The sequence below is a fragment of the Notamacropus eugenii genome, chromosome X (assembly GCF_028372415.1).
Source record: "Notamacropus eugenii isolate mMacEug1 chromosome X, mMacEug1.pri_v2, whole genome shotgun sequence".
NCBI classification, from domain to species: domain Eukaryota; kingdom Metazoa; phylum Chordata; class Mammalia; order Diprotodontia; family Macropodidae; genus Notamacropus; species Notamacropus eugenii.
Genome location: NC_092879.1, coordinates 53547856 through 53669751, shown reverse-complemented (window position 1 = coordinate 53669751; position 121896 = coordinate 53547856). Strand labels below are relative to the sequence as shown.

Sequence of the window (121896 nt, the reverse complement as noted above, 5' to 3'; positions counted from 1 at the left end):
GATTTGTGCTCACAATCTCATAGGGTTTCTGTGAGGCAAGCAATTTTTCAACTTCAAAGTTATAGAGCAGGAGGTCTTAACTTGGGTCATGAATTTATTCTAAATACACACACACATATATCAGTTGTTGTTGAGTCATTTTTCAGTGGTTGTCTGACTCTTCATGACCCTATTTGGGGTTTCCTTAGCAAAGATACTGGAGTGATTTGCCATTTCCTTTTTGAGCTTATTTTACAGATGAGGAAACTAAGGCAAACAGGATGAAGTGACTTTCTCAGGCTCACACAGCTGGTAAATAACTGAAGGCCAGGTTTTAACTCAGGCTCTCCTGACTCCAGGCCCGGTGCTCTATCACTGAGCCACCTAACTGCTCTTAAATATATCATTATACATATAATTATATATAATATATAATTGTTAATTGTTTCCCTATATAATTGATTTTCTGTGTAATCTTATGTATTTTATTTTATACATTCCAAAAACATGATTCCAGGAAGGGGACCATAGATTTCACCAGTCTGCCAAAGTGGTCGATGACAAAAAAGATTGAGATTCCCCTCCTCCAGAGCAATGTGAGCCGTTATTTTATTATGGAATCGTATGTACATTTGTTTTCAATTGAAGGCTCATATGGGCTGTCCAGGTCATCTGATGAATTTTTGGAATAACAGAGTATATTTGTAGCTCCATGGCAGTAAATCAGTCTAAGCGAGCATGTTGGAAAAATGAATTGGATAAAAAAGGCATACTATCCAGATTATGACATGCAGGTAGAAGGACAACTCATCAGGCTTCTCCATCAGTGCATATATCTTGGGCAGCTACTGTAGACAGACAATGAGTTGGGCCCTGACTGTAGTAGCAGGAGGACAGGCTGGATTGCATTTGGAAAATCAGGCAGTGTTTCCAATGATCTCATTCTGCTCCCTGCTGCAAAAGCTCATCTTTTTTAACATCAGTATTTTCCCAGGGATGCCATTGTGACTACAAGTTGGGGAACTACAAAAGGCAGCACCATGGAGCTGAAAGAAAGAAAAAATGAATGGATGGATGGGTAGATGGTAGAATGACTGAATGCAAAAGAATTTGTGAAGTGCCAAAAACTGTGCTGAATGCTGAGGATACAAGCAGAAAAGTGAGGCAGTCCTTGCGATCAAGGACCTCATACTCTAATTGGGAGAAGGAGGCATGGAGATAAACCTAGATAGGACAATTCAGCCACGAGGGAGATGAAAAGACCTGGAAATCCTGAGTTTGGAGGTGGGGGAGATAGCAAGGCCCAACAGAGCTTAGGGTCCCTGGCAGGCTAGTTGACAGTGTTCTGGGCTGTGGTGGAATATAGGTCCTCCATATTATTGGAGGATAGTAGTTGGTGACTCCCTGCTCATCCAGACAGAGTGAGCAGCCATACCTGCTCCACACAACAAAGGGCTTAAGAACAAGCAGAAAGACTTAGATTTGAATCCAGCCTCTGACACTGTTTGTTTGACAATGGGCAGCCCACTTGACCCTTCTCAGAGTCAAGGTGATACCGTGAGAAGAGTATGGACTCCAGAGTCAGATGATGGGGGTTCAAATCTCACCCTAGATAGTTACTCTCTGTATGACTTTGGGTAAATCACTTTGCTTTTCTAGGCCTCAGTTTCTCCCTTTAGAAAACAAGGAAGTTGAACTAGAGGGCCTCTGAGGTCCCTCTACCTCTAGTTTTGTGATCCTATGATCTGTAAAATGAGGATAACACTAACACCTGTTTCAAATGGTTGTTGGGAGGAGAACATGAAACAATGTAGGCAAAGTCCTTGCAAATCATCAAGTGCTGTATAAATGCCAGCTCTAATTCAGTAGACTATAAGCTTCTTGAAGGCAGGAACCATTTAAAATTTTTTTTCTGTAGGCACCTAATAAATTCTTACTGAATTGAATTGAGATCTAGAATCCTAGAGCTAGAGCTAGAAGTAATCTCAGGGGCCAACAAGTTCAATCCCCTTCATTTTCTTCAGGAAAGGAACTGAGGCCCAAGGAGGCCAAGAGACCTGCCCAAGGTCATGCATAGGATCCTAGATATAGAGCTGGATGAGACCTCCGAGGTCATCTAGTCTAACTCCCTCATTTTACAAAGGAGGAAATAAAGAATCAAAGGAGTTAAATGACTCAGCCAGGGGGAGGAGCCAAGATAGTGGAGTAGAAGGATGATCTGTAAGAGCTCTCCCCCCACAGCTCATAAAATACCTGTGAGAAATGACTCTAGACAAATTCTAGAGCAGCAGAAGCCACAGAACAATGTAGTTGAGGAGATTTCCAGCCCGGGGGCAACCTGAATGACCAACAGTAAAGGTCTATCCCACTGGGCTCAGACTGGAGCCTTGGCCACATGGCATGACAGGGGCAGGACCAGAGCAGGCTTCAGGGCACCACTGGCAGCATCTGCAGTTCCCAGATCCCTCAACCTACAAATGCCAGAGAGAACTTCGAGGGTCAGTGAGAGAGCTCTTTCACCTGGGTGGGAGGGGAGCAGGGTCCTCCTGCCCTGGCCCTGGCCCCCAGTGGCTCTGGGCAGTGGCAGCATCCATTTTTGGAGCACTCTGCCAAAATCCCCTGGGGGAACTGAGCAGCTGATCTGAATCTCAGCCCAGAGCCGGGCCCTGGGGTGAGAAAGAAGAGTGCTGGTGTGGTGGAGCCAGAAGCAGCTGTGGAGAGGGAATTCTACTCACAGATCCTGGGCAGAAGAGCTTGCAGTAGCTCCCAGACCAGAGCAAAGGCCAGGAGAGGAGTAAACTCCTCTCCCTTGATTGTGCCACATTGGAAGAACTGAAAACTTACAGGTCCCCAGAATATACCCTCCCTCTTGACAAAGGACTCCAAAATCAAGTAACTGACTGGGAAAATGCCCAAAAAGGGGGAAAAAATAAGACTGCAGAAGGTTACTTTCTTGGTGAATGTGTTTTCTTCCATCCTTTTGAATGAGGAAGAACAATGCATACCATAAGAGGAAGACATAACAGACAAGGCTTCTGCATCCCAAACCTCCAAAATGAATATACAAAGATCTCAGGCCATGGAAGAACTCAAAAAGGATTTTGAAAACCAAGTAAGAGAGGTGGAGGAAAAATTAGGAAGAGAAATGAGAGCAATGCAAGAAAATCATGAAAAGCAAGTCAACAGCTTGCTAAAGGAGACCCAAAAAAATGCTGAAGAAATTAACACCTTTAAAAATAGACTGATTCAAATGGCAAAAGAAGCCCAAAAAGCCAATGAGGAGAAGAATTCTTTAAAAAGCAGAATTACTCAAATGGAAAAGGAGGTTCAAAAGCTCACTGAAGAAAATAGTTCTTTCAAAATTAAAATGGAGCACATGGAAGCTAATGACTTTATGAGAAACCAATAAATTACAAAACAAAACTGAAAGAATGAAAAAATAGAAGACAATGTGAAATATCTCATTGGAAAAATAACTCACCTGGAAAATAGATCCAGGAGAGACAATTTAAAAATTATGGGACTACCTGAAAGCCATGATAAAAGAAAAAGAGTCTAGACATCATCTTTCATGAAATTATCAAGGAAAACTGACCTGATATTCTAGAATCAGAGGGTAAAATAAATATTGAAAGAATCTACCAATCACCTCCTGAAAGAGATCCAAAAAGGACAACTCCTAGGAATATTGTAGCCAAATTCCAGAGTTCCCAAGTCAAGGAGAAAATATTTCAAGCAGCTAGAAAGAAACAATTCGAGTATTGTAGAAATACAATCAGGATAACACAAGATCTAGTAGCTTCTACATTAAGGTATCGAAGGGCTTGAAATATGATATTCCAGAAGTCAAAGGAACTAGGATTAAAACCAAGAATCACCTACCCAGCAAAACTGAATATAATACTTCAGGGGGAAAAAATGATCATTCAATGAATTAGAGCATTCTTGATGAAAAGACCAGAGCTGAATAGAAAATTTGACTTTCAATCACAAGACTCAAGAGAAGCATGAAAAGACAAACAGGAAAGAGAAATCATAAGGGACTTACTAAAGTTGAGCTGTTTACATTCCTACATGGAAAGATAATATTTGTAACTCTTGAGATTTTTCTCAGTATTTGGGTAGTTGAAGGGATTATACACACATATATAGGGACAGAGGGCACAGGGTGAGTTGAATAGGAAGGGATAATATCTAAAAAATAAAATTAAGGGGTGAGAAATGAACATATTGGGAGGAGAAAGAGAGAAATGGAATGGGGCAAATTATCTCTCATAAAAGAGGCAAGAAAAAGCTTTGTTAATGGAGGGGAAAAGGGGGGAGGTGAGGGGAAAAAGTGAAGCTTACTCTCATCACATTTGGCTTAAGGAGGGAATAACATGCACACTCAATTTGGTATGAAAATCTATCTTACACTATAGGAAAGTAGGGGAGAAGAGGATAAGTGAGGTGGGGGGATGATAGAAGGGAGGGCAAATGGGAGGAGGGAATGGTTAGAAGTAAACACTTTAGGGGAGGGACAAGGTCTAAAGAGAGAATAGAATAAATAGAGGGCAGGATAGGATGGAGGTAAATATAGTTAGTCTTTCACAATATAACTATTTTGGAAGTCTTTAACAAAACTACACATATATAAGATTTGCTTGCCTTCCCAGTGGGGGCGGGTGGGGAGGGAGGAAGGGAAAGAAGTTGGAACTCAAAATTTAAGGAATGAACATTGAGAATTGCTTTTGCATGCAACTGGGAAACAAAAAATACAGGTAATGGGGTATAGAAATCTCTCTTGCCCTACAAGAAAAGAGAGAAGATGAGGATAAGGAAAGGGAGGGGTGTGATAAAAGGGAGGGCAGATTGGGGAAGGGGCAATCAGAATGCATGGTGTTTTGGGGTGTGGGAAGGGAGAGATAGGGAGAAAATCTGGAACTCAAAATCTTGTGGAAATGAATATTGAAAACTAAAAATAAATAAATTTTTTAAAAAATGACTCGGGCAAGGTCACACAGACAGTAAGTTGCAGAATCTGGATTCAAACGCAGATACTGTGACTTCAAGTTCAGTACTTTTTGCACGGCAGCACTCAATAAAACCCATGATCTCAGAAGAATCACCCTTGCAGGTGATTCAAAGACTAGGAGACTCAAGAAGGCTGCAACATATTATAGATGATGACTTGAAGCAAAAAAGTGGTATAAAAAACATAGATCATAGACTTAAGCTAGATGAGGAAACTGAGGCTCAGAAAGTGCACAAAGACTTCCTAATATTACAGAGGTAGCAAGTGTCAGAAATGGAACTTCAACCCAGGTCCTCTGTCCCCACTTCTCCATGGGGCTTCCAATGTATGAATGAGAATGAGATAACATACAGACACTGGTAACCCTACAAGGTGAAAAGAAACCTGTGAAGGCTTCTGGCATCCTCCCTACCTACTCTATAGAGGATTGACTGAGAGATAGGGCCAAGAACTACGTGAAATGGGATAGAGTGGAGGAGTCAGTGTGTCCTAGTGGCGTGAATACCCTTGTGGTGAGATCACAGATCTATTGAAATATCTAAGCAAGTGTGGCAATAAATCAAATGAGGGGGAGGTCCCTCCCCTTGAGAAAATCTACAGATTATTTGGCAACAGCCTTATTCTCCCCTTCAAATAAAAAACTTCACTTATTTAGAAGAAGAAGCAAAAAGCAATATAGGTCACTGTATTTCAGCAAATAGTTCCTGGACTTGTGTTTCTCTGCACTGTGGGGCAAAGGCTGGATCCAAAGTAACTTTATTTGTCCCTATGTACTGTAGAGATCCAGAAGATCTAGGGACTCTGTTTCCAGAGGATAGAGTTCTATGCTTTGAATTGGGAAGACCTGAGTTCAAATCTAGTCTCAGACAAATACTAGCTGAGTGACCCCAATTGGACAAGTCACTTCACCTTGGTTTGCCTCAGTTTCCTCATCTGTAAAATAGGAATAATAATAGCACCTCCCTTGAAAGGTTTCTGTGAGGATCAAATGAGATAATAATTGTACAGTGCTTAGCGTAGCACCTGACACATAGTAGGTGCTTAATATATGCTATCATCATCATCATAATCATTTCCAGGTAATAGAACCTTAGGACATTTGAGCTGGAAAGAGTTTTACACATCTAAGCCCTCAGTGCTACCGGTGGGGCAGTGTGGTACAATGGAAAGAGTACTGGGTTTGGAGTCAGAGAACCTGCCTGTATTCAGATTCTGTTTATGTCACTTTCTACCTATATGGGCAAGTCTTGAACCTCCTTGTGTTTCAGTTTCCTCATCTGTAAAGTGGGCTGGACTAGCTGACCTTTGATGTCCCATCCAACTCTAGAACTAGGATCCTATTTGACAGATGAGAGGTCATGTGGTATAGTGAAATTATTAATACAATTAGAGTTAGTTGAGAAATAGGTGCAAATCTCATCTCTAATACCTATTAGCTGGGTGCCTTCAGTGCAATAGTAGGCACATAGAAGATGGCAAAAATGATACTCGAAAATATGATTCTTTTAAGGTATGAAAGAGATCAAAGGTTTCTAGATGACTCCAAAGCCCTTTGACTCTATATCACAATTGCTTTCTTTCAGAAAATAGTTAGATGGTGCTGGCTCAAAAATATCATCATAAAGAATAAAACTGACTTTATCTTAACAGACAAGAAACAATTGGTTATTGATGTGAGTGTCACCTCAGCTGTCTAGGTGTAGTCAGGCGATCAACTAGTTAAAGCAAAGGTCAAAATCAAAATCAAGTTAGATGAAGGAATAAAGATGAGAAGAAGATACTGTGAACAACTGCAGTAGCTTTACCCTGACCTATTCAAATGAGCTGTCAATACTGAAAAATGGGAAATGGAAAAAGCCAAAGATATTGACCTTGATTATCATCATTTCCAGAAAAGTTTAGGGCCTTAGGAAGTAAACACTTGCTCTTCTTGCCAAGCTGTGAGGCACAGCAACACCAGTTTAGCATACAAACACATCTGCTAAGAAACAATAACGAAAAACCCTGAAACAAAAAAAATTGCCGAGGATGCTATCAGATTATGGCCAGTATTGTTTTATAAAAGAATAAAAAGTAATGGAGGCAAATGTCTACAGAAAGTTTGATCTGAGACTCAACTGAATCACATCCCTCTAAGAGCATTCATAGGTGAAATTGGCAGGGGAGGGGCAGCAAATATAAGTCAAAGAGAAAAGATTTAACAGCCTTTCTATCACAATCTCTTTTCATCATCAATTGTGAAACCAGCACATTTGGACCCTAATGTCTCAGTCCCTGGCGCATTGCTACATGGGGAAGTAGGAATGGCACTTATGAAGACAAAGTCAGGATGAGTGGCTGGACAAGACCAAAAACATGCTGAGAAAAACTATGCTGGAAATAACACAATCTTAAAAGCATTAGAGGATCATTTTACAAGATATCTCAGGAAGAGCTGAAAGCAAAATAATTGAAAAAAAAACACGGACAACATTGCTATTCTCCAAGTCATAGGATCTTAGCTCCAGAGCTGGAAATCATCTAGTCCAACCCTCTTATTTTACAGAGGAGGAAACCGAGGCCTAGGGAGATAAAGTGACACTTGCTCAAGGTCCCACATATTAGTAAGAGTAAGAGACTGGAAAAGATTTTGGGAAGATGGTGGAGTAGGTCAGAAAACTGTCAGCTTTCCAAATTTCCTCCACAAAGAAAGAACATCATCTCAGAGCAGCAGAAATAAACACAGGGTAAAGCAATTGCCTTCCTAAGACAATTTGAGAAGACTCCAGGAAAGACCTGGCCTCCAGAGGTGAAAGTTCAGCCTGAGTGAAGTGCAAACACCTCCAGGCCAACTCTGCAGAATCAACAAATGACCAGCCTTTGGGGCTGCTGGGTTAAAAGACTGTCTCAGTTTAGAAACTTTCATCTGGCAGACTGTGTGGGGGAGTCTGATGGCTGCAGAGGAGAAGACTGAAGGACCTTCCATTGTGGAGAGATGCCAAGCACAGCTGTGCTGCCCAGACGCCACCCTGGCTGTGGTTGTAGGGAGAAGGAGCTAAGCACACACCTGGTGAGTGCATTAGCAAGAGATAGACTCTTTGGGCTGTGGGCACTTATAGGGGAGCAGAGTCCCTGGTTTCAGTTCCAGGGCAGAGAGGACAGTTGTAGTTTACAGTCACCGGAGGGACTGCAGAGTGCGAGATCATTTGGGAGAGAGTGGGACTGGGGGCCCTAACCTTGGCTTAGGAGTAGAAAGGAGAACCCAAAGTTGAGTGCCAAGACAGACCTCTGAAAATAACAGAAAATAACAGGCTTGGGGCATCATTCCCTATACCTCTCAACAACAACATGATTACACTACTAGCTGCTAAAAGCAAAATAAAATAATAAATAGATAAGTAAAAATGAGTAAACAAAGAAGAAAGAACTCAACCATAGATAGTTATTATGGTGATAGAGAAGATCTGGATTCATATTCAGAGGAAGCTAATGGAGCTAAAAAGTCACTCCTTTTTCAATGAGAAACATCCCAGCACAAAAGAAGTTCTTGAGCTTTAAAAATCAATTGAGAGGTTGAGGAAAAATTGGAAAAAAAAATAAGAGCAATCCAAAAAAATTAAAAAAAAAATTATGGAAAGAAAGCCAACCAACTAGAACTAGACAATCAAAAACTTAAGGAAGAAAATAATTCCTTGAAAACTAGAATTGGGCAAGGGGAAGCTAATGACATTCTAAGACAACAAGAAATCATAAAACAAAATCGAAAGAATGAAAAAAATAGAAGAGAAAGTGAAACATCTCATTAGAAAAAACGACTGATCTGGAGAACAGATCGAAGAGAAATAAGAGTAGTTGGATTACCTGAAAATTACGATTAAAAAAGAATCTTGATACAATATTACAGGAAATTGTCAAGGAAAATTGCCCTGAAGTTCTAGAATAAGAAAGAAAAGTAGAAATAGAAAAAAATCTACTGATCACCACCTGAAAGAGATCCCAGGAGGAAAACTTACAGGAATATCATAGCCAAGTTTCAAAACTCTCAAGTTAAGGAGAAAATATTGGAAACAACAAGAAAAAAAAACAATTTAAATACCTTGGAGCTACAATAAGGATTACACAAGACCTAGCAGCTACTACCTTGAAGGGCTTTTGGTCTTGAAATACTACATTTGGTAGAGCAAAAGAGCTGGGGTTACAGCCAAGGGTAACTTACCCAGCAAAGTTAAGTATAATCCCAAATGAAGAACGAATTAAAATGGACATTTAACAAACTCGAAGACTTTCAGGTTTTTGTGACAAAACTCTCAGAACTTAAGGAAAAATTCAACATATAGCATCCAGGAGAAATATAAGGTAAACATTAAAAACATTAGGGGCTCAAAAAGGTCAAAATATTTACTTTGTATATGTGAAAATATTAGCAATACTTTTATGATTGTCATCATTGTTTGGGTAGTTTGAAAGGAAGGCATGGACTGAACTGAGTATGATGGGGTGATTCTAAAAAATAAAATTGCATGGGGAGAGATAAAAGGGAGTAATTATTTCATACAAATGAGGCATAAAAGGAAACATTGATACAGAAGAAGCTAGTAAGGGGGAGGGCTGGAACCTTACTTTCATCAGGAAGGGCCAAAGAGGGAACAACATACATATCTAGAAGAGTATAAAAGTCTTCTAAATTCAGAAAGAAATAAAATGACAAAAGGATAGGATGAGGGAGAGGATAAGGGAGGGATTCTTACAGGGGTGTGTAGGTTAAAGAATAGGAGGGCAAGTAAAACAGAGGAGTGAGGAGGGAGAGGGTAAATAGGGTGAGAAGAACAGTGAGGAAAAATCCACAAGTATACACAAGTATAGCTTAGAATGTGAATGGGACAAATTTATCCATGAAACGGAAATGGATAGCAGATTGAAAATTTGAATTCAACAATATGTTGCTTTCAGGAAACATTATAGAAATGAGAGATACACACAAAGATAAAATAAATGGTGGGAGCAGAATTTAGTATGTAAAAAAAAGCAGGGATAGTAATCATGATCTCATACAAAGTTAAAGTTAAAATAGATTTACTCAAAAGTGAAAAATAGGGAAACTACACTGTGTCGGCAATATTATTCAATACTGTTTTAGATCATTTAAAATACCTAGACAGTATAATACACCTGCCGAAACAGACACAGAAACTATATGAACATAAACATAAAACTTTTCCCCCCAAATTTATTAATCTATTTGTTTTCAGTTCTCAACAATCACTTCCATAAGTTCCAAATTTTCTCCCTCTCTCCCCTTCCTGTCAACATCAGCATGCAATCTTATATGGGTCTATTAAACACATTTTCACATTAGTCACGTTGCATAGAAGAATTAAAATGAATGGGAGAAACCATAGGAAAAACCAAACATAACAAAGCAGAAAGTAGTCTGCTTCATTCTGCATTCTGACTCCATAGATCTTTCTCTGGATGTGGATGTCATTTTGCATCATGAGTCCTTTGGATATGTTTTAGGTCCTTGTATTGCTATGAAAAGCTAAGTCTATTAAAAACAGTCCTCACACACTGTGGCTGTTACTGTGTATAATGTTCTCCTGGCTCTGCTCACTTCATCAGTTCCTGTAAGTCTAACATAAAACATTTTTATACAAATAAAGTCAGATCTAATAATTGAAGTAATATTTATTGTTCATGGGTAGGTAAAGTCAATATAAGTTTTAAAATGACAAGTTTACCTAACTAATCTATTTATACAATGTCATCTGAATTAAATTACTAAAAAATTATTTTACTGAGTTAGAAAAAAATAATAACGAAGTTCATGTGGAAGAACAAAAGATCAGGAACTTCGAAGAAACCAGGAGGAAAAGATGTAAAGGAAGTAGATTCCACAGCATCAGACCTTAAACTATAATATAAGGCAAGAGCATTGTTGAAGTTTAAAAAGGATAATTTTGATTATTTTAAATTAAAATTTTCTTGTGTAAATAAAATCTATGTATCCAAGAACAGAAGGAATGCAGAAAATTGGGAAAAAACTTTCATAGACCATCTCTCAGATAGGATGTGATTAGGTTGGAATATTGCTGTGGGGTAAGAAATGATGAGCTGGTAGATTTAGAAAAACATGGAAAATCTTGGACTTATGAAGGAAGATGCTAGCCACCTTCAGAGAAATAGATAATAGAAGGGAATAAACATAGTATGGCCTTACATATATGTGTATGTCTATATGCGTATGTTTATAGATAACTGTATATGTATGTGTATCCATGCTTAATTGTAGCCTTTTTTAGGGTGGAGGAAGGAAAAAATAAAGTAAAAAGGGCACAGCAGAGAACAAAAGAAAACCACCTAAGAAGCAAAGAAAGCTGGGCAGCTTTGAAAACAATGTGCAATATTTATTATATAGGTTTTCTTGAAATGGAAATTTATTGTCAAGCTATAGACAGGATAAATAGGAAATAATTAACAGAAGGAAGGCACTAGAATTAAGAGAGGCTGGAGAAAGCTTCCAGTAGGAGGTAGGATTTTAGTTGGGTCTTAAAGGAAACCAGGGAAGTCAGTAGTCAGAGGGGAGAAGGGAGAGCATGCCAGGAATGGAGGACAGTCAGAGAAAATGCCCAGAGTTGAGAGATGGAGTCTCTTGTTTGTGGAAGAACCAGGAGGCCTGCATCATTGGATTGAAGAGTACATTTTGGGGAATAAGGTGTAAGAGGATTGAAAAGGTAGGAGGGAGCTAGGTTATGAAAGGCTTTGAATGCTAAACAGAGAATTTAGTACTTGTTCTTGGAGGCAACAGGGAGCCACTGGAGTTTATTGAATAGGGGGTTGACATGGTCAGAGCTGCTCTTTAAGAAAATCACTTAAGTGACTGAATAGAGGATGGATTGCAGTAGGGAGATACTTGAGGCGGACAGACCACCATCAGGCTATTGCAATAGTTCAGGCATGAGATGATGAGGGCCTGCACTAAAGTTGTGGCAGTGTCAGAGGAGAGAAGGGGGTATTTGAAAGATGTTGAAAAGGTGAAATCAGCAGGCTTTTGCAACAACTTGGATATGGGAGGTAAGAGACAGTGAGGAAACCAGGATGACTCTTAGGTTGTGAGCCTGAGAGACTGGGAGAATGATGCTGCTCTTTACAATAATAAGGAAAGCAGGAGGGGGTAGGTTTAAGGGGAAATATCAGTTGTGTTTTGGACATAATGAGTTTAAGATGTTTACTGGACATCCAGTTCAAAATGTCTGAAAGGCAGTTGGAGATGTGAGATTGGAGGTTCAGCAGAGTGATTGGGACAGGATAGTTAGATTGAGAATCATCAGTACAAAGATTAAATCCATCGGAGCTGGTGAGATCACCGAGGGAAGTAGTATGGAGGGAGAAGAGAAGGCTCAGGCGAGAATCCTGAGGGATACCTTTGGTTAGAGGGTATAATCTGGAGGAAGATCCAAGAAAGGAGACAGAGAAGCAGTTAGATGGTTAGGAGGAAAACCAGGAGAGAGTGGTTCCCAAAACCTAGAGAGAAGACAGTGTCAGGGAGGGGAGAGTGATCACCAGTGTCAAAGGCTGCAGAGAGGTCAAGGACAATGAGGATTAGGAAAAGGCCATTGGATGTGGCAACTAAGAGATGAGTAGTAACTTTGGAGAGAGCAATTTCCATGGAATGACAAGGTTGGAAGCCAGACTGGAAGGGGTTAAGAAGAGAGTGAGAGGAGAGAAAGTGGAGGCATTGATTGTGTTTACAAAGAGCAGAAGAGAAATAGGTCCATAGTTAGTAGCAATGGAAGAATCAAGGGAAGATTTTTTTTAGAATAGTGGAGATGTAGGCATATTTGTAGGCAGTAGGGATGCCTGTTTAAAATGCCACAATCATTTCCCAAAATACCACCTACCCCTGTGCCTCAGTAGATCATGTCCCTTATAACAAAGAAAAACAGTTTAGCTAAACCAACAAAAGTAGAGGAGCAAAGCTGTCATCATACCAGTGGATGTTGGAGCCAGCTTGAATGGGCTCCCAAGAGTCAATAGCAGAACTTTCAGTGTGAGCATTTATACCTTGGAAATTGCAAAAGCTACGTACCGGGTCTTGATTTATTATTTTATTGATTGTTTGGACTTAAGAAAGTGGTGGAGAAAATTGTGATGATGCAGATTCAACTTAAAAGTATGTCATGTGCACATTTTCCCTCCTCAGAGAGCTGATTGTTAAACATTTACCAGCATACCCCTGCATATGCAACATGCCACACCTGCAATCCCCACCTCTCTACTAACATTGACTTCTCCTGTGGCTTCTTCTGAGGCACAGCACCCTCTTGCTATCAGGAACAGAGCTGAGGTAGGAGAGTCTGTATGCTGGGACAAGGGCAGACAGCTGGGCCAGGGTACAGAGTGGGAGGACTAGGGTAAGGACTTCATTGGCACCTGGTCCAGGGAAAGAATATCAGAAAAAGCATAGGAACAAAGAGCCACAGCTGAAGACTTAAAAGGTCTTTAGTGATTAGATGTTCTATGGAAAAAATATTCAGTGGTTTGGAAGGAGAAGGTGGAATGAATGCCAGGTAAGGATGCCATGATCTGAGTCCATCAGCATTGTACTGACATCATGGCGATGATAGCTCCTAGTGCTCTTAAAATTTCAGATTTACAAGAGATTTCTCTCCACAACAATCCTGGGAGGTTGAAGTTAGTATTATCCCCATTTTACAGGTGAGAAAACTGAGGCTCTGAATGATGATGACTTGCACAAGATGATTCAGATTAGTATGTGAACTAAGATTCCATTTAGGTTCCTTGATTCTGAAACCAGAGTTCTTTCCATTACCCTCCCCCTCCCCTTTGCCTCTTTGAGCCCAGGGTGTGGTTCAGGGCCAGGAAGTGGTCATGTTGGTTTGTGGTTGATGTAAAGATGGAAGTCAGATCCCCTGCACCTTGCTATCATCCTTCAAATTCTTGTTGATTGCAACATTCATTTAGATGATCCATCTGATACCTTTCTCTCCTCTCCAATCCAGCTTCTGTACAGCTGCCAGATTGATATTCTGGAAGTCCAAATTCCAGCTCTGCACAAGCTGCCCCATAGCTGGGGCATAGACCCTTCTTTCTCCCTTCATCTCTCAGATCCAGTGCTGCAACCTCCTTTCTCCATCTCTTATTGTTAGTATTCTGTTCCCCCCAACTCCCACTTGCCAAATTACTTTGAATTAAATGTGGTCAAGTCACTTCACCCTATTTGCCTCAGTTTCCTCATCTGTAAAATGATCTGGAGAAGTAAATAGCAAACCACTCCACTATCTTTGCCAAGGAAGCCCCAAATGGGGTCATGAAGAGTCTAATACCACTGAACAACAAATACTGAAAAGCAATGTGTTATGTGGCTAAAAAGCTAACCTCAGACTAAGGAAGACCTGGGTTCCAATTCTACTTTTTATGAATAGGCCACTCTGGGCCACTCACTTCACCTCTTTGTGCTCCAGGCTCCTGTGACAAAAAGTTACAGAGAAGCTTCTGATTTCCATGGTAGAGGGAGTTTGCTCTCTGGGAGTTCCTGTTAGTGGTAAAATCACAGGCTTTCTTCCTATCTGCCTACATTTTTTCTTCCCTCCAGTAACAAGAAAGCTTCCTGAGGACAGGGACTTTTGTCTTTGTACACCCAGCAGTAGGCACTTGAGGGGGGGGGGAGTGGTGCTTAATAAATGCTTGTTGTTTCATTTTGTGTGTGTGTGTGTGTGTGTGTGTGTGTGTGTGTGTGTGTGTGTGTTTACGGAGGGCGGGGTGGAGGACATTAGCACATTAACTTTTTCTTTAGAAAACTAGGTTTCCCAGTTCCCACTTGGCAGGGAGAGATTTGTTCAAGGTTGCTCTGTTCCTTGTGGGTGATTTGAAGCCACGTGATGTTTAGGGGGACCCCACCCACTGAAAGCTGCTATTAGCATATCTAAAATGTTCCCTAGTAACTTGTAAAGAGTTTTTCATTTTTTTCCCTGCACCTCTCCAGCTTCCAAGGAGGCTTTTTGGGTGGCACCATCGGGCTGTCCTATGCACAAGGTAGGGAGTTGGCTCTTAGTTTTTATTCTTTTTTTAAAATGAATTTTTATATATCTCTTTTGGTTTTTCTTTTCCCAAAGTATCCCTCCCTCTCACCCCCATTGCTTTCTGGAGAGCTACCTCTTATAGAAAAGACTGAAAAGGGGAAAAAATAAGGAAAAACTCCACCCCCTTTAAGTATAATGAATCAGTTTAATCCAAAAAAATCTGGCATTACATTCAGTGTTGCCCACCTGTAGTCCTTTACCTCTGTTAAAAGGGAGGGGCATGGATGGACCCTTTGGCGTCAAGACTGGTTATTATAATCTCATGTTCAGTTCAGGTTTTTTTTTTTTAAATCTTTCACTGGAGTTTTTTACAGTCAGGCTGTGTGACCATTTGTCAGGGATCATGGAATCATGAAAGCATGTAATCTCAGCATTCGGAAGGGACATCGGAGACCAGTCTAACCACAGCAAGTGGCCATTCAGCTTTTGTTTGGTAAGGAGCCCACTATAGCTCAGTTTCCTCATCTGTAAAATGAGCTGGAGAAAGAAATAGCAAACCATTCCAGTATCTTTGCCATGAAAACCCCAAATGAGGTCACAGTGAGTTGGACACAACTGAACAACAGTTGCCAGAAGTCACGCAAGTGGCTATGTGTTAGGCCTGGAGTCAGGAAGATCAGAATTCAAATCTGATCTCAGACTAGTATGACCCTGGGCAAGTCACTTAATCTCTGTCTGCCGCAGTTTCCTCAACTATAGTACTATAAGCACCTACCTCAAAGGGCTGTTGTGAGGATAAAATGAGACAATATTTGTAAAGGCTTAACACAGTGCCTGGCATATAGTAGATGCTCAAAAAATGCTTACTCCCTTTCTCTTTGGCATAGCTCTCCTTGTTAGGAAGTTGGTTTTTGTTTGTTTTCTGTTTTTTGTTTGTTTTCAAGCCTAAATCTATGTCTTTGCAGTTTCTTCCCATCTCTCCTTGTTCTGCCCTCTTAGGGCCAAGCAGAACAAATCAAATCCATCTTTTAAATGCCCGCCCATCAGCTAACTTGAAGACAGCTAGTATGTCTCCCATAAGCCTTTTATTCTCTAGGATAAAGCTTTCCAGTTCTTCCAAGCAATTCTCATGGAGTATAAGCTTGAGACCTTTCACCACCTTGGTTATCCTCCTCCATATCCCCAGAAGCTTAGTCATGTCCTTCCTAAAATGTGATGTCCAGAAGCAAACATAACACTGCAACAGGACAGAGAACAGCAGGGCTACTAGATACTAAGAGGGAACTACTAGCTCACTGGTGCCGGACAGCTTAAGACCACAGTAACCTTTTTTCTTTTCCTTTTTTTTCTTTTTTCTTTTCTTTTTTGACAGTTGATGTTTATGAAGCTTGTAGTCCACTGCGACCCCCAGATCATTTTTTTCTTATAAAAAAGCCATGCTGTTGTTTAGTCACATTGCCCTCAGCTCATCCTTGTGATATGGCAGTGGGGGATTCTTGCTTAAGAGGTGGTTCAGTTGGATACCCTATGAACTCGTCTTTCAGTTCTAGGCTATTTCCTGGGGCTTGGCAGTGATCAAGTGATCAGAGATTGCTGTTATGTGAGCTGAGGGTTAGTAGTAGTGGGAAATCCTCAGAGTTCTGAAAAGGAGACTTGAGGAATGGTGTTCAAAAAAATGATTTTGTTTCCTAGGGTGCCAAGAGATATAATAATATGGAGGGATATTAAGTCCACTCAGGCATCATAGAGAAATGGAACCCCATTTTATCCTATAAAGGTTTAAAAAATGATTTATGTGAGATTTCAGAGGCCATCTAACCCAACACCTTCATTTTGCAGATGTGGAAAGTGAGGCTCAGGGAAGACTTGCCCAAGGTCACACATTGGATCATAGATCTAAAGCTGGAAGGTACCTCAGAGGTCATCTAGTCCAGTCCCCTCATTTTAAAGATATGGAAACTGAGGCTCAGATGGGAGTGAATCAAATGACCTCTGAAGTTCCTTCCAGCTCTAGAACTATGCACCTATGGATGACCTTCCTGCTTGCATCCTTGATTGTCCCTGACTTTGGTGGAATCTAGGCTTGCCCCAGGTCACTCTAGGGTGTGGCATCACAGGTTTTTGTGAAAGTGAAAGAACATGCCTAGTTCAGATCCATTCCTCCTTCCAGACTTGGTTGGTCTGACTGCTTTATAAAAGCCTTCTTTAAGTCCCCCAAACAGCAGCACTGACTGTGTAGGGCCAGGGTGGGGACCGGATTGCATGGGGCTGTGGAGAGAGGAGTCATTCCTTCTGCTTAATCTATCTTGGCTCTGAGCTCTGAGCAATACATCTTACAGTTGGGATCCTGCTTGAGCCCCAGTCTGGCTGGCCGGCCAGCCAGCTCCCACCCTCCTTCCTTCTGCACCCTCTTCCACCTCACCCATCCCAGTAGAGGATGCTATCTCTTCTTGTAGCTATAACTCTTGGTTTCATGTTCAAAGTGACATCCTATGAAGCTGTCTGAACAATTCTGGCAGTTCTCTCCTTTCCCTGAACTCTGCGGGCACCAGAAAGGTTCCCTTCCTTCATCTCTTTCTCTTGGCTTAGCTTGTCATTTCAGGTTCTTCTCCCTGCTCTCTTGCCTTTCATGATGATGGAAATCCCTCTTGCAGCCCACTGTAGGTAGCCTCCCTAATCTCCAGTCTTCCTGACCCAGGGTTCTCTAAACAATGCCTAGATTCCTGTAACGTTGGAGCTGGAAGAGACTGACCTTAGAAGTCACTGCTAACTCAGATCAGAGCTCCTTGCCTGGGAACAGTGGAAATGATAGAATTTGGAGCCAGACGGCTTGGGCTTGAGTGCGATTCTGCCACTTACTACCTGTGTGTCCTTGGGCAAGTCGCTCAACCTTTGTAGGCCTCAGTTTACCTGTCTGAAAGATGCAGGAGATGGGACACAGTAAGTATAGTGTCAAGAACACTGAATTCAGAGGGAGAAGACCTGGTTTTGAATCCCAGCCCTGCCACTTCTACCTGTATGACCTTGGGGAAGTCATTTCTTGCTTCTGAGCCTCAGGTTTATTTCTATGTATAAAATGATAGGATTGGGCTCGTTGACCTCTAAGGTCCCTCTCAGCTCTAAATCTATGTTCTGATTGACTAGATGTTCTCTCAGGTTGGATCTTGTCCTGGAATAGTGTAACCCACTAAAAAGTGCCCTTCTTACTCATATCCTCCTCTAAGACAGACCTCCTGTGGAGGAGTAGATCAGCTCGGAATCTCACAGTTTTATCTTATTGTTTATGGGAAGAACAGATATCAAATGTAGCACTTGCTATGTTCTCTTCTTTTCTGACTCTGTTTCCCTTTTTATACTGATTAGCTGTGATACCCAAGATACAACTTCAGCTCAGCAAAGGAGCCACAAGATTCAGTGGGGACTTGTAGACATTCCAAACCTTGGGTTCATTGCTACAGATAAATCAGTCCTCAAATTCTTTTCCATGCCTTCCATAAATGTTTATTGAATGAATGAAAAAAACCATTTATTAAATGCGTGCCACAAATGTTTGGCACAAGCACTGTGTCAAAAACTGGCAAAAAGTGGCTCAGTTCCTGCCCTCAAGAAGCATCTATTCTAGTCAATCAGCCAACAAGTGAGTATGTGTTTACTGTGTGCCAAGCCCTGTGCCAAACAATGGAGCATGCAACATGAACTAGGCACCTGGTTAAGCTCTGGTGCAAACAAAGGCAACCACTCTCTGCCCTCAAGGAGTTTCTATTTTAATGGGGGCAACAACATGTAAATAAGGAGGTACATAGAGGATAAATACAGAGTGTGTGGCAGGGAGTTTTAGTCTGGAAAATCACAGAGATGATAAATGAAGCCAGAGTGGCTTTGATTGACATGCCCTTTCCAGAAGCGATGATGGTATTGATCTGATGAGGTTGCGGAGCTGGAACGTCTGCTGCGGGGAGGTGGCTATGTGAGCAGCATTGGAGCAAATGCTAAGAAGATGGATGGGGCCACATGAATGGAGTGGAGCGAGCAAGACTCGCCTTATTAAGTGTCTATTAAGTGCCGGGTGCTAGAGATACAAAGCCCAGAATCCAAACAGTGTCTGCCCTTAAGAAGTTCAGCAATTCCCCCAGGCCAGTGGGGAGGAGGAAGGTAGCATGTACACAGATCAATTCATACCAAGTCAATACAGGATCATCTTCAGAGAGAGGAATCGCTGACAGCTGGGGGCAGGGGCAGTCAGGAAACTGGCTGTTGGAGCTTGTGCCTAAGCTGTGCTAAACTGCATCCCTGAAGATTTATCACATGCCATGTGCAGGCCCCTGTTCCTGGCCTTGGGGATACAAGAAGAAAGGCAAGTCAGGTCCACTCCTGAGGGGCCTACAGTTTGATAGAGGGAAGGACAAGCTCAGAAATAACTGATACAAGGGAGCAGATACCTTAGGTCAAAGGAGAGAGCCAAGCCAAATGCTCTGAGTCATTTGAGGAGGGAGAAAGGGAATTTTCAGCTAGAAGGGAAGGGAGGGGAAGGAGGAAGGAGAACCACCTCCTGAGTTGGACCTTGAAACTTTACTAGAAGGAGGTGGGGTTGGTGTCCATTCCAGGAAAAGGGCACAGGGTGAGCAAAGGCCTAAATTTCAGGGCAGAACAAGAACAGGGGAGGGAACATGGCCCAGTTTGGCTGGAACATACAGTCCATGAAGGGGAATAGCTTTGAGATAAGGCTGGAAAGTAGGCTGGAGCCAGACTGTGGTGGAGCAAGACTCTGAATGCCCAAGTCAGGAGTTTATACTTTATTCTTCAGGAAACCAGCACAAGTTTGTAAATAGTGTCAACAAAAGTCATTGGCTACAAAGGGGAGGGTAGTTTGGAGAGAGGAGAGGTCTGAGGCAAGGAAACTATAAGTTACACTTGTGTGGTGGTGGTGGTGGTGTGATCAGGGAACTGGCCTGATCTGATCACCTCCACTCCAGATATGAGTTTAGGGGTCTGGGACAATGGAGCTATTTTACCAAAAACCTCTTACCTGGAAGCAGGGGGAAAGGTTAAGCTTCCTGAGCCCACTGCTTTCTCTCCCTGGGCATGGCAAGGAAAGCCAACTCAGCCTCACATGCTCCTGTGCTTAGGAGCTACCCGCAGACTGGAATTTGGCATGAACAGGTCTCTTTAGTTTAAATTTGATTCAAGCCACACAGTGCCTACTTCTTTCCAGAAAAAAGGGAAAAAACGAGACGACAGGCCTGCGAATCATTTGTGGCAAGTGTTTTTCAGGATGCTGGGAGGAGCTGCTTCTGAAGTATTTCCAGATTCCATTCCTCCTTTCATTCTGCCCCAGGAGCTAAGTGGTGACAGATGCCCCCTAATGGGGGAAGGCACAATCTCTTCTCTGCCTTGGACCCAGGTGGAGTGGGATGAACTCAGAGCATGAGACAAAGAGATTTGATCCTAAAAGGACCCTAGCAATCATTTACTCTGACCCTTCATTTTCTCCCTGGAGAAACTTTCCCCCAGTCATAACATTATAGATTTAGAGCAGGAAGGTACCTCAGAGGCTATCTATTGACACACTCTATCTTTATAGATGAGGCAATTGAAGTATACAGGATTAAGTGACTTGCCCAGGGTCACATAGCTAGTAAGTGTCTAAGGACAGATTTGATCCTAGGTCTTCTTGACTCCAAATGCAGTGCCCTGTTTACTGTATCACCACTGCTCTGGCCTCATTTCCCTCCCTTCACAATCTTGGTCCTAGAGTGGCCCAGTTCATCTCTACACTGGCCCCCTGTGGTTAGATCCCTTGCTATCATGTCCTCCTACTGCTTACAAATGGCCAAGTCTCAACCTTGAGTCACCCCCACCATCTGCCTTCTCTGCTCCTTCTCTTAAGCTGCTGAAGGATAATGGAAGAGGTCATGGAACTACTATTTGCATGACACGTGAATACTTCTTAACATCCTCAAATGATTTTTCACTGCTGACCAGCAGCTCTTGTATTTTTCCTTGCTGACTGTCTCTCATGTTCCTCACAATAGTTGTTACAAACCAATTGTAAAATGGGAATAGTAATAGCACTACCCTCCCAGGGTTGTTGTGAGGATCAAATGAAATGATACTTGTAAAAAAAGAAAGAAGAGTTGAAAACTGAAAACAAATGAGTAAATTTGGAAAAAAAAAGAAAAGAAATAATACCTGTAAAAAAGAACAGTGCCTGGCACATAGTAGGTACTTAATAGATGCTTGTGTCCTTCCCTCAAATCTCTCCCAGTGCCTAGAGCAGGAAGGAACCTCAGGGTTCATCTAATCCAACCTACTCATTTTACACAGGCAGAAACTAAGACCCAGGGAGACAGGCTCTTTAAATACCTCTTATGGCAGATGACCTTGTTTTCTGCTTTCCCAAGAAAATCAGCACCTTCCATGGAGAGTTCCATCTTTTCCCTTACCCTACTTCTCAGTAGCACTCTACATTCTCTTCTTCCCTCCCCAACACTTACCACACACTAGTGTTTAAAAAAACCAAAACTCAAAGAACCAACTTTTCACTTAGCTCTGTCTTCCTCTCAAGTTCTCTTCCTACAGTCCTACTTTCACTGACAGACTCCTAACACATCACCAGATTCCCTACTGGGTGATGAATTTCTTGGTAATAAAAATTCTTGAAAATCTTAAGTCATCGAGGGGTTGCAATCTGCACCAGAGAAGGGAGTACACATGCAGATGAAAATCACAGCACTTTGAAGAACTGACGTACAGTAATAATAGCTGATATTTATAGGGTGCCTCAGATTTACAAAGCACTTTACTAATGTTGTGTCATTTGACGTACAACTCTGTGAAGTAGGTACTACTGGTATTATTTTACAGATAAGAAAACGGAGTCTCAAAGGAATTGAGTGACTTGCCCAGAGTTATACAGCTAGGCAGTATCAGAGATGGAGTATGACCCCAGATCTTCCTGATTCCAAGTTCACATCTTGTTGTGACCTCTGGAGCAATTACATTGAGAAAAATGGGATTTCCCAGAGTACTTTGATTTGAGTATCCATTCAGTTAAAGTTATAGAAGTAGAAGTTCGGGGTTTCAGCTGCATGCAGAAAGGTAATAGAAAGAGCAGTGGCACAAAAGTTAAGAGGATTTGAGTTCAAACCCTACCTCTGATATTTATTACCTGTATAATGTTGAGTGAGTCCCTTCCCCTGCCTGGGTCTCAGCTTCTTCCTCTACAATATGAGTGGGTCAGATGAGATGGCCCCCAAGTTTCCTTCCCACTTTAGATCTGGGGTCCTATGAATTTCCCAGCTGGACTTTACATATATGAAGCCACCTCCCACTTTCTTCCCACCTCATCTTATGGTTCCCCTCTGTCCCTCTGCAAAAGTCACTCAAATATCATTCCTGGGCACCCTGCCTCAGTTGGGGTTTACTACAATATTCATATTCAGACATATGCCCAGTGTGTATCCAAGCCCCATCCTCTTGGCACACTTCCCACTGGATCTACAGATTATTATTTCAATTCATTCTTAGTTCATACTGGAGTATCTATTCTACTGTTAACAAATTGTCTTTTGTGTTAGACACATTTCCTTTCCTTGGAAGTTACTTTATATTGTATTTAATTTTCTATGTGCATGAGATGAAGCACCTATGATGTATCAAGCACTGTGCTAAGTTCTGGAGTTACAAATAGAGGCAAAAGACAGTCCCTGCCCTCAGGTAGCTTACGATCTGATAAGGGAGACAACATGCAAGCAAATACATACATAGTCAGCTATATATAGGATAAGTTGTTGTTCATCCTTCATTTTCCAAGAGGACCCATGACATCGTGGAATGATGTCTTGACTCATGGGTAAATTGGATTTAAGTGAGACAGATTTGCACAAAGCCATCAAGCTCACTCTTACTTCCTGAGCCATCAAAGTCCAGGACAAGAAAAAAGTCAGGACAATGACTGGGGATACATTGGATGGATGACCTTGGCATCTTCGATGTCTGATCAAATTCTAATCACTCCACAGTTCCTTCAAGTGCCTTCATGGTCTTTGGAACAAATTGTTCCTATCTGCCCTTTCCACTGGGGGAAATCTTCATATGCTTGGAATAGACATCCTTCCAATTCACTGATGGATTTTGAGGCCTGTTGGCTACCCTCAACCTGGTTTAGCCCATCCTGCCCTGATGGTTTTTTACCAGGATGTGGCTGCTGTGCATTCTGTAGCTTCTTGGAGCCACAGGTGAGAATTGGATGACACGTGAAGACCAAAGGTGGATGAACAGTCCTGAAAAGAGCTCAGCAAGCTCTCACACCAGAGGTGTTCGTCCTTCTGTAATATCCCATACACCCCACAGGATAAACAGGAAATAGTTGACAGAGAGAAGACACCAATAAAAGATGGGATTTCAGTTGAGACTTAATGGAAGCCAGGGAGGTCAGCAGGCAAAGTGGAGGAGGGCAGAGTATGCCAGACATAAGCCATAGCCAGAGATAATGCCCAGAGATGGAGGGTCTTGTTCATGGAACAGCCAGGAGGGCAGTATTGGTGGATGGAAGAGAACGTGGCAGAGAGTAAGATGCAAGAAGATTGGAAGGGTGGAAGGGGGCTGGGTTAGAGATGGCTTTGAATGCCAAACAGAGCATTTAGTATTTGCTCCTGGAGGTAACAGGGAGCCACTGCAGTTTATTGAGTAGAAGAGTAACATGACTGAGCCTGTTCTTTAGGAAAATCACTACAGTGGCTAATAGAATTAAAACTCCTTGAAGGCAGGGTCTGCTTCATTGTTGTCTTTGTCTCACCAATGCTTAGCACCGTGCCTGGAACATACTAGGGGCTACATAAGTGCTTTTCGAAATGAATGGAATGTTGGGTTTATGCTCTGGCTAAATTATCTTAGATTCCATTGATTTTGTATTTTTCAGTCCACCTTGGAAAGCTGTAACTAGGGCAGGATGATAAGGGCTGTGTCCCAGGTTGCCAAAATTTAGAGGGTACTGATAGCATTGACACTCATTCAGCAGTGTTCAAACAATTGAGTTTAGCATCTAGTGAGCAAGAATAATTAATTAAAACAGGATACTACCATATTGCATATGCTTGCATTCCCTAGGGTCCCTGAACTGAATTTGTCTTTAAAAAGTTGATTTTAAATGCTTCACATTTTGGGAAGCTAGCTCTGGGAGCCCCCAAACATTCTGCTTTCTCATGTGTCTCTGTCCCATGCTGTCCTCTTTGCAAATGCCCCATGTCTGCTTCTAAGATAAAAGTTGTTATTCCTCTTCTCTGCCTCTGAGTCTTTGAGATGAAATACTTAAAATAACATTGTCTTAGTATGAAACCAGAGAGGTTCTTGGATGTTCCATTAAGGGGCCCTCTCCCTTATTTCCTGAGCCCAGACCAGAATTCTTACTCAGTCCTTTTCTCACCCAAGCTCTTGGCTGGTTTTTTTTCCTTTAGCCCCTTAGGAAGATCTGGACTCACAAAAGAGGTAAATAAAAGAAGAATTCATTTGTTTACTCAGCTGAAAGTAAGAGAGACTAAAGTCCCCTTAAATCCACTTTGGGAAATTCTATTTCTGGAGTACCCCAAATTAGAAAACAGTAATGGAATAACTTGAAAAACCCTCAACATTAAGTCAGAAGAACTGGGATCCAGGCTTGCCCCTGGTGCTTCCCTGGCAAATCACTTGTCCTCTTGGGGTTTCAGTTCCCTGATCTATAAAATGGGGGTGATGAGACTTGCCCTGTTGACCAAGATCAATCAGCTCACATTTATTAAATGTCTACTTTGTTCAAAGACTTCAAAGAGCTTAAATTCTACTTAGGGGAGTGGGAAAGGAGGCATGGTGCATTCACAGATGGAGAAATAAGTTCAGGTTATGTCCAAAGTTGCCTCAGGAACAAGGAGATTGCTCATACCAAAGAGATTCACAAGAGGCCTTTTGAAGGAGGTGCCCATGACTGAGCCTGGCAGAGTTATCAGGGCTTCCAGGAGGCCTAGGGGAGGAGAGAGAGCAGAGAGCATCCCAATCACTGAGGCAGAGAGTGAAGAACACCAAGCCGTAGATTTGCCTTGTAGTGGAGTGGGGGGGAGCAAGAGTGTATCAAGACATTGGGGTACGTGCTTTACAAACACCTCGTTTGTATGCAGCAGAAAAGGGAGTGACGTGTAATGAGCTTGGAGACATTGTCTGGGGTCCTCTTGAGAAAGGCTTTAACCAGGGGTGGGGAACCTGTGGCCTCCAAGGCCATATGTGGCCCTCTAGGTCCTTAAGTGCAGCCCTTGAGGACCTAGACGGCTACACGTGGCTTCGAGGCCACAGGTCCCCCACTCCTGCTTTAAACCCAGATACAGGAATTTGTCTTTTATCTTCAAGGAAATAGGGAGCCATTGGAACTTCTTGAGCAGGTCAGAGTCCTCGATTTTGGAATGCCACTTTGGCAGCTGAAAAAAGGAGAGGTTGGAAGCAGAGAGAACAACTAGGAAGCTACTGCAATAGTCCAACTGAAAGGTGATGAAGGCTAGACTACTTCACAGGCTATTTGTCAAGGTGAACAACTACCTAAGACCTGACTTCATCCTTTTCTTACATTTCTTGTAGGAAGCCTAACTAAGAAACAAACAAGTAAACAGAGAAAGACAAAAACCCCTTGGAGGTCTTTGCTTTTAGGGTTGTCCAGGAGCCTCAGCTCTTTCTGGGATTTAGCCTTCCTGATCCAATTTTTCTAATGCCAATAAGGACAGATTCAGGTACAGGTTGGATCAGATGACCTCTAAGGTCATTCTAGCCACTTGATCCTAGGATTCTGTGGTTTGATAGCTACTCTGGTCCCTTCCAGCTCTCTCTCTCTCTTACTCTCTCTCTCTCTCTCTCTCTCTCTCTCTCTCTCTCTCTCTCTCTCCCTCTCTCTCTCTCCCTCTCTCTCTCTCTCTCTCTCTCTCTCTCTCTCTCCTCTCTCTCTCTCTCTCTCTTACACTCTCTCTCTCTCTCTCCCCTCTCTCCCTCCATATATATACATATATATGTATATATATATATATATATATATATATATATATATATATATATATATATATATATATATATATATATATATACACACAAAAACCCAAACAACTTTATACTTATCTTTTAGTAATGAGTTATTTATAGTTAGAGTTTCTATAGTGCCTATGGTTTATAAAATTTTTTCTCATGATGACTCAGTGAGATAGCTTATTATTCCCATTTTATAGATAAAGAAACTGAGGCTCATAGAGGTGAAATAGTAAGAGGCAGATCTTGATCATGACCCTAAACATTTGTTGTATTCAGGTATAGGTAGTGCCCCTAATTCTTCTTGCTACTCATCTGTGTTTGTATGTGGAGGTTGAGGAACATGGGATTACAGAGATGGGCCAAAGAATGAGTGATCAAACAGTGATTTGAAGGAGCCAGATCACACAGTGGGATATAAGGAGTGGAAGAAGAATAAAGTGACCCCTAATTTGGGAAGGAGGTTGAAGCTCTTGATCACACATGATTTACATATCTTTGGTCTCTGACATTTCAAAGGGAGATGGGTAGGTTGTTTGCCCTTGGCTTATCTTGCCCTGGGATTTCAACCCTTGGGGCTGGCACATGTGGAGTCATTTCCCCAAATTTTTGTAACTGTTCTCTCTTGCATCTCCTTCTGCCCATTCCTAATTAATCTCCTTTTGGTGGCTCATTGCTCTCATCATACCTCCTAACTGTGGGTATACTCAGTAGGGCTTCTGGCCCCTCTTTTCCTCTTTCTATACTTTCTCATTTGGTGACCTCATCAGCTCCCAAGGGTTCAACTAGCATCTGTGTGTATATGACTCCAAGATCTACGTATCCAGCTCTAGTTTCTCACTTGAGCTCCAGCCCTCCATCATCAACAGCCTATTTTTCATTGCAAACTGGATTCCCTGTAGGCAATTAGTTACTCAATGAGCATTTATCAAGTGCTTATTATATATGCCAGGCACTCTACTAAGCATTACTATTACAAAGAAAGGCAAAAACACCGCACCTGCTCTCAAGGAGTTCTCATTCTAACGGAGGAGACCATGTGCAAAGACCTAGGTACATACAAGACATATACAGAGTAAATGAAAGATAACCTTACTTGGAAAGGGGTCATGTTGGGAAAAGAAGGCACTAGTAGCCTTGGGGGGAAACTGAGAAAAGCCTCCTGTAGAAGGCCAGATTTGAGTCAAGCCTTGATGGAACCCAGGGAACCTAAGACATTGAGGTGAGGGGGACAGAGAATTCCAGGTATGAGGTGGCTTAGATAGGGGAGTTGGACAGTTGAGGAATTCTAAATAGGTTGGTGTTGCTGGATAATAAATTGCAAGGAGAGCAGTAGAATATAAGAAGATGGAAGGGTAGGAATGGATCAGTTTGTGAAGGGCTTTAAATATAGAACAGAAGACTTTATTTGATATTAGAGGTAATATGGATGCACTGAAGTTTATTGAACAGGAAGGTGACGTGAACAGGTCTTTGCCTTAGAAAAATTACATCAGTAATTGAGTAGATGTTGAAATCCCAGTGCAAGATAAGCCAAGGGCAAACAACCTACCCATCTCCCTTTGAAATGGCAGAGATCAAAGATATGTAATTAAGGAGAGTGAAGTGAGAGACACTTGAGGTAGGGAGACAATTAAGAGGCTGTCTCAATGGGCCAGGTGAGAAGTAATGAGGACCTGAACTGGGATGCTGGTGCACAGAGAGACAAAGGCACTCTCTTAAGATCACACAGTAAGTTAATTGCAGAGCCAAAACACAGATGTAGAGCTGAGGAGCTCTGTGTTCCACCTATTCCACTGGTCTGGGTCTAAGAATGACCATTTCTCTTCTTGCTCCTTCCCCCCATTCTGGACACCATACTAGGTGCTCACACCATGGATGCGCACCCATGTATGTGTGTGTGTAGCAGTGCTCTCATCTTTGGTGGTGGGAAAGTGGGAGCAAGAGGGACCCAAGGGAATGGAATGGTACAGGGGAAAGAAGATGACCAAGTGAGAATAGCAACCTGGAACCCAAACATCTTGTGATCTTGAGGAAGACGGAGATGAGTTTGAGTTGAAGGAGGGGAGGGGAGAACAGAGATAGTCATGATGTATTAAAAGGAAGCCTGGTGCAGGACCGTGGCTGGCAGATCACTTCCAAATAGGGCTTTTTTTCCTATTCTATAAAATGATGGGGCTGTATTTAATGATCTCTAAGATTCCTCCTTGGTTGGACAGTCTGTGATTCTTTGAAAGGGAAGAGTGGACTCATCCAAGGAGTAAACCATCCCTTCTTGACCTATCCCCTTTCCCCTTCCATTCTCCCCACTGAAAATAAGAAGGCATATTTAGGGTCAATCAACTAGCATTTATTAAGTGCCTATTATTAAGCTAATAGGATTTCAGGGGCAAGAAGTCCCTTCTCTTTCTACCAACCCTGGCCATAAACAGTCTATTGCCTGAAACTCTTACAAGAAGACACAGAGATCTTCCTTCTCCAATGGCAGATCATTCAATGGAGCTATGGTCTTATCAAGGTATATATTCCCTCTATTGGTGCATATTTCAATTCATCTATTCCTTTTCATCCTGTTCAACCTTTGTCTATGCCCTGCTATAAAGCTTTGCCATAAGATACACTCAAAGTACTAGAAGCTTCCTTCCCATCCTTTAAATATTTTATAGCATCTGAATTGTCCCACTGTTATCCTCTGGTTCCTCCCCTAAAGTTCTACTCTGATGCCTCATTGGCCTAGGAAGGATAACCTTCTTCAGGGTTATGCTAGTGGGGCACAAGCTTTAGCAAGTTTTTCCATCTTTGGGAAAGATTGCCTGGCAGTCATTCAAAGTCCAGCCTAGGTAAATGCAAAAAGACTCATCATCAGAAGGATAGCCAACAGGTGATAACATTGTATAGGGTCACACAGGTAGCCCATGAAATGGATAAAAAGTTAGAGAGAAAAGGCTTAAAAATTAAAAAAAAAAACATGGAAAGCTCAGCTATAAAATTTAAAGCTGGAAGGAACCTTGGACACCATCTAGTCCAAAACTCTTATTTTATAAGGGAGAAAATGGAAGCTTTGGGAAGGAAAATGACTTGCCAAAGACCCCACACATACTCTTTGCTCCAGCAATACTGGCCTATTCATCTCTCCTTGTACACCCTGTTATATCTCCCAACCCTATGCTTTTAATTTGCATTTCTCTAATCGATAGTGATTTAGAGCATTTTTTCATGTGACTATAAATAGCTTTGATTACTTTATCTGAAAACTGCCTGTTCATATCCTTTGACCATTTATCAATTGGGGAATGACTCATATTCTTATAAATTTGACTCAGTTATCTACATATTTGAGAAATGAGGCATTTATCAGAGAAACCTGATATACAATTTTTTCACAGTAATAATTAGTATAATAGTATTATAGTATAATAGTATTTCCCTCCATCCTATCTCCTCCCCCCCGTTTATTCTTTTTCTCTTCTGTCGATCTGCAAAAGTGCTTAGCTTCTAGCTACTGCTTCCTGCAATCTACCTTCCCTTCTATCAGCCCCCCTCCCCTTTTCTTATTCAATTCCTCTCCTACTTTGCTGCAGGGTAAGATAGATTTTTAAACCCAACTGAGTGTGTATGTTACTCCCTCTCTGAGTCAATTCCAATGAGAGGTTCACATACTCCTCTCCCCCTTACCACCTCTCTCATTTTCCCCTCCATTTTGACAGCTCTTTCGTGTCTCTTTTATGTGAGATAATTTACCTCATTCTACCTTTCCCTTCTCCCAGTGCATTCCTCTTTCTCACCCCTAAATTTTATTTTTTTAGATAATCATCCCATCATTCAACTCACACCCATGCCCTCTGTTTATACTACTTCTAAGTATTCTAATAATGAGAAAGTTCTTGGGAGTTACAAGTATCATCTTGCCATGTAAACAGTTTAACCTTGTTGAATACCTTATGATTTCTCTTTTCTGCTTACTTTTTATGCTTCTCTTGAGTTTTATATTTGAAAATCAAAATTTCTATTCAGTTCTGGTCTTCTCATCAGGAATGATTGAAAATCCTCTGTTTCTTTGAATATCCACTTTTCCCCTGAAGGATTACACTCAATTTTGCTGGGTAGGTAATTCTTGGTTGTAATCTATCTCCTTTGCCATCTGGAAATATAATATTCCAAGCTCTCCTATTCTTTAATGTAAAAGTTGCTAAATTTTGTGTGATCCTGACTGTGACTCCATGACATTTGAACTGTTTCTTTCTGGATGCTTGCAGTATTTTCTCCTTGACCTGGCAGCTCTGGAATTTGGCTATAGTATTCCTGAGAATATCAAGGCAGTTTTCCTTGATAATTTCTTGAAAGATGATGTTTAGGCTCTTTTTTGATCACGGCTTTCATGTAGTTCCATAATTTTTAGATTGTCTTTCCTGGATCTATTTTCCAGGTCAATTGTTTTTCCAATGAGATATTTCACATTGTTTGTGATTTTTTCATTCTTTTGGTTTTGTTTTATAATTTTTTGATTTTTCGAAAAGCTTCCACCTGCTCCATTCTAATATTTAAGGAATTATTTTCTTCAGTGAGCTTTTGGACCTCCTTTTCCATCTGGCCAATTCTACTTTTTAGGGCATTCTTCTCTTTGTTGGCTTTTTGGATCTCTTTTGTCATTTGGGTTAGTCTATTTTTTACAGTGTTATTTTCTTCAGCATTTTTTGGGTCTCCTTTAGCAAGCAGTTGACTCGTTTTTCATAATTTTCATGCATTACTTCATTACTCTTCCCAATTTTTGCTCTACTTCTCTTACTTTATTTTCAAAATCCTTTTTGAACTCTTCCATGGCCTGAGACCAATTCATACTTTTCTTGGAGGCTTTAAACGGAGGAACTTTGACTTTCCTGTCTTCTGTTTGCATGTTTTGGTCTTCCTTGTCACCAAAGTAAGATTCTATATTTTGATTCTTTTTTTTTGGTTTTTGTTCATTTCCCCAGTCATTTACTTTCCTTTTGAGCTCTTTGTCAAGGTAGATCTCTGCTTCCAGTGGAGGTGGGGAGTATACTGTCAGCCACTTGATTCCCCCATAGTCTGTTGGCCCAGAGCACCAGAAACAGCCTGTACCTCTGCCCCTGATGCTGCTGTGGCTACTGAGGGTTTCTCCTCCCTCTTTCCCTCTGCCACCCTGGGACTGTGACCAGACCACTCTACTCTCCCACATTGATCCCACAGGCTTTTTCCATTGACCTTCCAATTTGTCTTCAGCATTTTGGGGTCCTGAAGTCTGGAAACTGCACCTGGAAACAGGTGCAAGAAATTCAGTCTCCCCAAGGCCTGCTCAGGTCTTGTCTGTGCCAGTGCAGCCCATACTGGACTGCATCCTGCCTCCAGCATGGTGTGATAGATACTTCCTGGTGACCTTCCAGGCTGTCTTGGGCTGGAGATTTGATTCACTCCATCATTCTGTGGGTTTTGCAGCTCCAGAACTTATTTAGAACCATTTTTACTGGTATTTGGCTGGGCTTGGGAGCAGTGCTCTAGAAAGTGCGTGCTGTTACTCTGCCATCTTGGCTCCACCTCCATCAATTCTACTTTTTAAGAAGCTTTTTCTTCAGTGAATTCTTGTATATCTTTTTCCATTTGGCCAATTCTGCTTTTTAAGGCATTCTTCTCTTCACTGGATTTTTGTGCCTTTTTTACTATTTGACCTATTCTGTTTCTTAAGGCATTATTTTCTTCAGTATTTTTTGTGCTTCCTTTACCAAGCTGTTCTCTTTTCCCCCTATGATTTTCTTGCATCACTATTACTTCTTTTCCCAATTTTCCTCCACCTCTCTTATTTGATTTTTAAAATCCTTTTTGAGCTCTTCCAGGAATTCTCTTTTTGGGGAAGGCTGAGGCCAATTTACATTTTTCTTTGAGACTTTGCATATAGCAATTTTGACTTTGTTGTCTTCTTCTGAGTTTATGTTTTGATTTTCCCTATCACCATAGTAACTTTCTGTGGTCAGGATAAATTTTTTGGTGTTGTTTGCTCATTTTCCAAACTATTTCTTGACTTTTAACTTTATATTAAAGTGGGACTCTGCTCCCAGGGTGGAGGGAGACACTGTCCCAAGCTTCAGGTTTTTTTTGTGTGGCTGTTTTCAGAGCTAGTTATGAGGGTCTGTAAGTTTTCAGTTCTTCCAAGGTGGTATGATCTAAGGAGAGGTGTGTTTACTACTCTCTTGGCTTGTACTCTGTGAGTGACCACAAGCATTCTCTTCTGTCCTGAAACTGTGTCTGGGCTCCCCTGCAACCACAAGGTCTGGAGTGCTTAGTGCTTCTCCTTACCCTGGGACTCCCAACTGAGACTGGGATTCAGATCCTTTTACGGGCAAAGTAACAGAGTCCAACACCCAGAGCCAGCAAAGGGAACCCTGTAATCTCCTTCTGACTAGTTGTCAGACTCCCCCTCACTGTTGCTGATTCAATTGCCCCCAGGGCCTGCTGCAGGTTTGTTGGAGTGGAGCCTGCACCTGGTACACCGGCCACTGGACAATTCCTGCCTTTTCTTTGCCATCTTGGCTCTACCCTCCTTTTATGTGAGCTGTTCCTTATGTCTGGAATGCTCACCCTCCTTATCTGTCCTGGAACCCTTGGCTCTTTTCAAGGTTCAGCTCAAGTGCTACCTTCTTCTAGAGACTTTTGCTGACCCCCCCTCCTCCATTAGTATTCTCTCACATCTCTAAGTATTTAGTTTTTAATATATCCACATTCACTTATCAGTGAATATGTTGTGTTTCTTTGGGAGAATGTGAGCTCCTTCAAGGCAGGGACTATTTCATTTCTTAGTATCCTTGGTATGTGTCTAGCACATAATGGAGACTTGATAAAAGCTTATTGATTGAGTGATCGATTCTGACTCCAAATTTGATAGATTCCACTCCACCATGCTAAGGCACCACACTGGCAAGATTAATCCCAAGTCATAGATTTTAGGATCCGCACATCCCCAGATTTAATAAGGGAAAGTAGGTTTAGAAAGTGCTGGGGCTTAGGTAGAGGTGGGGCATGGGAAAGGGCTGCCACTGAAAGGTTAATGGGAGCAGGAAGTAGACGCTGGAGACATCAAAGACAAACCTTGGGCTCCATAATTCAAATTAGGCTTATCTTCATCTTTACTGAAACTCACAGGGACTGTGGGCAAAGGTACTATTTCCTGGTGGGACTGGCAATCAGCCCTTAGAAGTACATAAAAGAGGAGCAATGGTTACAACTTGGGCAGACTGTGCACCCACTACTAGGCATGGTCCCACATGACTGGTTTGATAGTTTTTTTTCCAATGAAGTAATCTTCTCAGATAGAAAGGAAGGTTAGGAGGGAGTGGGGAAGGAGGAAGGAGAAGAGAGAGAGAAAGATTCAGCCACCTATCACTTTTGACATAGCCCCCAGTACTGGGGAGCCAACCCAGATCCTCGACTTGTACATGGTCTTTGGCAAGAGTCCAGAGCACATGTGTTACAGGGAATTGCCTAATCATGGGGTCCACTAGAAGGGTTTAGGATGAAGGCTCAGTTCCATAATACTCCAAAGGATAATCCCCCAAAGGCCATAATCCAGAAGGTTGGGGAGGACCTCTCCTGAATATCCCCATTACTCTACAAACAAGAAATATAGTAGGGTCTTGTATTCATATATTTTTAAGTGAATTATGTGACTGAAGATGTGCTGTTCTAGAAAATTTCAATGAGATCCATGGCCACTTAAAAGAGATCAAGCTAACAATCCACACAGAAACCACCCTGACAAATGGATGATATATACCTTTGCTAAGACTGACATGCAGCTGATTGCTCAGTTGATTGTTTGTATACCAGTACACATAATTTGCACAGACCCTGCAGATATTAGCTGAACCCAGCTTCAAATGGGAGGAAGAAAGCATGTGTCCACTGGATGTTATTTGGGAAAATGCATACTACTTTCAATGATCCAGAGATGTTCCCTAACATAAAACCCTATCTTTTTAATACCCAAGATTGTCCTAGTGGTGCTATGTAGCCATGAATTAATTAAAGAATGAATAACCATTTAACTAAGAACTTATTATGGGCCAGTCACTTTGCTAAATGCTGAAGACAGTCTCTATCCTCAAGTCACGTACATCCTAAGAGGGGGAGATGATACTTATAGGGGAGTTTTTGTGTGGGGAGTCTTAGGGATCATGAGTGGAGCTGTTGAACTGTTGATTATCATTTTCTTTCCAGAAGCAATGGTAGTATTGATTTCATTATTGTTTCTAGGACAAGAGATGGAAAGGGAGAAAAGGAGAAAGAGAACATCATGATCTCCAAGGAATCAAGATGTCAGGTGACCCAAAGAAAGCATTGGAGAGACCTAAGGTGAGAGTAAATGGACTGAAGCATATTCCCAATGATGACTAGCCCATAAGAAGTGGCATAACGGATTCCCCAAAATGTATGACTAGAAAAAGAGTTGGGCTAGTTGTATAGGGAGAGTGAGTGATGACCTATGGATGACTTGGGCTCCATTCTCTTATCTACGAAATACTAAAAGATCTAGAGGAAGACTCTGGTACATTAGATAGGCCTTCTATGGAAGACTTGTGGGTAGACTTGGATGAGGAACAGTGAGATGAAATGGCATAGATGGGTTTCAGTTGGCACTGGTGGAAGGAGTACCAAAATCAATGAGACGACAGACCCATTGTGCTATCATAATATTAATATTAGATAGAGAAGTAGTCAATAAGATACCATGCCCCACTACACTTATCAGGTGAAAATATATCTAGATTGACCACAGTCTATGAGCTAGGCCTAAACACCTCCCTACATCCAACAGAAAGTCTTCCAATTGACTGGGCTAGGTTATATAGGGCTTTAAAAGCTAAAGAGAGGCAACAGGAAGCCAGTGGAGTTAATTGAATAGGGAAGTCACGTGATCAGATCTGGGCTGAAGGAAAATCACTTTGGCATAAGTAAGAAGCAGAGAAGGAGCAGAGTGGGGAAAGATTTGAGGCAGGTAGACCAATGTGGAGGCTGTTGCAGTATTCTAGGCATAAAGCACAAAGTACCAAAAACTGGAAGGGACTTTGGTGCATAGAACATACAATATTAGACCTGGATAGGACCTTAGTATACAGATCATGGAAGGTCACAGCTGGAAGGAAACTTGAGAAACTAACTAGTCTAACTCCATTTTATAGAGGAGGAAATTGCTGCCAGAATTAATGTCATGGCTTCAACAAGAACTTGGACCTCTTTTCTTGGTGCTCTTTGCTCCTTCTCTAAGCATGACTGGCTAGCTCCTTTCAAAACCTCTAGTTTAAGGAAAGTACTCAGACTAGTCATGTTTCCATTCCTCCCATGGCTCCACTCATGACTCTGAACTTTCTCTACCATGCTCCATGTATCTCCCTCCCTAGCTTACCCCTGCCCCCTTTCACCTTCCTTTTATGAGTTATCTTCTTCCATTAGAAAGTAAACTCCTTGAAGGCAGGGATTGTCATGCTTATATTTGTATTTTCAGCACTTAGGACAGTGCCTGATACGTAGTAAGTGATTAATAAATGCGGGACTTCACTTGACATGTTATAATGCATACTTTGGAGCTACTATCCCAACTGCCACTCATAATGAGTAGACCTACTAGGCTTACTCAGGGCTCTAGAAGAGCTCCAAGGGGTTGGAGGTAGCTTTCTAAAGCTATAACTCATAAGCTGCCACTGCTGTTCTTCCCTCTATAATTTTTAATTAATATCAGTTGATATCAATTCATCGACTAGACTTAATTAGCTTTTAGAAAGGAATATTTACTAAAGTAGTATAGCTGGTAACATTATTCTTCCCCGAAATCTGTGACGCACTCTCCCTCCAATATACACAAAGTTCAGAGGAAAGTGGGCTTAAGCTTAAGAGACTGTGTAACTTACAACTCCTGGAAATCCTTTACCTGGAGTCCTCAAGATGTGTCCCTTAGGTGTGGTAGGACTTATTTGCTGGGCTATTTGTAGAGCATTGAATCTGCTTTTCCTTAAGACCACTCTGTCCTTGGCTTCTGATGAAGACAGTGCCATCACACTCTCTGGGAAAACTGCTAGGATGCTGAGGAAAAAGGACAAAGCCTTCATACCCTTTAAAGTTCACAGGATCCCTCCAGCTGAGGGATTGAGGATTGGACTTGGCCAAGTTCTGGACCTTTACTCCGCCCCTTGAATCAATTCCTTCTCAGGAGTTAGATGAAAAACTCTCTCCTCTCAGCTACCAGGCATTCAACTCTATGATAAAAGTTTTTGCCTTTAGCTTTTAAAACCCTATACAATTTGGCCCAAAGCTGGAGCCAGCTCTTACCAGCTTGGGAAAGCTATTGTTAAAATTTTTAGCATGAGCATGTACACCCTGGAAATCAACAAATGCTACAAATCAGGGCTTGATTTACTGTTTCATTGATTAAGAAAATGTCAGTGTCGATTAAATGAAAAAATGTATCCGGTGCACCAATCCCCCCCCCCCCCCCCCCCGCCCCAGTTGTTACACATTTACCAGCACATCTTGTCTTGGCCCCAATCTATCTTTCTAGCCTCATTGGATATTACTGCCCCCCGCCCTTGTACTCTTTGATCAAGTCAAATTGACTCTTTCCTCGTACAGGAGAATTTATTGCCTGCCTCCATACTTGTACACTGGGCATGCTCCATGCCTGGAATGTACTCTCTCCTTGCCTTCATCTCAGAGAGTCCCTCTCTTCCTTAAAGATGTAGCTCAGGTACCATATTCTGCATGAAATCTTTCCTGATACCTGCCCCCCAATGCTAGTACTGTTCTTCCCAAACTACTTAGTATATAACAACTTTGTATTAATTTGCATTTAACCATTTTCTGTTTATGCTACACATCTATTTATATGTACTCATTGTCTCCCTCACTAGACGATGAACTCATTGCAAACAAGGATGATTTCATTCTTTATGCTTGTTTCTCCAGAGCCTAGCACAATGCCTGGTACACAGAAGGATGCTCGTTTATTGACTGATTGATATGCTCAAGTTGTGTGATATGAGACAACTTATACCTTTCCTCTGAGCCTCAGTTTCCTCCTTTGTACAATGAAGGGGTTGGATTAGAGGGACATTTTATGTGGTAGGGTGACTCCCAGCACTCCCAGCTTTCTGGTCCTTACCCACTCTCTAACCATTCTTTCCCCCTCAGACCCTTTCTTTTGCCTCTCTCTAACATCCTTATTATTTAGTGCTGGTTAGTCTAGCCGTCTGTGTTGGTGTTTTATTTCCTACTGGACACTGTCCCCCATGAGGATTGAGAGCGTACCTAATCTCAATTTTGTCTCTTCTCCCGACATCTAGTGTTGTGGACAGTAAGTGTTTAATAAATGTTTGCTGATGAATTAATGGCCAGGATTATCCTGCCACACAGTACAATCTCTCCCCCTGAAGGCACATAAACACAAATGGCTTCCCATTTGAATAACCCACTCCCTTTTCAATTTTAATTGATTTTGACATTATTTCTTTTGTTAATTTTCTTCTGTTCTAAATGCAAATTGATTTCATGGAGCCAAAGTGATAAATTAACGTTCTACAGATCCAGGGATAATAGTCTCTCACGGCATGTACGCACACTACTCTCTTTCATTTCAGCCTAGAAAACTCGAGGGTTATGTTGTAAGCTACTGTCACAAGATTTCTCAGATCATGCTTGGATTATTTCTAATAAAATCCTTTATCCTCAGCTCTCAGTTACAAACTATTTAAAGGGAAGCACATGGGACGGTTTTTTGCCATTTGCCGAGAGGGAAAACAAACTGATGCTTCTCAGAAAAGGGCCCAGAAAATGTAGGCACACTGTGGTAGTCCTGCAGATACATGAAAGTCTGAACCACTGGCAAGGGGTATTACCTGTATCTCCCAAGCTGTTCCTGCATTTCCTCTTATAGAAGGCACCAAAATTGAGCTTCACCACAGCATCTTTCTGGGCCTCAGTTTCCTCATCTGTAAAATAAGAGAATGGATAGTGTAACATGGTGACACAAATGCTGGATTTAAAATCAAAATTTTTTTGTTCACTTATCTCAGTTGTGCCTGACCTTTTGTGACCCCATTTAGGGTTTTCTTGGCAAAGATATTAGAATGGTTTGCTATTTCCTTCTCCAGTGGATTCATTTTGTCAGGCAATCAGAGGTTAAGTGATTTGCCCAGGGTCACATAGGTAGGAAGTATCTGAGGTGGAATTTGAACTCAGGTCTTCCTGACTCCAGGCTCAATGCTCTATTCACTGAGTCACTTAGCTGCCTCAAATCAGAATACTCAGGTTCAAACTCCAGCTCTGAAATGTGGAGGTCAGTCAATGATTGTGGAATAGGGGCAGCTTGGTGGCCCAGGGGAGAGCGTACCAGGCCTGGAGTCAGGAAGCCCTGGGTTCAAATCTGGCCTTAGGTATTGACTTCTTGTGTGACCATGAGCAAATCACTCAAATTGCTGTTTGTTTTGATTTCCTCATCTGTAAGATGGGGATAATAATAGGTTGCTGTATCAAATGAGATATTATTTGTAAAATGCTTAGCATAATGCCTGGCACATACTAGGTGCTATGTAAATGTTAGCTATTATTATTATACACATCTTCAGACTTTGTTGACATGTTTTTTTTTTTATGAACATTTTTTTTCTTTTTTTTTATTTATTTAACTTTTAACATTCATTTTCACAAAATTTTGGGTTCCAAATTTTCTCCCCTATTGTTCCCTCCCCCCACCCCAAAACACCGAGCATTCTAATTGCCCCTACACCAATCTGCCCTCTCTTCTATCATCCCTCTCTGCCCTTGTCTCCATCTTCTTTTTTGTCCTGTAGGGCCAAATAACTTTCTATACCCCTTTACCTGTATTTCTTATTTCCTAGTGGCAAGAACAGGACTCGACAGTTGTTCCTAAAACTTTGAGTTCCAACTTCTCTTCCTCCCTCCCTCCCCACCCCTTCCCTTTGGAAGGCAAGCAATTTAATATAGGCCAAATCTATGTAGTTTTGCAAATGACTTCCATAATGGTCGTGTTGTATAAGACTAACTATATTTCCCTCCATCCTATCCTGTCCCCCATTACTTCTATTCTCTCTTTTGATCCTGTCTCTCCCCATTAGTGTCGACCTCAAATTGCTCCCTCCTCCCCATGCCCTCCCTTCCATCATCCCCCCCACCCTGCTTATTCCCTTATCCCCTACTTTCCTGTATTGTAAGATAGGTTTTCATACCAAAATGAGTGTGCATTTTATTCCTTCCTTTAGCGGAATGTGATGAGAGTAAACTTCATGTTTTTCTCTCACCTCCCCTCTTTTTCCCTCCACTAATAAGTCTTTTGCTTGCCTCTTTTATGAGAGATAATTTGCCCCATTCTATTTCTCCCTTTCTTCTCCCAATATATTTCTCTCTCACTGCTTGATTTCATTTTTTTAAGATATGATCCCATCCTCTTCATTTCACTCTGTCTCTATGTGTGTGTGCATGTGCGTGTGCATGTGTGTATGTGTAATCCCACCCAGTACCCAGATACTGAAAAGTTTCAAGAGTTACAAATATTGTCTTTCCATGTAGGAATGTAAACAGTTCAACTTTAGTAAGTCCCTTATGACTTCTCTTTGATGTTCACCTTTTCATGCTTCTCTTCATTCTTGTGTTTGAAAGTCATATTTTCTTTTCAGCTCTAGTCTTTTCATCAAGAATGCTTGACAGTCCCCATATTTCATTGAAAGACCAATTTTTCCCCTGAAGTATTATACTCAGTTTTGCTGGGTAGGTGATTCTTGGTTTTAGTCCTAGTTCCTTTGATTTCTGGAATATCCTATTCCACGCCCTTTGATTCCTTAATGTAGAAGCTGCTAGATCTTGTGTTATCCTGATTGTATTTCCACAATACTTGAATTGTTTCTTTCTAGCTGCTTGCAATATTTTCTCCTTGACCTGGGAACTCTGGAATTTGGCCACAGTGTTCCTAGGAGTTTCTCTTTTTGGATCTCTTTCAGGTGGTGATCAGTGGATTCCTTGAATACTTATTTTGCTCTGTGGTTCTAGAATCTCAGGGCAGTTTTCCTTGATAATTTCATGAAAGATGATGTCTAGGCTCTTTTTTTGATCATGGCTTTCAGGTAGGCCCATAATTTTAAAATTGTCTCTCCTGGATCTTTTTTCCAGGTCAGTTGTTTTTCCCATGAGATATTTCACATTATCTTCCATTTTTTCATTCTTTTGGTTTTGTTTTGTGATTTCTTGGTTTCTCATAAAGTCATTGGCCTCCATCTGTTCCATTCTAATTTTGAAAGAACTGTTTTCTTCAGTGAGCTTTTGAACCTCCTTTTCCTTTTGGCTAATTCTGCTTTTGAAAGCATTCTTCTCCTCATTGGCTTTTTGAACTTCTTTTGCCAATTGAGTTAGCCTATTTTTCAAGGTGTTATTTTCTTCAGCATTTTTTTGTGTCTCCTTTAGCAGGGTGTTTACTTGTTTTTCATGCTTTACTTGCATGTCTCTCATTTCTCTTCCCAGTTTTTCCTCCACCTCTCTAACTTGATTTTCAAGACCCTTTTTGAGCTCTTCCATGGCCTGAGCCCATTGAGTGGGCTGGGATACAGAAGCCTTGACTTCTGTGTCTTTCCCTGATGGTAAGCATTGTTCTTCCTCATCAGAAAGGAAGGGAGGAAATACCTGTTCACCAAGAAAGTAACCTTCTATAGTCTTATTTTTTATCCCTTTCCTGGGCATTTTCCCAGCCAGTGACTTGACTTCTGAATATTCTCTTCACACCCACTTTGCCTCCAGATCTGCGCAGCTAGAGCTTGGAGTCTGAGATTCAAATGCTGCTTCCCAGCCTCAGAGCTTTGGTCGGGGGTGGGGCTGCTATTCAGTGTGAGATTAAGTTCAGTTGCTCTGGTGGGGGCAGGGCCGCCCCACGGGCTCAGTTCCCTCAGGGGGTGTATGAAGAGACCTTCAACAATGGATCCTGGCTCTTGCCTGCTTGGGGAGCCCTGGTCTGCTCCTGCCTCCGCTGCTGCCTCCCAAGGGGGCCTGAGTTATGGGGGCACCCCACTCCCCTCTCGGCAAGCCGAGAAGAACCTCTCACCAACCTTTGGGGCCTGTGGGTGGAGGGACCCATGTGGCTGCTGGAGATTCCATCCCTGAAGCCTGCTGGGATCTGCTTCTCTTGGTGCCTCGCGGCCAAGGCAGGGCTGGGCCTCGGCTCTGGGTCTGCAGCGCGACAGACCTTTTGTGAGAGGTTTTCAGGGCTCTGTGGAACAGAAATCTTGTCTGCTCCATTGTTCTGTGGCTTCTGCTGCTCCAGAATTTGTTGGGAGTTCGTTTTTACAGATATTTTATGGGCTGTGGGTTTGGAGCTAGCATATGTGTGTCTTTCTACTCTGCCATCTTGGCTCTGCTCCTTGACATGTTGATTAGTTTTGCCAAACTGCCTTTTCTTTTTCTCAAATAAGAAATTTTTTTCTTACAAACCTTGACTTGCTGGATAGGCAAGGGAGGAGGAAGGAAAGATACAGGAATGAAGATGGTATAAAAACAAAAAGTATCAATAAAAGTTTGTGTTCTTTTAAAAATTCCATCTCTGCCATGTTGCTGTGTAGCTTGGACAATGGCTAACTCTCTCTGGGCCTCAGTTTCTTTATCCCTAGTTTTGTCTCTTCTCTGGTACCTACCACAGTACTTTACAAGTGGTAGGAGCTAAATAAATGTTTGTTGAGTGAATGAAAGAATGAATGACTCAGGGCATGGATACTCAATCTTCTTTACCACTAACTCTATGTCTGGGCAAGTCTCCCTTCTCTGGGCTCATTTTCTCCACAAATAAGTGGGATATAAGGTAGAATGTGCTCTAAGCAAAGGGTATTAGCAATTTGAGGAGGAAGGGGCCACTTTTATCCTCTTGGGTAAGGTTTGTACCTCTTGTTTCAGTAAGGCTGAAAAGGTTGGTTAGAGTTATGTTATAGAAAACCTTGAATGCCAGACTCAGGAGTTTATTTTTGATACATAATGGGGAACTATTGGAGGTGTTCGAGTTGCCTAGTGACATGATCAGAGTGAGGAGGTTAGAGGACATCTTGGGCAATTGTGTGAAGTCTGGCTCAGTGAGAGGAGAGATTAGATGTTGGGAGGCTAGTTAGGAGGCTGTTACCAAAGGACAGGCAAGGAAGAGTATAGCTGTGTTGTCCTTGGAGTTAGCAAGACCTGGGTTTGCATCCTACCTCTGTCACTTGCTAGTTATGTGACCCTAGGCAAGTTGCTTGACCCCTCTGAGTCTCCTCTGTAATATGGAGATAGTAGTTCCTATAAGAACCTGTTACATAAGATTCAAAAGAGATAACATTATGTAAAATATTTCATACACTTTGAAGTGCTAGACTAATGTCGATGATGATGATGATGATGGGATGTAGGGTTAATTAAGGTGGTAGTAGTGGAAATGGGATGGGGCAGGCAAAATAGACAATGTGAGGAGTATAACCTAGGATAGGGGTGGGGAACCTATGGCCTGGAGGCCAATGTGGTCACAGGTTCCCCCCTCCCTGCTAGATCTTGATAAATCACTGGATAGGGTGGGGCTGGGGAGGGGGACAGAAGGAAGAGTCAAAGATGGGTCTAAGGTTACAAGTCTGATTGGGAGGATGGTGGTGCTATAGATAGATGGTGTCACCTGTTTAGCTCAATTGCATGAAATGTGAGCTTTCAGAGGTGTGGATCTTCAGAGGAAAGAGAAACAGATTTGAAGTCAGAGGATCTGAGTCTGAATCCTACATCTGCTAATTAATGTTGGTGGAACCTTGGGTAAATCACTTCATCTCTCTAGGCCTTAGTTTCCTCATCTGTAAAATGAGAGAATTGGATTAAATGGCTTTGCAAATTCCTTCTAGTTTGAAATCTTAAGACTATGAGCCTTGATCTCTCCATGCCCACCATTCCTTTTAAACCTAAGTTTATCCTCACCTTGAGTTTCAGTTCTTCCACTGATGAGTGTTCACCTAGGACATCTCTTCTGCTTTGGCTTCAGTTTCCTCCTTTTCCGATCTGGACCCTATAGGCAATTAGTTAAATTATACACTGTTCCCTTTACTGGAATCCCTTCCCTCACTGTCCTATCACTGCTCAGGCCTTGCCAAACCCAACCCTCAGTCACTCCTTGTTGCCAGCTTTGAGTGTCCCTCTTGAAAGAGTGTTCACTCTTTCTCACCTTCCCCATACAATGCCAAGTCTCACTGATTGTTCATGCACAACATCTCCCCTACTCATCCTCTTCTCTCCACTCACATATCAGCTACCCTAGGTCAGGGCTCTCCTGGATTACTGCCATAACTTCCTAACTATTCCTAACTCAGGGCTAGTGTCTCCAACCTTTCCCCTCTCCAATTCATCCTCCACATGGCTGCTAAAGAGATTTTCCTAAAGCAGATGTCAGACTATGTTTTTTTACTTCCTTTTTCAAGAAGTTCCAGTGGCTCCCTATTGTTTTGAGGATGAGATATAAATTGATGAAATATAAACTTTCTAATCTGGGTTCCCAATGCTTTTCCAGACATAGTGCATATGACTTCCCTTTTTACATTCCAGACAAACTGGCTTCCTTGCCATTCTTTATTTTTTTAAATTAAATTAAATTTATTTTTGTGTTACAGTTTAAGTTCTGAACTGTCTTCCTCCCTCCCTCCCTATCCCGCACAAAAGGCCACCATTTGATATATATTTATAAATATATGTAAAACCATACTATGCATACTTCTAGGTTATCAGTTCTTTCTCTGGAGGTAGATAGCATTTTTCCTTCATAGGTTCTTTGTAGTTGATTTGAGCAGTTAGAATACTCAGAATAATTTGGTTGTTCACAATTATTTTTGAACAATATTGCTGTTACTATATACAACATTCTCTTTCACTCTTCATTACTTCATGCAAGTTTTTCAAAATAATCAAGTAGCTCATCATTTCTTACAGCACAGTGGAATTCCATCACAATCACATACCACAATTTGTCCAGCCATTCCTCAATTAATGGGTGTCCCCTCAATTTCCACATCTTTGCCACCACCCTTTTCCTTTTTCCCCAGTCTCCTTGGGAAACAGACTGCATAGTGCTATTTCTGAGTCAAAGGATATGCACAGTTTTATAACTCCATTGTTATCTACAATGGTTGGATCTGTTCGCAATTCCATCAATAGTGTATGAATGCTCAACAATTCTGAAATAGCATGTTTCATCTCTCCTCTCCATGGCTTTTCACTCCCCTCCCTCACCTCTACCTTGTAGAATCCCTAGCTTCCTTCAAATCTGAGCTCAAGTATTACATTCTACATGAGGTCTTTCCTGATCTCTGCAGCTTTCAATGTCCCCTCAAGTGGCTTTGTATCTTAGATATATTTGGCATTTACTTTTCTCTCTACAAATTCTCCTTCACCAATGTAATGTAAGTTTCTTGAAAGCAGGGGTACTTTCATTTTTGTCATTGAATCCCCAGTCATACCAGAGTTTGGCACAGATTGGATCATAGGATCTTGGATTGAGGGCTGGAAGGAACCTTGGAGGTCACTGAACCCAGCCCAACCACTTTACATATGAGGAAACTTGAGGTTAAGAGGGTGACTTGGCCAGGATCACATACCTAGTGAGTGCCTGAGGTAGTATTCAAACCCAGGTCTTCCTAAATCTAAATCTATTGTACCAGGCTTAATAATTACTTGTTGAATAAGTGAATGAGCTCATCCCTTAGTTCAGTGATCATTCCATTTTCTCTCTTTACTCATCAGGACTTTATTGCTAAAATTTAGGGAGCCCTCAAGATTTTTCTTTCCCTCCAATCAATTTCCTGAGGACACCTTTAACATCCTTATTCCTTAGGGTATAAATGAAAGAATTCAACATAGGGGTAACTGCCCCATAAAATATTGATATGACTTTGTCCTGATCCTGGGATTCTTTAGATTGGGGCTTCAAGTACATATAGATGGCTGTCCCATAAAATATGGTCACGACTGTCAAATGGGAACCACAGGTAGAGAAAGCTTTGAGCCTGGCCTCCATGGAGTAGATCCTGAGCACAGCTGGCACAATGCGGATGTAGGAGATGAGGATAAAGGTGAAAGGCAAGGGCAGTGTAAAAGTACTAATGACCAGACCCAGGATCAGGCTCATGGGGGTATCTGAGCAGACAAGCTTCAGTAAGGTTTGGATCTCACACATAACATGGTTGATGATGCTGTGTCCACAGTGATGAGCTGGAATAGTAATGACTGGCATTACAGAAATGAAGAAGTTGCTGACCCAGGTACCTACGGCTATCTGAGAGCAGACTTGGTTGCTCATGATGACGTTGTAGCATAGAGGGTTGGAGATGGCAATAAAGCGATCATAGGTCATGACAGCAAGGAGGAGACACTCAGTCATCCCCAGGAACAGGGAAGTGGTCATCTGGGCATAGCAGCTGGTGTAGGTGATGGTGGGGAAGTCTTTGAAACAGTAGGCCAACACGTAGGGCTCCCAGCTGGTGGAGTAGCAGTTGTCAAGGAAGAACAGGTTGCTGAGGAAAAAGCACATGGGGGTATGAAGATGAGAGTCTCTTTGAATCACAATGACGATGAGGCTGTTCCCTAAAAATGTCTCCAGGTAGAGGCACAAGAGCCCAGTGAAGAAGGCAGCCTGTACACGGGGCTTCTGGGAAAAGCCCACCAGGATGAATTCTGTGACCTCAGAGTAGTTAGTTGTCTGTAGCCCGTCCATTGGGCCCCCTCAGCTGCAAGGGAAAGAGACAAAACAGAGCATCTTCTACAAGGGAGATGGGGGACAGGAAGAACTTTTCAGTGGCTTCTGGAATGAACATTCTCAGCTTTAAGTCAAAATTGTGCTGGACTCTTGCCAGAGGGTTAGGCTCATGTTGCACATGTTGATGGAAGATGGAAAAAAGGTCTGGGGATTTGGAAAATCGTTTTCCTATGAGCAAAGTTTTTTTTTCCTTTTTGATCTGGACCTATGCTTTCATCAGTGTGGGGAACTCTGAGTGTGAAAATTCTCTCCAGCAATACAGATTGGCAACCCACTTGTAACTTATTTAGAGAGTTACCTGGGGCACTGAATGGTTAAGTATTTTACCCATGATCAAGTAGCTACATGGCCACTCTGCAGCCCACTATTCACTATGACATGCTGCCTCTCAGCAAAGGTTAACAAAGGATCATTTTATTCTGGAGAGAAGGAAATTGGCCACATTTACATGATGTCAATAATTTCTGGTCGATTTCATAAAAGATTCAGTGAAAGAGGTTGATTGTTGCTATAAAGAGCAAATAGCCAAATGATTGACCAAGCCTTTAATTGAAATGGGTGATGCTTTTGGCATCTAGCCTGTGTATGAGATGCATCTCCCTATGAAAATTAAATTCATACAATCTCAAAGTTGAAAAGGAACTCAGAGTTCATTTAATTTAATCTGTGCCTGGACAGGAAGTGCCTCTTACAACATCCCCACTAAGTAGTCATCCAGACTCTGCTTGAAGCCTGGTGAGAGGGAGCCTGCTCCCTTCCCAGGCAGCCCCATTCCTCTTTGGGACACTTCTAATTGTTAGGAACTGTCCGAAACTAAACTCAAGCAACCAGGTACAGTGCCAAATGAATGGTTTGGATTAACTTTTCCCTTTTCAAGCAGCTGATCATATTTCACTTAGACATAACTTAAGAGAGGAAATTAGGTTGTGTCTGCATTGCTTTAAAAAAAAACAGCCCTCAGTCAATTCATTGAACAAAGGAGGCAAGTTTGAACTCTTTAACATTGAATTGGTGAAATTTTGCTCTTTACCCACTGTTTAGAATCAATTCTACAAATGTCTTCAATCTACAGAGGACTGATGTAGGAAGGATTTTCTTTCTCCATATACAATCAAACATGAGCTGAAAGAAAAACAGAGAGTTTGGTTTGACATAAAAGCTATAGCATTGCTAAAAAAAAAAAAAGATCGAAGAATCATAGATTTGTCAAATATTAGAGCTAGAAATGCCATGGAATGGTTGGACATAGGGATAGGAACTGGACCTGGGACTTCAATAGTATAGTGAAGTCTCTGCTGAGGAAAGAGCCTCTACTAATGTAGGTTAACATCTCTACAAATTAAAGACTTGGAGAGTTTCTTAGAGAGAGCACTGATAGATAGATTGAGTGACTTGGTGAGGGTCACACATTCAGTATGTGTTTGAAGGAGAACATGAACCCAGGTTTGCTCAGTTCTCTCTATCCACTATACCCTGCTGCCTGTCTTCAGTAGGACTTGCATAGATCCTAGAACATTAGAATTGGGAGGGGCCCTAGAAATGAGAACGTCAGAGGTAAGAGAGACCATGGAGAAATTCTTTTACCAGAGAAAGAAACTGAACTCCAGCAAAGGAGGTAACTTTGTTCAAGGTCATAGAGTTAACTCTTGGCAGAGTTGGCACTAGAACCAGAGAGTATTTTTCCTACTGAACTCCTCTGTCTCTCACTTGGAGTGAAATTTTAATAAAAGCTAAATAAAAAAACAGCTTTATATTTCTTTGACAAAATGTGTTCCATGAAGAAAGACACATAAATAAGTGAAAATTGGTCACTGTGGGGAGGCAGGAGGACATCAGCAGAGATATATACTTCTCCTATAATAGAGAAATGTTTCTATCAGCTGTGGCAGCATGGTAGAAAGGTTGTTGAACTGTCATCACAGAACCTGTCTGAATCCCAGATCTGCTATTTATTCTATGTGTGAATTTAGAGAAGTCATTTAACTCCTCTGGGCCTCAGTTTCCTAACTTGTAAAATGAGAGGGTTTTAGTGGTCCCTTCCTGCTCTGAATCTCTGATCAGATGGTCATTCCCTCTATACTTCAGGGTCACAGAAGTGTCCCATAAACTTTTCTGGTGAGATTATAATTCTGGAAAATCCTGAGAATTTGGCTGTTAGTTTAGCTACACTTACCTGTATGTATTCAAATATTCTTGTTGACTCATCAGTGATATAATGATAACTTCCAGGACAGGCACCATTCACTGCTGGTGACTGGAAGCCACCACTGGAATCAATGGCCAGAACAGTCACAGTCCACAGATCAAATTAATTCATGGCATCCATTTCCCTCCACCTATGAAGGCATTATGGTGAATCCTAGCATCGTAGAGCTGGGAGGAACTTCAGAGAGCACTGCATCTAATCTACTCGTATTTTAACATATGCAAACTGAGAAAAACAAGTGAAGAGACCTGCCAGTGTCACCCAACTTCTAAGCGGTGGGGCTGGGAATGAAATCCAGGTCTTTTGCTTCTGAGGCATGTGTTCCTTCCACTAAACCATGCTGTTTCTCCTTAATAGACCTGATTTCAGTGCTCGAGGTCTTGGTATCTTATTACTGGAGGCAAAAGATAACTGCCATTCAGGGTCTTTCCATTTGTATTTTATGCTGAGATGGTAGGAAGCGTGGTGGCTGCCAGATTGGAGGGGGGGTGTGATCTCTTGCCAGATCCCAGAATCCACTCACCTGAAAAAGCACTCGCAGCTCACAGGAGAAGGTCGAGATGTCTGGAGCAGGTCTGGTGCTTCTTAAATTCAGCCTTGGAGAAATGCTGCCATTTCTGGGACTTCAGGGACCATGTCCCTGTTTTGCAATTAAGAGGTGCCTAATAAGAAAAGGGGGAAGAGACAAAGAAGGCAGAGGCAGAGGCACTCACTAGAGTGAGCTCATTAAAAGTTATAGGCATTCCCCCCTGAACTTCATAATGAGAGCTTCAGCCCCAGTTTCCACTAGCACTAATTCTGGTCAGGAAACATGAGACACCTTCTTATGCCTGGAAGAGGTGTGGAGAGAATGGGATATTTTCATGGTCTGTTCCTCTGATCTCTCTTGGGTGGCAAGATCATGCTATATAGAGCTTGGCTGAAAAAGTTGCGCGTGTTTAACGTAGAGAAGTGGAGACTGGGGGACATGAGAGCTGCCTTCGATTATTTGAAGGATTGTCATTTGGAAGAGGGATTAGGGAGAATGAGGAAGGGAGTGAGGGGGAAGGAAGGGAATAAGCATTTATGTAGCTACTATTATGTGCCAGACACTGTGTTAAGCCTTTTAAGTGGATTAAATTGTTTCTTCTCCATCCCACAGGAAGAACCAGGGCCATTTGGTAGAAGTTGCAGAAAGGTGAATTGAGGGTTGAAGACAGAAAAAAAGTTAATTAGCATTTCTAAAGAGTTTTAAGGTTTACAAAGTACTTTCTAAATATTGCCTTTTTTAGCCTCATAACAACTCTGAGAAGCAGGCATTATTCTTAGCCTCATTTTACAGATGAGGAAACTGAGGCAGCTAGAGTTTAAGTGACTTGCCCAAGGTCACACAGCTAGTAAGCATCTAAGGTCAAATTTGAACTCAGCACTGCACCACCTAACTGCCTAACAAACTTTCTAACAGTGAAAACTGGCCAACAATCTGTTGGGCTGCCTTAGAAGTGGCAGCAACAAGAAGAAGCATTTACGTGGTGCTTTATGTTTGTACATATTATACATATTGTTTGTACATATTGTACATATCATATGGATTCTTGAAACAACCCTGGGAAGTAGGTATTAGCATTCCCATTTTCCAGGTGAGGAAACTGAGGCTGAGGAAGGTGAAGTGACTTGCCCAAGGTCACACAGGCAGTAAGTGTCAGGGGCTGTATTCAGGTCTTCTTCCAAATCCAGCCCTCTATTCACTGTACCACCTGGATTCTTCATTACTGGATGAAGGTCTCTGAACAGAGGTGAAGGATGCCACATAAGATCCTCCTGCTCAGATATGGTTGCACTTTATGACCTGTGAGATTCTATGATTCTCTAGCCCTGCAGAAACCCCACAGGCCACCACTAGATTCTTGGAGAACCCACAAGTGAGTCCAGAAGACGTGGCTGTGTTCTTTGACCTACACACCGAAAAGTTCTAAGTGAGGTGGCATGTAACCCAGGATGGGGTAGTATCTATGGTAACAGCCTCTATAGACTCGCAGGGATTCTTAATTTTCTGTTTGGCACAGGCCCCTTAGGTAGTCTGAATGAAGCCTATGGATCTTTTCTCAGAATAATATTTTTAAATGCGTAATATAAAATACACAGGAATAGAAATAAAACCAATTATATTGAAATACAGTAAGCAAAACGTAAAAAAAATCCTCCAAATTCATGGACCTTAGGTTAACATCCTCTGGATGGAAAGCTCACTGAACTTAAAATCTGATACCTGGGTTCAGATTCTGTCTGTGACATTACCTGTTTCACCTTAGGCAAGTCATTTCCTATCTCTGAGTCTCAGTTTCTTCATCTGTAAAATAGGGTAAATAATATTTAACTGTCTACATGTCATAATTGTGAGAGAAGTGCTCGGTAAACCTTTGAGAGATTACAGAAATTTGAGTTAGTGATAGCTATTAAAACAAAGCCAGAACCTTCGAAACGTTAAATCTGTGATCTGAGGGAAGGCCAGCCAGATGGGCGTCAGGCTACAGGAAGGGAGGCCACAGGTAGTTAGATGCCTTTGATAGAACAGCCGTTGGCCCATTCCCCAAACTATCTAGGAGCCTGGCCTTTGATTATTTCTCATCCTTGGGTCATTGATTCCAAGTGTGATTTTGGCAACTGATCACAGGCAAGAATATGCCTTGCTGAAAAGAAAAAAAGACTAGTGTTTGCTAATGTTTTTTCCTCTTCTGAAAATGAAATTATAAATGTTCTTGGCTATAAATGTTCTAAACTACCCTAGATTGAATGAACAAATGAATGAAAAAGTAATTATTAAGCCCTTAAGATGTGCCAGGCACTGTGCCAACGTATGGGGATACAGACAAAAAAATGTGAGACAGTCTCTGCTCTCAAGGAGTTTGCCCTCTTCTTTGGGAGACAACGTATAAGAGAGTGGTGGTCAGGAAGCATTTTGGCCAGAGGAGACATGGTGATAATGGATTAGGGTACTCAATCAATTGCCCATACTCTTTCCAGAAGCAATGACAGTATTGATTTGGTTACTGGGCCCAGAGTAAGTGGTGGAAAGGAGATAGGTGTGTGGAGTGAAGCAACAGGGAAGATGGAAAGATGACCCTGGGTGAACTGTTGGCTGACAGGGTGGGATGTGAAGAGCAGCTTCATGGTCTTGGGGATGGCTGGATAGAGAAAGCTAAGTAAGGTTGAATTTGCTTAGTTCCTAAATAAAGAGGCAAAGAAGAGAGCTCAGAAGAAGGTCATAAATCTAGAGCTTGTAGGGAGTTTGGAGATAATCTAGTCCAACTTCCTTATATGACAGATGAGCAAACTGAGGCCCACAGAAGTTTGCATGCCTCATCCAAATTCACAGATGTTGTAGATAGCAGACCCAGGTTCTCTGTCTCCAAACCCAGTGCTCTTTTCAACCATCAGATTGTCCTACCAGATCGAAAGACTTGTTCCCTAAAATCTTGATTGATCAATTTCCAAGATAACGTAAACTTTCACGTTTGTTTCCTCATACTATACATGTGGCCAAAGTTATTTTGCTAATGCACAACTCTGATCACAATTCCTCACTCCCCAAGGGCTCTCCATTGCCTAGAGGATAATGTTCAAGCTCCTTAGCATGGCATTCAAAGACTTTCATGCTTTGAGTCCACTCCTATCCCATCCTACTCCTCTTTACAACTTCCTTACTCCAGCCAAACTCTCTGTTCCTGGTGGTCTGTTATTTGACCTAGTCTGTGTGTTTGTGCAGGCCCCCCATCTCTGGAATGGACTTCTTCCTAATCACCTATTGAAATGAGACTATTAGTGGATAGAGCTTTGGACTTGGAGTCATGAAGACCGGAGTTCAAATTCTACCTCAGACATTTAGTAGTTATGTGACCCTAGCTAGGCAAGTTGCTTAATCTCCCTCAGCCTCAGTTTTCTCATCTGTAAATGGGCATAATAATAACACCAACCTCACAGAGTTGTTATGAGGATCAAATGAGGCAACTTTCCCAAACATGGTTGTTCTTTGCTCTTCACCCTCATCTCCTTCTTCCTCCTTTCCCACTGGCACTTTGGAGGTTGCCCCTGGGAGTAGCTGCTACTCCTCCTCCTCCTCCTCCTCCTCCTCCTCCTCCTCCTCCTCCTCCTCCTCCTCCTACTACCATTACTGAAATCCTTCTGTCCCTCCTAGGCCCATTTCCTCCATAATTCCTCCAGCCAGAAGTGATTTGCCGCACTCCAAATTTCTTATATCTCTCTGAGTTCTATTCTGCCTTTCAGTGCACTGGGACCCTCCTCTGGAGCCTCATTGTTGTTGGTCATTCTTCGTTTTTGAAGAGGACCAATGGTACCACAAGGTGATGAATTGGATTGAAGTAAGGCACAAAGCTGCCCAAAGTCATCAGCCTGACTCTCTCTTCCAGTCATCCAAAAGGACAAAAGGCAAGATGACTGGCTGTGGCCTAGGATGTAGTAGATGACCTTGGCATCTTTCATGTCCAACTAAGCTTCAAGTTCTTCACAGCACCAGCTTCAGCTGCCTTCATGGTTGTTGGAACAAATTGTTCTCATCTGCCCATTCTACTGGGGTAAGTCTTCACATGCTTCTGGTAGACATCCTCCTAAGTCACCTGGGGTCTGAGCCTGTCAGTTGCTTGGTTTAGCCCATCTGCCTAGATGGTTTACCAGGGTGTGACTGCTGTGCATACTACAGCTTCTTGGAGCTACAAGTGAGAATTGGGTGACAGGTGGACACCAAAGGTGGATGAGCAGTATGGGTGTTCAGGGAGGACTAGCACCTCTGGTGTGTGGGTTTGCTGAGAATCAAATATAAACTCCCTTACTCAGCAATAAATGCTTATTGACTGACTAATTAAAAACTTTTCATAATTTGGCTCCACCCTTTCTTTCCAGTCTTCTTATTCTTTACTCCCCTCTGTTCACTCCATGACTCGGAAACACTGTCCCACTTGCAGTTCCTTGAACACAACACTCTATGTTCCTACTCTATGCCTTTGTACTGGTTGTCTCTTCTGTCTGGAATGCTCTACCTCCTCACTTTAAACTCTTAGTCAAATCCCACCTTCTGTTGTATGCCTTTCCTGGTCTCCCCAACTTCTAATGCATTCTTCTTTCATACTGCCTTCCATCTACTCTCTCTCTCTCCATATATATATATATACATATGCCTTTGTATTAATTGTCTGCAGCTTTTGGATGGCAGATTTTTACCACCAATATTTAACAAAAAGATACCCCCTATTTGTATCTTTTTTCTCTTTCTAGCTCCATTGATTTTCATTCTGCAAGAGTATTTCATTTTTATTAAAATTAAAATGGTACTTTCCAGCTTTTATATTCCTCTCTATTTATCCTGCAGCTGGTCACAAATTCTTTCCTTAACCACAGTTGTAAAAGGTATAAGCCTTCCATTCTCTAACTTTTATCTGGTGTGACTTTTAATATTCAGATCATTTATCCATTTGGAAATGATTGTGCCATATGGTATAGATTTCTGAACTAAAAGTGGTGTAAGATGATGCTCTAAAGCCATTTTCTGCTAAACTGCTATTCAACTTTCCTAGCAGTTCTTGTTTATAAAAAGAGGATTTTAATCTCTTGTAATTTGTGTTAAAATAGATTGTTATCTATTCTTACTTTTAAGTCTCATTTATCTAATCACTTTATTTTTCTGGTTTTTTTATCCAGTACAGAATATTTACATAATTACTGTTTTATGATACAATTTGAGACCTTATGCCAACCCCAATTCTTTCTTACTTATTTGATGGCTTCTTTTTATACCCTTCACCTTTTGTTCTACCATATGTATTTTGTCTTTATTTTGTCTAGTTCTCTAAAATATACCTTTGGCAATCTAAATGGCATAACGCTGAATCTGCAGGGTAGTACAGGTAGTGTCATTTTTATTGCATTGCGTTTTTCTGGTCATGAATAATGCTATTTTCCCTATTAGTCTTCTTCTTTTATTTCTGTAAAAAATTGTTTTGTAGTTGTACATATATGTCCTATGTGGCTTTTGGTACATCAGCTCCCAAGTGCTGAATGCATTTTATTAGTATTTTCAATAGCATTTCTCTGTATAGCTCTCATATTTCTCAGATTTTGTTAGTAGTATACAGAAAGGTTAATGACTTTTTATGGATTTATTTTGTATCTCCTGCTACTTTGCTGGAGCTGTTTATAACATAGTTCTCTTGTTGTTTATTCTCTAGGTTTTGCAATGTAAACCATTTTATTGTCCTTAAATAGGAATCATTTTGTCTCCTTTTTGTCAATGCCTATTCCCTTAATATGTTTTTCTTTTCTCATTAAGCTGGCTAAGATGTCTGGTACTGTTCTAAATTGTAATGTTGGCCACCCTGGCTTCTCTCAGGGAAGGCAGCATGATACAAGAGAAAGTGTACTGGCTCTGGAGACAAAGAATGTGGGTTCAAATGTCATCTCTGATGCTTATGACCTATTTAGCCTTGGGTAAGTCACCTCACTTCCTTAGATTTCAGATTCCTCATTGGAAAAGGAGGAGGCTGAAGTAGATACCCTCTGAAGTTTCTTCTATCTTGAGAGCTAGGATCCTATGACCGTTGGTCTTATTGGGAAAGTTGCCAATGTCTCTCCATTCTAAATAATGCTAGCTCTTGGTTTTATATAAATGCTTTTGATCCTATTAGGGAAAGGTCTTTTCATTCCTATTATTTTTAGCGTTTTTTTTAAACATAAAGTGCTATGTTTTATGGAAGGCTTTTTCAATATCTAGTGATGTAATCGTGTGGTTTTTGTTATTATGCTATTAATATGATTTATTAGTTCTGCAAAGTTTTTCAAAACAAACTCTTTTTGCCATCAAGGACAGCAAAGCAACCACATTTAGATTCAAACATCACAGTCCAGGATGTGCTTTTAAAGGAAGTGGAAATAGTGTTGAAGAAAATAAACATGGGAAAAACAGCTGGACCAGACCAAGTATTTACTGAGAAGATTCATGCTGAAGGTGATAGAATTGGGGGTGGGGGAGTGGAGAGGGGGGGGGGGGGTAGTAGTTCTAAAGGATTTATTTTCAAGGTATTTGGAGCAGAGGAAGACACCAAAGGTATGGTTAAAATCTTGGACCTTATTAGGAAAAAAAGGGTGACAGACACCAGCAATAGCTACTAAACTTTATGCTTACTTTCCCATCTACATAAAATTGTGATGAGAATCATTTACATATACATTGAAGGCATACTGGGTGAGGGGATAAGGAGGGGACAGGCAAGCTTTCACAAGCAATGTTGCATGGGAGAACACATCTTTACTGTCACAGGGTCAAACATGTAGAGAATACAAGATCCCTCTGAGTTTACTGTTAACTATAAAAAAGCATTTGTTTTGACAGAGCAGAAGGTCATTTTAGAGCTCTCTTCCAACAAGGCCTCTCCCCTTCAGAGATCAAAACTGTACAAAAGTCCTTGAAAGATATAACAGAGATAATCTTATCCTATGAACCTTTGATCTTGAATGTAAAGTGAGGCACAAAGGAGGGAGATGTATGCCCACCAAAGACATTTGCCACCTCCATGGAAGAGATATCAAGCAGAATTCAGGTCTGAGAGGAATTCCCACAGATGTCAAGGTATACCAAATGCTTTTGTTTGTGAATGGCAATGTGCTGATTGCATCAAGCTTGGTTACACTGTAGAGTCTTCTAAATGATATCCATGAAGACTCAGAAGAGTTTGGTCTGACTATCCATGCAGAAACCAGCCAGACTGATGAAGAGTAATCATTGTATGTGATAGTATGTGATGTTTGATGGCAACCTGTAGCATTTGATCATCAGTATATATATTTTAGACAGTCATTGCAAATGGATAATGAGTCATAATCGAACAGGAGGAGAACCAATGGGATCACCTTTGGGAATGATTTAATAATCCAAACTCCTGCTAATGTCAAAGCTTATCTTTTAATTAAAAAATTTTTTAAAAATTGTCTACATTATTATTGTTATATAAAAATTGTCTATATTATTATATTATATTGGTAAATTAGATGTAAATTGTCTATAGTATTACTATTACACTGTATTACAAGCATAAAAAAACCCACAAACATTTCCCTGTACAAAAAAGAACCAAAAAACAGGATTGTATATGAAACTGTGAATCTCTATGCGTGCAGTTTGTTTTTCTAAAGTATATATGAAATTTAACATGGTCATTCCAACAATGCCCTGTCTGTGACCCGTTTTGAACTTCCTTCTGCTTTCTTCTATGTATTATTTGGGAGGCAATCAGGGGTAAACGGCTTGCTCTGGGTCACATAGCTAGTAAGTGTCCAAGGCTGGATTTGAACTCTGGTCCTCCTGACTCCAGGGCTGGTGCTCTGTCTACTGTAGCACCTACCTGCTCCCCTTTTATGTATTTTTTGAAAAAAGTTCTATTAATGCTCTTTTTATTCTTTTCTTTATTTTAACCTTTACTATCAGTAGGTAATATTTCTCTCCCTGCCCCCTGTCAGGATAAGGAGTAGGTGGGCGGGGGGGGGGGGGAGGGAGAATTTGTCCTGATAAAAGAAGACCCATCCTTTATAACAAATAAGTCAAACAAAACAAATCAAACAAAACAAAATTGCCCATATCTGAAAGTGTAGGTCTCATTCTGTGCTTTTAATCCATCATCTCTCTTCCAAGAAGTGGATAACCTGCTTCAACATCAGACTTATCTAGCCATGATTGGTCACTGCAGAGATCTGAAGTCCTTCAAAATCATCTTCCTTCACAATTCTGCAGTTATTGTATGCATTATCCTCCTGACCCTGCTTGAATTATTCTACATCAGTTCACACAAGTCTTCCCAGGTTGCTTTGAATCTGTCCTTTTCATCACTGAAAAATGACTAACAGTACCTTTTATTTGCCAAAAATAAGGCTTCATCAACATTACAATATGACATTTGAAAAAAAACTGCATCAACCATTCTTCCAATCACACTTGGTTTTAAAAAAAAACGTTTCCTTTTATAAATATAATGAAAGAAAATATTTAAAATTCTAATTTAATAGAATTGTTTTTCTCCCAATTCTCATTTCAAAATTTGAGATTACACGCAAAGCCCACAGCAATTTTAACATTAGTCTAGAAGTGTCCATCACAGGAATCTGATATTTTCAGAAATGTATTTGTTTCTCATTGAATTGTATCTGCAATATTCAAAATTATGGAGTTATTATATACAAGAGAAAACACCTGAAGGCTTCTTTAAATGATCTGAAATAAAACTGGGCTTTTCATGGTGATTTTAGGTAGACAGTAGAGTCTTCTCCGTCATGTATTTCTAGATGGAGTTTTCTTTATCTTATATGGTGAAGATTTTACAATTCGTTAATCTGGCTCCTGTTATGCTGAAGTGAGAAGCATCTTTTATGCAGCTCAGGTGTCCACTCATCAAACTGATCAGCTGTTGTTGTCGTTAGTTTATTATGTGCCAGGCAATGTGCTAAACACTGGGAATAGAAAGGTTAAAAACTCCCACAAAAATGGCCCCTGCCCTCGAAGAGCTTACATTCTAATGGGGAAGACACATTTAAATGAATAGGCATATACAAAATAAATACAGAGTATGGAGAAGATGATCTCAGAAGGAAGGGCACTACTGGGGGTAAAATGGGAGAATGACCCTCTTGAAGAAGGTTGTATTTGAACTGAATCTTGAAGGAAGCTATAGATGTCAAGAGTCAGAGTTGAGGAGGGAAGGCTCTCCAGGCATGGGGGACAGCCAGTGCAAAGGCACAGAAATGGGAGATGGAATGTTGTTTCAGGCAGAGCAAATAGGTCTGTGTTGCTGGACTGCATAGTGTGTGGAGGTAAATAAAATATGAGAAGACTCAAAAGATAGGAAGGGGCCAGCTAGTGACAATGCCAAAGAACTTTATATTTGATCCTGCTAGTAAGAGGGAGTCGTTGGAGTTCATTCAGTAGGAATGTGACATGGTCAGACATACACTTTTTAAGGGTCTGCTAGAGTCAACTTGGACCAGTTTGTGAGAACAAATTGTTAAATTTTCAATGTGAGCATTTATACCTCAGAAATTGGCAAATGATGCAAATCAGGGCTTGATATATCATTTTGTTGATTGTTTAGACTTAAAGTGGTAGAGGAAATATTAATAACGCAAATTAAAATGCAGATTAAACTTAAAAGGGTGTCTTGAGTACATTATTTTAGAGATCTAATTGCTAAACATTTACCAGCACACCCCTGAGTCTTTAGAAAAATCACCTTGGCAACTGAGCGGAGGCTAGATTAGAGTGGGGGCGCGGGACACTTGAGGCAGGGAAACCTATTAGAAGACTATTGCAAAAGGCCAGGTGAGGGGTGATAAGGACTTGAACTAGGGGTGTGGCTGAGTGGAGAGACATATGTGAAAGATGTTGTGACATTAGAAATAGTAAGATTTGGCAACAGATTTGATATGTGGGGCGAGTGAGAGTGAGAAGTTGAATAGGACACCAAGTCTATGAATCTGGGAGCCTGGGAGAATGGTGTTGCCCTTAGCAATGACAGGAAAGTTGGGAAGAGGGGAGTGTTTGGGGGAAAAGATGATGAGTTCTGTTTTGGACGTGTTGAGTTCAAGATCCTTGCAGGACATACAGTTTGAAATATTCAAAAAGTGTTTGATTATGTGAGACTGGAGCTCAGGAGAGAGACTAGGATTGGATATATAGATGTGGGAGTCATCTGCAGGGCAAGATAACTGAACACATGGGAGCTGATGAGACTATCAATGGAAATAGTATAGAAGGAAAAAAAGTAGAGAGTATAGGACAAAGCACTGAGGAATACCCATAGTTTCAGGGCATGAATGAGAATAAAAATACAGCACAGGATACTGAGAAGGCACAGGGAGATAGGTAGGAGAACCTTGAGAGGTCAATGTTACAAAAACCCCTACAACAGAGAGTATCTATTAGGCTATCAGCAACTTCAAATGCTTTAGATGGTAAGAAGATAAGAGCTGAGAGCTGGTTATTAGATTGAGTACTTGAGAGATCATTGGTAAACTTTGGAAAGAGCAGACTCAGTTGAACAATGAGGATGGAAGCCAGGTTACAATGGGTTTAGAAAAAAATGAAAAGAGAAGTGGAGGCACTGAGTTTAATAGAGAGGAGAAGGAAAAATACAGAATGATAGAGAGTAGGGACAGTAGAATCATGTTAGGGTCTTTTGAAGATGGGAGAGACATGGAAATATTTGTAGGCAACAAGAGAGGAACCAGTAGATAGGGAAAGATGGAAGGGAAGGGAAATATGGCACTCTAAGAATTTGGTTTTGTCTGTGGTGATGGGTAAGTATAAATCTTACCTTGAAACCTTGCCTTTGAGTTCTACAAGTTTTCCCTTGAAGTATATAACTAGTTCAACCCCAGGCCAGTCCTGCTCCCTTTGGTTGTGAGGTAGAGGTCCAAGGCCTAAAGATGTTCTGGGAGCTTTCTTGGGCTGCAGGGCCAATCCCCTCAGAAGATCTAGTCTTCTCACTGGTGTCAGTAGTAGTGTCTCTGGAATAACAGTGACTTATGGTAGTGTCTGCACCAAGACCTGAGAGACACATCAAGGACAAACTACAAGGGGTGGGGAATCTGTGACCTCGAGGTCACATGTGGTCCTCTGGGTCCTCAAGTGCAGCCTTTTGACTGAATCCAAACTTCACAGAACAAATCTCCTTAATAAAAGGATTTGTTCTGTAAAACTTGGACTCAAAGTTCACACCCAAGGACCTAGAAGGCCACATGTGGCCTCAAGGCTGTGGTTCCTCACCCCTGAACTAGACACACCAAGAAAAGGCAGCTACAGGGAGGGTGGCTCATCAGGATGAAGAGAAGTTAAGGCTATGGACTCTATAGAGGCATTGATCCTTGGAGTCCTAGAGTCTAGTAGAGAACTACATCTAAGGGGAACTTCAAGAAACTCTACAAAGGAAGAAAAGGACTACTAGTAATCAGGATCAGTGAGTTACTCCTTTGCCACAGGGGTTCTCTAAATTAGAACCTGCTCTTGCCAGGGACCCTGTGTGTGTAGAGGGAGAATATACTCCTGTTTTGTTTTATTTTGGTATTTTTGGTGGGGAATGTTTTTGTAATCATCTTCCTTACTAATCCTACTTAGTAAATGCCCTTTCTGAAAGCTGAGTCTAGTTGATAATCATTTGGAAGCACACTGGTGGGGGCTTATGAGTGAATATAGTATTTTGTTGGTTTATCAATATTATTGATCCTTTAAAAAACCAGTTCTTTGCTTTTTTTGCATCAGTGCAATCATTGGTTTTCAGGTCTGTTTATTTAGCTTTTGTTGTAAAATAATTTTCTCTTTTTTGTCCTTGTTTTAGAAAAATTAATTCATTGGTTTTCTAATTTTTAAAAGTTGCATATTTAATTCATTAGTTTTCTCTTTTCTCTTTTGTTTCTATACATACATATGTATATACTCATATATATGTAGATGTATATATATACACACACATATATATGTATTTAAACATAGAAATTGATACAGAGTGAAGAAAACAGAGTCAGACTAACAATGTACTACAGAGTTTAAATTAAATGAAATAAATGACCAACACTGACTCCAGAGGATTGAAGATGAAACACAATTCCTTCCTGCATTAAGAAAGGTAGCAGTTACAGATGCAGAATGTTGCATACCTTGCTAGATGCAGTCAGTGTATCAGTTGTGTTTGATTTTCTTTGTTGTAAGGGCGAGTTCAGTTGAGAGTGGTATTGGGAAATTATTGTGATGTAAAAAAAAAAGTATAGACAAAAAATTTTAAAAAGTTAAAAAATACATGTCAGAGATATACATTTAAGAACTACTTAAACTATATACTAGAAACTTTGGTATATCCCTCATTATTATCATTCTCTTTAACTTTTTACAGTTTCATGTTTTTGTCTTTGACCTACTTGTTATTTCAAATTTTTTTTTAGTTTTAGGTTGGTATCTGTTGTTCATATTTCCTTTATTGTTTACAATTCTATTACATTATGATTTATAACAAATGTGTTTAAGCTTTCAACTTTTCCCCATTTATGAACTTTTACTACAACTGGAATCCACAGACTCCTTAGGGGTCCATGTGTGGATCTTTGGTGATTCATGAACTTGTATGGGAAAACATTACATCTCTGTTATCGTTAGCCTCAATCTGAAATTAAGCATTTCCCTCAATTATGATTATAAACAATGAATCATTATTCTAAGAAGGGGTCCATAGCCTTCACCAGACTGATATGGACAGGGGTCCATGATACAAAAAAAAAAGTTAAGAACCTTTGCTCTAGACCATGGACAATTTTTGCTAAAGTCTCATGTGAACCTTATAAGTATACTTTTTGAGGTTCCCATTAAGTAGTCTCCACAGATTTAACAAAGCCAGTTTTCTCAACATTCTATTCATCAGTAATTTCCTTATTTATCTTTCTCTATTTCCTGTAGACAGTATTATTGAATTCTGTTTTCAAATTCATTTTGCAGCTCCATTCCTTTTTATAAATTCATTAATTCTACAATGTTAGATTTGGTTTTATCTCCATGGGGAAGCATGGAGGGAAATAGTGATCTTTTCTCTTGCTTATAGCATGTAAATGCAGAATCATCAAATCATCACCTGATTTTTTTCCATCTATATCTTACTTGACCTCTGCAGTTTTTGACACTGTGGCCTACCACTTCCTTCTAGATATTCCCTCCTTCTTAGACTTACATGACTGTTTTTTTTTCTAATTCTTCTGCTATGTCTAGCCACTATCTTTCCATCTCTCTTAATTGTCATTCAGATCAAGCCCATTAAACATGGATGTGCCCCATGGCTCTTTCCTGGACCATCTTCCATTTTCTTTGTCTTGGTGATAGGCCTTTATGTATTCAATTGTCATTTCTACATAGGTTTCTCTCAAATCTCTGTATATCTATCTCAAATCTCTTTCGGAAATCCAGTCTCACATTATCAGTTACCTTAGGAATCTCCATCTGGATGTCTAATCAGCATCTCAAACTTAACACGTCCAAAACGGAGTTCGTTAACCTTTCTGAAACCTCCTCCAAACTCTCCTATTCCTGTTGAGGGTCCATTATACTTCCTGTCACCCAAGCTTGCCACCTCAGACTTATCCTTGACTCTTTCCTCTCCTATGTCCACAGCAATTTTTACATCCATCCTCCTTTTCTCCCTTCATATAGCTATCACTTTTGTTTAAGTCCTCATCCCTTTTCATCTGGACTATTGCAATAGATTCATGATTGGCCTCCCTGATTCCAGCCTCTTTGCTCTCTAGCCCATCCTCCATACACCTAAGAAATTAATATTACTACATTTGACTCAGGTACTTGGGGATTCTCTTATTCATAAGGTATCTTACCAAGGCTGGAAATATCAATTTCTCAGGATATATAATCTTTGATCTGTGCACAGGAATAACAACAGAAAGGCTGAAGAAGACAGCTAGGAACTCAGGCTCATATAGACAAGTACAGATTCCCAGTGCCATGTTCCTGTAGTCACTATTGCCATTGGGTGTAGAGAAGAGATATATATTCTCCCTCCCTTGCTGGAAGTCCAAGAGAAACAGGACTAGAAGAGAATCTCAAAAGGGAAGGCCCCAAAGAGACAGCTATTTCTCTTCCTCTTCTTAAAGACTACAGAGCTCCTTCTGATTTAGCTGCTAATCAGCTTTGACACAACTCTTTCCCCCCACACTGGGGATCAATCAGAGGATATTGTATCACCCCAGCAAGGTGCAGGTTACTTAGAAAAGAGACAGAGTGCATGTCCAGTTGCTTAGAAGTTTTCCTAGTCCAGCAAATCATAGGTTCCACTGATCTCCTCTGTTATAGCTGTTTGCTGATAGAAAATGGAAGAATACTTAACCACTATTCACACTTGAACTGCTTTTAGCAAGCAATCAGAGGCTCTGCTCTTAAGGGGACTGCTGCATCTAACAGCCACAACAATCCATTAGGAGAAATGATGCTCTGGCTCGCAACCAGACAGAACTCACTCTACTGAGCAATATCAGTTCCATCTTCTAGCAGTACAATTTGTTTTAAAAGTGTGCAGGGGAGGGCAATCATTCATTCATTCAGAAAATATTTATTAAGTTTCTGCTGTGTGCAGAAAATTATGGTTGTCTCTGGGAGAGGTACAAAGTTGAGATAAGATCTGGTGGTCCCTGTCCTTCTAGAATTCACAATCAGGAGAAGGATAATGAATATGCATAGATAATATGCATGAATTCACATGTGCTTTGAAGAGGAGAAAAATAAAGAGGCATGTGAGATCTGAGGGTTAACTTGGCTTCTAGTAGGGGGATCAGAGAGACTCCTGGAGAATGTGGTGCTTGAGTAGGGTTTTCTAGGTTTGGAAGAATCCATTAGGCGAAGAGAGGAAAGGAGAGAATTGACACATGAAAGCATGAAAATTGTGTGTGCATTTCTAGTATAGCTGTTCAATCTGACTACAGCATAGAGGACATAGATGGGGATATTCTGAAATAAGAGCTGATTGTTTCTCCATAGGTGCCATCTCTTTCAGCCCTCTCCCCTTCAGCTCCCTTTAATATGTTATCTTTCTCTATTAGAATATAAGCTCTTGAGGGCAAAGACTGTCTTTCTTTTCACTAGGAGTTGTATTCCCACCATTTTGTACAATGGCTTACATGTAGTAAGGCTTACCAAAGGCTTGTTGACTTGCGTGAGATTGGTGAGGGGTCTTGATTGCTAGCAGAAGGAGGTTGAACTTCTGAGTTTGCATGTAGCATGTCATTGGAGATTGGTGTCTGCTGGCAGACAGAAGTCTTACGATTCCTATTAACTGGAGTTCCTGGAGCATGTGAGACTATGTGAGACAATCACCCTCTTCCAGCCTTGTAGGAAAGAGGAGAACTGAAATCCTGTGAGAGGCAACAAGTGGGCACACACATTGAGAGATGTTCACCAAGAGCTCTGGGAGCCTGATGCTGCTGAAGTCGGGGAGAGATGACACCTAAGCTGTTGCAGGAAGGCAGTAGTCTGTTACCTGTCTCTGTCATGGACTCTACAGTAAATAATGGCTTCCAGAATGGTGCCACAGCCTTTGTAGCCAAGCATTTTCAATTGCAGCCTGAGCAAGAGAATGGGAAAAGACACTGCCCCAACTGGTATTGGGATGCTGGGAAAAGAATGCAAATGAAACAGAGTGGATACAGAATGACTGTCACTGTCCTTGTTGACAAGAAGAAAGCCAGTGATACTCCTGCTTTCTTGTGCCTTATTTTGCATTGAACCTATATTCCTATTTTTCATTCTTTAAAAGCTTGCTCCCTTTCTGTATTTTCTATGTTTTCAAAGAAATCAGTTTCCCTAGGATAGCATTTATTGCATGTATGTCTTTATATGCGTATGTGTATCTAGGGAATTAAATGCAGATGAGAGGGAGGATACAATGGCCAGGGAGAGCAAGAAAAATAAATTTTCATTCTAATTGCTGGAACAAAACCAATTTTATTGATACATATTATGATTGCACCACCAGAGCAGAGAAGAATATGTGAATTTGGACAGTCCCAGATGTGGGATGAACCCACAGCCTTTTTGGTAGAAGGTTTGGTAAGTGGATAGGAGTAATCCCTGTTCGAGGCAGTGACTTTCAGCAGCTTCCCTTCTCATTACTTCTCCCTTGGCAGATTTGAAAAAACCACATGACAGTTCAAGAAAGGGAAAGCCATGGCCATGTATATGACTCAAAGAACAAAGATCGAAACAAAGGGACCACCTGAACAAGGGGGCTAGATAAGAAGGAGTAACCAGTTTTCCCCATCAGCTAAATACCTTCTGCTCCCTACACTGCTAAAAGGTATGCTAGAAGCATACCTCAGCAAGTATTACATGTGAAAAGAATATTATGATGGCATCAGTGGGAAGGATGGATTGGCTGGTGTGTGTGTGTGTGTGTGTGTGTGTGTGTGTGTGTGTGTGTGTATTCGTCCTTCGTTACCAAACAAGACCATGCCATCAGAGAAATGATGACATGACTTGCACTTGACTTTTGTTTTGAGTGAGGGAGGGCTGTGCAGGTCACCAACCTCACTTCTCCTCCAGAGCCATCTGAATCCAGTGACCAGATATTCATCAGGATGACTGGAGATGACCCAGGATAAGGCAATTAGGGTTAAGTGACTTGCCCAAGGTCACACAGCTAATGAGTGTCAAGTGTCTGAGGTGAGATTTGAACTCAGGTCCTCCTGACTCCTGTACTGGTGCTCTATCCACTGTACCACCTAGCTGCCCCTGGATTGACCAGTGGGGGCTAGGGGTTGGGACAGTGTGGGATAGGAAGTTATTGCAATAGTTCACATAGGCAATGGTAAGCTGGTAAAAGTTTAACAACTAGCTCTCCAAAAAATGTACTCATGACACACTTTTAAGTTTAATATGCAGCATTAACATTTTCTCCTTTACTTTTTAAAGTCTAGAGTAGACAAGGTCTCGATCAAAAATCAATCAAGAAAACAATCAATCAAGCCCTGATTTATAGCACTTGTTGATTTCCAATGCTCATACTGAAAATTTAACAATCAGCTATCTGAGTCAGTTTGAATCAGATTTAGCACACTCCTGCACATAGGTGTCAATTAGTGTGTGGGGTGAATAGAGAGGAAGCAGAAGATGTGAGGAATGCTGTTAATGTGATATTGATAAGACTTAGGAAGCTGCTTGGCTTTGAGAGGTGAAGGATAGAAGGAGAGTAAAAGATAACATGAAGTTTATCAGCATGGAAACCTCAGTTAATGGTGATGTTATAAACACTGCTTGGTCTCCATCAGTCAAAAACTATAATGTGAATTTAGGGTGCTTTGAGTGACATAGTGTTCTCGATCTTTTTTACCCTGGTCAGACCTTCTGTGGAGTATGGTGCTCAATTTTAGGTGCCATGTTTTCAGAAGGATATTGACAAGATTGAAGACAGCCTGTATAGTTAAAGGTTCTGAGATTGTGCCATACTTATACTGAGTGAAGGAGTGGAGATGTTTAACCTATGGAGAAGATTTTGGATGAATATTTCCACTATTTGAAAGCACATCACATGAAAGAGAAACAAGGCTTATTTTTCTCGGCCCCAGAAGGCAAAATGAGGAGGAGTGGAAGTTAGGCAAATTCTACAGCATCACGGAACTTCAGAGTTGTAAGAAAACCAACTAATTCAGCCCATACTCGAACAAGAATGCTTTCTACCACATATCCAACAAGTGGTTATCTAGCCTTTGCTTAAAGATCTACTCTAGTGAGGGGAAACCATGTACAGGATTGCTTCCTTGAGCAGCCCACTCTACTTTGAGACAGCTCATGGTTAGGAAACTTCCCCCACATCATGTTTCAGTAGGTCTTTTTGTAAGTTCTCCCTAATGTTGATAGTTTTCCCCTAGAGGGTTAAGTAGAATAGTTCTATTTCCTCTTCCATGTGACAGCTTTTCAAATACCTAGAGACAGTTTCTATATTTCCCCAAAGTCTTCTCTCCTCCAGGCTAAACACCCTCAGTTCCATCAATTGCTAATCGAACTGGTTCTCCAGCTTATCAGCGTTCTTTCTAAAATGTGGCCTTCAGAACTGAACATGATGCTCCCAAAATGATGTAACAAGGACAGTAAAGCTGGATTATCACCTCCCACATTAGGACACAGGAGTTCTCTTAATGCAGCCAAAGATCACATTAGCTCTCTTGGTTGCCATATCAACCTCGTATCTGACATTGAGGTTGCAATAGTCCACTAAATCCCTGGATTTTTTTTTCTCCCAAATGACCTGCTGTCTGGTCAAGGCTTGCCCATCTTATATTTATGAAGATGCCTTTTCGAACTAAAGTGTAAGGTTTCTATTTTATCCCTATTACATTTAATTTTATTCTATGCAGTTCAGTGTTTCAGCTGTTGATGTGTTTTTGGATCCAGACTCACCTATAACAGCGTTGGCTATTTTTTTCCAGCTTTGTGTCATGAGGAATTTTGATAAATGTGCTATGAATGCTTTTATTCATATGATTGTTAAAGTGTTAAATAATTCAGGGCCAAGGATATATCCCTGGGGTACTCTACTTGAGATATCTCTCAACATTGACGCTTAGCCATTACTTCTTGGGTTTGGTCACTCAACCAGTGATTAATCCAATGAAGTTTACTGTCATCTTGCCTATATCTTTTCATCTTGTCTACAAGCTAACATGATAGATTTTGCTGAGCGCTTTGCTAAAATCTAGGAAAATCATATTTATAACATTTTCCTGATCTAGTTGATCTAGTACCTTTGTCAAAAGAGTGGTCAAGTACAATCACCAAAAAAAAAGGAAATTATGTTAGTCAGGCATGATATAGTCTCAATGAAATTGATGGCCATTTTTGGCTTGTCTTTTCTAGTCCAAAGGTCATTCTCTTTGCCAGAGAAAACTGAAGCAAAATAAAAATGCAGCAGCTCTACCTTTTGTCTTATCCATTATCCTCATTCAATCTACTTCAAGGTCTCCTACTCCTTCTTTGATCTTCCTGTTTTGACAGAGTTTTCTGAAAAGTCCTTCTTGTTGCACTTTGTACCCCTTATCGGCTCAGGCTGTTTTCGTGGCTCTGATACTGTTCTTACAGGACTATGGTACACCTTGGCATTTATCTTCTATTACCTGTCCTTAAATCCACCTTCTGCCCATGTTTTTAAAATCTAAATTAGTTCCATGTTCACCTCTGTGCATCCACGTGCATCTCTTTAGACAATTCCCAGTTTGCCCCCAGAGAATTGTTTCCCTTTCCCTTTGTATCATCAGAATTTCACTTGTGAGAGTTTTCCACCCCTTCTAGGCAGACTTCCCTAAGAGATTTAGTTCATGAGACCCTCCCTTTATTTTCTCTGAATCCTTTGAAATCGGTTCTTCCAAAATCACCAGACTATGACTTCCCAAACTTTAAGAAGGAGGGGTCATTTGTCCCTAGGGTTCTCACTGTTGCTATTCCAGCAATTACTTCTTCCCTTTAAGTGAGAATCATATCCAGAATATAATTTCTCCTTGTCATCTCTACCTTTTGAAAGAGAAAATTATCATTTTTTTCTATTAATAATATTTTATTTTTTCCCAATTACATGTAAAGACAAATTTTCACTTTGATTTAAAAAATTTCGAGTTCCAAATTAAGAGCAAATTATCATTAAGGCAAGTCAAAGAATTATTAGCTGCTCTATTTTTGGCAGTTTCTCTGCCAAAATGACAAAATGTTTAGATAATAGACAACCCTCCCCCCTTATTATCATAATAGGTCTCTACGCCAGGCTAGTTATTTGTTTCCCCAATTTCTCGTCCATTCTTCTTTCTGTTCAAGTGCTTTGTAGTCTTCTCCTATGGCAATATTGCTTCTATTTCTGCCTCTTTTGATTTTTGCTCAAGAGTTCTTAAGCATGTCTCCCAGGCTGCTTTCTATATATCTTCTATGAGCATGTAATCTATTGCCCAATGTTCCCCAAGGTCAGAGTCAACACAGACAAGGTCCAGTTTTGATGACAGATCTGAATGATATCACTTACTCTTTTGCTATTACTGCCTTCTCCCAGAAGAAAAAGAAATTCTCTAGGAAAATCTCAGAACATAGCATTTGTCTAGGTGGACCCTCAGAAATGCTGGCAGTAGGTTTCTAACTCCTGTTTAAGAACTTAAGGTAGTAATGAATTCTGGGGGGATGGAGTAGCTTTTATTTAACACCACAGAAAATGTAGGAAATGCAAAGAATTCACAGGCCATAACCAAATGGTCTAAAAAGGGCTCATGACAGCTATTAGATAGTTATTATAATTTTCCTCCCTCTCAGGTGGGTCTCACTTTTTTCAGAGCCTTAAAATCTTCTAGTCTCAAAAGCTACATGGAGTTTGTTTATTTATTTATTTATAAATTCTGAACTTAAACAGCCCGAAAGAGCATTCCCACACTCACAGCAGAACACAAAAAGAGGATTCGATGTGAGACTGAATCTTCATTTCATATTATTTGCTTAAAAATAGTATGTAATGAATCCCACACATTACTTTCAAAACTGTCCTGTTTGCCTGTGCTTCCTTCTGAACTTCCTTCCGTTTTCTTCTATACCTTTAAAAATGTTTCTATGGCTCTCAGTTTTGGGGCTTTACTATTGCTAACCCCATCTCCCTGATCTACCTTCTCATTTAAAAAATTGAAAGAGAAAAAGAAAAAGAGAATTCTTGCAACAGATTAGCATAGTCAAGGGAAACAAATTCACATAATGGCTGTGTCCAAAACCATGTCTCTTTCTGTCCCTTGTGTCCATCACCTCTCTGTCAGCAGGTAGGTAACATGCTTCATCATATGTCCTTTGGAGACATGGTCTCTCATCAACCTTTCAATATGATATACCTTTCAGAGGGTGAAAGGACCTTAGGGGATATTGAGTCCAACCCCCTCATTTTTCAACTGAGGAAACTGAGACACTGCTCAAAAAGCATTGACCATCAGATCAACCCTCATCATTCCAATGAATTCCTCTTTCTATATGTATGTATGTAATGGCTCTCAAATTCAAAGTGCCAGTCTGTGGTTTGACCTCTCCCAAAAGGGAAACACACTTACAGCTACTAGACAGACAATATGCAAACATTTTTATCCATCCTTTCATTCTATAGAAACCCTTTGAGGATGTGTACTCCCTCAGAAGAGAAACATACTCGGGGCTCCTTTCATATCAGACCCATATCATCCAATAGAGGTGTGAAAAGTCCTTAGTTCAAGTCCCTTTACCTATACCGTGGATTTTGCTTCCTTGTCATTGCATCTTTCAGCACTCTGAGTCATGGACTCAATCTTCTCTCTCTGAAAGGCACAGTGCTCAGGAAATTCCCCTTCTATGGAAAGAACACTAGATCTCCAAAGTCTTGAACTTGGGTGTCCTTGCAAGGTAACCCTTAAGTCTGGGACAGCCCAGGAAAATCCCCATTATCTTACTAGAAAGCCAGATTCTGGGATCACATTGCCTAGGAAATTCCCCTTCTTTTAACTTGGGAACTAAGTTCCGAAATGACTTTGTCTAGGACCACTGATATGAATGTCTATAGCGGTAGCAGCAGCACTTATGTAGTGCTTCACAAATATTATCTCCCAAGATCTCTTTCTGATCCTCACATGATCCTCTGTTCTTTGATCCTCACAAGAACTCTGCTATTATCCCCATTTTACAGATGAGAGAACTGAGGCAAACAGAGGTTAAATGACTTACCTAGGTTCACACAGTTAACATGTGAGGCAGGATTTGAACTCAGGTCTTTCTGACTCCAAATCCAGTGCTTTGAATACTAGTAGCTTTCATATACTAGTTGAATACTTTGAATACTAGTTGCTTTCCTTGCTCTGTGACTCTTTAAGAAATTCATATACTTGATTGTTATCCTGGCTACTGCCATCTCTTTTACCAATAAAGTTTACCATAGGTTTGGTAGCTGACCTTACTCACAAAAGGGAAAAAGAAGGTAATGGGCAGCTTAGAACATTGGAGTCCAGAAGATCCTCTCTTAGCCAAATAGACAAATACTTATCTGTCACTTAAACATCTGCATTGATGGCTAGGGGTGCTGGAAAGGACACAGCTGCTTTCTCAGGATCTCTCCAGAAGAAAGGTAGAAAGGAGAAAAGTGAGAAAGTCATCTCCTGGGCTCCTATAAACCAATGAAAAGGGATAGATCCCCCAAAAAGGGTCTTCATCAACCAATTAAACTTGGAAGGAATCCCATCAGTGAAACCCATAATCCAGGATGTGCCAGTGTTGTTCCAAACCAACCAATTCATTTTGGAGGCACCTCCAAATCATGAAGGTTTAAACAGAAGTTTTTAATCATCTAAATAAAGTGCTGGTGCCCATAGCTACATCTTTTATAGGGAGATGCTTTCCAAAGTCCAAACCATTAAAAGTGACCTTCCTCTAAGTTCATCAAATTGAAATCAAAGGAGATTTCCTTGGTCAATGATCAATTTCTTTGATCAATCCCCAAACGCACAAGTTTGTCTTCTTAATATATAAATGCTACTTTGACCTCCTTCCTTTTATTTATTCTTTTCCTTTTCAATATGGTATAACTTTCTGGAACCAGAGGTCATAGGATATTAGCTTTAGGTCTGGATGAGACCTTAAGAGACACTGAGTCTAACTCCCTCATTTTTCAGCTGCGGAAACTGAGTCAGAGATTAAGTGACTTGTCTAAGGTCACACAACTAGTAAGTGTCTGAAGTAGGATTCAAATTCAGTTCTTTGGCACTCCAGCTACAGTGCTCCTTCTCCTGAGTCACCTAACACTCATGGTTCTCAACCTGTCAAGTCTCAGTGATATTTACAATGTCAAATGTGCACCATGCTCCAAGTTATCTAGTTTCTTTGTTTGCTAAGCATGCTTTGTGGATTTGTGTATGGACAGTTGAGAACAGGATTTTAATCCTGATTCAGTTCCTGAATTTTGTTTCCTGTTAATTTCCAGGCTTTTCTACTGTTACATTTCTCCCTGCACTATAGCTACTCTTTATGTTTCTATCTTGGGGCTCATTTGTACTCAGTTTTCTCCTTTCCCCTTCTTTTTTTGCTTGAAGGCTCTTTGAAATAGATTTGTGAGATTCCAGACAAACAAATTTTGACAGCTCTTGTTATGTGAACTCCAACCCTAGTGAGGAGCAGCTTTGTACCTAAATATAAAGTCATGGCTGGAAAATTCAAATCCTAGTCTTGGACGACATTTTCCTAGCCAGCTCTTTGCTTCCCATTCTTTTTTACAGTGTGTGAGGAAAACCTTCCTAATGCTTGGAGCTGTTTAAAAGTAGGAGGGAGCATCATGGGAAGTAGTGGGTATCTCATCACCAGAGATCTTCAAGAGGATTCTAGATGACTATTTTAGGGGCTGCTATAGGGGGTGGTGCTCTTAATCAGAGAGGGTAGGTTAGATCATTTCTCTAATTCCTTCTAACTATGAAATACCATTTTCTATTCTCAATCCCAGGGAAACAATGTATTATTTACTAAATAAACTCAGTGTAGGGTATACAGTAATGATCAATAATTGATTACTGAGTTGAACTGAAATGAATTTGTTGACTTGAAAAATATCTGTTCTCTGACTCAGTTGTTCATTGCATTGCCCCTATGTTTCCACAAGCAGCCCATTGGAAAAAAAATTTATAGAGCTTTCAGGATTTTTCTTTCCCTCCAGCCAATTTCCTCAGGGCACCTTTCACGTCCTTATTCCTTAGGGTATAAATGAGAGGGTTCAACATAGGGGTAACTGCTCCATAAAATATAAAAATTACTTTGTCCTGGTCCTGAGACTCTTTAGATTGAGGCTTCAAGTACATATAGATGGCTGTCCCATAAAATATGATCACGACTGTCAAGTGGGAACCACAGGTAGAGAAAGCTTTGAGCCTGGCCTCCATGGAGTGGATCCTGAGCACAGCTGCCACAATGCGGATGTAGGAGATGAGGATAAAGGTGAAAGGCAAGGGCAGTGTAAAAGTACTAATGACCAGACCCAGGATCAGGCTCATGGGGGTATCTGAGCAGACAAGCTTCAGTAAGGCTTGGATCTCACACATAACATGGTTGATGATGTTGTGCCCACAGTAATGAGCTGGAATAGCAATGACTGGCATTACAGATAAGAGGAAGGCACTGAACCAAGTGCCCATGGCTATCTGAGAGCAGACTTGGTTGCTCATGATGACATTGTAGCGTAGAGGGTTGGAGATGGCAATAAAGCGATCATAGGCCATGACAGCAAGGAGGAGACACTCAGTCATCCCCAGGAACAGGGAAGTGGTCATCTGGGCATAGCAGCTGGTGTAGGTGATGGTGGGGAAGTCTTTGAAACAGTAGGCCAACACGTAGGGCTCCCAGCTGGTGGAGTAGCAGATGTCAAGGAAGGACAGGTTGCTGAGGAAAAAGTACATGGGGGTGTGAAGATGGGTGTCTCTTTGAATCACAATGACAATGAGGCTGTTCCCTAAAAATGTGACCAGGTAGAGGCACAAGAGCCCAGTGAAGAAGGCAGCCTGTACACGGGGCTTCTGGGAAAAGCCCACCAGGATGAATTCTGTGACCTCAGAGTAGTTAGTTGTCTGTAGCCCGTCCATTGGGCCCCCTCAGCTGCAAGGGAAAGAGACAAAACAGAGCATCTTCTACAAGGGAGATGGGGGACAGGAAGAACTTTTCAGTGGCTTCTGGAATGAACATTCTCAGCTTTAAGTCAAAACTGTGCTGGGCTCTTTCCAGAGGGTCAGGCTCACGTTGCACATGTTGATGGAAGATGGAAAAAAGGTCTGGGGATTTGGAAAATTGTTTTCTTATGAGCAAATGTTGAAGGGTTTGCTGTTACTTTAGTCTGGAGAAAGGGATATGAGCCCTCCTTACTCAGTGCCAAAGCATTTAGTCTATTGTGTGACACAGTAGCCAGAATAACACATTTGAAGTCAGAAACTTAGGATTCTGACCCTGGCTTTACTATTTTCTCACTGTGCAACCTCAGGAAGTCCCTTCATGCTCAATGCCTCAGTTTCCTCCTCTGTAAAGTGAGGATATTGAACTAGATACTGTCTTTGAAATCTCTCAGCTTCAAATGCTTGTTACCCTATGAGTCACAGATTTGATCAATCAGATTTTTGGTTGTCACGCACAGGAAATATGGGGGTGATTAACTGAATCAGGCAGTTGTTTTGGCCTCGTCGTGATGCACAACAGCTTGACCTTTTTGAATAAATTGGCTGGTCAATTCCAAAGGTTACTTTCATTCAAACAACTGGTCATTATTTTTCTTCTGTGATACCAAGAAGCTGATTTGACTGAACTTTTTATTTCTAATTAGCTATTCAGGGGAAATGACTGGTCAGTTTAGACAATTCTGGAATTATAAATTGAATAGGAGCAAGGAAGGCAAGGAAGGAATCAAAGATTAGTTTGAAGTTACTACTCAGGGAGACTAGGAGAAGGATACTGTAATTGGCCAACATGGGACATATTGGAAGTTCAGCCACTCTGGGGGAGATGGATTCTGAATCTAATTTTGTTGGACTTGAGATCTAGGTGGGTAAGAAAAACAAAGACTTCCTTTAGAAGATGATCTCTTAAAAGCTTTGTGATAATCAAAAGATGTGAGTAACTGACTTAGAAAGGCTTTTTATACATGAGTCAAGTGTTGGGACAAAATAAAACTTATTGTAAAGTTAATAGGACACTAACTTAATCAAATCAATTTCAATCAACAAACATAATTGACATTAATGATCTAGATAAGCATGGGGGGGGTTTACATGGCAAAATGATTTAAGAGTTGATATAAATGATCATTTATGTTGCTTTTATACCCTCCATCTAAGCGTCTCTGGGGACATTGAATGATAAAATTATTAGGTAGAAGAGAGCTTAGAGATCTGCTAGTCCCACCCCTATGCTTTCAGAGAAGAATATTGAGACCAGAGAGAGGAAGGGATTTCGTGACTCTAAACACAGTTAATCAATGTCAAGGCTGGGACTTGAACTGGGTCTTCTGTGTCAGTGACCAGTACACATTCCTTATGCCCCCAGGATGACACTTTCTTCCTGGCAGTATGGGATTACAGCAAATGACGTATTGAGAGCTTTTACTTCTCCTGGACTAGAATACTCTTCCATGACCTCTAATCTTTACTCTTCACAAAAGGAGACCAATGGCCATGGCTAATCTCATTTGAGGATCATTGGATTTTGAGCTGGAAAGGAATTTGGAAAATAATAAACTTAGAGGCTAAGGGGCTTGTGCAAAGTCACATACCTAGTAATTAGTAGAACCAGGATTCCAATCTAACTCTTATGACTTCAGTGTCCTAAGTCTCCCAGTTTTCCTTTCTTTCCCTGAGGAACCTTTCCCTCTTCACACTAGGATCCATTGTCCTTCCCCACTTCCCATCTGATCTCTTCCACTATTTCCTTGCGCAATTGTCCGATTGCCAACCAACTAGAGGCCCTAGTGCTATATTTGGGAAACTTAAAGAAAGAGTTCAGCTGAAGAACTCATTGAAGAAAAGTATTGTGGGAAAGAGTGATATAGACAAACAAGTGAACATTACTCACCACCTGGGGGCAGGAAGATGGCAGCACCAAAGGGTGTTTCCCTCACAATAGGAAAATTTTGTCGTCAATGGCCCCTCCACCCCCAAATGAATGAGCTTGATTCCTTTACCTGCAATAGAACTGTCACAGAAACAGCTGTGGAAATGAAATCTTCCTATGAGGTGTAGGTATAATTTTAGAACATCTTAAGGATTTGGCTATTAGCTTATATAAACTGAATTGATATTATTTGAATAGTCTTGTTGTCCCATCAGGGCTATAATGGTTGCTTCTATGAGGAGACCATCATTCACTGTTGGTATCTGGAAGCCATCAGTGAAGAGGAATTGGGAAGCACAATTGTAGTATACATGCTAAATTAATTCATAGCATGCATTTTCCTCCTTGTATGCAGAAATTACAATGAATTAGAGAACATTAAAGTTGGAAAGAATTTTAGAATGCATTGCATCAAACTCTTTCATATTTTGGAGATGAGGAAACTGAGTCTTGGTGAAATGAAATGACTTGCCCAGTGTGACACAGCTTCTAAGGGGTGAGACTGAACTCAAACCCAGGTCTTCTTATTTATAGCCCATGCTCACAGTCCTGGTACCTTTGCTGTGGCAGTAGAAAATAGCCCCAATTAAGGATATTTGTTATACAAAGATCCCTGGGAAGTCTGAAGCAGGTCTGGGGCTTCCTCACTTCAGCCTTAGAGAAATGTTGCCACCTCTGGGACTTCAGGGACCTTGTCCCTGCTTTGCAATTAGGAGGTGCCTAATAGAAAGAGGGGGAGAGATGGAGGAGGAGGAGGGGACACCTGGTAGAGTGAGCTCATTAAAAGTCCCATGCACTTTCTCCTGAACTTTGTAATGAGAGCTTTCCACATAGGTTCCATTAGCATCGATTGTTGATAAGGACACATGTGATACTTTCTCTTGCCTGCAGGATACCTGGATAGAATGACTGGGGTATTTCTTTGATCTGCTGCCCCAACTCTTTTACATCACCAAGTTAGGCTTGGGTAGTCCAAGTTCCAGTAGGTTCAACAACACTTTCAGGCCATTAGATCAATATGTTGGGTACTACAGTCTTGAGATCCACTCTATTATAACAGGTGCTTTTGGCTGGGAAAGTTCCTAAACGACTTCAGAGTTTTTAAAATGAATTTTTTGGTATACATGCAACCTTCCTTTCTATTGTTAGCCTCTTTGGGGTATAGACCTAGTAGTGGGTTCAAAGGTCTTTTACTTTCTTAGCCTAATTCCAAATCACTCTCCAGAATCATTGGATCAATTCGCAAGATGTGTGTCCTTAAACATAACAAGGTCATGTATACAACTGGTGCTTCCAAGTATATTTTTGAGATTTTGTAGAAAGTAATGGTCGAATCTGACTTGTGTTGAAATTCTACCAAACCTTATCTTCAATATTTCCAAAGAGTTCTGATTTTATCAGTGTGGGCATTTTCTCCATCAACCGATTTCTATCTCTCTACATTTTAACATATAGTTTTACAAATTGCCATGGCCAAATATTTTTTTATCACTTGTTGGACAATCCCATGATGAGCCTCTTTTTGACTGGGCCTCGGAGATACATAGTCTAGTGCTGAGTCTAGACTTGAAGACCTTCTAGCTTGGTAGGATCTAGTTGCATTCTATATTCCTAGGCTTTGGGACCTAGAATTCCCTATACCAAACTAAGGTATCTGAGGAGGACTTTAATCAATATCCAAGCTCCTTGATGACATAACCTTTTTTGTTTTGTTGGTTTGCAAACTCCCCAGTACTAAACACGTTGACTTTCATATTTAATAATTGCTTGTTGAGGTGACTTAAATACAATCCCATATTGCAGAGTAGATCTGGGTTCTTGAAGGTTCTTGGAGGAACCCTCCCACCTTCCAATCAGAGGGAAGGGCTCTAGGGACCAAGAGTATAGAAGTTCGGAGGAGTATAGCCTGATGGGAAATGGGGAGACCAGGGTCCTTAAATGGAGAGTGTGTTACATCCTTATTTCCACTAACTTCTAGCTGAAATTTCTATTTTTATATTTGAATGTAGGTGCCAAATATTATTCTGAGATGGAGCCATAAGCTTCACCAGACTGCCCCCAGGATCTGACATGAAAAAAATTTGAGAACCCCTATAGTAGAGCGAGTTCATACTTAAAAAGGTTAGACTGGATGACCTCTTAATTCTAGTGCTTTTCCTCTGTTAATTATTTCCTATTTAGCCTGTGTGCATATACCAAAAAATTCATTGTATCATTTTTTGTAGAAGTACATGTATGTATATATATACACACATGTTACACATACATATACATATATACACACATATAAGTATATGTACAAAGTATATACATACATACAAAATTATATATATATACCTACACACACACACACACACACACATACACACACATATATATATTTACATTTTTATGTTGTCTCCCCCATTAGATTCTAAGCTCTTAGATGGCAGGGACTGTCTTTTGCCTCTTTCTAAGGTGCTTAATGCTAAAGCCACCAGTGCTTAGCATGGTACCTGGCACATAGTAGGTGATTAATAAATATTTGCTGATTGATTGCTCTCTTGAGTCTCTTTGAATTGAGTTTCCATAAGTCTAATGACTCTAATGAGTTTCCATGACTGTCAGAACTCTTACACCACCAAATAAAGGCCAGTAAATACAATCATGCATGGTCTGATCTCTGACTTCTGGCTATGAGGCAGAAGTATCAGTATTAGTGGGGATGGGGCTTCTTTCCAGTGCCAGATGTTGGGTAAGCCTGAAGTAAGGGTGGGATGGAAAGGTTGGAACTGAAAAGGAGTATGGGCATTGCTGTTTGACACACAGAATTTGTGGACTTGTGGTAACTACTGGCCATTTCTGCAATGGAGAGTCAGTTTGAGGCTATGTGGTGAAAAGGATATTGGAGAAAGCAGAGAAGGAGGGATTTGGGGGCTCTTCCTTCTGATCAATAGGTTCCTCAATCTCTCTGTCTGAATCTGTAGATCTCTGTCTCACCTTTCCCTCCAAATCATCCCCAATTTCTCATTGTCCCCTTACTTTCCCCTCCCTATTCATTCCTTCTCTCCAGTCCCTCCCTTTCTCATTCCTTTAATCTAAATTCTTCTTAAGCCTTTCATTTTCTTCAGCCTTTCCACCAGGGTGGGGGGGTGTATGTATGTGTTTGTGTGTGTGTGTGTGTGTGTGTGTGTGTGTATGTGGGTATGTTTATGTGTGTGCCATGCATTAATTAATCCCTAGAGAAATGTTAAGGTCTTCTCCTGTTTTCCTTGAGAAGTGGACATGACTAGAATTCGTAATCAGAATTTAGAGCCAGAAAGGTTCTTAGACACTTTGTTCATGCTCCTGCCCTGGAAGACATGGAGCAGGGGAAGGGGAAAAAGGGAGGAAACTCAATACCTAAAGGTTTCAACAGAGTTTGGGAGGGTCCAGCAAATGGATGGGGTGAAGGAGTATGAGAGGGGTAGAGGTATGCTGGTAAATGTTTAACAAGCAGCTCTCTAAAATCAAATGAATACAGGGCACACTTCCAAGTTTAATCTGCATTATTAACATTTGCTTTATTAGTTTATGAAGTCTAGAGAATCAAAACAATAAATGGAGCCTTGATTTGTAGTCTATGCCAACTTCCAAGGTTTAAATGCATAACTGAAATTTAACAATCAGCTCTTGTGAGATGGTTCCAGCTGGCTGTAGCACATCCTTGGGATGGGCATGGGGTTCAGGGAAATCTTTGGCTAGACTGTGGTCTCCCTCAGATGCTCCTCTGTCTGCTTGGGAGCCTGTCCCCTGATTTTCTGAGAGTTGACACTTTATCTTGCGATATTTTGATTTCTTTTCCCTTAGGCATAGAGTAAACTTGCAACATTTCAAGGATCCAGGATTTCCTCAGGGTGGGAGCACAGCAGGAACCCAGATTCTGAGTTGCCTTAGTGGCTCAGGTCACTGGTTTCAGGCCTGCCTGAGCTTCTGGAATTAAAGCAAAGTCCTTCTCTGGTGATGAGCTTGGCCAATCCTCACAGTGGAGAGTCCATTGCTGGGGTCACACTCAAGCCTTTCTGGCTTGGTTGGACCTGGAAGAGTCTCCGAGAGTCCAAGGCAGGAGGAGGCATTGGAGTAGGACTTGAATGAGGACCTAGAGATCTCCACCTTTTCCCTGATGAACTAAAGAGGAAGAAGTGGGGCACCAGGGAGGTGAGGGAAGCATTTCTTCACACCTCCATCAGAGAACTGGAGGCTTAGAGGTAACTTTTGGTGATGACAGTAGCAGGTATATCACAGAATGTGGAAGAGGCCTCAGAGACCACCAATTGACAGAGGATGTACCTGGAGGCCCAGAGATATGTAGTGACTAGTCCAATGTCACACAGGATTTTTATCCTAGGTTTACAGAGCCCATGTCTATGGCTGTTTTTCCTCTTGTGCTGCCTCTCGAAGGATAAGGTTTATGGAGCACAACAGGAAATTTAAAATTAAACAAAAGAGAATCAACAGTGCTTTATAGAGTTGGTGATGTGGAGGACAAAGAAAAGACAAGGTACTTACTGAGGTCTCCCGATCAGTTCAACCCACAGACATGGAATATATTTCTCCTCTTGGATCAATCTCGTGGACACCTCCCAGTCGGAAACTCTGGAGAAAGGCCAACATCCAGGGAGACCTCCAGCCTATGTGGGATGGAAACTTTCAGTTCCCTGACCTGTGAAATCCATACAACAAAGGACAGTGATTAGACGTGCCATGAGCCTGGAAATGCCTTGGAGTCCTGACTATGGTTCTATTGCATTCCCAGCTGTGAAATCCCTGGAAGTGGTCTGAGTATTCTTGCTTACGTTACCTTCAAAACTCCAGAAATGGAGAGGGGCCCAGGCCAGGAGCCAGGAGCCAGGGGTTCTGGGTTCCACTCTGTCCCAAACTCACTGTAGGACTTGGGGGGGGGAGTCAGGCATCAGTTTTCTGGGTCTGACACCCCTCGTGGGGCAAAATGTGCAAAGGCTTGGGGACGCAAAGAATGGGAAAAGCCCTGAACAGGTATGAGCTATGGCTATCTGCATACTTATCTCTGGCTGTGCTGTGCTGGGAAAGTCTCTCATCCTCTCTGGACTCTATTATGATAATCCCATCTACCTTGCAAAACTTGTGTGTGGGCCACCATCAAGGAGCAAAACAGAACCTTTAGGATCATAGATTTAGAGCTAGAAGGAACCTTAAAGATCATCTAGTTCAACTCTCCGATTTTATAGTTGAGGAAACTGAGACTAACAGAAGTTAAATGACTTTCCCAGGCTACACAGCTAGACGTTTCCAAGGCCTTGTAATGGTTCTATTATATTTTGATGATCTTAAAAGAAAAAAAAGAAAGGAGGAGAGGAATACACTATGGGTGAAGGGAAAGGAAGGATACAGAAAATTATCTCACATAATCAGGGTACAAAAGTAGAAGTCAATATAAAAAGAGGGAGAGAGGCTGACCCTTGAACCTCATTCTCATTTGAATTGGTAAAAGGAGAGAATACACACAGAGAGTTGGCTATAGAAATACATTTTACTCAACTGGGAAATAGGAGGGAAAGATGAGAAGTGAGAAGGGGGAATTCAAGGAAGGGTAGATTAAGGGAGAGATTAGTGCTAAGTAGAACAAACTTTAACTAAGGATGGAAACAAAAAAATATTTATATCAGCTCTATTTGAGTTGATAAAGAATTGGAATAATCTATAATCATATGAAAAAATGCTCTAAATCACTATTGATTAGAGAGATGCAAATCAAAACAACTCTGAGGTACCACATCACACCTATAAGATTGGCAAACATGACAGAACAAGAAAATGATAAATGCTGGAGAGGATGTGGGAAAGTTGGAACACTAATTCATTGTTGGTGGAGCTGCGAGCGCATCCAACCATTCTGGAGAGCAATTTGGAACTATGCCCAAAGGGCTACAAAAATGTGCATACCCTTTGACCCAGCAATATCGCTACTAGGACTATATCCCCAAGAGATCATTAAAATGGGAAAGGGTCCCACATGTACAAAAATATTTATAGCAGCACTCTATGTAGTTGCCAAAAACTGGAAGTCAAGGGGATGTCCATCAATTGGGGAATGGCTGAATAAATTATGGTATATGAATGTAATGCAGTACTATTGTGCCATAAGAAATGATGAACAAGAAGACTTCAGAGAGGCCTGGAAGGACTTATATGACATGATGCTGAGTAAAAGGAGCAGAACCAGGAGAACTTTATGCACAGCAACAACCACAGTGTTTGAGAGTTTTTTCTGGTAGACTTAGATTTGTGTAATAACACAAGAACTTCTTACCAAAAAAAAAAAAAATCCCAATGAAGGATCTCAAGGCAAAATGCCTGCCACACTCAGAGAGAGAAATATGGAAGTCACTCACATATTGTAGCAGATCATGTTTGTGTATGTGTATGTGTTTGTGTATCATGTTCTGATTTGTTATACGATTTCTTTCATGTATCCTAGTCTGACTACATAGCATGACTATAGTGAAAATATACTCAATAGGAAAGTATATGTAGAATCTATACAGAATTGTATGCAGTTGCGGGGAGGGAGGGGGGTAGTGGGGGGTAGGTGGGGGGGGATAAAATCGCAATTGTATGGCAGTGATTGTTAAACATTACAAAATAAAAAAAAAAAAGAATTGGAATACAAGGTGGGTAACTACCAATTGGAGAATGGCTGAAAAGTTGTAATCTATAAGTGTGATAGAATACTTTTGTACTATAAGAAATGATGAAAGGAATAGTTTCAGAGAAACCTGAGAAGACTTGTATGAACTGATGCAATATAAAGTGAACAGAAAAAGGAGAACAATTTATATAATGACAACAATGTTGTGGTTTGTCTTTTGTTTTTGAGGAGGCCTGATGACAACATATAACTTGTGTGTGAATTGGATTTAAATGAGGCAGAGTTGCACAAAGCCTCACTCTGTCTTCCAGAGTCACTGAAGTCCAGTGGCAGGACAAAAGTCAAGATGATGATTGATTGGTGATGGCCCCGGATGCAGGGATGACCTTGGTGTCTTTGATGTCTGACAAAATTCTAAGCACTCCACAGCATCTGCTTTAGCCGTCTCTGTGGCCATTGGAACTTGTTCTTATCTGACCATTCCACCAGGAGATGTCTTCACATGCTTGGGATAGACATCCCCCTAACTCATTGACAAGTTTGAGGCCTATTGGTTACCCTCAACCTGATTTAACCCTTCCTGCTGAAACAGTTTTACTAGGGTATGGCTGTTATACATGCTACAGCTTCTTGGAGCCACAGGTGGGAGTTGGGTGATAGGGGGACACCAAAGGTCAATGAGCCGCCTTGAAAAGGACTCAGCAAGCCCTCACACCAAAAGTTCTCATCCTCCTTGAATTTCCCATATACTCCAATGACAATGATATGGTAAAGATGAATAATTTTGAAAGAATCAGAAACCACCATTCTAGAGAACTAAACATACTAAATATATGAAACATACTACCCACCTCCTGGTACATAATGTGAAAGACTTTGAGTGTGGAATGAGATATGTACATGTGTATATGTGCATATATAGATGGCAAATATACCAATTTGTTTTGCTTGACTATGAGTGTTGGCAACAGGGTTTTTTTTCTTTTATTTTAAATTAGGGTTGGGGTAGGAGGGAGAGAAGGCAGATTTTTGCTGATAAAAAACAAATTTAATTTTGAGAAAATTAACAAGAAAAAATATTGCTTCTATGATGAGATGGTTGGAGGTCTGGTGGCTTCAAGACTGGGATAATCTATTGCTAGCATACACTTGCCTAAAAAAATCACTCAGTTCATAGGAGAAGATGGTCAGGAAGTCTAAAGCAGGTCTGGGGCTTCCTAATTTCAGTCTAGGAGAAATGTTGCCACTTCTGGGACTTCAAGGACTATGTCTCTGCTTTCCAATTAAGAGACACCTAATACAAAGATGGGGAGAAACTCCAATGGCTCCCTGTTATCTCCAGCATCAAATACAAAAGTCTTTGTTTGGCATTCAAAGCCCTTTATAACCTACTCAGCCCCTACCTTTCCACACCCCCCACCATATACTCTTTGATCCCCTGACCTTCGTCTCTTGGCTGTTCCTCACAGAAGACATTCCCATCTTCCAGCTCTGGGAATTGTCCGTGGCTGGTCCCCATGCCTGGAATGCTCTCCCTCCTCACCTCTGCCTCTTGCTTCCTTGGCTTCCTTCAAGTCCCAGCTAAAACCCCACCTTCTACAGGAAGCCTTTGCTTGCTTCCCTTCATTCTATCATCTTCCCTCTGTTGATCATCTCCAATTTATCCTGGATTTAGTCTGTTTGTATCCAGTAGTTTGTGTGTTATTTCCTCCATTAGTCCGCAAACTTCTTGAGAACTTGTGAACTGGCTTTCCTTTGTATCTCCAATGTTTAGCATAGTGCCTGACACATACATAGTAGGTGTACTTCAAAAACACTTAGTATCTGACTGGCTGAAGAAGGAAGAGGCACCCACTATTAAAGGTTACCTGTACTTTTCCCTGAACTTCATAATAAAAGCTTCAGATTCTGGTTCCATTAACATTGATTCTGGTCCATGAACATGAGATTCCTTCTCCTATCTTCTGGAGGCCTGGAGAGAATGTGATATTTCTTCGGTCCACTCCTCTAGGCCTCGTAGGCAGCCAAGTTAGACTTGGTTATTCCAAGAAGTTTTAGTGGGCTCATCAACTCTTTCAGACCAATGGAGGAGCATGTTGGGTACCACAGTCTTGTGGTCCATTTTATTCCAACATTAGTACTTTTGGCTGGGGTGAATGGTGAATGGGGAGAGAACGGAAGACAACACCTTGTATGACAATTCATAAGTGTGACTTACAAGGGATTTGAGATATTTCTAGGCTTTCCAACTTTTTTCTTTCACATTCAGATGAGCTTATCTGTGGTTGGAAGAGACATTTCCCAAGTGATTGTGAACCTGAAGAAGGACTTTGAACTCAGTACCAGGAAGCTAAAGATAAGTCTACATCAGAGCTATCCAACATGCAGCCACATGTGGTTACATTACTCCTGAATGTTGTCCAAACCAGATTAAAATGTAATTGGGGAATATTGAACAAAGTAAATTAGACAATAAAACATAGATAATATTATATTTCAAAACTAACGGGCAGATAGGTGGCAGAGTGAATAGAGCACCAGACCTGGAGCCAGGAGGACCTGAGTTAAAATCCAGCCTTAGACACTTACTAGCTGTGAGATCCTGGGCAAGTCACTTAATCCTCTTACCTCAAAAAAAAAAAAAACAAAAACAAAATAAAAACCTAAGTCAATATGCAGTCTGCAGAGATCCTTATGCATGGTTTACTGGCCTCTATTACTATGTGAATTTGACACCACTGGTTTACACAATCTGTCACAACTTCTTGTGACCTTTCTTGCCCGGGGCGACTCCCGGGCCTTCGCCTTCTACTTACCTATCCCCGGTCTTCAGACGTCTCCGGTCCCTCTCCCGGTTGGGGGAGGGCAATAAACAGGCAGAGCACCCGAAAGGAGTTGCAGTCAGCAAGCTTTGTTGCGTTTCCTTTCTTCCCGCTCTCGTGGTCATCCCCTTTTATTATCCCCTGTCTCCTCCCCCGTACCTCCCATGGGCGGGCGAGCTCCTCCCAAGTGCCTCCCCGTGGGTGGAGCCAGCCTGTTACCAGGGCCATCCCAGTACCCCACAAGGGGGCAGGTTCGGACCCTCAGGCATCTCACGGTCCTCACGGGGGACCCCGGTCCAGAGCTGTCCCCCAACACTTTCTGATTAGGTTGAGAGAGACAGGAAATTTTTAAAAGAAAGAAGTATAAATTCAACCAGACAGCTGGCTGTGTAAATCCTTTTGCCCACAGACAATTGGATTTTAGCCCTTCATTTGTGTGTCCTTTGGCAATCAATGATAATAATGCTGATTTATTTAGCACTTTATGGTTTGCAAAGCTTTATATGTGTTACTTCATTTGATCCTCACAACAGCTCTGTCAGGTAGGTTCTACTGTTATCCCCATTTTATAGATGAGTAAACTAAAGTTTATAGGGGTTAAGTGACTTGCTAATTTAACACAGCTAGTAAATGTCACTCCATACCCACCATTCTACTCACTATGTTGCCCCTCTAGGCCTTAGTTTTCTCCTGTGTCAAATGTGGGGGTTGGACTAGATGACTTCTGTGGTCCCTTCTATCTCTCAATCTATGACCTATGACTTGAGTCAAGTCACTTTTCTGGACCTCAGTTTCTTCCTCTGTCAAATGGAGAGGGTTGTACTCAGTGGTCTCCGATGGTCTTTCCAGCTCTAAATCTATCCTCCTGTGCTTCTAGGGTTTTCTTGATTTTTTCATTTTTTAAGTTTTGGCTTTATTCCATTTTCTACATAGTCTAAGTGTTACCTGATTTATTTGTGGGGTAGGACTTGAACACAAGACCTCCCAACCAGACAGTTAGGTGATTGGGAGAGAGAACTATTTAAACTGTTGTGGGAAGCGATTTGAATTGTGAATGATTCTTCCTTTCCAGACAGCAACTATCATGATCTTTAAACAAAATTATTATGAGCTAGAAAATCAAAAACAAAAAAAGAAAGCTGTATATAACATCATGAATCTCTTAATCAGCTTGTTTTAAATATATTTACATATGTACAAACATACACAGATAGGACACATATACATGTATATATGTACATGTGTATTTATATGTGCATATATGCATATATATTCATGATGCCTACTTTAATGTAGTAGTGCCAACACTGTTCTGCTTCTCTTTATTACCATCTGAACTTCCACTCCCTTCTGATCTTATTTGTGCATTTTAAAATGTTTTATTGATGGTCTTTCAAAGGGCATTACTATCTTTACTCTTCCTTTCCCCTCAAAATAAAAGCCCTCCCTTGAAACAAAAAAGTGTAGTCAAACAAAACAAATCCATATTCTATTAGTCATATCTGGCTATGTCTGTCTCATTCTCTGCTTGCAATCCATTACTTCCCCACCATGAGATGGGAGGCATGCGTGTTTCATCATTGGGCTTCCAGAGTTGTGACTGATGATTTCCTAAGTCTTCTCATGATCTTTTAAATGTATGATAGGATGCAAGTTCAGCTGAACTTCACTGAATAAGAGGATACTTTTTCCTGTTCACATTTAATCTCTAAGAAACAGCATTTATCAAGACAACAAGTCTAGTGTCTGCTCTCAAGGAGATTCAATTCTAACTGACATTCGCAAATTTTCTAATTCAGCACAAAGATGCAGTGCTTTACTCTTCAGTGATGTTATTTTGTTGGTGTTTGCTCTTTCCACCAACACAGATCTCAACCTTCTATAGCTTCCAACGTAATCTTTGACAGTTGATAAGGCTAAAAATAAATCATAATACTACAACCAATCTGGTGATTAGCCTCTCAGAGTTCAGCTAGTCTGGTGCTTCAGTGGCAGACCTATAGTTCATTGCCTGGCCCAGACTCAAAGCCTTTCTAGCAATGGTAGTGTCTGCCAGAGAAGTAACCTTTCAGAACCTCTAGGGCCACCCTGGGACCTTTCTGGACCATGAAGTAGGCATTTAGCATTACAAAGATGTAAGTCTATTAAAGATGTCTTCTATAAAACAGAATCAAAAGAACAAAATAGAAAGTAACTACAGTAATTTAAATAAAGACAGCAGTAAAAGACAACAAAAATAGGGTTGAATACAATGGCCAGTGGTTCAGTGGTTCCAGATGGCTGAGGTTAAAACATTCTTTTTTCTTTTCTGTTAAGAAATGGTAAACTATAAGAGTGGAACAGTACAGGAGCTGTCAAATACAATCTCTATATTAAATAGTTTTGCTTAACTGGCTTTTTTTTCAGGGGAAGGTCCTGTGGGAGGGTTGAGCTGTTTATTGGGATGTGATTGATGTGTCAAAACAAAATGTATCAATGAAAAAAATTCTTAAAACCCTTCTAAAAATTGAGGCTGTAAATCTTGACTATAATACTAAAAACAAAGGCATGCCAAATATTCCCGTAAATAGGACGCAAATAGGAAATAGTAAATAGATTACTGATTAACACCTGTCCAGACAGCTTCCCATGCAAATTTCCAAGAAGAGGTGAAGGAAAGAGTGAAAGAGTGTTGCTACCTGCTGTTTTTCTGCCCATCAGAGGAGAGAGAAAGAGAGGGGAGAGAGGGCCAGGCAGATAATATGTGTCCTCAAAGATTTACCACTGTGGTTGTTTATTTGTTATTCAGTCATTTCAGTTGTGTCTAACTCTCTGTGACCCCATTTGGAGTTTTCTTGGCAAAGATACTGGACTGTTTTCCATCACTTTCTCCAGCTCATTTTACAGATGAGGAAACAGAGGCAAACAGTGTTAACTGACTTGCCTAGGGTGACACAGTAAATAAGTGTCTGATGCTGATTTGAACTCAGATCTTCCTGACTCCAGGCCTGGGGTTCTATTTACGGCAGCGCCGCCTAACGGTCCCATATTTACCACCACTTTTAGTCAAATCAGGTCCAGTGCAAAATTGTCTTTCTCTTTGTCCCTATAGATTTAAACTGTCTTAGGAAGATTCTGAAGATCACTTGACAGGATAAGGTACCAGACACTGAGGTTGAACTAAACTGCCAAGCATTCACACTATGTTTCAGAGAGCGCAAGTCCAATGGGCTGGCCACGTTGTTCAAATGCAAAATGTATGCTTGCCAAAAGACTATTTTATGGAGAATTCGCATGGGGCAGGTGATCACATGGTGGTCAGAAGAAGCGATACAAGGACACTCTCAAGGTCTCCCTGAAGAACTTTGGATTTGATTGTGGGACAAGGAAGGCGCTGGCACAGGACTGCCCAGCATGGCGTGCCCACATCAGAAAAGGTGCTGTTCTCTGTGAACAAAGCAGAATTGAAACAGCACAAAGGAAACGTAGGATGTGCAAATTTGTAGTAACCACCCCAAATGTTCACACGGACTATCTGTGCCCAATCTGTGATAGAGCATTCAGAGCTCGTATTGGTCTGATCAGCCACAGATACATTGAAACTTCACTTTATCATGGTGATGTCATTTTGGTCTGAACCATAGACTGTTCCATAGACTTCTACTGAATTGGAGGCAAAAATGCACCTTCTGTAGTTTAAATTACATGGCAGATCAGAGAGCCATTGGACAGTGCTTTCCCTCCTTGACAGGACAAGTCAATTTTCTATCCAGAAGGGTCTAATCCTGTTAACTGATAAGCTGATCTTCAATCAATCCAGTCACATGACTAACAAGGACCCATTTCTGAGTCCTTTTATTTTGCAGCTCTTACAATGAAGCTAAGTTGCTTTTTTGACACTAAAACTTATCTGTTTTTAAATTAAATTTTATTTTACTTTTAGATCTGCGTCCTCCTCCCCCTTTCCAATACATACCAATTGAAAAAGCAAGAAGAAAAAACCCTTGTTATAAACATTTATAGTCAAGCAAAAGGCATGATCACATTGGCCATATCCAAAGAATTATGCTTCAATCTGTACTCTGAGTCCATGTATGAACTGATACAGAATGAGGTGAGTGGATCAAGAATAGTTTATACCATGACAACAACATTTTAAGGACAAGCAACTCTGAAAGACTTAACTCTGCTCAACACAATTGCTAGCCATGATTCCAGAAAACCAATGATTAGGCACTCTACCCATTTCCTGACAGATATGATTGGCAGCAGAATAAGACAGATTTTTTTTCAGACATGGCCACTAAGGGAATTCATTTTATTTGAATATGTGAATTTTAACAATGATTCTGTTTTTCTTAATCTTTTCAATGGGAGGGATGAGAGGAAGAAAGAACAAAAATTATATTTATTAATTGGTAAAAACAAAATGAAAATAAATTTTAAAGAGTTCAACACCCTAGAACCATGAGCCAAATATAATAAGAAATATGATAGGGATAACACTTGAATACAAGTACTTGAGGTAAATAAAAACTCAGTTGTGTAAGTACAAGATGTGGGAGACCTGGCCAGAAAACAGTTTAATTCTTTGCCACCACAAAAGAGAACTGCTGTAAATACTTTTTTACACATGTGGGCCTTTTTCTTCTTTCTTTGATCTCTTTTGGGTATAGAAATCTTAGTGGTACTGCTAGGTCAAAAAGTATGCACAGTTTAGTAGCTTTTCGGGCATAGTTCCAAATTGCTTTTCAGAATGGCTAGACCAATTCACAGCTCCATCAACGGTGCATTAATGTGCCTCTTTTCCCATAGCCCCTCCAGCATTTTTCATTTTCCTTTTTTGTCAAGTTGGCCAATCTGATGGGAACAAAATGGAATTTTAGAGTTGTTTTAATTTGCATTTCTCTATTAGTCATTTAGAACATTTTTAAAAATATAGTTATTGATCTGTTAGATTTCTTCCTCTGAAAACTGCCTATTCATATCGCTTCTGACATTTACCAATTGGCTCTTACTCTTATAAATTTGAATCTATTCCTTAAAATCTTAGAAATGATACCTTTATCAGGAAAAATTGCTGCACCCCCCCCCCCCCATTTACCTGCTTCTCTTCTAATGTTATCAGCATTGGAATTGTTTGTGGAAAACCTTTTTAATTATATGTAATCAAAATTGTCCACTTTACCTCTTTGATCCTTACTATGTCTTACTTGCTCACGAACTCTGTGCTTATCCACAGATCAGACAAGTAATTTCTTCTTGCTCCTCTACTATGTTTATGAAATCAACCTTTTTTATTTATTTATTAAACTTTTAACATTCATTTTCACAAAATTTTGGGTTCAAAATTTTCTTCCCATTTGTCCCCTCCCCCCACTCCAAAATACTGAGCATTCTAATTGCCCCTATCACCAATCTGCTCTCTCTTCTATCATCCCTCTCTGCCCTTGTCTCCATCTTCTCTTTTGTCCTGTAGGGCCAAATAACTTTCTATACCCCTTTACCTGTATTTCTTATTTCCTAGTGGCAAGAACAGTACTCGACAGTTGTTCCTAAAACTTTGAGTTCCAACTTCTCTTCCTCCCTCCCTCCCCACCCCTTCCCTTTGGAAGGCAAGCAATTCAACATAGGCCAAATGTGTGCAGTTTTGCAAAGGACTTCCATAATAGTCGTGTTGTATAAGACTAACTATATTTCCCTCCATCCTATCCTGTCCCCCATTACTTCTATTCTCTTTTGATCCTGTTCCTCCCCATGAATGTCGACCTCAAATTGCTCCCTCCTCCTCATGCCCTCCCTTCCATCATCCCCCCCCACTCTGCTTATCCCCTTATCCCCTACTTTCCTGTATTGTAAGATAGGTTTTCATACCAAAATGAGCATGCATTTTATTCCTTCCTTTAGCGGAATGTGATGAGAGTAAACTTCATGTTTTTCTCTCACCTCCCCTCTTTTTCCCTCCACTAATAAGTCTTTTGCTTGCCTCTTTTATGAGAGATAATTTGCCTCATTCCATTTCTCCCTTTCTCCTCCCAATATATTTCTCTCTCATTGCTTGATTTCATTTTTTTAAGATATGATCCCATCCTCTTCATTTCACTCTGTGCACTCTGTCTCTATGTGTGTGTGTATGTGCGTGTGCATGTGTGTGTGTGTAATCCCACCCAGTACCCAGATACTGAAAAGTTTCAAGAGTTACAAATATTGTCTTTCCATGTAGGAATGTAAACAGTTCAACTTTAGTAAGTCCCTTATGACTTCTCTTTGATGTTTACCTTTTCATGCTTCTCATCATTTTTGTGTTTGAAAGTCAAATTTTCTTTTCAGCTCTAGTCTTTTCATCAAGAATGCTTGACAGTCCTCATATTTCATTGAAAGACCAATTTTTCCCCTGAAGTATTATACTCAGTTTTTCTGGGTAGGTGATTCTTGGTTTTAGTCCTAGTTCCTTTTACTTCTGGAATATCCTATTCCATGCCCTTTGATCCCTTAATGTAGAAGCTGCTAGATCTTGTGTTATCCTGATTGTATTTCCACAATACTTGAATTGTTTCTTTCTAGCTGCTTGCAATATTTTCTCCTTGACCTGGGAACTCTGGAATTTGGCCACAGTGTTCCTAGGAGTTTCTCTTTTTGGATCTCTTTCAGGCGGTGATCTGTGGATTCCTTGAATACTTATTTTGCTCTGTGGTTCTAGAATCTCAGGGCAGTTTTCCTTGATAATTTCATGAAAGATGATGTCTAGGCTCTTTTTTTGATCATGGCTTTCAGGTAGGCCCATAATTTTAAAATTGTCTCTCCTGGATCTTTTTTCCAGGTCAGTTGTTTTTCCCATGAGATATTTCACATTATCTTCAATTTTTTCATTCTTTTGGTTTTGTTTTGTGATTTCTTGGTTTCTCATAAAGTCATTGGCCTCCATCTGTTCCATTCTAATTTTGAAAGAACTGTTTTCTTCAGTGAGCTTTTGAACCTCCTTTTCCTTTTGGCTAATTCTGCTTTTGAAAGCATTCTTCTCCTCATTGGCTTTTTGAACCTCTTTTGCCAATTGAGTTAGCCTATTTTTCAAGGTGTTATTTTCTTCAGCATTTTTTTGGGTCTCCTTTAGCAGGGTGTTTACTTGTTTTTCATGCTTTACTTGCATGTCTCTCATTTCTCTTCCCAGTTTTTCCTCCACCTCTCTAACTTGATTTTCAAGACCCTTTTTGAGCTTTTCCATGGCCTGAGCCCATTGAGTGGGCTGGGATACAGAAGCCTTGACTTCTGTGTCTTTCCCTGATGGTAAGCATTGTTCTTCCTCATCAGAAAGGAAGGGAGGAAATACCTGTTCACCAAGAAAGTAACCTTCTATAGTCTTATTTTTTATCCCTTTCCTGGGCATTTTCCCAGCCAGTGACTTGACTTCTGAATATTCTCTTCACACCCACTTTGCCTCCAGATCTGCCCAGCCAGAGCTTGGGGTCTGAGATTCAAATGCTGCTTCCCAGCCTCAGGGCTTTGGTCAGGGGCGGGGCTGCTATTCAGTGTGAGATTAAGTTCAGGTGCTCAGGTGGGGGCAGGGCCGCCCCACAGGCTCAGTTCCCTCAGGGGGTTTATGAAGAGACCTTCAACAATCGATCCTGGCTCCTGCCTGCTTGGGGAGCCCCTGTCTGCTGCCGCCTCCGCTGCTGCCTCCCAAGGGGGCCTGATTTATGGGGGCACCCCACTCCCCTCTCGGCAAGCCAAGAAGACCCTCTCACCAACCTTTGGGGCCCGTGGGTGGAGGGACCCGTGCAGCCACTGGAGATTCTGTCCCTGAAGCCTGCTGGGATCTGCTCCTCTCGGCGCCTCGCGGCCAAGGCAGGGCTGGGCTCGGCTCTGGGTCCGCAGTGTGACGGACCTTTTGTGAGAGGTTTGCAGGTCACTCTGGAACAGAAATCTCATCTGCTCCATTGTTCTGTGGCTTCTGCTGCTTCAGAGTTTGTTGGGAGTTCTTTTTTACAGATATTTTATGGGCTGTGGGTTTGGAGCTAGCATATGTGTGTCTTTCTACTCCGCCATCTTGGCTCCGCCCCCTGAAGTCAACCTTTATATCTAAATCATATATGCTTTTGAGTTTGTCTTGGTATACGTTGTGATTGTTGGTCTATACCTATTTTCTTCCAGTTTGCTTTCTAGTTTTCCCAAGAGTTTTGGTTGAGTTCTTGCCCCAGTAACTCAGATCTTTGCCTGTGTATATTGAGTACCTAATCTACCCCACTGATCAACCTCTCTATTTCTTAACTAGTACCAAATTGTTTTATTTCTACTTCATAGTATTACTATTTATATAGTACTGCTAGGACCCCTTCTTTCCCACTTTTTTGCTAATTCCTTTGATTTCTTGATCTTTTGTTCCAGATAACTTTTGATTTTTTTCCTACATCTGTAGAGTAATCCTTCGGTAGTTTGATTGGTATGGTATTGAAAAAATAAACCAATTCAAATAGTGTTGCCATTTTTGCTATATTGACTCAGCCTGCCTATGGACAACTAATATTTCTTTTTTTTTTTTTATTTAACTTTTAACATTTATTTTCACAAAGTTTTGGGTTCCACATTTTCTCCCCCTTTATCCCCTCCCCCCACCCCAAAATACTGAGCATTCTAATTGCCCCTATCACCAATCTGCCCTCTCTTCTATCCTCCCTCTCTGCCCTTGTCTCCGTCTTCTCTTTTGGACAACTAATATTTCTCCAGTTATTTAGAGCTGTCTTTATTTGTATGAACGTAATTTTGTAATTATATTGACATAGTTCCTGTGTATCATGGCAGGTAGACTCCCAAGTATTTTATACTTTATGTAATAACTTTAAATGGAATTTTTCTACCTCTTCCTGCTGAGTTTTGTTAGTAAAATACAGAAATGCTAATGATGTGTGTGGATTTGTCTTATATCCTGCAATTTTGCTGAAGTTGTTAGTTGTTTCAATTAGTTTTTTTTTAGTTGACTCTCTAGGGTTCTCTAAGTATACTATCATATCACTGCAAAACATGATAATTTGTTTCCCCTTTGCCGGTGCTTATTTCTTCAATTTCTTTTTGTCATCTTATTGCCATAGCTAGCGTTTTCCACACTGTGCTGAATAGTGATGTGTGGTGAGAATAGTATAAAAGAAAGCAGTGCTGAAGACATCAAAACTCTTATCAATGCAATGATTAACTATCACCTCAGTGAACTGTTAGCAAAGACTGCTTCCCTCCTCTCAGCAGTGGGTTTGTGGATTGTAAGTGAGGAATGAGGCATCTGCTATCAGACAGGGCCAATGCTGTGATATATTTTATTTACACTTCTTAGTTGCAAGCAAGGGGGCAAATCACTGGAAAGATGTAGGATATACAAAAAAGACATTTATTTAGTTTGAAAAGAAACATGAATGATAGGTGTATCTTTGCAGTATCTTTGCACGAGAAGTAGCACCAAAGACATTTGCCCAGGGTAGTGAAAAGAGGATTTGCAGGAGGAAGACCTAGATTTAAATCCTAATGCTGCCACTAACTGCATAATTTTGGGGAAGTCACTTAACTTCTCTACTCCTCAGTTTCCCCATCCGATGGTCAGACTAGAACACCTGTGAAGCCTTTCCTATCTCTGTGAGATAATGATGAGGAAAGGTCTCGTTATAATGGCTCCTGGAGGCCTATCACTTGAGTGACAGTATTCTAGATAGGGAAGAGAAGAGATCACAGAAGTTATCAGGTCCTATCCTTTCATTTTCTAGGTGAGGAAATTGAAGCCCAACTTAGGGGAAATGACTTGTCCAAGGTCACATAACTAATAAGTAGAAGGACTGGGATTTGAAATCAGATCTTTTTATTCTTTCTGGAACTGGAACAGACCCTGTTTGAGGTCTGTGAATGGAGTAGGCACACATTTCCACTGGATAGAAGTGAAAGGTCAGTAGAAAATCTGTAGCCATGCATTCATTTCCCTTCAGCAACAGTGGAGATTCCAAAAGAAATGAATGACTTTGATTAGCTAGTCACTGTGTATTGGTTAAGAATTCTCTCCCTAGCCATAGTTCTGAAAAGTAATACTTTCTGTTCCAGTTTCTTTTTATGACATTCCCTTTTATATTTAGGTAGGGTATCCAGTTGGAGTTTTCAGGCATGTTTTTGACATCCATCAGTGGTAGAATTTGAAAAGATCTGTGATTTTTCTCATTGTGGGTAATTCCTTTACCAATACATATTGATTCCATATCTTAATAGATCATTTCAAAAGTTACTGTGACCAAATATTCATTATCTGGTGGCCAGCCCTTTGGTGATGAACCTTTCTGAGGCTGGTACTCAGAAAACTTTTGTAGGTCCCGTCCATGTCTAGGCCCATACTAGATCTGATATTAGGTTGACATTTACTTCTCCTGAAATCTACTTCTTTACTGGAGGCAGCTAGGTAGCACAGTGGCTAGAATTGGATTTGGAGTCAGGAAGAACTAGGTTCAAATCTTGCTGCAGATACTAGGCAAGTCACTTTAATTCTGTGTGCCTCAGTTTCTTCATCAGTAAAATGGGGATAAAAATAACACCTACCTCATAGAGTTGTTGTGAAGATTAAACATGATAATATTTGTACAGCACAAACGTTAAAGTGCTATATGAATGCTAGCTAATATCAGCATCATTATTATTTGCAATTTCCACTGATTTCTTCTGGTTCTATCCTCAGAGGACAGCCAAAGAATCCCTTTGTGTGGCCACACAGAGAGACTTTTTTGCTTGGAAGGACCTGCCAGAGCTGGGGATCTACTGGCCAAGTCTTTGATATCCCAAGCTTACCTCCGCAACAGGAGGAGACACGAAATCAGCACCTTTTGGGAGCTCCCAATCTGGCTAAAGAGGAGCAGTTGGGAGGTCAAGCAGTTGAGGGAAGAGTTTCTCCATATCTAGGTCAGGAGAACTGAGGTTTCAGTGGCTGAGTATGGTGATGGTAGTGTCAGGTAAAGAGGATGCTAAATGTATAGGAGGGATCTCACAGACTATCTAATCCACACCTCACCTCCTTCATTTGATAGCTGAGGGAACTGAGGCCTAGGGATATGTGGTCCAGTATCTCACAGGAGTGCCTCCTGATCCCATTCTTAGGGCATTTTCTTCTACCATGTTGACTCTCTAGGGATAAGATTTGCAGGACAGAGTAGGACAATAAATATTAAACAAAGTATAATTATAAGGGATGCAAATGAGATAATATAGTTAGACTGGGGTGGGGGAGTGAATAACCTGGGGGGTTTAGGGGAAAGAAAAAGTGAGGTACTCATTAAGGTCTCTTGATTAGCCCAAACCACAGATGTAAAATATATTTCTCCTCTTGGATCAATCTTGTGGACACCTCCCAGTCAGAGACTCTGGAGAGAAGCCAACATTCAGGGAGACCTTCAGCCTATGTGGGATGGAAACTTTCAGTTCCCTGACCTGTGAAATCCATACAACAAAGGACAGTGATTAGATGTACCATGAGCCTGGAAAAGCCTTGGAGCCCTGACTATGGTTCTATTGCATTCACAGCTGTGAAATCCCTGGAACTGATCTGAGTAGTCTTCCTTATGTTATCCTCAAAACTCCAGAAATACTTTTGGGACATGCTCCATGCCCTTCACACGTTAGTTGGAAAAAATTCATCAGTGTCCAGATGATATTGAGGCCTTACACAAATTACCTTGCAAAGGATTTCACATCTGGTCATACTTATTCCCTTGGGGCACATCTGTCTGGTTGTGTGTGTGTATATGTGTGTGTGCGTGTGTATGTCTGTAAGGGGTCTGAGACTTGTCTATGAGAAATGCAGAATGTTCCCAAATATGCCAAAGTATCACATTTGAGTGCTTAAGGAGGACCTGGATGTCACTTTCCAGACCTCACTTTGACCAAGGATCTTGGTATCATACAATGTCAAAACTGGAAAGGGACTTGGAAGTCATCTACTCCAATCCCTTTATTTCACAAGTAAATAAACTTGAGACTCAGAGAGGAGGAAGGACACTGCCTATGCCTCACTGTTCCAAGGGAACAAGATGCAGCATCTCCACTAAGTAATCATCTACTTGAATATCTCCAATGTGGAAAAATCTCCCACCTCCCAAGGCAGCCCATTCCACTTGGGGACAGCTCTCCTTGTTAGGAAGTCTTTCCTGATATCCAGCCTGAATTTACTCCTTTGCAAAGTCCACCAATGGCTCCTGGCTCTGCCAATCAACTGTCTTTCTTTCACAGGATAACACGGGATAATACTTGACAACCAATAAAATGTCACTCCTGTAAGTCTTCTCTTCTCCAGACTAAACATCCCTAATTGTTCAGCCAATTCTTGTATGACATGTACTCCAGCCCTATCATTATCCTGTTCACCTGTCTTAGGATATATTTCAGCGTATCAATTTCCTTTCTAAAAATAGGCTGCTAGAACTGGACACCAGATGTGGTCTGATGTGACCAAATTGTTCTAGTTCCACATATGTTCTGTGCCCAATCAGGTGAACAAAATCCATGCCAATTATCTTTCTATATACACACACATATACATTTATGTGCATGGATATATACACAGATACATATATATGTGGGTGTGCATATATATAGGCATATATTCAGAGCCTGGCCTGGCAGGCGCTTTGCACTAGATTTCTAAACATTTGAGCAGCATCAATGAAGTGCAAAATGAATGTTTATAGTATTTGTTGAGGTGAAAATGGTACCAAGAACCTTGGTATGATGGTATCAGGTAAAACAAAGACGTGGAAAAAACTGAAGCTTTAGGAAGAGGATGTGGGGGAGGACATGGCAACATTTAGCCTCACACGAAGCTAGAGAGGTTAATGAGCTTTCCTACTGATGGAATCTCCTACAAGTCCATACATGGAGGAATAACATGAGCCTTCCCTTCACTAGTACTGGAAACAACAACAACAAAAATCGAATCATATTGAGTGTGTCGATTTTGAGGGAAGGTAGAACCCACCAAAGAGGAAAGTTGTTTGATTCCCTCTAGAAAGGTGAGGAGAGTGATGTTAATTGATTATGTGCACCAGTAAGAGTCCTTTGCATTTTCTGTCACATTAAATAAAACCTGTCCTATATTAGGTCTTACAAGCCTTTGCTTAAAGATTTCCCATGAGCACTATATAACAGTTATATAGGACTTACTATGTGACAGGTACTGTGCTAAGCTCTTTCCAATTATCTCATTTGATCCACACAATAACCCTGGGAGATTGATGCTATTATTATATCCATTTTAGATGAGGAAACTGAGGCAGGCAGAGATGAAGGGACTTGTCCAAGGTCACACAGCTAGTAAGTTTCTGAGGTTAGATTTTTAACTCAGATCTTCCTGAGTCCAGGTCTCGTGGTCTATCCACTGGACCACCTAGTTGCCTCAAACCCACCACCTCTCAAGGCAAACAGTTCCATTTGGAGACAGCTCTAACTGTTGGGAAATTTCCCCTTGCCTCTGCCTCTTTCTCACTCTTCGAAGTTTTAATGCTCCTATTCTGCCCTCTGGGGACAAAAAGATTAGAGAGAGAAAGAAATAGTTGCAGGAAAAATCTTTCAAAGGAGATGGAAGGGGAGGGGATCAAGGCTTAAGAAGAGAAGAGAATATTTGTAATTGTCACTGTGAGGAGTGTAATAGAACATTAATTGGTTGGTTGTTGTCCTTTGTCTTCAAAGAGGACCAAAATGACATCACCATGATAAAGTGAAATTTCAGTGTGTCCAACTGTGGCTGATCAGACCAATATGAGCTCGGAATGCTCTACCACAGGTTGGGCACAGATAGTCTATGTGAATATTTGGGGTGGATACCCCAAATTTGCCCATCCTACCTTTACTTTGTGCTCTCTCAATCCTCCTTTGTTCAAAGAGCACAACACCCTTTCTGATATGGGCATGCCGTGCTGAGCAGTCCTGTGCCAGTGTCTCCCATGTTGCACAGCCAAATCCAAAGTTCTTGAGAGAGACCTTGAGAGTGTCCTTGTATCACTTCTTCTGACCACCATGTGATCACTTGCCTCATGTGAGTTCTCCATAAAATAGTCTTTTTGGCAAGCCTACATTTTGCATTTGAACAATGTGGCCAGCCCATTGGAGTTGCGCTCTCTGAAGCATAGTTTGAATGCTTGGCAGTTCAGCTCAAGCAAGGACTTCAGTGTCTGGTACCTTATCCTGCCAGGTGATCTTCAGAATCTTCCTAAGACAGTTCAAATGGAAGAGATGCAGTTTCCTGGCATGGCGCTGGTAGACTGTCCATGTTTCGCAAGCATATGACAATGAGATCAACACAATGGCTATGTAAACCTTCAGTTTGTTAGTCAGTCTAATACCTCTTCTCTCCCAAACTTTTCTTTGGAGCCTCCCAAACACTGAGGTAGCTTTGGCAATGCGTATATCAACCTCATTGTCAATGTATACATCCCTGGAAAGTACACTACCAAGGTAAGTGAACATTAATTAAGGAAGACTGAAAGGAGTGCCTTATGGTACTTGGACCCAGTGACATTAGATCCTCTAAATTGGTAGCGGATCCAATCAACATAGTTTCATGACTTTCTCATCCCCCAACATGCACGTAAGAGTTGAGGAGGCAGATGGTTGGGAGGAATACAGGACTGGCAAGTCATGAAGGGCAATAGGACAAGAGGGCAAAGGATCTGAGACTAGAGGATCCTGTTACACTAGACTGGTTAACTATAGTCTGAAGAGAGAGGCAGTGTGGTAAAGTGAGCAGAGGGACAGCCTTGAGGCCAGGAAGATCTAGGTTCACATCCCACCTCTGATATACACTGGATGTGTGACTCTGGGCGAATCACTAAACCACTTTGTGCTTTAGCTAATGTTCTGCTTGGTAGATATAGTGCTGACCTGCACTGATGGAGAGAGTTTCCTCACCTGGGAGTACTCTATACTTCTGAAGTCACAGGTCTGGTTCCTAGCTCTAATTATAAGGTCAAAATTGGGAAGAGTAGAATGTAAAACCCAGGGAGGATGAGAGACTTTCCCAGCACAGCACAGCCAGAGATAAATACGCAGATATTCATAGCTCATACCTGTTCAGGGCTTTTCCCATTCTTTGTGTCCCCAAGCCTTTACACATTTTGCCCCATGAGGGGTGTCAGACCCAGAAAACTGATGCCTGACTCCCCCCCACCAAGTCCTACAGTGAGTTTGGGATAGAGTAGAACCCAGCATCCCTGGCTCCTGGCTTCTGGCCTGGGACTCTCTCCATTTCTGGAGTTTTGAGGGTAACATAAGCAAGAATGCTCAGACCAGTTCCAGGGATTGCACAGCTGGGAATGCAATAGAACCATAGTCAGGACTCCAAGGCATTTCCAGGCTCATGGCACGTCTAATCACTGTCCTTTGTTGTATGGATTTCACAGGTCAGGGAACTGAAAGTTTCCATCCCACATTGGCTGGAGGTCTCCCACATTGGTTGGCCTTTCTCCAGAGTCTCTGACTGAGAGGTGTCCACAAGATTGATCCAAGAGAAATATGCCCCATGCCTGGGGTTGGACTGGGGGTCCCCCATGATCCCAGATGATAGTTATATAGTTTTACTTGTGCTCTTTTGAGTTATTTCTTTAGCTAAGTTTTAATTTTCCTATTCTACCCCATAAGCTTTATCCATCTTCAGCATGGCAGAAGAACGTGCCCTAGACATGGGGTCGGTAGCACAAGATAAAATTCCGGCTTTTGCCACTGGAAAAGGCATTATGCTTCAGTTTCTTCCCTGATCAGATGAAAGGGTTGGGCTATGTTATCTTTGGGCTCCTTTCCTCCCATCTTGTTGTTTTGTGACCTTTCTACCTGACACAGTCACCACCATACCCAGCTTCTAAGTCTCTAGGTGTCTTGTCTGTCAAATGCCTACTGATGATCTCTGAGGTACTTTTCAGCTTTGACATTCTGTGATTCAGTGATTCTTTACATGCCACCATACCCAGCTTCTGAGCCTGAGCCCAAGCCATGTGACTTAGGGCAAGTCACTTCCCCTCCATGGGCCTCAGTTTCCTCATCTGTCAAATGAAGGGATTGGATTGTATAACTCCTGGTGTCCCTTCCAGCCTACGTATACAATCCAATAGGTAACCCTGAAGAACTCATTTCCCTCCATTGGCCTTGGTTTCTTACTCTGTAAAATGAGACACTTAGCTTAAATGGCCCTTTGTAGCTCTAGATCTAAAATCCTATTCTTGACCTTGGATAAGTCTCTTCCCCTCCCCAGGACCTCCATTTTCTCCTTGGTCAAATGAGGGAGTTGGACTAGGTGACCTCTAAGGTTACCACCAACTCTAAATTTATGATCCTTGGATCTTTAACCCTTTTAACTTATTCTGGAGGTTACTTACAGGGACATCAGAAACTATCCAGGTAGGCCATCCTCAATATCAATTATTTCAGAATTTCCCATACAAATTTTGTTGCTTTCTCTCTTAGAGAAAATGTTCCTGACTCTTGTGACCTCACCCACCTGGGGTTTTGACTTCATTTACATGGGTTGGTTTATTAGCCAATCCATCCCACATCTTGCTTTCTAACTCTTAGACACCACCAAGAGGATTTTTTTGGAAACTAACACTTAAAGAGAATATTTTAATCACTTATTATGACTATGATTATGATAATTGCTATTATAACTGAGTTATATAATATTTTTTATTAATGATGATAACTCCCAGGTTTACATAGTTCTTTCCTCACAACATCCCTGTGAGATAGATGGTGCAAATATTATGACCTCCAGCTGACAAATGAGGAACCCACGGAACGGAGAGATTAAGTACCTTGCCCAGTCACACAACTAGCAAGGAGCAGAGCAGCCCACTTGAACTCAGGTCTTCTGATGTTATGGTGGTGTAAAAAAAAGCAGCCAATGTGGAATGAGAAGGCTCCCATGATTAGGATCCTGGTTCTGTCATTGCCCAGGTGTATGACCCTCTTTCTGGCCTCCAGTTTCCTCATGTGTGAAATGAGGGGGCTGGGCCGGATGACCCAGACAGTCTGTAAATGCTCTGACTCTCAGACCACTGCTCTTTTTTCCCCACCACAGCTGCCTCTCATTTTGTTCTCTCCTGCTTTCATTATAGCTGTATTCACACAGAGCTCCCAATTACTTTTCCCAAGAGCTGCTCTGTCAGGGTTCCTTCCCATTAAAAGCTGCTTTTGCCTTTCCCACACCTGCTAATCAATTCCAGCATCTAGCAGGTCAAGTAACAAGCTCAGGACCTTTGATCAAGACAAAAGCAAAAAAAAGCAAAAACGAATGACTCACAGACTCAGGATGTTAGTGATTTAAGGGACCTTGGTAAATCAAGTCTTTCTGTGAGAGCTGAAGAAACAGTGGTGGAGTCACTTATGCTAAAGAGAGTTTGGGGCAGTTTACTGAATCCCAGGCACTGACTTCAGTACTTTTCCCACACCATTGTAAGAGAGATTGAGCAGGAGAGGTCTCTGATCAACTTGACAAGTCTACTTGGAGGCAAACCATGTCTTTGGTTGTTTATACCTGTCCTCACAGAGGGAATGAGCACGTCCATTGGCATCTTGTGAATGTAGTCGAGTCAGCAAGCTATTATTAAGCACTTATTGCATGCTAAGCATTGAGTGTTGGGAATACAAAACCCTCAAGGAGTTCACATCCTAATAGGGAAACGTTAAGCAAAAAAAAAAAAAAGAAAGAAACCCAAACCAAACAGCCACCTATGAATATACAAGATATGGGGAGAGTAGAGGTAATCTCAGACTGGAGGCACTAACCTGAACAGAAAAAAGACCTCTTGCAAAAAATGAGAAGTGATCTGAGTCTTGAAGGAAGCCAGGGGAGTCAGGAGAATCATTTGCTTTGACAGCGAATGCAGCACAGTAGCTATTTAATATAGTATATGCAAAAAAGGTCAAATTTGAATTGCTGCTTGGTGAATGTGAATGCAGGTGCAAAGTGCCATCTTCACTGTCAGGTAAATTGAGTCATTGTGCTGCTTAATGCATTTGAATGTAAAGTATAGAAATTCAAAGTTAAACTGTATATGGAAATTGAACATGTCAAGTCTGCTAGATTTTTCTCAGCATCATTCCTTTTGGTAAGTACAACAGAATAAACTCATTTCCAAAAAATCCTGGAACTTTTAAAAAAATTAAAATAATTCACGAATAGCTATAGATGATCATTTGAAATTTTCAACAAATTGAAATGTCTTAAATTTTTATTGTCAGTTTAAAAAAAGTGAAATAATATATCTTCATGATGGACAAAGACATAGTTGGTTCACAGAGAAAATCCAGTAGAGCAGTGGAAATAAGTACAAGGAAAGACAAGAGTGATAATTAAAGTAGCAGAGAGATATATGTAGTCCAAGTCCTAAAGTCCATTTGGTATGAGGCTCTCTTCTCATTGAGGGAAATCAATGGCCCATTATTCATACACACAAAGTTAAAAAGTTCAAGTCTAGAAAATACAATCTACTATATTTATCATTGGGATTCAAAAGCACTGTTATTGTTGGAGAGGGAAGATCATGGTGTTTGCTTTGTTTCAATGCTTTAACTGCAGGGGCAGCTAGGTGGTGCAGTGGATAGAGCACCAGTGCAGTGCAGGAGTCAGGAGGACCTGAGTTCAAATCTCACCTCAGACACTTGATACTCACTAGCTGTGTGACCTTGGGCAAGTCACTTCACCCCAGTTGCCTCATCCTAGATCATCTCCAGTCATCCTGATGAATATCTGGTCACTGGATTCAGATGGCTCTGGAGGAGAAGTGAGGCTGGTGACCTGCACAGCCGCCCTCCCTCACTCAAAACAAAGTCAAGTGTGAGTCACATTATTTCTTTGATAGCATGGTCTTCTTTGGCAATGAAGGATGAACACACCTCATGTAACTGCAGATGACGGGAAATCTAATCAATTAAAACAATATCTTGAAAGCATACATGCAGAATACACTAGCAAGACAAGATAAATTTCTCCCAGAGAAAATCTGATGCTTTAAACAAGCAGATAGATGCATTTTCCCCAAAAACCATGAAGAGGACTACATGCATCCCACAAGGTGGTCTACAGAATTAATAGGTGCAAAAGTCTCATTCAGTAGGAGAAATGTTGGTACTGTCTGCTGCTACTGACATGCTCAAATCAATACTTGGTGAATCACTTTGAAAGTAGCCAATGATTCCACTTATAGATAATATGGAGAGACGGGAACTTGCCCTGCAAATGTCCAAATATCTTTATGATCAATTCAACTAAATTCAAAATTCATTGCATTGCAAGTGAATGAATCAATGGACATAAAGATGCTCATTTGACTATGTTTGTAATCATATTGATTACATATGTTGAAATCAAAGTAGGAAAGATTTGTTACTTTGCAGACCTGTTGATGGCAAGGGCACACTAAGAAATTTTGAGTATAATTGGCAAATTTTTAAATGAAAATATTATGTGGTAGAATTTTACCATACTCTGCACTGGCAACATAACTGGTGTCAGGATAGAACGCAAATTTACAAGCACTAGTTAAAAATGTGTCTTTCCCCCACCCCCAATGCTATTTGGACATTGAACTCTTCACAGAAAATCACTTGTACTGATAAAATATAACTGAAGAACTATTTATAATTTTTCAGGTTATTAAGAGTAATGAGCTTGATAAGAAACAGTTGGCTAAAAGGAAGGCTTTTGCAAAAGATTTGAGAGCAGAACCTAGGGTACTTCTGTATTACTGAAATCTAGGCCATCTTTCTCATGACAAATTATTTTGAAAGGCTCTTTGAGCTAAAAGAAGAAACTGGTATTTTTTCTTAGTAATAATGATCAAGATGAAACAAATTCATTTTATAACAAAACATTCCTGTTGAATATTGTTTATTTGGTGAATATATCAGAAAAACTAAGTACTCCAAGCAAATTGATACAAAGACTTCATGTTTATATACTCTGATCCAAAAGAAAAAACGACTGAATTTATCAAAAAGTTTAAACTATGGATAATAAATTTATAAAATATTATTTTATCAGTTTTCTCAATTAAAAAACCCTTTCCTGAAAATGAAATAGAAGAAAGACCTAATAGTTAATCATTTAAATAGTATATAGAAGAAGGTTTCATTTTATTTTAAATATTTCTAGTGTGACATGTCCACTATTGACTCCATTCTCTGAGGGCCAGGCAGACTACTTCTCCCTAAGGTTCTTGGGTATACTAAAGGGTTTGTGGTAGTGTCTCAAGCTCCCACCAACTTTTTTTACCCATTTTAGCGGGCAGTAACTAGCGCCCCTTCCCTTAACCTCTTAACACTAACTGGCTTTTACAAAGGGATATTTACTTCAAAGATATAGAGAAAACACACATATATATACATATACATATATATATACATATATATATATATATATAACCAGTTCTCCCAACATCTCAGTGCTCCCCTACACATACATACCCACTTGGCCTGAGGTGGCGGATGGAATTAGGCTCAAAACTTACCTCAGTTCCCGTGCAACTTTGGCACCATCAAGTTCACCTCCAAAAGTGACATCACTACTAAATGAGTCCATCTGCTAGGCTAGGATCCAGAAGACCTCTTAAAGACTGCTTTTTGCTCCTTGAGGAATCAGTGGTTAGATATCTGCAAAACTTGGCCTGGGTTATGACTCCTGGATTCTATGGCCTACTCTCCAAGCCTTTGAAACTTTCTACATTGGAAACTCCACTGCTGCTCCTCAAATGTAAAAGAATAAATGGAAAAGCCAAAGAAGTTCCATTTTGCAGGGGGTCATTTGGCCTCAGAGGTAAGAGGAAGCTCTCAGGTCTTCCTCCTTACTGCATCATCATCCAGAAGTTGAGTGTAGGAGTTACCTCACTCTATTCAGATGTGAATGCAGCAATGAGAGAGCCAGAATGAATTCAGGCTCTATTGAAGATGCAACAGTTCTGTCTGCACAGCCAAGAGAAAACATCTCCTCTCAACCATTTAGTAGGCCAGCCAGAAACAGCTTCAGAATACTCATACATGCTCCAGTCTCTCCCAGATACTTCTCTCATGTGTCATCAAAATTCTCCCAGAAGCATCAGCTTCCTAATGTCCTCCACATGGAGATGCCATCATAGAAAACTGATAGAGTCTACACATGCACCAGGTCTTCATTATAATGGATAGAAAATTGGCCTTAAAGTCAGAAAGACCTGAGTTATACCTGCCTCTGACACATACTGGCTGTGTGATCACATAGCTTCACTACCCCCAGGTAACTCTCTAAGACTGATAAGTTGCAGTGGCTGGTGCTAATCAGCACTGACAGAGGAGAGTTTCCTCCCTGGCAGTTCTCTATAGCAATGAAATCACAGCTCTTACTGAAAAAAATATTTCTAAACATTAATGGATAAGAAACCCATTTGCTGTGGATAAGTATGCACGTTTAAAGAACAGTTAATAGACTTACCTTACGATAGTACAAAAAAACAAGCATTTCAACCTGAAAGTCTTACTGTATTTTGCTATAGGTAAATAATGAATTCTCTGTTTTGTTAAAAAACATACAAAATTTTGCTATAGTTCATAATATCTTGTTTGTGTGAAATGAGATTTTTGAGCTGCTAAAAAGGCAAAAGTATCAGTGTCAGTTAGTATTAGTGTCAATTAGTGGCTGAAAAAAAAGGGTTACAAATAGCAGTATCATCAATGAGAAACTTTGCACTAAAAAATCTAGGACACTCACTACATTAATAATAGCATTATGGTTATTATTTATAGAAGTTGGAAGTATGAAAGTTTAAAAATATTTTATCAATAAATATTTATGTCACATAATTTTTAGTTATATATTTGATATTTGTGAGTTTTACAAAGCTATAATAATGTCTTCATTTTATTTGACTACAGTATGAGCTACAAAATTATTTGTGCAGATTGCTTTATGAGAAGCAAACGTAACATTTTTTGGATTAGAAGAGGAAAGATTCTACTAAGTTAAATTTGTAAGGTCTAGACCAGGGGTGTCAAACACATGGTCTGCATGCTTCCCACAACACTCTGGAGTGTGACCCAAACCAGATTAATATTTAATTGGGAAATACTTAGCAAAATAAGTAAAGGTCCAGTAAAATATAGATAATATTACATTTTATTTTTTTTCCCACTCAATCCTCCCTGGATGGTTTTTAAAAAATTTTTTTATTATTATTTTATTCATTTTCAGTGTTCTACAATCATTTCCATATAACTTAGATTTCCCCCTCTCCTTCCCCCTCCTCCCTCCCTCCCTCCCCCTCCCCAAGTCGGCATACAATTTTATATAGGTTCAACACATACATTCCTATTAAATACATTTTCACCTTAGTCATGTTGCATAGAAGAATTAAAATGAATGGGAGAAATAATATAACAAACCAAAATGTAATACAAAAGAAAATGATCTGCTACATCCTGTGATCAAATTCCACAGTTCTTTCTCTGGATGTGGAAGGCATTTTGCCTTAAGAGCCACCGGGAATTTTTTAAGTCCTTGCATTGCAATGAAGTTCTAAGTCTACCAGAAAAAATCCTCACACACTGTGGTTGTTGCTGTGTACAGAGTTCTCCTGGTTCGGCTCCTTTTGCTCAGCATCAGTTCGTATAAGTCTTTTCAGGCCTCTCTGAAGTCTTCCTGTTCATCATGATAATATTACATTTTAAAACCAAGTTAACATGTGGCCTACTTGGGTCATTTAATGACCCCATTTCTATTGGAGTTGGATACCACCAGTCTAGGTGATCCAAGTTCCCAAACAAAGGCTTATCTCCTGGTTAGCTCCTTGAATTGATTAGAGACTCCTCCGACTGACTCCTTGTCAATTGAACTGTATCTTACTATGTCACCACTGGTACCACAAGGTACCATAGAGATCATCCAGTCCATTCTCACCTCTCCTAGGTCATTTAACAGAGGAAGACAATAAGGGGGAAAATAGAAAGTTCTCTGTCATTTGAAGTCCTTCAAAAGCTGAGTCCTCTCTAGCTTTCCAGTGTTTTTATACTTTCCTCCCCTCCAATCAGTCCAGGATCCAGTTACATTGGCTTGCTTGTTACTTCATGTACACGAAACTACACCTCTCCCCTCTGGGCCTTTTCTCTGGCTGTCTCCCATGCCTGAAACACTCTCCCGCTTTGGCTCTGCCTCCTCTGCCTCCTGGCTTCCTTTAAGACCAAGCTCAATATCCACCTTCCACAGGAGGCCTTTCTTGAAACTCCACTGCTAGTTCGTCTCCTTCTGAGATTGCCTGTCACTGAATAGATTTGTATGTATCTAGTTATTAACACGCTCTCGCCTTCATTACAAGGCATGCTCCTTGAAGGCAACAAACCTGTTTTGGCCTTTTGTTGTATCCCCAGCACTTGACACAGTGTCTGACACACAGTAGGTTTTTAACAAATGTTTGTTGATTGATTTGCTGAAAGGTACACAGCTATTAAGAATAGAACTAGGATTTGGACCAAGGTCTTGACTCTAAATTAGAGAAAAAGGAAATGTTGAAGCCAAGTTAAGTCACGATGTAGGCTGTCTTCCTTTATCCTTTGACCGATTGTAGATTTAAAGATTTAATCACAAATATTAAAGCTATATTTTATCATAGATGTTAAAGCTAGAAGGGGAAGGAGAAATGGGACAAGCATTTATTAAGTGCCTACTATGCTCTAAGTGCTTTACAAATATCTCGTTTGAGCCTTACATCAATCCTAGGAGGATCATCTAGTTCAACATCTTTTTACAGTTGAGGAAACTGAGGCTCAGAAAGATGAAGTGACTTGCCCACAGATACAGCTCTAGTAAGAGGCAGAAACAGGATTTGAACTTACATCCTCTGACTCCAGATAATGTTTGAAGTGGCTGTTATGGAAAAATAGCCTCAAGGAGCCAAATTCTCTCATAGTATACCTTGCCTGCACCCCTCTCCTACTCCATCCCTCCCCATTCAGTTCAATTCAATTCAAAACACTATATGCAAAGCCCTGTATATAAAAGTGGCACATTTCCTATACTCCAGGAATTTCTGACCCAATAGAATGGGGTAAGACATGGGCACAAGTCTATATGATACAAAGACAACTGAGACAAAGGTAAAGGAGAGCTTCATATGAAGTACCAGGAGGAGTTTGAGATGGGAGAAATCACTTTCACCTTCTGAGAGGTAGAATGAGAGGGGATCATGGAGCATATTACATCTGAGTTAGGTCTGTGAGAAAAGCAGGGGCTTCACCAAATGGAGGCGATTATCAAGTTCATTCCAGGCATCAGGGGTAATGCAAGAATGGAGAAAGGATAGGGTAGGATAAGAACACAGGACAAGAGCACAGCCCTATTTGAGTAGGACACAGAACACATGGTAAGGAGTAGTTTGAAAGAATTACTGTGAGAAGGGTTCCATAGCCTTCACCAGACTGCCGCAGGAGTCCAGGACACAACAGAAGGAGATGACAAATAGGGTTCTCCAGATGTTCCTTTTTGTACATGACATTATGCTAACTGCATTAATCCCCTAAACATTTCAAAGCCTTCTAAAGGAGATGTATGATCACTCAACAAAATTCAGTCTAAGTATCCACAAGGCAAAATAAGCAGATAAAAATGCCTGTTTAGTCCAAACAATGGTATTACATCCTAGGTGTGAGTAGGCTGTAGCCTACTGAAGAAGTGAGGAGGAGAAATGTCGTGGACATATCATCAGATGTTGCATGACTAGAAAAGTATTTGGGCTGGTACCATAGTGAGGGAGGGTAACAGATGGACCAATCACCAGTTTCATTGATATCCATGTAGAGTAAAGACATGAGTAGGAAAGCTTCTAGCATATGGAGCAAACTGCCTGGGACATAAGGAAACAGGGTAGCTAGATGGTGCAATGGATAGAGTGCTGGGCCTGGAGTCAGGAATACTCATCTCCTTGAGTTCAAATCTTGGCTCAGACACTTAATAGCTGTGTGACTTTGGACAAGTCACTTCTCCCTGTTTGCCTCAGTTTCCTTATCTGTAAAATGAGCTGGAGGAGGAAATGTCAAACCACTCCAGTATCTTTGCCAAGAAAACCTCAAATGAACAACAGCAGGATAATAGATATAGAACCAGAAAGGACCTTGGAAGCCAGACAGTTTATCCCTCTTAGAAGAATATGACTAAGAGTCCCACAGAATGGGTAGCATTGGGTAGATTGTGGTCTGTGCTGGTAGATGGTGCTTTTGTCTCTGGATAGAGCACAGCTTTTATGTCATAGGAATAAGATTTAGAGCTAGAAGAGATTCTAAATGTCTCTTTCGCATTTCCACCACTTCCTTGACTGAGTCTAGTCCATTTCCTCCTTTGTGTGCCTTAGCACTTTCATGTAATGTGGCTAAATTTTCTTTGACTCACCAGATACCAAGTGATTTCTTGTAAGTTTGTCTGGTCTTCCTAAATTCTCCAAGGGCAGGGAAATGTTTTTCTGTCATTTGTCACCAATTAAAGTTTCTAGTTCTAGTCAGGTAGATTGTTTTATTTCTGTTGCATCAGGGTGATTTTGATGACACTTGTTACCTAATTCCTGTGTCAGAGGTTCCATCCTGGAACAGAGGACCTTGGTTCATTTTGGGGGATTTCTCAAATATCTGACTCATTGCCTTCACCCAGATTACTGGGAACTTGAAGTATTCAATATTCTCCTGATCAGAGTCTAGCCATTCACTCCCCTAACAAGCACATGGGTTCACAAGGCTAAAAGCATGGCTTCATTTATAGGCCAAGGGAAACAATTCAAACTCAAATCAGAGTCCACAGAAAACAATAATATCTACCAGTGAGCAACCTTCCTCTGGGAACTCATATAGTCCTAGTAACTTAGAGCACCCAAAAGTTGGAGCTCCCACTGCACCCCTCTCCAATGGAGCCTTGTAGTCAATGCCTCCTATCCAGTCTATCATGGCCTCTCTTCTGGCCAAGTCCCTCCACATCATTCTACTTGCACATTTCTTTGGCTCCCAGAAGATGGAGGCCAATGCCCTTTTCTGTGTGCTCAGTCTGGTCTTAGAGACCTTGCTTAACTTCTGATAGATTTCCTGTTGTCGTCTCTCACCACTCTCCTTTGCAAGTGTCTCAGTCTTTTTGTCCTTCACAATGAGACTTTTATTCATACTTGTCTGAGCCAGAAACTCAGAGACTCTCCCTCCTTTCTCCCACCCCATCCCCCATATGTAACTCTAATACAGTATTCACAAGAATCCTGCTCCAAAGGATTTTGCGCTGAACTTTGGTCATATTCTTTCTTTCCAGTGATGATGAGTTCAGCCTTCAGGATCGTACCCTTCCTCCATGTTGAGGCTTAATTTCTCATCCATCCCTGCTAACTACATGAATCCTTCTGGGGCTTTCTTCTTGGACCATTAGCTAGGAAGTCTGGCTCTTGGAGCAAATACAGTTGGGAGAGGAAGCTATTTTGTATGCACCTAGCTATTTAAATGTCATTTCCCCATTAGAATGTAAGCTCCTTGAAGGCAGGGACTATCTTTGCCTTCCTTTGCATCACTAGTTCCTGGCATAATTCCTGACACAAGTTAGTATTGAATAAATGCTCGATTACTTCCTATACCATTATCCATCCTAGGACTGACTGGGAACCATACTATCCCTACCCCTAGAATTAATATAGTATGTAGAAGCACCTTCCCTCTCCCTTTCAGCAGCCTTTCCCAGAAAGGCCTGAAATTCTAAAGGATTTAAGGTCAGAGAGTTCTGGTTACCATCCCTTGAGCACTTGTCCCTAATGTGTGCTATCTCTGTCCAGGGCTGCATCTGGTGGGGAGGAACACTATCTTTCCAGTAGACTTAGGTCTATTCTCTTTCTTCTCTTTATCCTAGGACCAAACCACCAGGGACCTGACTTCTCTTTCCCTTTCATTCCTTGGTAGAAGGCTATTTTGGAAGAAAGTATGCCCCCTCCTTCATCAGAACTCTGGGATAAAGTCCTAATGCCTCTGACCTGGTTATAGTATTGCTTCTTCCTTCCACATCTCCTTGTGATTTCTTCAGTCTTGTGTCCTGGGAGGGAATTTCACATAAACCTGTGCAGTTTTCCAAACTATTTGGGGTAGAGGGGAATGGGTAGGAAAAGCTAATCCCAGTCTCCACATGCCAGAATTCCTCTAAAACCACCAAATAGGGGCAGAGTGATGTGTGAAAAGAGTAGAGTGGTTCTTGAGGTCAAATCCTGGCCTCATCAGTTGGTAGCTGTGTGGCTTTAGGCAAGTCATTTTCCCTCATTGAACTTCAGTTTCATGTGATTCATTAATACTGTGTCTCAAGGGGGTCTCCTATAATTCTCTGTTTTCAAATGGCTAAAAGAATAAGAAAAGTATCCTATTGTTCAGATGAGAAAATTGAACATAAATGTTTGATTAGAACAAGAAACACAGGTTATCAGAGCCAGAAGGTAATATGGAGAACATCTAATCCAACCACTCCATTTTACAGATGAGTCTAATGAGGCCCAGAGAGGAGAACTGACCTTCTCAATTTCATATAATGAGTTAGTAGCAGAGTTAGTACCAGAATCTGGGACTCTCACCTCCCATCAGGGCTTTTTACTACACCAGGTTTACTGAAACCATGTTTAATAATCCTGACATGCCAATTTGTCTTTGTCACAGACAAAGGTCAGGCCATTAGCTGAATGATCTTCCATGGGCAAGTTTAGTTCAAGACTCTTTCCTCCTAGTTATTTTTCTCAAGGTCCCTTTAACATCTTTGTTTCTTAGGGTATAAATCAGGAGGTTCAGCACAAGGGTTATGACTCCATAAAACACAGAGGTAATTTTGTTCTGATCCTGGGATTCTTTTGACTGGGGTTTCACATACATGTAGATGGCTGTCCCCCCCAAAATGGCCACCATAGTCAGGTGGGAGTTACAGGTAGAGAAGGTTTTGAGCCTGGCCTCTGTGGAGTGGATCCTGAGCATAGTGATGACAATGCGGATGTAGGAGATGAGGATGAGGCTGAAGGACAGGGACAACATGCACACATTGATGACTAGACCCAGGATTAGATTCATGGGGGTGTCTGAGCAGACTAGCTTCAGCAGGGCCTGAATCTCACAGGTGAAATGGTTGATGGCATTGTGCCCACAGTAATAAACTGGAATAGCAATGATTGGCATTACAGCTAAGAGGAAGGTGCTGACCCAGGTGCCTATGGCCATCTGCAGACAGACTCGATTGTTCATGATGAGGGTGTAGGGTAATGGATTGGAAATGGAGACTAATTGGTCATAGACAATCGCGGTGAGGAGGACACACTTTGTTATCCCAAGGAAAAGGGAGATGGTCATCTGGGCATAGCAGCTGATGTAGGAAATGGTAGGGAAGTCTTTTTGAAACCATTGGAGAGCAGGTGAGGCTTGGAACTGGTAGAGTAGCAGATGCCAAGGAAGGACAAGTTGCTGAGGAAAACATACATGGGGGTCTGCAGCTGCCCATCAATTCTGACTATGAAAATGATGATGCCATTACCTGGCATGGAAGAGGGCAACGTGAGCTTTGGGGTGATTAGAAAGACCCACCAGAACGAATTCTGTCACTTCTGTGGTATTAGCACTGGTCAGGTTCTCCATTGTATTCTATAAGGGGAGAAAAATAATAAATTCAATTCAATGCCTTTCAAGTATTTGAAGGGCCTTTAAATGAAAGAGGAACCAACTTATTCTGCTTGGCCCCAGAGGAGGAACAGTGGGGGTGGGGCAAGCTGCAGAGAGACAGGCTTCCATTAAATATCAAGAAAATCTTCCTAATACTCAGAGTCATCTGAAAGTAGAAGGGGCTAACTTGAGGGTTCCCCCTCATTGGAGGCTAGATGATCACTTGTTGGGGATGTTGGAGAGGAGATTCTGGGTCAGGTTATGTGATTTTCAAATTTAATTCATCAAATCTTAGAATCTCAGAGTGTTAAGGAACATCAGGGGCCTACCCTTTACCTGAAACATTCATTCCTTTTATAAGATCCCTGACAGGTAGTTATCAAATGTCTCTTCATTTAAAGACCACCAGTGGTGGGGGACTCACTACCTCAAAAAGCATTTATGAACAGCTCTGATTTTTTCAGAAATTCTCTCTTAAACTGAGCCAAAATTTTCCTCTCTGTAGCTTCCCTGTCTCTTCTGCTTGTGCTTTTTGGAGCCGAGCCAAAGAATTCTAATCTCACTTCTATACGAAAATCCTTTAAATATTTGAACACAGAGATCTAGCCACCCTAATAAGCCTCCTCTTTCTAAGACAAACATCCTTGAACATTTCCTCTTATAGAATGATCCTAAGCTCCCTCATCACTCAGGCCACCCCCTCTGAACATGTTCAATTTAACTAGCATTTATTAAATACCTGCTATACTACATCCTAGAAATTCCATGCCATTACCATCAGAACACTGGAGAGATCAAGCATGTCGCCTTCCTATCTCTCAGTCTTTTTTCTTATTAAGATTCTGAATTTACCACTGAAGATCCAGCTATGCCTAGGGAAGGGGCTGTTTTAGCAGCTACTTTGGTTCCCTCCTTGGGCCACCAGTGATAGTGGTCCCAACTGCTCTTGTCACACAGACTGTTGCTGTGAGTGGTCTTTTGTTGTACTGTCTCATGGTTCATTAATTAGGTTTGCAGGTATTTTGTGATCGTTGTTCAGTCATTTTCCAATTGTGTCCAACTCTTGGTGACCCCATTTGGAATTTTCTTGGCAAAGATACTACAGTGATTTGCAATGTTTTTCTCCAGCTGATTTTACAGATGAGAAAACTGAGGCAAACATGGTGAAGTGACTTTCCTAGGATCACTTACCTAGTAAGTATCTGAGATCAGATCTGAACTCAGGAAGGTGTTTTCCTAAATCCAACCCTGGTGCTCTGCCCACTGAGTAACCTAGCTGGAAGTATTTCTTGTTGGTTTGGTCTTGAGGGGAGAAGTAGCATGGTATAGTGGATAGAGCCAGGAAAACTTGAGTTCAAGTTCTGCCTCCAACATACTGACTGTGTGGTCATGGGCAAGCTGCTTGAACCTGCACTGATTTTTAGCAATTCTTTAAGACTGTAAATTGTAAGAAAGTGCTGACCTTCATTAGTACAGAGAGATTCCTTACCTGGGAGTTCCTTATACCAGTGAAATCTTAGATTCACTCCCTAACTCTAGTGTGTACAGGGCCCTGTACTAAATACTGATAAGACGATGATAAATATGATATAGACCCTTCCCTCAAGGAGTTTCCAGTCTAATTTGCGGGAGGACAGGGATGGAATGAACACAAAGAACTATTATAGATAATAGAGTTGCAGACAAAGTGCCTTGAGAGGTGTGAGGAAGGAGAAATTACTTCTAGTTGAGAGCAGGATGAGTTAAAGGGAAAACACAGATAAATTTGCCAGATTCATCTCAGTCCAAGCCTCAGTGCTTTCATAATTTCCCCCACTGTCTGCTCAGGTCCCATTGCACCTTTGATCAAATGAGATAATATATGTCAAATACTTTGTAATCTAAATGTTATCATCATTACTGTCATTTTTCACTTTGGTGTTCCTAGCATCAACTACAGTGCTTAGCACATAGTAGGTACTTAACAAATACTTGTTGAATTGAATTACTGAATTGAACATAGAACATGTCAAGGGGAATCATATGAGAAAGCTAGAAAGGAAGGTGGGAGCCAGATTGTGGAGGGACTTGAATGCCAGGACAAAGAGCTTATGCTTTATTCTATAGGTATTAGGGAGCCATTGAAAGTTTCTGTGGAGAGTAGGGACATGATCAGAATCTAGAATTAGCTCTTAGTCCTCGGTCCCATACTAGGTGCTACAGGAAGAAGTTGTACATAACATCTCTTCTGTTGATCTGTTTACATTTCACTTGGAGACATATACACACAACATAACAAAATGACAATTGAAAAATGACACACACTTGCTCTCTATGGGCCTCAATTTTCTCATCTGTAAAAATAAACTAGTTAGACTAATGAGCTCTGAGCTTCCATTCCAAGGATGCAATCCTTTAATCCAGGGAAGCAGTGCAGGGCTATGGAAAGATCACAGGACTGGAAATCAGGACACTTGAGTGTGATTCCAATTCTGCTATCAATGAACTATGTGATTGGGAAATTCACTTCCCCTCTCTGCATCTCAGTTTCTTCACCTGGAAAATGAGAGAATTTGAGCTAGATGGTTTCTGAGTGTTCTGTATGGGCTCTCAAAGTACTCCTTAGGATGGAGTGGACTCCATCTGGGCATGGGTTGAACTCTCATAACAACCAGGAACATCAGAAATGCTGCTGAAGTGGTCTCTCAGAGGTCTTTCCATCACAGACACAGCCCTCTCCAGAACATTGGCCCTTTGTAAGGCTGAACTGGTACCAAGTGCCTCAATAGATACCGGTGCATAATACTCTCCCTGGTTTGTACCTTTGTTAGGGAAACTATTCCCTAGGAAACCCAGACAATGCTGTGGTACCCTGCAGTGGTATACCTCAGAAACTCATTCTTGTCTGACTCTCACTCTTTGAACACTAAAGACTACTCAAAGTCACAAATTTGGGCCAATCTAAATAAACCTACTGATCTTTGGGGCAGGATGCTACAGTGGAAATGGCATTGGCTTTGGAGATGACATTGGCTTTAGAATATGGGTTCAAATCCTGCCCCTGGTGCCTTGGGCAAGTAACTTAAATTGGGTCTCAGTTTTCTCATTTGTAAAATGAGGGGATTGAACTAAAATAATCTCTGAGGTCCATATTAGCTCTAGTGCTAGGATCCTATGATTTTTTCTCCCTCCTTAAATATCTGGATTCTGCTGCCCCATCATCACCACCACCCCAGTAGGGCAGTGCAAATCCAGTTTTTGCTCCTATCCATGGCTACAAGTGCTGGAGCAGCCAGCTACTCTTGGCTTAACTATAACTGCTGACCATGGTCCTGACACCAAGATCCTTAACAAATTTATGTTCTTTTCTCTATATAGCCTATGCTTGTCCATAAATGCTGAAAGAAGATGAAGTTTGGGAGTGATCAGAGGTGAGTAGGCTTAGTCAAAGTGAGTCTTGACCAGGAATCCAAGACTGGTCACACATTAAAGTCTACTTGGATCAAAAATTTGATCCAAGTAAATAGATAAATTTTATTTATTTATTATATGATATTATAATACAAGAATGTATATGTTATATGTTATATTATGTATTATATAATATATAAATTATCTATGATATATTATATAAAATTATATTATATAATTTTATTATAAATAATAAAAAAGAAATAAATCCATGAAAAATGGGGTCCTCAGAGTGGGGATATATGAGTGACTCTGCTGTAGAAGCAGGGAAACTCAGACATTGTGATTTAGCATCACTCCCTCTTTGCCCTCAATTCCCTCCTTTGCCCCTCACTCCACTCGAGCAGGGTATAAAGGAAAGATCACTGGACCTCTGCTTAGTAGGACCTTGATTCAAGTCCTGACTCTTAATACTTCTGAGCTCCATGATCTTGGATAAGTCACTGAAACTGACTTCTGAGCTTCAGTATCCTCATATGTAAAAAGGGCATAATGATATTTACTCTGCCCACTTCACAGGATTGTTGACCAAAAAAAGCACTAAAGTACGCAAGGATGAGGCTCAGGGCAGCATCAATCAAATAATCAACAAGCATTTATCAAGTATCTACTATGACACCATGCAAGGTGCAGGTGATATAAAGAAAGGAAAAGAAATACTCACTGTCCTCAAGAAATTTACATGTTATAAGAAGAAACAATGTACACTCATGTAAGCAAAGAAACAAGGTACACTTACATAAATGAGGAAACAATGTGCACTTACGTAAGCATGAATAGAATAAATACAAAGTAGATACAGAGTATCTGAGATGAATCTTGGACATTTATTTCTATTTTCCCTTTCCCCTTTTAAAAATAAATACAAAGTAAATAAAGACAAATACAAAGTAAATTAGGGAGGGAGGACACTAGTAGCTGATGGATCAGAACAGGTTTCATATAGAAGGCACTACTTGGACTGAGTCTCGATGGAAGCAAGGAATTTTATGAGACAGAGATAAAGAGAGAGTGCTTTCCAGACATAGGGAATGGCCTGTGCAAAGGCATAGAGACAGAAAATGGAATGTCATGTGTGAGAAACAGCAGGAAGCCCAGTCTGGCTGGGCCATAGAGTGTAGGAGGAGACATATGGTGATACTGGAAAGGTAAGTTGGGGTCAGGTTATGGAAGACTTAAAAATACAAACAGAGGAATAATAGGAAACCACTGGAGATAACCGAGTAGAGAAATAACACAGTCAGACTTGTGCTTGAGGTAAATCACTTTGATTTCTTACTGGAGAATAGATTGGATAAGGGAGACTGGAGAGTGAGGAGACCAATTAAGACGATATTTCAGTAGTTTGGATGAAGGATGAGGGGGGCCTAAACAAGGGGTTCTGCCTCTATGAGTCATAGGAAGGGGTGGATGTGATAGATTTTGTGGACATAGAAACAAAGATTTGGCAACAGGTTGGATATGTGGGGTAAGAGTGAGGAGTAGAAGTCAAAGTTCAGGTTAGGAACCTGGAAATATGGCAATGCCTTAAAAAACATGGAAGAGGAGTGGCCACAAGGGGAAATATACTGAATTTTGTTTTGGACATGTTGAGTTTGAGAAACCTATTGGTTAGCCCATTTTGATTCAAGACTGGATCTTGGCTTGGGGGAGACCCACAGTTAAGAGGCATGCTATGAACAATGAATCAGTAGAGGAAACTGAGAAACAGTTGTCAGATAAGTAAGTAGAGAAATAAGCAGGATCATAAGAACCCAGAGTAGAGAAGGTATACGGGAAGAGGGAGTGATCTACAAGGTCAAAGACTGCAGAGAAGTCAAGAAGGACCAAGAAAATATGATCACATTTATCAGTTAAAGATCATTGATAATTTTAGAAATAGTAGTTTTAGTTGAGTGATGATGATAGGAGTGAAAGGGGAGGAAGTGGAGACAGTGAGTATGGACAGTTTTTTATAGGAGTTTGGATGAGTAAGAGAGGAGAGCTATAGGAGAATATCTCCTGGGGATGGTGGAGACCAGTGAAGGTATTTCAAAGATGGGGAAGATTTAAGCGTATTTGTAGGCAGCAGGGCAAGAATCAGTAGATAACGAGAGATTTAAGAGTAGAAAAACAGGTTAAATAATTTAGGGGTAATTTTTGGAGAAGATGGGAGGGGACAGGAATCAAGAGCACAGAGAAAAGAGCATCATTTTCAGATACTAACAAAAGGAAGAGAGAGTGGAGGATGATGCCAAGGGGTTCTGAGATGAAGAGAAGGGGCAAAGAGAGTCTCTAGTTTCTCAGTAAAATGTGAGATGAGGGCCTCTAGCCTAGAGAATGAAGGGAGGGGCTAATGTTAGAGGTTCGAGGAGGGGACAAAATGTTTGGAACCATTTCTGTGGCGAGTGGGATACAGAATCAATCACAGAAAAGTGGAAGAATTGCCTTGTGACCATAAAGTGATTTGCCAAAGGTTACACAGTTATAAATGTCAGAACAAGGATTGGTAACCAGGCCTTTTGACTCTAAGTTCATTATACCACATGAAGTACGTACCCCTCTTCCCAAAAGTTGGTCCCATGGAACAAAGCCCTAGTCCTCCCACCCAGGTTGCAGTTCTAGGAGGTACTGTGTTCAGGTTTAGAGGGTATCTGGATAGCATCAAACAATTCACCAAAAGGGCATGGTCTCTGGGAAAGCTGGGTCCTTAGAATGTCAGCCTTGTTTCCCTCTCCCCCAAAGGCTGCTCCAATGCAGTCTATGGTCAGCAGAACCTGGTCAGACAACCCTACCCCCAGGTTCCAAAGCAAGGGTTGAAAGGAGGGAGAGATGCATCACTTTAAATAACTAGACTTTCCTGCACCCTTTTAAAATTCACTCTTCAAAATAAGAAAGAGCTCCTATTTCTCTGTCATTTCCCATTTTACATAGCCCCTTCCTTTCAATAAGCCCATAAGCATATGTTTTGTCAACCACGTTTTCTAGATGAGTAAACTGAGGCTCAGAGAGATAAGGGAATTTGTTAAGATCACACCGCTGGTAGGTGACAGAGCTGACCTTTAAATCCTGCTAAGTCCCACGGTCTACCCATTAAACCTCAATTGAAATAATAACTCTAAAGACATAATACCAAAGCCCCCAAGGATAATAACAGCTTCTGCTTCTACAGCTTTTGTTTTGAGTTTTTCAGAGCAGTTTCCTCATAGTTACCTGATGGGGGAGGTGGTACAGGTATCATTATCTGTATTATATGGATGGAGATATCTACTCAGGAAGACATAACTAGTAAACAGTAGGCCCGGGACTTGAACCCAACTTTTCTGTTCTGGCTCCAAGACCAGTAATCTTTCCACTGTGCCCCATTCTGTGTGTGTGGGCATGCATCTGTTATTTATAACACACTGACAATGCCTGAAAAAAAAAACAGAGAATAAAGACCTTTATCAGGACCACCCCCACACCCCCTACCTTGTCCCAAGTTGGTTTCAGAGACACAGTTCCCTGTGATCACTTGCTCCTGGAGGAGCTGGTAATTTCCAAGGAGGAATGAGAGGCAGTAAGGTGTGCTAAAGAGATGAACTTGTTCAACTGATCTGCTTCTACATGTCCTTGGTGATTTGTTCTAAGTGTCAACAGGGCCTGAGTAATTGCTCAAGTGGCTTCCCCTCTCCAGGCCTCAGTTTTTCTATCAGTAAAATGAATGAGTTAGACTACTCAAATGAATGAGAGGCAGTGTGGTATAGTGGCTAGAACTCTGGTCCTGGAGTCGGGAAGATCTAAGTTCAAATCTTGCTTCAGACACTTCCTAGCCAGGTGATCCTGGACAAATCATTTTTCCTCCCTGGACCTCAGTTTCCTCATCAGTAAAATGAGGGAGTTGGACTTGATGGCATCTAACTAACTAAAAAGTCTTTTAGTCTTTAGCGCTAGGATTCTATGGCTGGATAGCTTGGATGGCTCCTGCTAGTTCTAACGTGCTATTGGGCTACATTCTCATGTGTCCATTTTGGGGCCTGGCTTCTTAAATTATAAAAGGGGAGGGTAGATTAGAGGGGCTCTAAGTTTTCTTCCAGCTCTTGCTGTCTTTGAATGCCCCTGAGCTCCTGACAGGCAATACTGTACTGAGAGATGGGGGAAGGGCTTGCCTCCTCAGAACCCCTTCATTCCTTTGTATCAAACAGCAAATAATCCAAAGATGCCAAGAAGTCACAAATCATCTTAAGTATTCTCTGCAGTTTCCTGAGCTTGTTAGTTCTGATTCTGGAGAAACCACTGTATCATAGAGACTTCAGGGACCAGATCCCAGAGGGGCCATTTAAGTCCCAGGACTGTGCCAACAATACCCAGGGCTGGATATTTATTTAGGAAAGAGAATATTTTTTTCTAAGCCTTTCCAAGAAAGGTCACAAAGTTCTGCCTTGTTCCAAGACTCTGTTAGGGGAACAGTCCCAGAACTTGTCAGCAATGGAAAAGTCCGGCTCAGGATGGGGTATTCCTCAGGAGAACAGGCAATGTGGTACAGTGGGAAGAGCCACAAGCCTGGTATCTAACTAGATCTGGGTTTGAATGCCAGCTCTGATCCTTAATGGCCAAGTCACTTAATCTCTCATCTTCATAGTTTCCTCATCTGCAAACAAGCTGATTTTTATATAACCTTTTAATATGTGCCATGTCCTTTGATCTTTTCATCCTTACCCTTCAAGGGCAGAAGAACAGTACTGACTAGGCACACAAAATGGGAAAAGTAATTTTTCCCCTAATGACCCTTTGACATATTGCTACCAGAGTGGTATATGTAACTGAGCATATGCTTTGACCAGGTGAGGACTATGTACTCTAAAGAAATCAGAGATCCATATGTACAATGACAACATCACCACCAATAATCATAGCTGGAATTTATGTAGTACCTTAAGGTTTTACAAAGCACTTCACATATATGTATTATCTCATTTGATCCTAATAACAACCCTGGAAGGTAGGTACTATTACTATCCTCATTTTATAGATGAAAAAATCTGATAGAGGTGATGTGACTTGTCCAGTGTCACATAGTAGGTTTCTGGGGCAGAATCTGAACTCAGATCTTCTTAACTCCAAGTCAACCTGCTATGCACCATCTAACTGCCTCTACATAAGTCTGAGTAG

The 121896-nt window shown here is 41.0% G+C and overlaps 2 protein-coding genes, 1 long non-coding RNA gene and 1 pseudogene across 3 annotated transcripts; 1 reads left to right on the top strand and 3 right to left on the bottom strand.

The window, feature by feature from the left end:
* The first annotated feature begins 14939 nt into the window (after nucleotides 1-14939).
* LOC140515462 (uncharacterized) lies at nucleotides 14940-52997 on the top strand. The gene is made up of 3 exons (XR_011971034.1): nucleotides 14940-15025; nucleotides 34306-34404; nucleotides 52311-52997. It is a non-coding gene; the product is annotated as an uncharacterized lncRNA (long non-coding RNA).
* On the bottom strand, nucleotides 44858-45799 carry LOC140515597 (olfactory receptor 13H1-like). The gene has a single exon (XM_072626385.1). The coding sequence runs from the start codon at nucleotides 45797-45799 to the stop codon at nucleotides 44858-44860; it is 942 nt and encodes a 313-aa protein (XP_072482486.1).
* Nucleotides 52998-72266: 19269 nt separating the features above from the next.
* LOC140515731 (olfactory receptor 13H1-like) lies at nucleotides 72267-73208 on the bottom strand. Its single transcript, XM_072626598.1, has one exon. It carries the CDS (start codon nucleotides 73206-73208, stop codon nucleotides 72267-72269), a length of 942 nt encoding a protein of 313 aa, XP_072482699.1.
* A 39172-nt stretch (nucleotides 73209-112380) lies between these two features.
* Nucleotides 112381-113292, bottom strand: LOC140516324 (olfactory receptor 13H1-like; annotated as a pseudogene).
* Between the last annotated feature and the right edge of the window lie 8604 nt (nucleotides 113293-121896).

Excerpts from the sequence above, each read along its gene's own strand:
- LOC140515731 (XM_072626598.1), bottom strand. The coding sequence starts at position 73,208 with ATGGACGGGCTACAGACAACTAACTACTCTGAGGTCACAGAATTCATC.
- LOC140515597 (XM_072626385.1), bottom strand. The coding sequence starts at position 45,799 with ATGGACGGGCTACAGACAACTAACTACTCTGAGGTCACAGAATTCATC.